General features: G+C 39.2%; 2 protein-coding genes and 1 long non-coding RNA gene across 9 annotated transcripts; 2 read left to right on the top strand and 1 right to left on the bottom strand.

Annotated features, from left to right (window-relative positions):
- The first annotated feature begins 33,353 nt into the window (after nucleotides 1–33,353).
- Nucleotides 33,354–120,289, top strand: LOC310914000. 6 transcript variants are annotated; one of them, XR_014590936.1, is made up of 9 exons: nucleotides 33,354–33,522; nucleotides 33,608–33,735; nucleotides 35,404–35,480; nucleotides 40,787–40,881; nucleotides 82,707–82,867; nucleotides 107,846–107,989; nucleotides 112,625–112,723; nucleotides 118,536–118,616; nucleotides 119,385–120,287. It is a non-coding gene; the product is annotated as an uncharacterized lncRNA (long non-coding RNA). The 6 variants fall into 6 exon arrangements; XR_014590935.1 differs by lacking the exon at nucleotides 82,707–82,867 and having other exon boundaries at nucleotides 33,357–33,522; nucleotides 119,385–120,289; XR_014590937.1 differs by lacking the exons at nucleotides 107,846–107,989; nucleotides 112,625–112,723; nucleotides 118,536–118,616; nucleotides 119,385–120,287 and having other exon boundaries at nucleotides 33,376–33,522; nucleotides 33,608–33,742; nucleotides 82,707–87,018.
- CYLD (CYLD lysine 63 deubiquitinase) lies at nucleotides 107,864–130,018 on the bottom strand (the record flags this gene model as incomplete). 2 transcript variants are annotated; one of them, XM_083869878.1, is made up of 17 exons in its annotated part: nucleotides 129,932–130,018; nucleotides 125,392–126,052; nucleotides 123,899–124,201; nucleotides 122,915–123,020; nucleotides 121,773–121,868; nucleotides 120,371–120,487; nucleotides 118,501–118,880; nucleotides 116,941–117,106; nucleotides 115,991–116,132; nucleotides 115,361–115,483; nucleotides 113,981–114,072; nucleotides 112,840–112,906; nucleotides 111,287–111,419; nucleotides 110,772–110,880; nucleotides 110,296–110,414; nucleotides 109,467–109,683; nucleotides 107,864–108,048 (listed from the first exon to the last, which is right to left on the bottom strand). In XM_083869878.1, exons 2-17 carry the CDS (start codon nucleotides 125,896–125,898, stop codon nucleotides 107,864–107,866), a joined length of 2,862 nt encoding a protein of 953 aa, XP_083726004.1. In that variant the 5' UTR covers nucleotides 125,899–126,052; nucleotides 129,932–130,018. The 2 variants fall into 2 exon arrangements, with proteins under 2 accessions (XP_083726004.1, XP_083726005.1); XM_083869879.1 differs by having other exon boundaries at nucleotides 124,034–124,201.
- A 5,502-nt stretch (nucleotides 130,019–135,520) lies between these two features.
- On the top strand, nucleotides 135,521–143,246 carry SNX20 (sorting nexin 20). Its single transcript, XM_083870014.1, has 4 exons — nucleotides 135,521–135,647; nucleotides 137,764–137,941; nucleotides 139,616–139,767; nucleotides 142,299–143,246. Exons 2-4 carry the CDS (start codon nucleotides 137,776–137,778, stop codon nucleotides 142,965–142,967), a joined length of 987 nt encoding a protein of 328 aa, XP_083726140.1. The 5' UTR covers nucleotides 135,521–135,647; nucleotides 137,764–137,775; the 3' UTR covers nucleotides 142,968–143,246.
- The last annotated feature ends 933 nt before the right edge of the window (nucleotides 143,247–144,179 follow it).

Here is a 144,179-nt window from a genome sequence, read left to right as displayed (position 1 = left end):
CTTTTTACATTCATCATATCATAAAATCATAGAATGGTTTAGATTGGAAGGGACCTTGAAGATCATCTGGTTCCAAGTCCTGCCATGGGCAGGAACATCTTCCACCAGAGCAGGTTTTTCCAAGCCCCAAACAGTTCCAGGGATGGGGCAGCCTCAGCTTCTCTGGGCAACCTGTGCCAGGGCTGAAGCACCCTCAGTAAAGAATTTTTTTCCAATATCTAACCAAAATTTCTTTGCTTTCAATTTGAACGTACTCCATATAGTCTACAAATGCAAACTCAATAGTTACCCCTCCTACGTTTTATTTCTGCCCTCTCTGAATTATAACATGCTGTCCTGTCACCATGAAATGTTTCACTGCGCATCTTCAGTGTATCACAGAGCAGAGTTTTAAACTTTTGCTGAAAACTGTTTACAGCAACCAAACTTCTTTTCAGCATATCTGCCATTGACTGCAGTGTCCAACATGCTCGTGCTGTCCCTTGCTGTCACCCTCCAGAAGCCCAGTATTTGATGTCTACATCATGTCTTGGTCCTGTTGATTATTTTACAAAACCATTTCTGAAAGAGAGTCCGTCCATCCCATCTACAACTTAAACTTTTTCAGGTTCTCATCATCGTAATTTAATTTATTGCTTGAAATAGAATATTTCTTCGCTTGCGCATGAGCAGAAACCTTTTGTAAAGTCTGTTTACCCAGAAAATTTCTTTCCCTCCTCCCTTGTTTTTCTTCCATTAGCTCCATCACACTTGTAGTAAAATACTTGTTTTCATGTTCACTCTTTCCTTTCCTGTTATCTATCATCCTGCTCTCAATATCAAGATATCATATGCCTCACTAATCTTGATGAGTAATGAGTGCCCAGTTTCCACCTCCCACTTGTTACTTTTTCCCGTGAGCATTTCTCTGCTGTCAGCCTTCCTTATGCTTACAAGGAGCTTGCCATGAACATTTGCAGAAGTATTTCATTGTTGTCTCACAAAGCCATGTTAAAATTTCTCATTGGCATTAAGTCCAAAAATTGATTATCAAGTCCCCAGCCTGAAATCTTCCCAAAGCCAAGTTTATTATATATGAGTATTTTGTTTCTTGTCTTTCTCATCAAAATTGTTTTCTGTTTTTTCTTTGAATACTCTCCAATCTGTCTGTATCTCTTTTTATACTGAGGTGATAAGTTGTTTTGGGTGAAGACTGTCTTTTTCAGTGTTTGCACAGTAGCACACACAAGAGCATTGTAGCAATACAAGTACTTCAGACAATAATAATAATATTATTAAAGGTAAGCTGTGAGACAATCTGTGTAATTAGTGCCAAGGTGTGCCCTGGCAGCCAGAAGGACCAAGAATGTCCTGGAGGGCATCAGATGACACATGCTATGACTCTTGGGAATGGTCCTGTGCAGGGCCAGTAGCTGGACTTGAAGTTCCTTATGGGTCCCTTCCAACCCAGCAGATTCTGTGAAAATCGAGACATTTTTAAAAAAAAAAAAAAAAAAGTAATTTATTTATTTTCAAATATGAATTATTTAGGAGATCTAACTTCCACAGTAGAGTCTGAGACTTAATACTGGTTTCAGATGTGACAACACAAAACACAGCTTCCGGACTGGGCCAGCAGTGTGCTTTTTAAGACTGATAAATTATAGAGTTGCATCCATTTTCCAGCTAATGTAGATGAAGTGTAAATACTTGATGATAACTGAAATGCATCCCTTTACAGTATTGTAAATGAGGAGGTGGAAAGACCCTCGATATTTTAAGGGCCAAAGAGAATCACGGGAGCAGCTTTAAAGATTAATTCCTTGTGTCTAGTGTAAAACAAGATTAAATTAGCTTGTGTGAGCTGCTGTTAGCAGATGCACTATTACATTATGCATGATTCCTGACTGCTCGTAGCATGAACAAACTGCACAGTGTTCCATTAGTGATTTTCAATGCTGTGCTAAGCTTTAAGTCACATAGACAGGCCAATGTATTGGGTTTACTTTGTGGATGTGTTTTCCAGGCAATTTCACAACCTACCTGATCACTGTTATTGATTGACCGCATTTGAAATGGATAAAAGAATTAACCTGTGTAAGGGTAGCAGAATGGGGTATATACAGTATCCTATATACTTAGGAAAATCAATAGTACTCTAATGTAGAAAATTTAACCAGACAAGACAAAACCGTCTTCCCACCTGCATCAATCCTCCTGCTCCCTCCCAGAGTAAAACATTATAGTTATACCATATATTTTTAATGCCTTTTATCCTTTGATGCTTCTCCTTTTACTCTCCCCTGTAACCTTGTGGATGTACTCATGTGCATACTGTAAAACAAACTGAGGAGCTCCTGGACATTTTTCTCCTCTCATGCCCACTTTGCCTTGAAGTGAAAAACAGGCAGCTACACACATCTAGACACTTGCTTCATCTTTCAAGGTGTAAGAATATTCCTGCTTTCTGCCACTTTCCTTCTTGATTTACGTCTTGTCTCTCTGCTCTCACATTCACTGTGCCTCAGCAAGTTCCTTCTACTTATGACATTTTCCTACCCTCTTGTGCTTTAAATGAGGATGAGAAGCACACAAACACATTCTTAGTGCCCATGCCTCATCACACCTACTTTTCAGGCTCTCCAGCTAAACAGTGCTGCTTTTTGTATTCGAGTTAATCTTTCCAGTACTGGCTAATGAAATGCTTGTCACTGAAAAGTGAACAAGTCCAAGCTTGTAAACCAAATATTTTTGTGGAAAACCCTCTAATGTTATGGCTACTTGAAATCTTTACCACAAGCATGACTGAAGCTGTCATCAGAGCTATTTATCCTTATAGTGAGTTTTTGTATTTTATTTTTGTCATGTAGCTGGGTTCAGAAATAAGCTGTAGTACAACTTCAGTTGTATTATGCTTGTTCCTCCAACACTGAGAGAACATTAAACATACCAAACCTCTGGGCGTCTGGGAATTCCTGCCTTCTTGGCCAACTCCCTTTCCTTCTTGGCTAACTCTGCCTATTCACAACCTCCTCTAAAGGAACAGCCACCCAGAATGGCATTGCTGCCTCTGCTTTCAAGAAACCCAGGATACTCCAGGAAGAAAAGAGTGAGAAGCAGTGGTGCTGCTCAGGCTGTGTTTATTCCACAAGATGGGAAAGAAAAGGATAAAGAAGGGGACTTGCTATGCAGCTTTAGAATGTGCTTCCAGTCTATTGCAACTGTCTTTTTTTTTTTTTTTCTTGTAAAACCTAAAAATCTCAAAACTGTGTTCTGTTTTGCAACAAAAGTTTCTCTGAACCCTTTTCTGGAATATTCAATAAATCGATCAGTAAACTATATTAGAAGGTTGGTTGTAAGGAATAATAAATAGCTGGTGCAGATGCTCTATGCTCTTTTGCATAGAGCTGAGCCTGAACTCCGTGCCTGTCTTTGTATTCTGTTGTATAGCTTTGCAATATTTTGTTTTCTGTAGCCTTCTGAGTGACTTGGTGGTCAGAATATTTTTACTAATTTCAGCCCTGATGGTCCCTCCTGCTTTGCCCTTGTTCTCTGTAGACTTGCCTTGTAAAATGGTGTTAGAGTGGCTGCTCACCGAGCTAATGTTGTGTTAGCTAATGACTTTAATATGAACTAGCAAAATGACACAAAACTAGTAACATTTCTTGGAGGTAAAATTGACTGCAGAAGTTACTGCATGACTTCAAAAATGCTGTTATTATTGTCTAAAGGAACCAATAATTCAAGACCCGTTTTTGCCACGCGAGCCAAAGGGACGTAGAAATTAGAAAAGACAAATCAATCACAAGGCTTTATATATGAACTCTCTCTGCTCCAATGTCTGCCCAGACAGGATCAACTTGGGTGGTAGGGTCAGCAGGGTGACAGAGCTGGGCAGCAGTGTCACTGCTGTCCCACTGCACGCTGGCCAAGCACTGTGGGGCTGTTGCCAAATCCCAGCGTGATGACAACAGCACTTACAGGGGAGTCAGCAACATGCCCAGGAGTACTGCAAACAGAAAAATAGCCTTCCCCCAAAATGTTAATATTCCTAAAAGAGAAAACTATATCCTGGTTCACGGACATTTAAGAGAGATCCGTGCAATTTTTAAGCAGCCAGTGTAAACAAATATCCTCTCAGAAAGCAAATACTTTGTAAAAAACCCTCACTATAGACATTAAGCAGTTTCAGAGCAATGCAGTAGATACTGAATAAAAGACCACTACAGTTCTTTATTGCTGGGGGGAGAAAAGGTCCAAATATTGCTTGGCAAATTACTGTTTGCTAGAGGCACTATTACCAGTTGACACAATCATTGGTCAGCAAATTGGTCACATTATCGGTTAGTAAATTTGAGAGTGCAGAATTATTTATTGGTAAATTAGAGATGGCAGAATTATTGGTTGGTAAGAAAAGAATTGCAGTGATTGGTTAGCAAATTAGAGATGCTTGGTTTTGTCTGTGGATAAATCAAGGTTGGCCAGATATTGGAGGCCAAATTAAAGATGGCCATGTTATTTATGGTTGCTCTGGTGAATGTTGAAATCCTGCTTTTTTGTTACAATCAAATAAACATTGGGAGGGTTTGTTTCTTTTGTTTTTTCTGTTTTATTCTTTTGCAAGAATTTCTGTGAGTCTTAATATGGAAGTAAACATACACTTTTGCTCCCTTACTTTTTAATGGAACTATGTGTTAGCTGAAATTGCACAGAGTGCCAGGGGACTTCTGAAATTGTTTTTATGAAGTGAATATTAAAGAAAGGTGTTAGATTTCCAGAGCTAAAAACTGCAGCCTTTGTAATTCCAGCCCTAAGCTGGTGCAGTGAAGGCAGGACAAGCTATTCCTCGTGGGCTGATAGCTGGCACAGGAGGAGCTGGTGATGTGAATCCCTTCCAGAGAGGCTTTCCTAAGAGCTACAGTCCTGCTTTATTTGTCTGAGAACTGAAAGCAGCAAAGGTATGGAAGAACAGTGCCTTCAAGGCAGTAATTTCTGTGAGATATGGGGATTTCTGTGGGCAGTGGCCTCCAACTGCTTACCTTCCTTCACAAAATCTGAAATGCCATGACAGGGTCAATATCCAGGTGCTGTGATGGGTTTCTGCTGAAGAACTGCAGCTGAAATCACCACAGACTCACTAGGCAGCCCTGAAAGCAGCTTTTTCTTAAATGTCATTGATCTCACAAATGATACAACCTTTCTGTTGAAGTACAGTGCTGCATTGGAAACTGTTTTCTGGCATTTTCATATTCTCAGTTATTTTGAGTTTTTTCTTCTGTCTTTTCCTTTATGTGCAGAACTTCTACCTAAAAGCAATTCTGCTTTTGTATACAGGGTTAGAGCAACTCTGAAGAAAAAGTGAAGAAAAGTTTCAGTATCATTCTAGAACACTGTGAGAAAAATTATGTTCACTTGATGAATTTTGCAAACAATGCACAGAACATGATGGTTCAACAATTAAATAATTTTAGATTATAACAAAGCTAAAACCAATAATAGAATATGTGTTAAGAAAAATCTATGGCTGTTGATGTAGCTGTTGAATTCTACATGGAAAATGATACTAATTAATCAGATTTACTTTTCCAAAGGGACACTATATAATGCCTTTGACAATAGTAGAGATGGAATCAGGGAGGATGTATTTTAAAACTTTAGGAAAGTCTTAAATTTTAAAACATTAAAATTTGCTTTTTATATGAACTCCTATAACAACAATGCCCCTACATTTCTTGTCTACTAATTCTGCCAAAAATGATGTGTTTATTTGGAAACAGTAAAGTATGTCTGACATTTTTAAGACACAGCAAGGGGGGATTTTTGCAAAAGTGAAGGGGTGAAAAGGAATTTTTATCCTGCTAAAGAAGCAACACAATCACAAGATATCTGAGTTTTATAAATCTCCTGGATTGAGATAACATGTGCTGCTCATTTTTTGGTATTTTCATTGAATCAAGAAGTTCGGACTTGGAATACATCAGAGCATTTCTATAACACAATGATTGCTCAGTGTTGGGTACAGCTTGAACTGTTCATCTGGAAAGTTTTAGCTGAAACCATCACAATTAATTAGAAATGGTTTAACTAGTTCAGAAAAAAAATATTTGTAGGGCTCCCCCTTACCCTGGGTAGAGGCCTGCATGATCTCCTCTCCAAAAATGAAATAATCCTGATGGTGCCAACCTCATTCTGCTCCCAACCCTCAAGCTCAAGTGGGCTCACCCTGTAAGGTATCCCAGTCTGGATTGTTGCATACCCTGGAGTCTTTACCGTGGGGATTTGTTTCACCATATTCAGATCCATAATCAGACTTTCCCAAAATCTGGGGGTATTCAACTGGGACAAATTGTCCTCAGTTGTTATTCAAAGGCAGCATGGGACAGGGAATACAAATGAGCAAAGGAACAGCCATGGTGAAAGGAAAGGAGTGAAGATGGCATGGAAATAAAATAGGACTTGTGGATGGCTTTTTTTTTTTTCCTTCCAACAAAACCTAATAACTTGTAACAGAAAACAGCTCAGTGCAGGAAGGGAGAGGCAGGCCATTAACCTTTTGTTAGAAAACACCAGACTTTTGGTCTACTGCTATTTCAAACACAGATGAGCACAGGATTTAACAAGAAACCGCTGGCTGTAGTTTCAGCTGGTAAAATCAAATTTAGAGGTAGGTTGATTCCTGAAGCCATTTATCTGTGTTCTTTCCAAGCTCAGTGCAGAAGCTGGAATAAATCATTTTACTGAGGCTCAATGGGCCTACCTCTCTTTTCAACTTTTTATGAGACACAAAATCATGTTTCTTAATTTGAAAAAAATATTGTTATTGCCAGGTTAAAATAGCATGTCTACCATTATTTATTAATTAGTAAATTAGTTAAAATTTAAGTAAAATTAGGTAAATTAGTTAAAATTTAGCTTAATAGTGGGAGTCTTCACCAAATGTAAAGCTTAAAATGAAAAGCTTGACAATTTGTATGCAGGAAATGTTTGTACTGACTGTAACATTCTGAATTTCCACTTTGCTGGTATTCACTAAGCACTGCGTAAACTGAGAACTCTGGCTTTAAATGCAGGTATTGCTAATCAAATCTGCACCCCTGTGGTTAGGTGAGATATGTCCTGTGATATTGCTTGTGTCCCTTGATTAAAAAAATTGTATAATTGCACCTCTTTGAAAATTCTCTGTGCTAAATGTCAATTTTACATTTTACAGTTCTCAATTTTTACATTGTTGACTGATTTATGTAGTGTTTCTGGTAAAACTCTGGACATAGAACATTTCACTTACATTACCAACAAACATTGTATAATTCTTTTTTTTTGCAAGCATTTGCCTTTTGCAGTGACAAATCATTGGCAAATCAAGGATTACAAACCCTGCATTTCTAGAAATTATTTGAGAATTTTCAAAATTATTTCAAAATGAAATGAAAAAAAATGAAATTACCTTTAGATAAAATTTGCTTTTTTTTCTTGCCAGAAATTTCCTCTTTGTAAGTGTATGCAAATAATCATTAAAAATGTGAGGCAATGCTACTTTATTGTTTTGATAATGGCCAAACAGATGAAGTTCAAAATCTAAGTGCCTGAGATGATTTAAAATTTTTAAATGCCTCATTTGAATGGGATCACATGAAATGTCTTTGTCTGGCACACATGCAGAGCAGAAGATAACTTCTAAAGATACAAATAAATGTAAAATTGTATCCTTTTTGCCAGTTGTGGACATTTGAAAAGCTACAGGCTATTGAAATTGTGCTGTGAATAGACCATTCTCCAGTGTAAGCAGAACAAGTTCTTCCCAGGATTCAAATAAAATATTTTTCATCTTCACTGTGAAGTGCTTTTTCCTCTGCTTTTCTTTATAGGAATAAAAGGCCTTTCTGTTCTTTCAGTTAAGCGACCTCTGCCTTTTAGGGGGAAATGAAGTTTCTGCTCCACTCACCCATCACCACCACCCAGAAATTCTGCAGCTTCTGTGCCTGAGCCAGGTGAACAATTGGTACAACTGGGGATGGAAAGGAAGGAAGGAAAGAGAAATATGTGAGCACACATTTGTACTTTTTCCAGCAAAGAAGGCAGGAAGATTGGTGACAACAAGAAAAAGATCTTAAAATACCTCTCAGGTAGAAATGGATACATTTTGTAGTATAGCAATGTGATTGGGATTTAATTTGAAAGCTTACTGTTAAATGGCTCAGGCAGCTTTGCAGTTGCCAAAAGAATACCCTTTATGCATTCAGATACGTAATACCCAGTCTGCAGCATCAGTCACAGCCCATCATTCCACAGTTTGTTGGAATTTCACTAAACTGTCTCAACAACTTGTAGAACAGAAGTTTGGGGGGGGGGTGTTAAATTTTTTATATTTTCAAATAACATTATTTAGGTATTCTTCAAGTTATTCTGGGCATACCTTGGGCTTGAATCTTGACTTTGGAGATTTGGAGATATAGGGTGTTCTTAAGCCGAAAGTCATCCTGGGCAAATTCTAGCCCAGCTTGTTGTGATTTGCTGGCAGTTGGAGATTTAAGGGCTGAGACCATTTTCATGGTACACTTGTATTTTCTCTGGCATTAGCTGGGGATAAACAGATTTTAAAGGGGCATAGTTTTGACAATACTTATATCAACAATTATTCTTTCATATCTAACAAAATTTTTAATGTTAATTTGTAGATGCATCATGTCTGTCATGTAGTCTTTGGATTTCAGTTATTATAATTATGGATCTGGCATCTTTCATAAGTATTGCATGTTGTGTGCTTTGGTTCAAATACACCTGTCTACACTAAGTTATTAGAAAGTTTTAAGATGCATCTGCACCTTTTAAAATATGCAGATATATTACTCCTATCCTTTTAAAAGTTGACTAATGATTGACTTTAGGCAATCGTGCACCTATGTTCCTGTAATCTCTGTGTTTTATTTAAATTGAATGAAATTATTTTCATTTTTTAAAGTAATAAGTAAATGAAAGGGAAAGTCTTTGTAGGCTGCTGTTTTTATTATGTCCTAACCTTAAGTAGGAAGAAAGCTGGGCCAGCTAGTTGTTCTTGCTTTTATTAAAGTTCCTGTTGGCAGTGCACTGATGGGACACATTAATCTTAGTATTAATGCTGAGGAAAAGGGGCTTAGAAGCCTAGGATGAATAAATCATTCCAGAGCCCATTTGGATCTGTTGGCACCTTCCCTGCTATGTTGTTGCTGGATAAAAAGGCTTCTCTAAGTGTTAAAGTGTTGGACAACACAATTGGCTGATTGCAGAATGGCCCTCAGTAATTTGTGAGTGTGCTGAGTGGGGGTAGCAAGCTCTGGGGGTGGTTTGAGCATGTGGGCTGGCACTGAGAAAAGTAGAGATACATTTTCTTCTGTCCCCAAAAACCTGTGCAGTCCTTGTCACCAGGGCCAGTGGTGCTGGTGGTGCTTCCAGTCTCACTTTGAGGTACTTGTTGACACTAGAGAGGAAGAAGAGCAGTTGAAATGCTTCCTATTTGTGTTATATCCATCTCCATTCACTTCATTAAGATTTTTGGAGCCTCAGGGATGAGCCATTTATTTTGCAATTCAAAAGCCACATTATCCATTTATCTTTCCCTTGAGGACTGTCACTGAATATGCAGAAAGGTAAAGTCATCAAACTCCAAGAGTAACTTTTTTGCTTCGGGTCCTTCGTATCTTGCTCTTTTCTGGGCAGCTTTTGGGGTTTTTTCATTCCCTTTGTTTCTGCAACATGCTCATCTGTTTGTGGTTGGCTCAGCAGCCCCTCACTGCTCTGTTCCACAGAACTGCCCTGCTCTCAGGACTCTCCTTCACAGCACAGCCTCAGAAATGGGTTTTGGCTACAGTCTCCTTGGCCTCTTCCAGATTCAATTCAGATGCAGTTCTTTACATCTTCAGTGTAGGATGCAACTAAAATTTGTCTCCATGAGGTTTCTGGTGTGGCCAGGGTGAAGGAGCCCAAGGAAAGAGGGAACGAGCAGTGAAACTGGAAGGTTCACAGCCTTTTCACCACCCAGCTCCTGACGCCAATAAATCAGTGGCTGCTGTGATGTGTTTTCACTGGCCCCAGGTGAGCTTTTCTATCCTCTGGAGCATTCTATGCACTTAAAAATTAATGGGGTGGGATTGGTCTCTGGGTGAGTTTTTCCCAGTTTCCCAGGGCTTTCATTGCTGTTCCATGAAGCAGTGGCTGCAGACAGCAGAGGAAAGCTGAAATGTGGCAGTAGCTACACATTTTCAGTAGCAGTCTGTGAATAACTGTGTGCTACGATTTACAGTCTCTTCTCTGGTCTGTTCTTCAACTGATGAAGCACCTGTTATTAGCCAAGCAATAATCAAATATTTGAAATAGGCATATAAAAGAGGATTTGGAGAATAATGCGTGCTACCATCTATTACGCATTTCACACCCTCAAGAGATGCACTGAAGTGTAGAAATTCAAGCTATATCACTGTATTTTTACCTGACACATTTGCTGTTGAGACAGCTCTATTTTCCTCAGTGTATTTTGTTCATAAAACAATCTTGGTTTATAAACACAGATAATCTTTAATGTAATGGCTGTAATGTACAACAATTATTTTGGATAATTTCTAGATGTTAGCACAAATAACCATTAAAATAATATTAAAACAGAAAAAAGATGGAAAACAACAAGAAATGTCTCAATACTTTTTATTTTCAATGAAATAATAGAATATCACATTACCAGTTCTAACATAAATGGAATCATTTGAGAACTATCAACCTGTATATGTGCTGCAATAGATAGAAACGTTCCTTTTTGAGTCAGCTGGTTGTCAGTGGACTTGGGAAGGAAGCATTCCTTTTCATATCCATGTGGTCTTTGTAAAGCTGCTGGTTAACAACAGTTTGCAATGTAAAAACTCAAGCAATGACCAGTATGTGGTAACAGAAGGCCAGAAACAGAATGGGGAGGAGAAGAATCAATTGTGTTTTTTCAGAATGTGATTTTCCCAAGAAAGTTATAATAATTTAATTAATTTCTTAAGCAAGGTGACAAATCCCTGTGTATCTATCTTGATACGGCATCTTATTCCTTTTCTGTTTCCTGTCCTCTCCTACTGTCTCTGGCCCAGAGCTGTGCCAGGACAACAGTTTGTGCAGTGACTTAATGCTGCTCTCACTTTCTACAGCACAGTTTGTGGATAAACTCTATATCTAGTTTTGTTCAAAAGCCTCCAAACTGAGTATATGTAAAAATTACTGGTTTTAGAACAACAATGACTCAAACTGTTGATGTTAAAAGAGAATCTGTAATTCTAAATTGATTTTCAAGCAAATGTTACTATAATAAAAAATTCCTTTCCAAATTCCTCACTTTTCGTCTGCATTTTCATGATGGGTGTCCCTCCCAGGCAGGGAATATTCATGCCTACAGTGGTCTCATCACACTGTATCATGTCAGAGAAGGTAGGGGAGCCTGGGTGTCCATGGCAGGGCCAAGTCTTAATGCAGGCACCTTTTATCTTAGGAGAATGTGATATCTAGTGCTTGGTCACTTGCTAACAATTGGAAAAGCAGAATCTGACTTAACTTGTAATAATAGTTATTATTAAATTGCATGGTGGGCCTGAGTCTAATTTTACTCTTATTTTATGGAGCCATTGACTTTAATGGACTTGCTCCAAAATTTTCACTGGCATAACCGTGAGCAGAATTAGGCCCAATAACTGTCATGTAAAACAAAGTCATTCCATCTTGTAAACCATAAAGCAGGTTACATGGCAGTTAAGTGTGGGCCAAAAGCATTAATCTTTCAGATGATGTGTTTAATGGCAGCCTTGGATGCTTGCAGTTAATTAAAATTTCCTGGCGCATTTTCATAGGACAAGGAACGTTTGTTACTAATCATGTCCAAAAGAAATTCTAGCTGGTGTAATTGTATTTTACTTAGCTAAAATTGCCTTTGTGCTTATAGTTAGGTTGTTATTCTTCACTCTGTCTCTTAGAAAACCCACACAATTGTGCAGTTATTTTGGTGCAGATGATAGTTGTGCTATCACCCAGAAGCAGCATAAAGCAGAGTTTCTCTTACTCTGTGCTGTTGAACTGCAAAGTGTCTGTATCTCTAAAGGCTAAAATCGTGAGGGGGAAAGGAAGTGTCAAGACTGCTGTTTTAATATTTAGGGACAGAATCTCAGCTAATATAAATTACCATAGATGGGTTGAAACATCATCTTAATTGATCTGCCTTTTATCTCTTAAAATAATGTACATTTTAATTGGCCATGGCCCTTTGGTTTTATTACTCCTACCTATAAAATACAATATTTTATGACACTTTGGTCTAAAAAAGATAAGAAAGCAACATACAGGCTGTAACACTTTTTCATGTTTCTCCTTGTGTAAATCCTGAATTTGATCTGACTCTGAAACACTTCAGATCAGCTACAATAATAGAAACCCACTGAAAATACCTCTATTTCTGTTTCTTTGGACAATCAAATCTGCACTTTGTTTAACACTCATCAAAGATAATGTGAATTTTCCCAGCCATTGGGAAGGTGGGGCAGTGTTACCATGCTAAGGAATTTATGCCAGATTAAAAAAACCTCTCCTAAGAAATTGCCCCATATGGGCTTCCAATGGATACATGGAGAGCAGAGTGTTCCTTGCATGCCCTGTGGGAATGCCTGTCAAAACTCTGGATATGAGAGATCAGGAAAGAGCTTAAGGGAAAGAACAGTCAACTCCCAGAGCTACAGAGTGGCTCAAGAAAGTGTGGTGCTCTTCCTCTCAAAAATGCTATTTTTATATAATTTTTACTTCACTCTCTCTCTCAAAACGGTGTGTGTAGGGAGGGAGCAGCTGATCAGTTTTATGAGAATATGCTGGAAATATGAGTCAAAATGTTCCAGCAACCTCCCAATGCATCCACAGACAGAAATCTTCATTGCAGTCTATTAAACAAAAAAAGACCCCAGAAACTGATATTGCTGGTACTAAAGCCTGGTGGTGCTCTAAAATGTTGTGCACATGCTTGTGGGCATTGGAAAAAGCCAAAGAAAGTACATGTGAGGCAATACCTGCATATTTCAGTTAAATCTATCAGGAAACAAGAGTGTTTGTGACCAAGCCAGAAAACTGAATGCAAAGAGTGGTTTGGGCTTACCAGCTACAGGTCTCCTAACCTGAAATATTTTATTTTTGGATTTCAGTTTCACAATGCTATAGACTTGGCTTCTCCAGTTCAAGTCCAAAACAAATTATTTGCGTGCTGTGCTGGGATTAAAAATAATAATAATAAAATTAAGAAACAGCTCTCTTGGCTCTTCAGTTTCATTTCAATTTATTCTCAAACTCAGCCAACAAACACAGTCCTCCTACACTTGTAGTGCTTCTGGTTTTTCTTGGCCCATACAGCCCTTTGTCCTCTGGCAAAATTTCGCTGGAAACTTCATGCAAATACTGTTTGATCTTTACCAACTCATCTCAAGGAGCAGGACTCACGTTTTAGCTTCTTTTCCTTCTCTGCAGTGAGGAAAAAAGGAAGGTAGAAATTTTATGTGAGGAAACAACTGTGTACAGGTCTAGTCTCAAGCACCTCAAGAATTCCTGGACAGCTGTGACTGGGTTTTCCATGTGTTCTTCAGTGAGGTGTTAACCAGGATACCAATGGCTGTGATAAGTAATGGGGTCTTACTCTATTTTCTCTCTGTATTTTCCATGCAGTTTATTCAAACTCTTACCTTCTCCAGAGTGAGAGGACTATGAAAAACCTCCCCTTTATTGATTTCAATTCATTGTCTTATATGAATGGGAATCAGTGCACATCTGTGTTGGAAAAAACCCTGGGGAACCATGGCACTTAGTTTTTGATCACTACCACCCTTGCTGGTCAAATTATGCTTATGTGAAATCAAATATTCTTTTGCTCTTTGAAAATTTAAAACCAGTTCTCCAGATTCTGACTCCAGAATGGTTCTGAGATTAAGGAATAGAGGAAATGAATGAAAACACAGAAATTTAAAAGGCAGAAGAGATGGGAAGGACTGATGCAGAAACACAAGTGTCTCTGACATCAAGATCAGCAATGAGACTTGTCCTGCTGCTTCTCAGATATCCACACTCCACAACCAGTCCAGTTTCTTCCTGGAGTCATAACTGTGTGAAGTAGAATGCAGCACTTTGGGTGATGGTTTTCCTCGTTCCCTTCTTTCTTTTCCTCCTGCACCCTTTGACGACAAATTTTAATTGGCTGCAAGACTTCAGGTTACATTCTTCTGCCTGTATTCAATGATCCATAAGTATCTGCTTCCATTTGCCTCCACAGCACCCTTGTGCTCTCCCTATGCTGACTTCTGCTGCTTGCTCATGATGAAGTTTTGAATACGACAGATTAATTATCATATCCCTTAATCAGAGGAATCTGCATGTCTAGTCAACTTTTTTTTTTTTTCCTGAGATCAAGGTGGCAGAGCTATTAAACAGCAGGGTCCAAGAAAAGAAGAGGAATAGTTTGGAATAGCCGTGGAATTTAATAATAGGAGTGTGAGACAGTGAAGAGTTTGTGCTGAAAGGGGTTGTGGCAACTTAACAGTTTACCTACACAGAAGCAACATAAAAAATGGTTTAAATATCTTTAGTAGTAAAATCAGGACACTGTCATGGATTGTATTTTCTAACATATGAGATAATTGTACAATATAGGAACATTCAAAAACCTACTATTAATTTTTAATTCAAATGAATAAATACACAGTGAGTTCTAATTGCCAGCTCTATTCTGAATTCATCTTTGTTTAAGGCTTAGGGGTCTGACTCAGACACAAACTCCTCCTGTTAGTAATTCAAGCTATTTTTAATAGTGGAAACTGAGTTCCTTTAAAAGATTGTTTTAAAGTTGTCCTTGATTTCAGATATCTTCAAATATCACACTAGATATGTATCCCAGATATCTGAGCTGTGTGGGAAATGGGTGTGCTCTAACTTACACAATGTTTTGGAAAGGCAACCTGAAACAGGAGATTTTTAGATATTACAGTAGCAACCAAAGGAGTGTGGGGAGCCAGCTAGGCAGAATACTCTTTAGTTCAGTGGCTGGGCTTAAAATAAATGTCAATTTTCCGTTTTAGAGTGGAAAAAAGTAATTTGTTTTTTGTTCAGCTACCATGGGGAAATTGTTAAAAAGATACAAACAAAACCCAGAAAACTAAAAAAAAAAAAAAGAAAAAACAAACAAACAAACAAAAACCACACACCAAAAAAGAAGCCTTTAGACTTCTTGGCAAAACAAGAAATGTACCTATAAAGTACTTTGGTCACTGAGGTTGTCTTTTTCTTAAAATATTTTTGCAAGAAAACAAATTTGGCAGTTTGGATTGATTTAGGTTGGTGCATCTTTTTATATTTTTCAGTTTTGAGAAATAATCACAACCTTACTTCTGAAGTGTGGGAGAGAATCATGAGATTCTGGACTTGGGCAATCCAATCCACAGAAGGGCATCAAGCATGGTTTGTTCCTTTCACAAACAAGTTATTTGCTCCTCTTGTATCATTGCTGATTCATTTGGACTATTAACAGGCTTTTAAAAACTATTAAAGCCTCACCACTCGCCTTCCAAACTGCCTCAAAACTGCATCTTTGATTGATGTGGTCAGCATTTGCTCCCTGAGGTCTGATCGACCTTGGCAGTGTTAGAAGTCATATTTTCACATGCATGAATTGCCCCTGACTAATTTCTCGGGTACAGTTTGAACATAAATAACCTTCCTCTGGCAGTTGCATTTTTAACTTTTCATTTGTTTATTTTTAAGAAACATGGTGTGAGTGTGTGTATGGAATATACTGAAAAGTGATTCTCTATTAAAGTTTGGTTAAGAATTTGCATTATTGTTCTCCTAAAATGTGTTAATGCTAGATGGAAGGATTTTAATTTTTTTTAGTCCTTTATTTTCAAATTTCCCTTTCAGAATCATACAATTCACAGCAACTTTTGATGTTATTCTCCCCCATAATAGTTAAACTCTTCTAAGAACAGAGTGAAATTAATTTTCTCATTGTGACATGGGACACATACTCTATAATAGCCCTCCCTGTTTGATTAACAAACATAAAGAAAGGTAAAGGTTCAGAAATATTTGGAATTTGTGAAATTTCACTTCCAGTAAAAAGTCTGCCAGGGCTGCAAGTGACCACATGAGACAGAGCCCAGGAGAGAAATCCAAGAACAGAACTTCACTATCAGTACCTGAACATCAGGAAAATATCTTATTCTGTGTAAGCAAGCACTTTACAGACCGACAGTGTGGAGTTTGAACACTACGCACATTTCCCACATTTGTTTTAGATGTAGGATGTGGCCCAGCAAGCCAAGCCACTTGACATCCATGGGGAAGGTGAAAAAAAAGGTTGGAAAGTAAAATTCCTCAGTCCAAATTCAAGCTCTACAGCTGAGCCATTATGCCCCGGCGTGTAAAGGAAAGCACTGTGTTGGAGAATGAGTTAACTGCCATAGCATTATAAAACTCCTGTGATTTGGGTGCTTTCTGAAACATTTAACAGTGCTAGCAGAAAGCAGGTAACCCTTTAATTTACTTGTTCAAGGTAAACCTTATGTAATTGTAAATAAAAAGAGGATGGTAAGGGGAATGTAACTGCAGATAGTGACCATTGAGTCATTCAGCTTTTTGAACCTGTACCTTTTACAGGCCTGTTAGAAGTGTGATGAATGATTTGCTGGGTTTCTGATACAGTGTTTGAAGCCATCTGTAGGTACAGTGAATATTTCCTTAGTGATGCAGCTACAAAAACATGGGTGAATGCCCTACAAGATTGTCACAGTTCACAGGGCATTAGCTGAGGTACAACTCTGTGATGTGCTTTCTACACATAATTGTGGAGTAAGAATAGAATTTTTCCTTCTCACTTGCAGACATATATTTTCAATTCCCTTTACAATGTTCTCACCAGAAGTTTTCCTAACCTTTGGCCAAAATTCTTTTGACAGCAGTATGAGTTCCATTGTCTAATTCTTGAATTGTGTTTGAGATGGAAACAATACCTTCATTTTTCTGACAGCATTTTCAGAAAATGTGGCATCAGTCCCAGCACTACCTCGTGCTCTCTGACAGGGGCTGGCCAAGGAAGGCCCTTCCAGTGCAATCCCCAGTGGCTCTGGGAGGGCTGCCCTGCACCCTGGGGAGCAGCACTGCAGAGCTCCTGGGCCCTGCTGACTTTGCTGTCTGAAAGACAAAGTCATCCGAGTAATCTCATCATTCCCAGTGTGGTGAACTGGCACCTGGAGAACACTGAAATTCTTCAAAGAGCCGCAGAAGCCATACTTAGTATCAATGACCTGAGTATTGCAAACAGAAAAAAAATCCATTGACTGCGAGCCCTGTTCAGCTTTGATATGAAGAATCCTCTTTTTCCATTCAAGATTTTTTTACAAAATGTTGATGTCCTTTCCCCCAAATGTTATCCTGTGGACTTTCTTTGTATTCTCTTTTGTACTCCTAACTATCATTTTTGCTGATAATCTTTCAGATCTTTTACTTTGTAAAAAAAAACCCCACCTTTTCTGTGACAATCTAATATAAAGAGTAATCTAACAATGGGAGCCTGGAGGCAAAAGTTTCCTTGTGTTAATATGCTTGTTACAGAAATACAACTTTCTATGAAGATTGAGGCCCCAGTTTATTGGATTGGAACCTTCAGCTTAAGATAAAAGTGTTCAGCCTAAGAAACAACTGTTTTACTGTGATTTTCACTGCTAGGGCTGTACACTAAGTACATTGGTTATGTGTTCCTTAAAGGCCTTATCTTTACCTACCATATTATAAACTATCTCCTGATTGTTATTTATGTTGAAGATTGCTGGAAACTCTTGAGAGCTGCTTGTATTGCCTGCGAAGTGCTGTCTGTGTGGCACAGCTTTTGTTCTTTTTAGAAAGGCCATAGGATAACAGCAAGTTGGAAGTGGATAATTTTCTGATTATGTGGCTTGCTCCCCATTTCAGAGGCTCACTGGCAGTTTCAGAGTAACAAGAGGATAAATGATGCTGATCTTTCTCTACACAAAGACACCTTTAAGGGCCTGAGAGAAAGTTACAGTCAAAACCACATACATTTAGGTAAGGATCTTATGTAACTTTTATTTATCAAAATCTGATAGAATGCATATTATACAGAATGCTTGTGTTAGGGTGAGTTCTGTAGCTCTGCACTTGGAGTGATGATGTTCTTTTCTGTTTTGCTGTTTATTTGTGTGCTCTGCCTGAGAATTCTTAAAATACAGTTCTCCTAGCCCAGATCACCACCCAGGATTGTCACACTTTTTTACAGGTGGGAAGTTAAGTCACTGCCTTGAGCTACTTTAGGCAGTCTTTAGGTTCAGGAGACTTCCCTCTCCCATCCCATGCTCTAAATTACAGAACCATCTCTCCTCCCTCATTTTTTGTAGCTGTCCAAAGCCATCCACAAAAGCAATGTACTTGATTTCTCAGTGAAATAGATTTCATAGATATACTGTAAAGGACATTTATCAGTTGTAGTTACACCTAATTACTCAGGCTCTTGAATATGCATTGCAGGAGTGCTCAGCTTTAATTGTTTTACTTTTTGTTGTTTGATTAATCTGTATTGTCATAGCATTGATGTTTTCATTGTTCTACTTAAAATAATTGAACAGCGAAACCTTAAAATTCTTTGTATGTCGTGCTTGTAAATGTGCACCTAAAAATCCTTGAATATAATGTTCCCAAACCACCTAAAGAGGAGCAACCCACACATGCCAGTGCAAACATCATTCTATTGTAGTGTTTATCACAATAAAATAGAGGATTTTTTCACTGAGCTATGTGTTCTGAGCAAGACACAGGAGAGCCTGGGGCTGTGTGTGATCAAAAGCTTCACACAATCTGACTGGGTCAATGAGTTTTTCCAGGCAATTTAGACAATTTTCTGTGTGTAGACAAAATCCCTGGATTTCTCCTTAGTGTTTATCAAGGTAAGCTTCACAAACTATTTCAGAAATCCCTCCCTTCCTTCCTTCCTTCCTTCCTTCCTTCCTTCCTTCCTTCCTTCCTTCCTTCCTTCCTTCCTTCCTTCCTTCCTTCCTTCCTTCCTTCCTTCCTTCCTTCCTTCCTTCACTGATGAATATTTCTATACATCTCTCTTAAGGTCAGCATGGTCACAACCACTTATTTCAGGTTTAAACAGGATAGCATTAGCTGAATTACACGTAATCTTTGCTACACATGACTCCTCCCAGAGTGGGAATGCAGGATATGCAGGGTGGTTTCCAACTCTGCAAACAGCACAGCAAAAGTTTTCCCAGTTGATGAGGATTAATCCTCATGGCAGGACAGACACTGCTGAAATGAATTTCATTTCTTAAACTCTTTCTTCTAGAAGTTCACGATCACAGCTCCTCATTAATTCCCCTTTATGCTCCTGAAGTGTAGTTTGAATTTAGAACTTTCTAATGTTACACTTTTCCAGGTTCCTGTGTTTCAGTAGGCTTTTTAAGTTTTTTTCAAGTATGTAAACCTGGCCAGAATTTTTTTGAAGTACTTGGCATTTTGGTACAGAACTGTTAAATGTAATGAGGTTTGAAGTACAGTTTGGAAGGCAAACCATGTTTGCAAGCCTGATTTGTACAGTGCATCAATTATTTATGCATCTGAAGTGAAGCAGTACTATGTGTAGAGGTTTTATGGGACATGAGGCTATGTCATACCATATTTTCCCATCCTACTTGAGTAGTGTTTTTAGTTTTGATGTTTAGGTTGCAGTTTCTGAGCCTGAGTTCAAGTCAGACTGTGCTGTGATGCTACTGGGTTTAGTAACATCAGTGCAAATGAAAAGAAACACATAGGGCTTCATTTGTTGGTAGTGGAGAAATCTGCTTAATCTTAGAGTCAGTGCCTGTATGGTTCATATGAAACACTTAAATTCTTAATGGTATTCATGAAAACTGAAAGTGGCTTGCTAGAGGCTAAATTGCTATTCTTAATTTTGTCACTGTTATATTGTAGATAAAATTAGAGGAATAACTGAAGGTGTACTAATGATCACTGAAATTACTAAATGGAACATTTTTTGATTTTTATTTGTGGTTTCAAATAGAATCAGAGAACAAGTGTTTAGGGGCTAACGTTCATTCATTCAGTACTTCCTTATGCTGATAGATGATGATGCATTTAATGAAAGATAGTAACATTCTGACAGTTGGAATGTTTGTGAGGAAAAGGATAGGTTAAGGTTTGCTCTTGTGACTTTAATGCTGTCATTCTTGCATCTTGAACTATTTAATTTGGAAGCACTGTGTTCTTCGAATGAGATAAGAATTTAGTATGCTGTGCATCTCCTCTTAATGCATCTGCTGTCTATACAAAGCAAGGTGGAAAAAAGCAACAAATAAACCCAAAGAAATTGTATCAGTAGCACTTAGTTTTACATCCCATTTAGTGCAAAGACAAAGCAAATCAACCCATAACAGAAATAACCAAAAAGAAAGTGAATGGATCTAGAGAAATGGCCTATCTAAAGCACCAAGTGGGGTATAAATAAGAATTTCACTAGTTTCATAGGAGGACCCTAGAAACAGTACCTTCCCAAGGTAAAACTAAGTTATTAGGTATTTTCCTATTAATATGTGGTATCCATAACTGAGAACCCAGGTATTGGAAAGCTGGATAATGGTGACATTGTAGATCACTTTCCTGCATTGTAAATCATACATAATAAGATCATTATTTCTTCATTTTTTTCACCCTTCTCTGTGGTCAAACTCTTCCTTGAAGACCCTTTGGAAAGGAAAAAAAATAGTACTTTCTTTTATCTTCAGTAATTTGTCTGCAGTAAGTTTTGGCAAAAAGCAAAATAAAAATTATAATGTTTTCTCAGCAGAATGAGAAGACTGTAAGAGGGAACTCACTGCATGCCATACAGAACCTCAAGCAGGTTTCCAGCTATCCACCCAACACTTGGAGCAAATCCAGCTCCATGGATCTTGCAGTGTCCAAGGCATAATCCAGGCATTTCACCCGCAGCTTCTGGAAGGAGCTACTCCTTGTGAGATGAACTCACTGGCAGAAGTGTGCTGGAAGTGCCACCAGTAATTTGTGGAAGGTTTTGAAGATGACCTTTACAACAGGCAAATTTCTCCCTCCTCATGTGGTGTGTTTTCAGCTAACTCGGGTTTGGTGTTCTCTCTTGCAGGTTTGCCTTCTTGACTTTCAGAGCCATTCAGTTCTGTAAAAGCCTCCTGGTAAATTATGCCAAGACAAATACCAGCAGAACTGTGTCCATGCTAGGAAATTGCACCAGTGTAACCATAAACTGAGATAGTTAAATCAGCACTGTGTGTAGACATAAGTACTTTGCTGGATTTTAGTCAAAACACTTTAAAAGTAATGTTAAATTTTGGGTTTGTGCCAGCTGTGGGCCAAACTGAGCCACCTGTATTCATATTCTATGTTTAGCCATTAGTACCCTTTGAGAACATTCAAAATTTAGGACAAGACAAAGTCCCACTGAAGTAATTTAAAACTTTAGGATATACATATGCTATACCTCTTTCCTGACTCAGGAGGGGCATAAGCATGTACTTAGACTTACATGCTAACATTTTCTGCTGAATAAGTACCTTTATTTTTTAAAATGGCAATCGAGAAATTCTAATTTTGAATGTAACAGGAAAATTCCTAGATTCATTCAGCCAAAGATAATTGCTGTTTGGAGAGCTTGACATGCTCACAGTAAGAAAAGTACATTTATCCAAGGAAAAAAAAACCTCTTTAAATTAGTACAACCTACAACACAATATTATTTTTACTAACATGTGTGCCATAATGCTAACAGTTGTTATATGTTTGACTTGACCCAATAATCACACAATGTAAATGATACTCAAACAAGAGCTTGAATTAGTTTTTGCAGAGATTAATTAACCAGAAGGTTATTTCGCACCATTCTTCAGGGCAAAACATATCATTTGCTCTGAGGCTACAGCCTCTTTGCCCTGCCAGAGAACTTCAAAATAGTTTTGAAATTTCTTTTTTGAGGAGCAAGGCAATAAATTATTCCTCAGGACATGTTAGGTAGTACAAATTCTGCCAGTAGAGCAAGTTCAAAAGTGGTGAACTACCCAGCTGACTCCTTCTGGGCCACAAGCCCTCTCAGGATTATCTATTTCAGTCAATTCCACTGGAGGACAATTTCAGATTGATATACTCACGTGAGCTTCACTGGCCAAACAGATTATTGGTCCTCTCCCAAATGTGAGACATTTCCATTCAGTGCCACACCCTCAGGAATATTCTTTCCTCATCTCATGTTTTGTGTTTGAATGATTCTGTTTGAGATGATAATTAGGCCTGTAGAATCTGGTTTATGACCTACCATTAAATAGTTTTTATTCTTTCCATCTAATGTGCTGATATCTTTTCTGTGCAAAAAGGGTATCCAACAGTCTTCAGAAGAGAGGGCTTTATGAAATCAGCTTCTTATCAAATCATTAGATTTCATGGTCCCAGCTCTTTGGTAGGCTCTTGGGAGTAATATCTGTGTGGTACCAAAGGAACTCACATTACTGTGTTTTCATCTCCGTGGTCTGGATGCCTCAAAACTCACTTTTTAGGAGTGGTGGAATTTGATTCATGCTGCAGAATGTGCTTACACAGATCTCTGTGAGATTTTTCCCCTTTCTATACAATAGGCAAAACAACTTTTCAATTTTTATTTTTCCTTTCCCACAGCTCTGTCCTTCACTGGAAACATGATAACATATTTAAGCAATGAACAACATGGCAATTTAACATTAATCCTTAATGTTATTGAAATGTTAAAACCTACATATATTTCACTGTCTAATAAACCATTCTAATTTCTTTTACTCTGTTAAATTCAGATGTAATTTAGGATGGAAAAATACATTTTAGAATTACACCTGCAGCATGTAGTATTAGTATGACTTTTTCATGGCATGACAGTGATGTTTCTACAATCTATACATATTGATTTAGGCTGATAATAAACAATTTGATTAGGCTCTATCTATAGGCTGTCATTTCAATCACTGTCACTGTTCCAATAGAGTGGAAGGCAGATAGCAGACACATATGGCAAGATTTCTCAAAATAAAAACTCTGGCCTGATTAGAGCCCTAGGTTCAGTGAATTGGACAAGACAGCTCAGCTGCCAGGTTATTAACTCCCTCAGAAAATACTCTGCCTTTTCCCTGGGGCCAGCCTGAATATTCTGATCTGGATCGATAAGCAATCTCCGGTGTGTACAAAATGCCAGCTAGAATCATTTGTCTCAGTGCAGTCTCCTCACAAAGGATAAAACACCTGCAGTATATGGCCTTCTCTCCCTCCTCCCCCACCTTCCCCTTTTTAACTAATGACCCACAAAGAAGGAAGAAGTAACTGAATCTGTTCCATCATCAGGAAGGCTCTCTCAGGTTTGTTTTAATGATCACAATGGCCACCTTTCAATCTTGCAAAAATTATATCAGTCATGGTTTCCCTGTGGCATGTTTATGTAAGTAATGTGAACCACAATGTAATGACAAGTGTACAGATGTCATTGTAAGAGGGCCCTTGGCAAGAAGATATCTCAGAATGTCAGAATTTTAATAAACCGTGGACTGCTGGTAGGGTTCTCTTTGGTGCTTGTCTTTTATATTTGTAATGTGTGCTGTGATCTGTTGCTTGGGCCTGAGATTTTTCAAGAGTGTTTAGCAACAAAGGATATTTTACAATTGATTAGAACAGAGTCATTTTTTTCCAGAGTGGTGGTGTTTTCCCAATCCATTACATATCTGTGGTTTTGTTTGCAGCAGTGTTGGATTGTAGCCATACAACTTGTACTTTCTTTAGATGCCACAAAAGGAGTTTTTATCTGAGTGAATTCAGAACTATTCAAAGCTTTTGGATGTTGACCTATTAATAAGCCCCTCTTGACTCAAATAAGAATCAAATATCTGCAAACTATGAGAAAATCCACAAACCTCCAAGTTTCTCTCATTCATTGGTTATTTGCTACACCTGGAGTCACAGGACAGAACATCTCACTTCCACAAGTCTGTAGCTGTGCATGTCCCGTGTTTTCAAGAAATAAAAGCTGAATATCCTCAGCAATCTACACAGAATTTACCAAGCAAGTTTTGACACTGAATACCTGTTTCTGAGTATGGACAAGAGTCTTTAAAGAATAGTGGCCAGTTTTGACTTATTTTTCAAGGCTGTAGAGCTAGCTCCTCATCCAGCTGTTAATGACAGCATCATTCTGACCTCAGGTTAGGTGACTGTTCATATCTGTATGCCTATAGAAAACTTATCTTGAGTTAATGTAAACTGAAAATCCATACCTAATTAAAAAAAAATATTTTTTTTTTAATTTGATATTTGCTTATGACAAATTATATAAAAGCATTTTATGTTTGTACTGCCATCACTTCAAAAAGGAAGGTTTGCATTTACTCGCTGTCCTTCTTTGCTGCATGGAGTGCCTTGCCCTCATAATATCCATAAATTAGAATACTGCTTTCCAGACAGCTCCTTTCATATTTGCTATCCAAAACTTCAAGAACTGAAGATGCTTTTTAAAAAGAACAATGTAAGGAAGAGCTTTAGTGAATTGATTTCTCAATGTAGAAAACATATTTCCTATCAAGACACTTATTAGAATGTTTATCTCAGAGAAAATGCACACAGTTTATATGAAAAGCTGATGTTATGTTAATTCCCATTATTATATACAGATGATATTGAGGAAGATGGAACAAAGTGCCTTTAAACCAAAGCTGATGACATTTTTTTTCTTGTTTGCTACAGTTTTATTGTAGTGAAATATGTTCATTTTAGCAGTGGAAAACTGCCCTAAATAGACAGCATAAGAGCAATAAGATGTCACATTGCAGAGCACAATTTAAAAATGATGTGCTCTAGAAGTAAGGCTTTTAGACATTTTGGTTTATGTATTAAAACTTCCCACAAATTTGATTGAGAATGAGCCTTTGATGGATATTTGCTGCAGTTATGCTGCATTAGACTCGATTTATCCACCACCTCTCATTGTTGCTATTGATTGATTTTTAAATTAGATGAAGGCAATCAGTAAATACCACCCAATCAAGTCCTAAAAACATACAGGAGATTAGACAATTTAGGGTAATCAATGAAAATATTCTGTGATTTGCTACCACTCAATTTTGACCATAAATTACGACCATAACTTGCAAGTTAGTAAGCCATAAAACAAGTGGATGTGACAAGAAAAACTACAAGAAATGAATTAAGGAGATGAAGAGGAACCACTAGTGTTATCATTTAATGAGACAAAATTACTCTTTATACATATCTGGCATTGCTAGTTGAGTCTTGCCAACAGTATTGGAGTACAGGAGCACTAACACGTCTCTTGTTTTTCTGGGGTTTGGGGGGGGTTTTGTGATATAAAATCTGTTCTTTTCTGTAACAAATCAGTTTGAAAAAGAACTAATCTACCTAATTTTGTTGCAGCAAATAAATTAATGCAATTTGAGGTTTAAAGCCTGCTGCTTACTGAAACGCCTCACCTTTATCTCAGGCTTGCAAAGACTAATTTTAAAGTCACACTTCTACGTGGTGTTATTTTCTACAAATGTTATAATGTAGCAAAAAATTAATGACAGTTTAGACCAACACTTGGAAGAAGCTGTGCTAATACACTTTCTCTGTGATACATGTCACCCATTTTCTATATTCTCACAAGTCTCACTAGAAACTAATTCACATATCTTAAAAAATCTGGTTTAAAGCTTATTTTCTAGTTGGAAATAGGTGTCCCTGTTTTTTTCTATTTATGGACTTCAGTATCTATTTGTAATTTTTAGGCAGTGTCTATGTGGTTCTCGGCTGGAAAGCTGCTTACAAATATATAAGCAACTATTAACAGCTATCAATTATATTGGTATGAATTGGTGAAATAAAGCAAAAATTTATGGTAAATCTGCTCCCTTAAAAATGTAGTACAGATGTGATACTGCTGAGCAGCATGGAAAAATCTTCCTGGGTAGTGCCTTTATGAGCCTCTTTAGAATAAGGAACATTTGGACAAGGAGACCAGAATAATTTTGGGGAGTGTTGATCATAGAAAAGGATGAAAGATACTTTTGACAGGAGGAAAATTTATGTGCCTTTTTCTACATTAAACAGAAATCTGAGAGACCTGAAAACTGCCCAGGACATTTTGAATGGTAATCAGATTGTAACAGAGGACAAAAGCAAAGGAATACAAAAACTCCCACTGCATTCACAGCAAGTAACTTTGTAGAGCTGGATGGTAAAGTGACTCCTTTGAGAGCAGATAAATGCAGAGGTGGAATAAATATTGAAAATATTTGGATTTATATCTACCATTATTTAATTAATTCCCAGTAAAGACAGATTTCATGTTGCAGCAGAGAAAGCAAAACCCCCAGAGTCAGAAGAAAGCATCAGTGGTGTTCCAAACAAAAGATTAGTCAGCAAATACTGACTCTGTATCAGCAGGTGGACTCTGTGAGATAATCCAGAATTAGAACTTTGCAAGGATTTCATGCAGAAATTCCAAATCCTTGCTGTAGTAGACAAATGTCTGGCACTAGCAACTTTCAAAAAAAAAAAAAAAAAAAAAAAAAGAAAAATAAAGGAAAGTAGGAAAGTAGTTGTTCTTAGTTGATTCTTTTTTAATAAAAAACACATTTCCTTTAGCATAGGGTTTTAGAATCAGGATTTACTTTTCTGTGCAAGTCCGTGGAACAATATAACAGAATAAGTCCATGTAAGTGCTAGGCCCCTTACAAAAACATGTTTCTCTGTCTTAAAAACATTCCCCACTTGAATTCTGAATTTAACAACAGAAAATGTCCAAGTCTGGTCTATCACATTTTCTGCCTTGTTAAGTACATCTGTCTAAGGCAAACCAGTTTGAAGGATTATGTGAATCCCTAATAGAATATAAAACCTATCCCAGCTTACAAAATATTCTTTAAAAAAATATAATTGAAATGGACTTTCCTTTACCTCCTGCATTTTATCAGTTTCTACATGTTCACAAGATTTTAAGAAAGAAGTAAATTCAGTGCTAATAATACCTTTTCTTCCTTCCATATAACTTTGGTACTAGAGGAAGCTTCTGTATCTTTCATCAGCGATATAATTTCTAACAAGTACAATAAGACTGGAAGACACTTAGTTCTCAAAAAAAAAATTTCTCCCTCTGCACGTAACATTATTTCTGAAATCTGAGTTTCTAGTATAATTTGAAATCTCTTTTGAAAATACATTCCCAGCTTATTTCTAAAAGATTCTGTATGTGATTGAACCTGTGGTAGAAATTTGCAAGATACACAGTTAAATTGTGAAGGCAGGAAATGAAACAGCTCAGAATCTGAACAAACTCTGGTGCATTTGCATTCCCATATTTAAATATTTGCCTGAATTACTCGTGAGCTATAACTTTTCACTCACTGGAATTTTTTGCATTCTCTGTAAGTAATAGTGTTAAGACAAATCAATGTTTATATTATTGCAATATATAATAGTATCATATTTAATCTCATGTTTGTGTGAATTAAAAAACATTCAAAACCTCAATAATCTCTAGTAAATGAGGACAGGAGAGGGAGAGAAAAAAGAGAACCCCTGACTTAAAACAAAGACAGGGACCTACTTGCAGCTCCTGATGGACTGATGCAATACAATGAGCTGGTGTATTCAATATAACTTTTAGAATAATTGCCTGGGAGGTAACCAGAAGAAGTACATTTTACTTTATCATGGTACATAAATAAAAGGGCAGACTAATTAATCATATAGCTTACTAAAAGTGCTTTTTATTTTGCCATTTAGTATGCCAGAAAGATCATTTTCTTTAATGTATATACCCAGTATTAACATGATTTAATCCATCATGTTCTGTATTATGAAATTACTTTGTTTTACTCCCTGATCCAGCTGAAGATCATTAACCCACACTATTTTCTAAGTCATACATCATTTGAGTGTATTACCTCATATAGCAAGAAAGCTACTTCCCTTGGTTATACACTCCAACTAAGAAATCATTTTTTCTGGATGTTGCTGACAAGAGGAGCTGTTTTCATTAGAAAGCAGATGGTTCACTATTTCGATTCTGTTTTACCTTCACATTTGCTCCAGCTCAGAGTTCTTTGCTGCCAGTTACCTCATTCCTCTCACAGCATCCCTGTCCTACCTCCCTGACCATCCATAAAATGTGCTAAACAAGCAAGGGCTTTGCCTTCCCCCAACACCCTTTTTTTAACTCTACATCCTCACTGGTTGTAAGTCAGGCTTCACGAAGCAGTGAAAGTGAATCCAGTCATCCGAACAGTGAGTTAAACTCCCACAGTTCTGCAGGTGTTTCTTAGCTGAAAGTGCCAAAGGTGTCATTTACACATTCAGATCTTGAGCATGGACTGAAGTCACACTGCTGATGAATTTGCTCACAGAGCTTTAAGGCAGAATCTGGTCTCCTATCATTTAAAGTAGTTTGCAGTTTTGATGTTTATGATAGTGATATTTTCATTGCTGTATTCTCTGAGTCTGTAGGATGCACATTCTCCCTGGGCTGCCCTGGGTGCCTGGTAAGTGTCAATAAATAGTGGTCTGCAATGTAAATGAAAGGTCTGCAAAACAGAGTAATGGATCTTTTTGATTCAGGATGAAGACTGAATAGTTCCTGGAGATGTGTCTTGGTATTTTTAGAATGAAAAAGTACAAATGATGTTTTAAAATAGAACACTTCAAGTAACAGAAGTAACACTTGATAAGTTTCAGACTGGTTTTAGTTATCTACAAACATTTGCCTTAAGAAGTAGAATTTCATTCCAGTTAGGCAAGGAGACCAAATACGTCATTGCTTAAGCAAGAAAGCCACTTATGGGAGATGAAATCCTTAGTGGTAAAGCCATCAGTACATACCTTCAGTTCCCCTACACTGTGTTTTGGTTTGGATCATTCCATTTTGAGGATAATACTCAAACAATGCAGTAATAAATTCTACCTGCTTTGTGTAGTTTTTTCTGGTTTCTATAATATCTATCACAAATTCTGTTTTTATTATAGCTTTATGAAGTTTTCAGGGAGAGGCTTTAATTTTTTATTTTTTTTTGCACATACTTCATGACATGTCAAATTTACCTTTTATTATTGCCTCTTGCACTTGCCATGTGTAAAGATCCCACCTTTTATATGCACACTGAAAACTAATACAGAGTTTGACAGGAATAAGAGGGTATTGGGAGGAGTATTTGATTTTGTTAATTTGAAGGACAACCTGTTCAGTAATCTTAAAGTGCATCATAGGTAGAATTGATTTAAAACAATGATCTTTGTAGGGTTTTCATTGAAATTGAAGGAAGATGCCTGTAGTGAATGTTTTGACAAAATTCAAAGAAAAAAAATCATAGATTTGGAATTGTTCCAAACATATATGAACACCAAGGACAGTGTTTAGTTATACTTTAATAAACAACTCTACAAAGTGTTCTGAATGAGCTGGGGGCAGACATAACTCTTCAATATTAAGCAAAGCCAGAGCTGAAGGTCAGTCTGCAGTTAATAACCATGCTCAGTTATACAGTTTTTATGATGACACAATATTTAAGCTACTGAACCTGGCACCACAAATAGCCATGCATGTTGTGCAGAATGAAGAATATGCAATTGGTTGAGCTTGATTTCAACCTGACTGTTTATAACACCCATGGATTCTGGATTCTACTCTGTGCTGAAAGAAACCTCAGCGTGAGGCTGGTTTATCCACCCTGGATAAACCTCACAGCCATAATTCAGCTGCAAATAAAACAGAGCAAAAGTAGGAGGTGCAGGTGTTGCTGCTTGCATATCATGAGCCATAAACTGAAAAAGGTAAGGCATAGAGACAGATTATCTTTTGCAGGAGGAGCTGGGTGTAGCTGCCACCAGGGCTCTGAAGGCAATGCCTTTGCACAGTGGAGCCTTTGTTGCAGAACTTTGAGCTCCTCTCATTGGTGTGGACAAGACTGCCAAAGTGATGAGAAAAGAACACAGCCTGCACAGGCTTCTGCAGGGACTGGATTATCCCACACTGCAGTATGTGCAGTGTCAGAATTTACTCCAGTAAACAGAGAAAAGATGGACTTTTGGTTTATGTCTCTGAGTGCTCCCCAGAATGGTATTTAGCATTGATGTCACCAAGGCATTTTTTTTCTGCTCAAGAAAGCATTTGAAACTACCAAATTCTGTTGATGAAAGTAATTATCAAGACTGAAAAAGGATATAACAACAAAAAAGTATGAACTGTTGGTATGAAACTTTGTTTTCAGTATAAATAAGTTCGTGTATATTAAGTAAGTTCACAACTGTTATTTATTAATAGCAGTTGTGAACTTACTTAGTATACACAAAAGTTTTTTTTTCAAGCCTTTATTTTGTCCCTACCAGAATGCTGACAGGATAATCACAAAACAGTATAAAGCATCATACCCTGTTAAAATAATTCCAAACAAAACAAATGAGAATCCAGGGGGGAATTATAGCACAGGATCTTGACAAGGCGAAATAGAAAACCGTAAAGTACACCAGGTGTCATTGTAGGATTTGTGTGTGAGTGACTGTATAGAGTGCACTGACACTCCTGATGCTCAAATAAATCACATGGAGAAACTCCACCTGGTATTCTATGGGAATAAGTTAAGTACACTCTTCAGAATTATATCAAAAGCAGTTAAAAATATAAACCATTGAAATGTGATAGGACAGCAATTTATTTATGAAAATGCCACTTGCATTTTTGAACACTGTTCAACTTCCATGCTTGTTTTGCTGTTTTCAGATAACAAATTGACCATTTCAAATTCATAATGAGGTATGAAATGAATGAGAGGGTACTGAGGGTGAGTCATTCATTAATCATAAGCAAAACAGGGATGAAATCAAGGACACAGGAGCACAAACTGTAAAAGTAATAGGTTGCATAAATAGGTTGCATAATCTTTGTATTTAATATTAACTACATTATGTTTTTCACATGAGTTCTGAGAAATTGGGGTTTTATGTTTACATGAAACTAATCCAAGGTAAATTTTACTTCTCAATATTATTTTATCCTAGAGGTTGCCCTCTTTTTAATAAAGTAAAAGACAATGAATTCTAGCTTATCACACTGTTAGGAAGATTTTATAGAAGGGTTAGCAGGAACACTGAAGCCTACTGCAACTTTTAATTTAAGATATTCCACTTTTGACTAGAATGTACCAAAATCTTCATGTTTGTCATGGCAGATCTCCCATAAAGGACATAAATTCACCTGGAATTAGTTGTTTTGGCCAAAATAAGTTATTCTTCATATTCATCTGTCAGAGAAGGACAGAACAAGAACTATTATTCAAACCATTCTGTGTCTTTATCCTTCAAGAGTTCAATCCACAGTGATTACACAATGTGCAACAAAGTTGTTTACAGTTTGCAGGTGATGTGAGTATTTAAATAGTAGGTGTAGCTCAAATAGACATAATAAAAATCATTTGTTACCCCATGTCAGATTTCAACAAAAAGCCCCAACAATAAACCAGGTTGTAATAAGGCAAGGTGAAGTGGTGGCACAGCAAGGAGTCAGCTCGCTCCAGAATCACTAAACAGATGCATATCTCTGCTGCAAATCCATTCATCTGGATGGAGCTTGGATTGATGTTACTCTCTGTCATTATTTTGGAGTTCAGTGGACATAGAAGGAGAAAGAGGAGAGAAATCAGTGAGAGCTCTGCAGATAAATTGCTGTTAAAACCGTGGGGTTTTGTGGCCCCCAGTGTGGTACCCACGGCCATCCCCATCAGCTCTGTGTGTCTGGAACTCTCCTGTGGAGCAGGAGTGATGGGGGTGACCAGCATTCCTGGAGCCACGTGCTGGGATCCCAGTGATGGGAGTGACCAGCATTCCTGGAGCCATGTGCTGGGACTCCAGTGATGGGGGTGACCAGCATTCCTGGAGCCATGTGCTGGGATCCCAGTGATGGAGGTGACCAGCATTCCTGGAGCCATGTGCTGGGACCCCAGTGATGGGGGTGACCAGCATTCCTGGAGCCATGTGCTGGGATCCCAGTGATGGGGGTGACCAGCATTCCTGGAGCCATGTGCTGGGATCCCCACACAGCTCCCAGCACACACACCATGGTCTCACACCAGGGGCTTGGTGGTCCATGCCAGTTTATCCTTCTGCACACACAAAGTGGAGATACTGAGCAGATCATGGCTCACTTCAGTCCTGTTGGGATCACAGGGCTCCCTCTCCAGGCAGATGAACTGGTTGGAGTCACTGGAGACAGGCTGCAGGGGCACTGATGTGCCCTGGGACCTGCCCTCAATGAACTCAGGTTTAGCCTGTGTTTGCACCAGGGTCTGAGCCCCTTCCTGGCTCCTCCAGTCCTGATGGAGGAGCTGCACTTGAGCTGCTCATTATGGCCTATGGTTGTCCCCACTGTCCCACCCTGTGGCTAGCAGTCTTTAGTGAGGGACAGGCAGTGCTGCAGCCCTGGGTGGAAGGGCTGGAACCCCAGGGGAGAGAGGAGCTGTTCTGTGACCTGGGCTCTGACTGGCAGCAGTCCCTGCTCACACTCTTGCTCAGCTGTAATTAATGCATGTTCTTTCAGGGCATAGCAATGTCTGACTAAGCAGTTGCCTACAGTTACAGGAATTAATACAGCAGTGGTTAATATTTAGATAAAAATCATGATTCCTCAATATTTCCAATTGCAGTTTTTGCAGCTTGAAGCAAAGTTGTGTCTGCAATTCTGTATTCAGGAGGAAAAAAATTCTATTGTTAAAAGTACGTATTCTACCAGCTCTGTTTGTTTTCCATAACCCTGGATGAAGAAAGTATCTTAATTTTAAAAACTCCTATTAAACTAATTTCCTGTCTTCTCTGCTGCAACATATCTACATTTGATAAATTGTATTGGTGCTACTTTCACACTGTGCTCGAGGTGTTTCTTCCTTATATGAGAAGCTATATATAAGATGCAAGGTGTTAAAGCCAGTAATTGTTAGTGGTGCTTTTCTTTCTAAAAAATATAAAGGACACGCTCAATGAATAGATTCATGTACACCAAAACTGAGGACTTTTGCCCAAATATCTGAAAAACCATACATTCCACTAAGGCCTGTGTAAGTGGGGAGATCTTTCTAATATATTTACCTTCACCGTAGGTGCAGGTGGTTTAAATGTGGTGTTCTGGTTTAGATTCCAGAGCAAATAGGTTACCTATGATATTATCATTCTCGGGAATATATTGCCAAGCAGTGCCTTTCTCAAGCAGTATGGGTAAAGGGTTCACTCTGTCCCCCGTGGTCCTCTGCTTGAATGCTTTTCCCAAGCTCCAGATCAATCTTTAACTCCTCACTTTTAAATTAAGATGAAACACCGTGAAGAAGAAAGGGAGCATAAATACTTCCAAAATCCTGAGAGATAGGTTTTCTCACTCTTCCCTCTCCTAAGCAGGACACTTAAAATGATGAAGCCCATGAAGTCTTCTCTTTCTGGGACCAGGTATTTCCAAATTTTTGGAAGCAATCTTGATTTTTTTTTTCAGCAGAATAAACTTTTTTTTTCAAGAAATCCTTTAATGTTACAGTCTTCAACTCAGTACCAGAAACATTTTGCTATGGGCCTGAGAACAATCCAGCTCTGCAGAGCTTCTGTTATTCTGCTGTCAGAGGCTGTTCCTGCAGCAAAGTTGGAGGGTAACTTCATATCCAAAAGGTAAAAGGTAAAAAGAGTTTGGCTTTTGGGGAGACTTGAACTTATTTACATCTTCAGCATATTTGAAATTGCTGTTGAAATATCTACCAGTGTGTTCCTGAAACGTCAAAGTGGAAGGAATGTGTTTTAAGCAAATGCCCTTTCCCAGGTTAATGATTAACACTGTGAGAATTCAGCTTGGTATTTACTGTATCATGACACAAGTAAATTGGACTCCAAGCAAGTCATTATCTGTTTGGGGTTTTTTTTAAGCGTGCAATGCCAAATTATTAACTTTTGTGTAGAAGGGTAATAAAAACACGGGTCAGGCAGTACCCACAGTGTCTTGTGAAACTCATTTTTTCACACCCACTGTAGTATATAAAAAAAAAAGTTCTTACAGAAGGATTCCTGTTTCCAATGCAATATCTAAATCATTATATAGATTAAAGAATTACATCTCTCTCTTCATTATTGAATTAAAAAATAATCTTGCATTCTCTATTTCTCACTCCACATCATTGCAAAGTGCACCTTCTGTTCCCTGCATGTTTCAATGGACCAATCAATTAATCTATTTTCCTGCTTGATTTTGGTATGATCACAAACATGTCAGCTCTATTCCTATTACAAAATCAAAATTTTTAACCTTCTTAATTCTACAGGAAGGGGGTTTTGCTTCACTAGAAAAGTACTTATTTTTCTTGAAATGTAAATATTACCTTTCAGGGAAAATATTGCCTGGAATATTCTGCCTGAAATGTGAATGCTTCAGAAAATTACGAACATCTATATTGTTGAGAATTTAGGTTAGAAGAAAAATACCTGGACATTATCCACTATCCCATTGTTAAGCCTTCATCTAGACCTCCCAGTCAGCAAAGACTTTAAGGTTCTAATTGCGTTTTGCAATTCCCAATTTTTTTCATGGTAAGCTGGCACTGTTGAAAGGCTCAAAGGTGCTTCACCTAATTTTCCTTGTATCTCCAGACAGTATATGGCCAAGTTATTTAGATACAAATAAGCCTTGAGAATATCACCAAATCCATTCTAATTTTATTCATGCCTTGGAGATAATAATTTAAAGAGCTAGTCACTGCTTGCAATTAAGCATGGAGAAAATAGATCCGTCCCATAATTTATGTCTGCAAAGGTTGGGCTGGATTTGTAATTAATGTTTGCTCCTTTTAATGAAATACTCCAAAGGTCTGCACTTCTGTCATTCATGGAGGTAATTTTTCAATTGATTAGTAAAATAATACTTGAAAAGTAAATGCACCTGCTTTAGCACAGAAATGTCTTAGTCAAGTAGAGACAATGATTGGAGTGCTAAAAAAATATCATTTCAATACAGTAGAGACTGGAGTTTTACTCCTCCAGAATTCAGAACTCCCACTAAAGAGGGAAAAAAAGAAAAGGTAATTAAACCTCCAACAACTTCCTCAGCATGCTTTCATGCAGTTTAATTCCTGGGTGGTTTTCAGCATAGCTAAATACTTTTAGGAGCACACGCCTGAACTGCAAGTGAAATATGTCTGGAAAGCATAAGTTACAGCAAGAAATAATTTTTATATTTAGTATTCTTGGAGGGCAGGATCAAATAATTTCATTTTGGAAATTTGATTTCATTCTGGATAAACACTTAAAATTTGACAGCCTGGTTGTATTCTATTCTTATTTCCTTTTTAGGATCAAACATCTTCAAACCTGCAAAGCAGCAAGACTTACAGAGTTGGTTCCCTGCAACTGCTGGTTTAAAATGGCTGGTAATGTCCTTTCTACAAAACACCCACTATTGAAGCAAATGGAATGAAATGAAATGAAATACAATATAATAAAATAAAATTTAAAAAAAAATAAAATAAAATAAAATAAAATAAAATAAAATAAAATAAAATAACAACCCACTTCTGCCTGTTTTCAGGAAGTTGATAAGGGTTTTTTTTTAATTAATCACTCCAAAAAACATATTTGATGACTTCTGCTGCTTTGCTAATTTAGTCATTTTGACCCAAAGATTTACTAATCCTCTCCTCCAGACATCTCCTCTTTTGTAGGAGTGAGTGTTATGGGAACTGACTGTAAGTTGACCAGACAGGATGTAGAGCAGGAGACAGAGTCCGTGCCAGGTTTCTTGAGTGCCACAAACATGGTGATCCCAGAGGTTTTGGACCTTGTGTCACCTGGGACAAGGATTTTCCTTTCAGATAAAGAAGCAGGAGAAGGGAACACGTGTGCTGGAAGAAGCCCTCATCCAGTGCTCAGCCTAAGGGAGCAGAGTAATCCAGACAGGGGAGCAAGGGGATGAGAGGCATCAGAACATTTAACTTTAAAGATAAGTTTATAGTTTTAATGCTGCAGTTTTAAGTGTTTGAGTCACCTGAAGGATCCAGCTCTTATTAAAGCATGAGCAAAGCAGCACCTAAGGACTCTTAAAAACCTGCACCTTGAACTCGGTATAACTCCCATTAAAGTCGATGGATGCTGAGTCAGACCTTAATTCTTTTTGCATCTTAGAGATTCAAAAGGTGAAAATCCTGGCACCACTGATGTTTTGCCATTGACCTCACAGGGTCAGGATTTCATGCTAAAAGCCATAAAATGCCACTGACATTTCGTCACTGCTGTCTTGGATCAGATTCATAACAGTGACCCAGGAGACAAAAATCTCCATAATCCATTACTAGTGTGCATCTACCCAACACTGTCTCACCACATTCTACCTTTTTTAAAGAGAGGGAATAATCTATAATTTGAGCTGCCTTTATTGTAATTCAAGTAAAGAGGAATGTAAAAATAATAGTATTCATTTTTCAATCACACTATTTTAACCTTCTAAGTAAATTCTTGATTATTTTATAGTAATTTAATTAGGAAATTCTCTTTTGGAAATAAGGACATTTTGTTGGTTGGTTTTTTGGGGTTTTTTTCAATATCTGTTCTAAAATGTTGTTGTAGTAAAACTGGAAGGCAAATTTCAGATTTATAGTACAGTTGAATGAAATGGTTATGATTACCAATGAGAATTATGGGGAGTTTATATAATTTATTAATGATCCTTAACCAAGTATTTAATTAAAGACCAGCTAGAAAGATAATCTAGGTTAATAAAAGGAAATCAGGAAATGAACTGATTTCCATAATGTAAGAGTACTTGCAATATATGATAGATACTACATATCATTAGCAGTTAGATACAATAAACTGATAAAATACAAAATTATTCTGGGTACTCCTCCCCATTAAATTTTCCAGATTGCAAAATATTGACTGTGCATTACAGATGATAAAAGTAATAGATTCCAAGTTTACAGATAGAAATGTACTGAAAAATACAATTTAAAATTTGTGTAAGAAATAATATTATATACAGCATGACTGCTTTGGCGTAGGTCATTGCATTGCTTTGTGGCAGACCCTTTGTCCAATGCTTTCAATTGTAATTCTGGTTCTTCCCTTTGGCAAAACTTGGTGTCTTATTAGCTTTGGTTTTATAACTCCCATCATAGTGCTAGTCTTGCTACTCTACTGGAATCGATGGGTTTGATGTCTTTAGATACAGGCATAGCTTGAACTGGGGGTGATCTGCTTATTAAAGCAATAGATGTTTACATTTGGAAATGAAAAAAGCTTGCTTGTGAGTTTTGCGCAAAATTTCCTTCATTCAAACTTCTCTTTGTTAAATAACTGCAGATCTTAGAGATGTTAGGGATACTTATACTACTTAACTTGGTTTCTCTGACCTCTTTCTGGAGAAGTCTGTGGAGACTAATGTAAAACTCTCCCCTGTATTTCTAGAGGAAAGTGGTGTGAACGTTCCTGTTTGTGTCAAACTGCACTCCCAGTGCACGTTCTGAATTTACTGGAGTAGCCTGGGCTTTCCACCCTCAATGAGGCCTTGGTGTCCTCGGAATTTTATGCAATTGAAGGTCCAAGTCAAGAGTGGTATATTATTTCAAAGGAATGTGTATTTAAACACAGGTTAATAATATTTTAACTGTTTACTTTCCTGTTAACATTAATGAAAGCATATATTTCTATGCTGTGCCTTTGAAAATTAATTTCCTGGACTTCTCCAGGGATATAAGGGTTGTGTGCAATGCATAGTTTTTCCTTGTACTATTTATTAAGGGAGGGTTATAATCTAGTAGCAACTCCCTTTGTACACTAATTTTTAAGCCCTTTAAGTCACTTTTAGTTGTGCTGAATTTTGAGGTGAAGATGAAGCTCTCCTTGTCTTTATTGGGAGTTCTTCTTAGAATGTGAAACATGTTTACTTCCAGAACACCATGTAAATATTTCTTAAAGAGGTACTTTGCAAATAAGCTATTATGGTACTAAAGAAAACATTGATTAGTTTTAAATGGCAGTAACAATTCAAGTGTATCTAAAGACAAGTGCATTTTGTTTTGAGATTAAGCCTCTGAATTTAATAATTGAAGGAAAAAATACAATAAGGTGCAATAGCAGAAGCTTCTGAGTGAAGTGCATTATGCAATTATGACTGCCATAACTACAATTGCCTTTCCAGATCATAGAATGTTTTTTCCTCAGAGAAAACAAAGCAATTTTTATTAATTTTTTATTTGGAAAAATGTACTGTTTGGAAAAGGTTGTATGCTCTGTGATGATTCTGATGATTCCATTGATTCAGAAGACCAGTGGGCTGGTTCAGGAGATCTGATACCATTTAAGTGAATGCAGTATGAAGCTGAAGCAATGTATTTATTTTTAGCTTTGTCAAAGTTGTTTTCAAATGTGAAAATTGTTTTTAGGGGATATCTTTGTCAATTGAGGGATATCTTTTCCTCAAATCATGTTACATTTTGCTTAACGTATAGAAGACCAGAATTATTAGAAGATAGATTTTGGCTGTGTATTGTGCAGTTTAACTTGGTGAATTGCCTTAGTCATTTACTGTCTAGATCAGAGCCTGACTGTACTACTCACAGAACCTGTGTGCTGGAAAGATCCCGTGTGATGGATGTACCTACATGGTCAATTTCTTGGAAAAGGGAATACTATAACCTCCTCTTCATCACATAAAATAGACCCAGAAGTAGGACTAAAATTATAGTAGCAAAAATTCAGACTATACTTTAAAAAAGTAGGGATATTAACTAAGAGGTTTTACTGTATTAGGCTCAGAATGATAATGAGGAAAAGTGGTGGGAAGATGTTTGGCTTATGGAACAATTTGTTAGTGGAAACCACAGTCTGATCCATAGTTCAGAGAGTTTGGTGTAGTTCCAGTCAGAGGCATATTTTAATTGTGATGGAGTAAAGATTCCCTCATATGAAAGAAATGTCATGGCTAAAGTATAAACATGAAGTGTAGGTGTTGAAAATTGTAGGAGAAGGGAACACCAGTGACCTCATCCCTGATGAGTCACCCCTATATCCAACAAAGATAAGTGTGATAAAAGGGTGTGGACCAGCTGGTGGGGGATCATGAGGAAGTGAGATCCTGGGGACAGAAAATCACTGCTGTAGGGTCAGTCTGGGTCTGCAGTCAGAGCCTGTTGTTGGAACCTACAGTCTAACTAGGAAAAAGCCTGCAGTCAGAGCCTACACACTAATCCCTGCAGTCATGGTTTAGCAGGCAATAACCAGCAGTCAGAGGCTGCAGGGGAAACCTCCAGCAGGAGCTTCTGCAGCCAGAGTCAGTGAATGGGTGGAGTCAGGATGGCTGAGCTGTAAAGAGGAATAAACCAGGACCCTTTTCATGCTGTGATAAACCAGAAGTCTGTGTCTTGGCTCATTTCTGCCCTCTAACAAGAGGGCTAATGCAACAAATAACTTTCCACAAAGAAAGATTTCTAAGAGTCCCTTGTTGTTCCTTGTGGGGTGTAGGTTATGAATGAATGCTACAGTTGGATCCAACCATATAATTAATGTGCATCTTGTTTGCTCAAATCATGGCTATAACTCCTCTGTGTGTTGCAGCTCTTTGTGTTCCATATCAAATTTTCTGAAGTCACTCATTCTGTTTTCCATGGATGCTTGTGTGTTCATACAGACATGTGCACTTTCATTTGCAGTGATTTCTCATCTAGCATAGTTTTGTAAAGACTTCCAGCTCAGTAGTGTTAAAGATGATAAATGAATATATAAATCTAAGAGGAAAGTATTAAGTTAATAGTGAAGAGGGTTTTTTTGCATAAAATAAACATGGTTTCTAACATTTCACAAAGTCCATTCTCAGCTTAATATGTGCTGATAAAGATCCTTTCTATACAACAATTTCCTCTCATCTTGTGACCCCATATCTGCCGTTTTTCCTTATGTCTATTCCTTTTAAAATCCAATTTTCTAGTTATACTAGTATTTATTAAAAGCTTGACTGCAAGGTCTTTGTTTACCCAAAGATCTATTTTCATCATAACTGTTTATAATGATTAAACCTCAACAACTTAAACACTTTACACAAAATAATGTATTTTCAATAAATTGAAATATTAACCAATCATATGTAATGGTTCAGTTCTAGCAAATGGATTGCTAGAAATCCTTAGGGTTTCATATAAATTGAAAACTGTATTGACTGACCAGGCTGCACTCGAATTGCATTGCATTTGGATCAAAAAGCATAGAAAAAGTTCTCATTATAGTTCCCTGACATTAATTTGAGCATTTTTATATGTGTGTCCTATTAAGTACTTTAAGTGCTTTTTGATAATTGTGCTTTGTAGTTTTTACAGCACTTCAGCCTATTCCCAGTTCAATTTCCTCTTTTATCCGATGTTTGAAATATTGATTTCTGACAGATAAAAGCAAACCTTATAATCTCAGCAGCATGCAATAAGTGAGTAAGAGGGGGCTACAGAATGCATCAGGGAATGGTCATATTTGAAACCGTCTTTGTTTTATTACATTTCGTCAACAGAATTTACTTACCGCTCGCTGATATTTATGTAAAAGCAGAACTCCTGATAGTCCGGTGATATTAGCAGTTCCTGGTATACTTTTGCATTTAGTAAGATAAAAGAAGAAACTCCCTTGGTGGTTGATGATTGCAGCTGCTTAATCTGCTGTCAACTGGCTTGAAGTAACTGTGATTTATCTTCCTCAGATTGTGCAGCGTTGTGTCCGTGAACTTCCAGAGTTTGCATTAAAAAGTGACAGAACATCAGAGTGCCAGAAGCTTTTCATATCGTGGCCTTGAAGGTAAAAGCAAAAGAAACTATCTTGGTCTGTGTTTGGGAACACTGTCCAAAACCTCTCCAAAGCTCTTGTGACATTAAAGAAATGGGTTGGGATTTTGACCACTGACTAAATACAATTAAGAGATGCAAAGGAGTAGCTCTGGTGCTTTGCATGTTTTTGGGATGTTTCTTCTGCAATTTCTAACAGCTAGAAGGAGGTATCCAGTCTAATGCCATGAATAGTTAATGGTATGCTAAGAATTCAGTTTGCATTTATTTCCTTTTCGTCATCCAATATCTCAGAAGTAATATTCCCTTAAACATCTCTACTCAGCTCCATCAGCACCCACAGTACACGAGCAGAATATACAGGGAATCTGCTGCTTCATTCCTGGCAGTATTTTGTCTGAAGTTGTGAAAATTCAGAATGCTATTTTAGAAGGTGAGGAAAGTTCCTCAGTAGCTTTGGCAGTCAATACTAAATCCTATCAAAGTGACAATGGAGGAGTCTCCATCCTGAGCACCAGGTTAGGAGGAAGCTGAGTATCTTTCTCTTGAGGCATCTAAGGGAGATCAATTTACCTGACAACAAAAGCAGGTGAAATAAAGGAAGGAGAAATATGCTTTTTAATAACTTAGACATTTTTAAGATGAATATCGATTTTATTCAACCCCAAATTAGCAATTGTTAATTCAGAAACTTTTTTTTTTGCTCAATCCTAGAAACACTTAAAATTATTATCTTGCATCTTGATCTTCACACACTTGGGTATAGAAAGGTTTTCAAACAAAAGACATTTAAAAATGCTATTTTAGTTAATTTTGATTATTATGGACTGGTGCTGGAATTCTGCCAGTCACTTAGCAGAAGTTTACTCTCTGATCAATTCAAGTTTTCATTACCAAGCAATTAGTGTTTAAAGTTTTAAGTGATAAGCACTTAACTGTGTTCTGAAAATAGTGGGTTGGTGATGGCAAAGCCTGACAGTGTTCTGAAGAATGGCAAAGCCTGGAAAAGTGATTTGGTTAAGGCTGTCTGGGAAAAAAGATCTTCTGAGCTCTCCAGGCATTGATCATATGGTGGAGCAGAGCTTGCTTGGTGGCAGAACGTGCTGGAGATGCTGCATGTAGGAGAGAGAGAACAGAGGAGTAATTAGAAAAGCTTGTTAGCCCAGGGCTTGGGTTTAATATGGTCAGAGCCAGAGCTCCAAACACAAGGATTACACAAGTGAGTCAGTCCTCACTCCATCCTGATGCTGACATCAAGGTATGTCATGACTTTCCCATGACAGTGTGTAAGCACAGGCAGGAAATGCTGACAGAAAATGAGGGCTGACTGGAGTTAAGCTTTGCAGGAGGGTTTCTTAAGTGATGATCTGACAGCTGGGAAGCTTGGGCTAGCTGAACCACAGAACTGAAATAATTAAAGAGAAAAGACAAAAAATGATTGAATTTTATTTAACAGCAATGTTATGCCATTGAATATTCAAGTACAAATCTGTAAGACACAAATACAGCAACAAAATTTCTCCTGTTTTCGAATATGCTAGCTGCACCCCACCCAAATTTCTGTCTCAGCAGACCCACATAGAAATGTGTATATGTGCAGGTTACAATGCTGTATATTCCCATGTATACAGGTAAAGTATTATTACAAGGATTTTGCAGTGGGTGATGTAACTGTAGACAATGTCCATTAGAATTCCAAAGGAGCTACTTAGAATTTTTCATCCTGGATAAGTTATTTACAGTTCACTATTTAAAGGAAAAAGCATTGGAAAAGCTTTATCTTCTAATAAATCAAGACCATTACGGCATCAAGTCACAAAGCCTAAAGGTATAAAGGCAGTTGCAGAAGCTGTGTCTTGCAAAATATTATGTATACTGTATTATATTGGGTAGCTGAATTAGAAAGGCTTCTATGAAGAATTATAAGCAATTAGAAATGGAAAAGTAGGATGTAGAAGAAATAGCACTGGTAATTTTTGGTTGAGGCTCTCGTGAGACTCAGGTTGGGAAACAAGCCATGGAATACATCAATTGATATTTTCTAGTGGCCTCTGAATCTGACACTGTAAATAATGCTGCAGGCATGCACATTCCAGTATTATAGCTGATAGAACTATCTTAATGCTTTTATCTTTGAAATTTCATTTTAAAATTCAAACCTCAGTGTTGCAACAGATGGCACTGGACACATCAAACTAATGCTGATAAAACTGAGATGTTGAACAGCTTCAGAAGAATAAACTGTAATATCTCTAACCTTGTACATGGGAAGGATTGTGTTGGCCTCAAACATCTATTTAGTTGCTCTGTTTGATGGGAACTTCTTGTAAAAAAAAAGTTAATCAGAGATAATTCATCAGACAACCTCAGAGCAAGTTCAGGTGTGCAAGCACCTGTGATTAAATAGACATGCAGCTGTGGTCTGTCACCATACTAGTCACCCCTTACCATCAGCTTTCTTGGCTGTGGACCCACAAAAGCCTGTTTGTGGAACCCAAGTCAGTCAGAGCTGCATTCCCTGAACCCCAAAGAAGATTATTGTCAAAATCAAAAGGCTTCACAAAATCAGTTATTTTCCCTAGAGCACTTTCTTCCTATGGAAGAAAAAACTGCTTTTCTTCAATATATGCAGAATAAAATATTTTCATTTTTCCTTCCTAGATGGCTTTTTCTGAGGAGGACTTTTTCCCATGATATTGTGGTGTAAGACAAGCTTTCCCTGCCTTTTCAGGAGGGTCCATTATCTGTGCTTTAGGCCTCTGTTCCATCAATATTTGGCTTTTTGCATAGACATAACATGAAAAATACCTGTGTGGTAAAGGATTGTACAGTCCTGGCTTGTGCCTTGTGGTGATACTGAGATATGAGTAAGAATCACTGGTGTAACTTGCTTACATAAAAATATCAGTCTTGCACCTTGAAAGACAGGTATTCCTGACAACAACAACAAAAATGTGTCTGGCTATTAATGTTCCTAATACAAAGAAGAAAAAAACAAAAGAGTTAGAGATACGGAAATAAAAATCTAAAATAATGTTGACCCTGTAGTAAAAGCAGACATTCAGCTGTTACGAATTGGCAACGATCCACTGGTTTCCACAGAGCTCTGCTGATCATGCCAGCTGAAGAACTGACCCTGAATATTATCAAAGTTTTCTTGGAGGTGGCAGGAAAATAAATCCTTTACAATTTCCTCTTTAAGAACTCAGGATTTCCGTTTTTATAACTGCAAACTTTCAGAATGAAATGTGGAGCACAGAGACAGGCAACACCACTGACTGTGTTTGATTAGGGTAATCCTCTTTTTCCTTCTATGTGGTTACTACAGCCAAGCAATTATTTATCATACTTTCAATTGCTTGAAGCACTGTAGACTACAGGTTAAATATTCTCATGTCAATGTGAGCTTCTGCTCCAAGTTCTCATTGAAATCTAATGACTTTCATCTTCAAAAGAAATTTTAATGAGCTCAAAGTATCTACCCTTCTGTTTTAATTGTTATACTTCACATTCTGCAGATCAAAACCTCCTATTTTTCTTTTTTTTTTTTTTTTTTTCACCTGAAAATACTGTTGACAAGTTCTTTCCGGAGCTCTCTTCTTCTGTCCACTTTTTATTGGTCATATTCATGTAAGATATAAATCCAGAAATATGCAACACATGCACATTTAAACCTGTAACAGATCTAGTACTCACCCCTGAAGTATGGAACATGTGCCAGGCACTGTTGCTTTGATTGCCCTGAGATCAGGGATGTCTCAGATGTGGCTGCCTGTAACAGTCAAATAAAGCCATTAAATCAGCTGTAATAAATGTATTTACTACAAGTACCAAGACTTTTCCTGGATTACTTGTGGAACAAAGCACAGAAGGAAGTTTTTCTGTGCTCGTGTGTGTAGGCAGCTACACAGATACTGCTGTCCTCTTCTTTTGTCACTTCATGGGCCTGCTCCATGTATGTCTGAGGTGCCATTTGTTAATTCTTGTGTTTTCATAATTTGCTATGAGCATCCTTCTTTCATTCATTCTCATAAATATTAATTACTGTGATCTGGTTGAGTTGAATACAGGTAGACAGCTTTTCAAGTGGAAAGTTACTGGCTTGTTTCTATAAAACTGCAGTCTTGAATTCCAAGTTCTGATCAATATTTGGTGTGTAGATGAAATGGGTGTGACCTGGCTGCCAATGATGACTGGATTGGAGTGCTCCTATTGCAGTATCTGGCCTCAATAGTTGAGTTTCCAGTATTCTCCACAGGAAGTATTTGATTTGTTCTGTTCTTCCAATCCTTTAGAGAGAATTTCCCTTTTGTTTTTTTTTATAAAATTCTATAATCTACAGCATTTTAGTACCTTGCATTGAAGTGTGAAACATTGCTGTGCCAGAGAGGGTGGCCCTGGGAAGTCACTGGCATTGCATGTACTAAATGGAGAGAGACTGGGTGATTCTTTGCTCAGGTCTACAGATCTAGAATCTATTTTCTGTTGTGCTCCTCTGGTTGTGCAATTGATAAGTTTGTGAAGAGCTGTGCCCTGCTGTTCCAATAACAATGGTTAGCAGGCTGTTAAAGTGTTGGTCTCTGCTAATTACTAAAGGTGGGCCACCATTAAATTTAGATATAAACTGTTAATATATATCATCAAAAGTTTCATCATTAATGTTCTCACTCAGTTTTTGTTACTCCATGAAACCTTCTTGGGAGAATGCAGGGGAAGGATTTTTTGCTTGAGCATGAGAAATGAGGAATGCAGCACAAAAATGTTCTACCTGCATTTTAAGGAGGTATAAAGTGCAAGATTCAGTTGGATGCATATTGCACTCAAGAATGATTCAGGCCCTTGAAGCTCTACAAAATCTGTGTGGTGTTTAGAATAAGTGTTAAATCTGTTTTCAAGAATCCTGAAGTAAAGCAGTGAGACACAGGTCTAGATCAGATCTGGGTATTCTTAAAACTATTTTTTAGCAAAGAAATTACAAGCTGATACTTGTGCTCATCTCCCTATATGATGTTTTAGGTTTAGATCTCAGTTATTAGTTATTAGGGAATTTTCAAAATTGTTATTTTTTAGCTACTTAATTTACTATCAGTCATCCAAAGACAGATTGGTAGGATATAAATGAAATGCTATAATTATACAAGGGAGTGGGTCACTGACCTTTGGATTGCAATATCTTGTCTCTTTTGTCCTTTCCTTATACCACCCAGTCTACAGGATGAAATTGCATCTTTTTCTTTGGTTGTCTCAAGAATGAGGTGGTATTGGAAACTAGTGAGGCATGGCACAATGTAGGTGTTCATAGCTTGCAATAATTTACCCATTTTCATTTTGTTTGATTTTATTAACACCTGTGTCTCCAGGGAACAGAAGGAGCAGGGAAGGAAAGGAGAGAATACTTCAACAATAATCTAATGATCAGCACTTACACTCCCCCCCAGCCCTGCTGTTATGTCAAATGTCAAGATACATCACAGCCAAGCAATTTATAATACAAAATGCGTGGATATATAAAGGAAGAGGTGCAGATGGTGGGAAGCTGTGTGTCATGACATACACACAGACATGGAGGACAGCGAGGGAGTCATTAAAAATATGGATTTTTTTTTGTAATGCAGTGGCTGTTTGTCAGCTGGTGTAATTGGCATACATCAATGGAACCACTCAGAAATATACCTTCTGAGGAATTAGGCACTTAATGGAACTTAATCAAAATTCCTTACAGAAGAGTAAAAAAAATTCTTGAACATAATTTGGAGACAAAGGAAAAAGCACATAAGGAAATATGGGGTTGCTGAAGTTTCATCTGGGTATTAGTTTCTGGAGTATTTCTGTAGATATTGGTATTCTAGGCAGTAGAATGTCAAGATTTGCTATCAAGTATTCTGAGATTAGAGAAATTACAGTAGTAATTCAGTCAATACAGTATGTTATTTCAACATAAACAAATAAATCCATCAGCAAACTTTTAAGTCAGAATCAAAAGAAGAACTGTAGTAGTGTCATATCCTTTTCTTGTCCTTTTTAGTTGTTAGATAACTTTTTTCAGTAGGGTGTGAATTTAGCATTGTAATGGCTTACCTGTCAATATTGCATTTTTAATGTAATAAAATGAAATAGATCTGCACAGAGTAATATGGGGTCAACTCTATTTTTCTCATCTGTGATTATTTGATCTTGGTTATTAACAAAGCTACTTCTTTCTTTGCTAAAAAATAAATCATATGTGATTTCTACATATTCATGCAGATGTTATACTTTTAATAAAGCTTTTCCTAAAAGTCCTATTTGCTTTCCATTTCTGAATATGCTTCCCTGTATATTGTATTACTAAGGCTGGCATAGATAAAAATCTAAATGTCTGCCAGATTATGAAAAAAAAAATTAAAAAGGCATAAAGTAGCTCAGTTTTATAGTCTCTTCCATAAGGACTTAACATCATCAATATCTGACTGCAGTAACAGAATTTTTGTGGTTATATGCTCTGATCTTTCAGAAATAAATTCTCTGTTCACAGTCTCAATGGGCGAGTTTGTTCTTTTCTTTGTTTTCTTGTGATTCATAAATATGGGAATCTGGTGAGAAGAAGGGATTGAGAGGAAAAGAAAGGGTAAAGTGCAAAAAAACCACACAGGCATCTCTTCCTTATCATCTGTCTTGTCCTAGGAAAAATTGAAAGTAACACAATTTTTAAGATATGTATTACATGAGTTTAAGGTGTAGAGAGAACAATTCAGGTGTGCTGCCTGCTTCTCCTTTTTGACTCTTCATAAACATCCTCATTATTTATTTTTTTTCCATTTTGGGTACAAGACTAGAACAGGTAACGATGTCAAGTTTGATACTTAGCAAAACAAAAGGTTGTTGTAGTGTCTTATTGTGCGGGTACCATTTCTTGATAAAAGGCCTCAAGATGTGAATTATGACATCAATAAAAGCATATTAAAATAGAAAGTACAGCGTGGGTTGTACACTAAGAGAGAGCTGAATTTAAAAAAAAAAAAAAAGTAAATTGAAAATCCCGTATTCTTTTTTTTTAATGACTTGGGGTTTGAAATATCGGGATTTTGTGTCTTCAGCAGAGCACAGAAGGGTGTGTTGCACTGCAAAGGATAATGATCTCTGGGCTGATGTGGGATAACCCAGCTCTGCAGTCAGGAGCAGGGCAGCAAGGTGATGCTGCACTTTTATTGCACTCACTTGGAGGAGCTTTGTGCCTGGGCTGGTGTTTCTGATCACTCACCTGAGCTGGTGTTTCTGGTCGCACACCTGCACCATGGAGGTGGCAGGCAGCTCATTTAGAGCTACCACAAACATTTATACACATGGCAATACATCAGGGTAATCAACCTTATCAGAGCTGTGATTTAACATGCCTGTAAATCATTGGTTTCACTTAGCTGAATTTTTTAATTTTTTAATCATCAGGTTTTTTAGTTATAATTGAACATGACTAAGGTTTCAAACAAAACTTTATTTAAAATTTAAAAGATCAAATGGCTTTCCCCCCCGAAAATATTGCCTGGTCAACTAAAAAAACAGTTGCAGTTATTTGTGCTATTAAATTCAATCATGTGAATTTTCTCAGCTGAGTGAGGGAGAACATGAATAGAAAGACAAAAGGTTGTGCAGCAGCAAAAAGAAAGCCACAGAAGGGCAGGAAGTGAGAATTGAAGGCACCTCAGGTGGCTGCAGGGCCTGCCATGACTGTCAGTACTCCTAAGCACAGGTTTGTTTGTTGGTTACTGGGTTTGCAGCAGGCAGTGGGGGCTGAAGGCTGGGACAGTCCTGTATTGCTTCAGTGCTGTAGGGCCAGGCCTGAGGAAGGATGCAAGGTGGCCAGCAGCTGTAGGAACGAGCAAACTCTGATGTTATCTTCCTCCTCTGTCTTGATCTCAGCCGATCATCTGTCACATGCTGCTGCTCTGTGGGTGTGGAGAGTGAGATGAAGTCAGAGCAGAGAGGCACAGCCCCTGCTCCCCAGAGCCACATGGTGTGCAGGTGGGCAGCAGAGCTGGCCTGGCAGTGTGAGAGGAGAGAAGTATGTTAACACATTCAAGAATTTACAGCCTCGTGTGTATGTGCCCATACTATTGCTTTCTGCATGTTGAGAACTCTCTGGTTTTTCTAATTCCATCACCTCTGCAGAGGTGAAGCTGTTGTCCCTTTCTGCAGGTGAAATGAATAACCCCACAGGTTGTGGGGGATACTCATTTGAAAAGTGTTTTGTACAGTGTTTCAGCCACCTGAGTGCTAAGATTTGGCTGGAGGGCAGTTTAAACTCTCATGGTAATTCCAATAGAACAGTTAATTTCTTGCAGGATTTTAGGCCTGGTTCTCACTCTTATGTTACAAGGCACATCACTAAAATTTTGTAGATAAACTGTACATTTTCAGCTCATGAAAGAATAGGTGTCTTGTTAACCTGTTTCTCAGAAACTGATTGGGAACATATTCCAAGGAGTTTAATTGGATGCTGTTTATAAACCAACTGTACTGAATCTGGACTGATTCCAAGACTGCAATTATTATGCTGAACTGAACGATGAGAACTCAGTTTCAGTGGCTATTATGATGCTAATGTATGTGATGCGTAGATAGTTCTTATGTCTAAATTTCTTATCTGATGCACCCCATGAGAGGCACAGCAGTGAGGGTAACCTAAGTCAGCACTTATTCTACTGGAGTAGAAATGTTAATTTCTAGTAGAAATGTTCTAGCTGATTCTAATAACTCTACAATACACTCCCAGTGAGAACCCCTTCTTCACTCACTCTAGTGCTGCTTAATTTGCCCTCTCACTGTCCTGTAAGTGCTGTGAGCTTTGAAAGGATGGAAAAAAAACCCCAACCTAACATAGTTATGAACTGAATAATGCTTAAAGAACAATATCTTCCAACTGCTGCTAATAGCAGCCTTTAAACAGATGAAATTAGTTGTCTCCTTTTTTTCTCTTTCAAGGAGAAGTTTCACAAAAAGATTTATAACAATATCATCTCTAGATGATATTAACAACAACAACAACAAAAATATATAGTCTAAATTGCCATTCATCTATCTGCTGAGCTACTTAGATTGCCTGGTATCAGATTTTTTTCTGACAGCAATGTTGGGTTTTTATTGTGCTAGAACGTTTCAGAGCAGGAAAACAAAGGAACCAGTAAAAAAGACAACATTGTAGTCAACTTTGAAAGTCTATTTGCAGAAAAGTTGTTTCTGGCAGATTAAACATTGTACATTTCAATGCTTCATGTAGTGATAAACCTTCCTTCTCCTGGAAACATCTCTTTCTAGGCACAATGACAGTGTGTACTTTTAGCATGTTATAATGAAGTGGTGATGTTCAGCCAGGGCCTCACAGTACAGAGCTGAGGCACAGAGTGAGGAGGCTCACCTGCCTGAGGAGCACCTGCACAGGTGTGCCAGGTACACAGAAAACTGGCAAATGTATAGAAAGTTTTGTGATAAAAGCTCCCAAGTGTAGCTTCCCAATACTGCACACCAGACTTCCTCCTTGAGGGGCAGCCTCTTGGGACGTGCAATAAAAACAAACAAGCTCCAGTTACCTGAATAAATTGTGAGTCTCATCCACTGGGGCCAGATTTTGAAATGGACTAGCAAAGTTCACTTCAAGAGGTCTTTTCGTGTGAGATGCTGCAAGCCAGTCTTTGAGGAGCTCAGTGGCCAGAGCCATGAGATGCACCCCAATGGGCACCACCCTGCTGCTGTGGCACAGAGCTTTCTACCAGCCTTGTGCACACCAGTGAGCTCTGGCTTTGCCAGCTGCACTGCCTGTGGGCCTGTCCCAGCCCTGCTTTAGCCTGCTGAGCTCCTGATGGAGCCATTCTTTCTGGCAGCAGAGCAGTTTCTATTCCTCACTCCCCGCTGGTGCTGCGTCCTGCACAGCCCAGTGCAGCCACGAGTGACAAACCAGCTGAGCTCAGAGCTCCAGGGGAAAGACATGTGTACCTCTCACAGGGTCTGACCACAGGGGGAAACACCAGCACTCAGCCTGTTTTAAATAAACAATCTTTCTTGCTTTAAAGAATTTGATGCACCTAGCTGTGGTCTGTTCTGAAAGGCCCTGCTCTGACATGCTGAGTTGTTTCTTTCAGTGTGAGCAGCCACCTCCTTCCCAGCAGCCAGAGGAATCAATAAGCTGGATTCAGGTTGCTGAGAGTGCTGATTTGAGAGAGAGAGGAGTGGGTTTAGTCCCATAGAATTCATGGTTTGTGTGTGTATTTTGTGTTTATAAACACAGATAACCTTTGCAATTTTTAGTGATACTTTTGTTCTGTCTGAATATTCAACTTGCTGCCTGTCTAATCAAATCCATGATGTGGGCTATATTCTGGCTTGTCCTGCAGGTCAGTCACAAGCACATTAACACCCATTCAGCTTCCCTGGTTAACCTTCATAATACCACTGAAATCACATGGGTGTAAAAAGAAGTGGGGTTTGGCATCTTTCACAGGATGTTTTATTCACTGAGTGAAGAGTCACTTTGACCTCTCCTGTATTCTTATTGCCAGAGACTAACAGGTAGACCAAGTCTGTTGGCTGTGCATATCAAAAACTCCTATTAAAGCCAATAATTAAGTTTGTTTTTGTTTTAAATGAGGAAAATGTCATTCTCTGAATCAAAACTATTACTGGGCTCAGTTAAAAAAAAAAGGTTTAAATAGTTCAAATGCAATTTGTTAGAGTTCTCTTAACATGTACACAAAATCCTGCTGTTTGTTGCTTTAATGCTGTTGGGCTGTATTTTTTAAGGCATGAAGTTTTCCTAAGAAAAATGGGTTGAGAGAACTTGAAGTAAATTTTGGACAGATAAAAACACAAGTACAGGACTTAACTTCACACATAGCATTACCAACAAGTAGTCTGTAGAGACTGAGCCTGAAATGCATATGGAAGTTCTTCACATCAGCTGGGTATTGAAGGTTGTGTTTTATGAATACAGTACATTAATTGATAGATATGAGGTAGCAATCAAAATGTAAATAGAACTTGGTTTACATTAGTGCCCAAGTTTGCTTGTATAGATATGTAATATATGCTTTTAGGATGCTGAACTCAATTTCAAAGCATATCTTTAATTCATGAATTGTGAAAATGAATTCCATTTGTGGCTTACAAAATACTGTGATTAAAAATTATGTTTTTTTCTGAGCAGAACCAACTTCATAATTTCACATTATTCTTGTATTGAAAGCTCTTGTTTGTTCCAAAAGCATTGCTACCTTTTTTTAATATTGTGAAATGATGTTCAGTTGACAAATTGCTTTTACTGTGACAGCTGCACTTTTGGTAGATTCTGAAAAACCCAACTTAGGTTAAAGGCAGTATTTCATTATTATTATTGATAGATGCTTTAGATGTTTAAAGGACCATATTCAGAGGCACATGTTGTTCTGTTCCTGGTTATGCATTTATGGTTTGTGTAGGAAGTCACAGAGGGGGATAAAACTCAGCTGCTCTGCTTTCCTCTAACTGAATAAGGAAAGGGCATTGACAGGGATGGTTTTTACCTTGACCCTGCTGTTCAATTGTCCTAGAGATCTTGTTCTTCTGGAATGTATACATTAGGTCATCTGCAGAACCTTACATGAATTTCCTCCTCCCCAGGTGCCCTGATAACGAGTGCCAAGCAGTTGCTCTTTGAGTTGTTGAAGAAACCTCTTGGGGAGGAAGCATTGCAAGAGTCCTGCAGATAGAAGCAAAGGAGGTGTTCAGGAAAGTCTGAAGTCAGAGAGAGGGTTGTCTAAGTTGGTAATTGGACAAACTGAGTTAATTTGCATTGGAAATAGAAATTTCCTTTAGTAGCATGTTACCAAACCCTGGCTGCACTGTAGGATGTGTCTAGAACAGTAGTGAATTTGGGCTTGGGAAGATAAAACTGTACTGAAAGAGGGGAGACTTGGACTAGATAAAGAAGCAATTCTTCACTTCAGGAGTGGTGAGGCACTGGCACAGGTTGCCCAGGGAAGGTGTGGATGCCCCATCCCTGGAAGTGTTCCAGGATGGATTGGATGGAGCAGCCTGGTCTAGTGGAAGGTGCCCCTGCCCATGGCAGGGGATTGATGACCTGTAAGGTCCCTTCCATCCCAAACCAGCCCATGATCCTACAGTGCCAGTGCGGGGGTATGTGACACAGAAGTGTAAAATGTGCTCCTTCTCCTGGCAGGGAGAGTTTAACATGAGCAGTCTCAGCACAGAGGTGGGTGGGTGGGTGAGTGAATGGCCAGCTCTCATCTCTGAAGGTTCTCTTGGGGGCAGCTTTTATGTGACAACCTACACATCTCCAGTTCAGGAGGCAATTAGGTGACTGTCTGGATTATGTCTTTTTATTCCAGGGGAGAAATAACCCATCTAATAACATGTCAGAGATGCACACTCTTTCCTCTCATTTGCAGCAGCTAATATGGATGTTATTCAAAAAACAAATATTTACAGTCAGATCAATGCATGAGCCTTAAATACATTATTGGAATATTTACCCCAGGCTGAGAGGTTTTTGTTTGTTTTCTGGAAGCTAACTGACCACTACCAAAATAATTTACAATTGCTAAATTTATCTCAAAAGTCATGTGGGAAAACTTTAACTAACAAATGCTTATTTTGTAGCCAGGCATACTGTTACTAATGGCTACATTTAGTGATGGAGACTATAAACTGTAAATCATACCAGTGTTTCCCATGGCAGAGCAAGCTGCAATCCTGATCTGACAGTGCCCTTTGACCTCTCTGAGGAAGGCATAGTGGGAAGTATGTGAGGACATTATGCTTGATTAGTCTCTCCCTAGTTTGCCTGGGTGGGAAGATAATTGAAAGCACAATGGACTTTGGAAATTGAAGGTTCTGAAATGCACTTTGCAAACACATGCAATTTTAAATCTTTAATGTGTCATCTATATCAGCAGTGGACATTGTCTTCATTACTTAAATACAATTCTTCTGCTAATACAGTGCAAATAGGGGTTAGGCAGCATCTGCAGCTATTGTAATTCACACTTCAAATAGCAGTATCCATTTTATATTCTTAAATTCTGAGAATTTGAAAAGAGCTTAGAACAGAAAAATTGAATGGCTGATTGATTTCACATTTGCTGATTTATTGCATTAAAGTTGAATTTTTTCCACTAATGATCTTATTAAAAACCAGAAAAACAAACAAAACCCCCCAGTATAACTTATACTTGAGAGACAGGATTTGGGAACAGAAGGAATTTGGTTTGGCTATTTTAATACACTGCATCTATAAGCCAGTACCAAGACCATTATTCTGGATGTTTTCTGGTCTGTTGAGTCCTAATGTAGCTAATCTCCAACAGATAGTGCTGCCCAGGGTTCCTGTAAAACAATCATCTGCAAACATATTTATTAACCTTTGTTATTTAGTTTTCTGCAAAGTGCAGGCCACCCTGCTGAACAGTCTACAGCATTTATTTACAATGCTGACTCCTATTAGATATCATTAGGTACCTAATAATTATAATAATTATGTGCATTGCTTAGGCTACCCTGCTAAATAACAACCACTTTTATTCAGAAGTCATAATTGCAGCAGCTAGACTTAAAATGAAATCTAATTAGATTTCAGTTCACCCCCTTTCACACACAATCTATATCCACTGTATAGTGACAAAATCTGTCCTGCAAACACTAATTCATTTAGCCTGAAAAACTACTGTCTCTATGGCCTGCCAGGTAAAAGTTTCTAGTGTATGCTTTGTAAAAACTAAGAGAATGTTGCAGTAGAAATTCAGAGATGTTGTAGGACCTGTGGAAGAAGGCATAATGCTTTTTCACAGAGCTTTTTTCCATGGTAGACATGTTGGGGTTATGCAGCCATGGCTGCTTTAATGAACACAGTAATTCTGCAACTCGATAGTGGGATATAACCTTGAATTTTACTGCTTCCTGAGTTTTGCAAATTTGAGCTGATCTTAAGTGAAGCTATAGTCTTCCTTGTGTGAAATTAAGAAATTCTGCATTCTTTTGAGCAAGGAAAGGTGGAAACACAAACTTACAAGATGAAGAAAGTATGGAAGGGAAGTGATCTCTAAAACTACACAGTGAATAATTTTCTAAACCTGTTTTCTTTCGAAGGATGTAGCCAAGAATTAGCTGAATACCTTCTCACTATCAGCCATTTTCCCTGGTACTTGGCTCCATCTGCACATACATAGAATCTTTTTGCAGGGCAATAGCTGGCACTGGCCTTATTCAACCTATGACCATTGAGCACTTACTATATAAGAAGTCTCCTTAAATGATTGCAGAAAAAGCTTCAAAACCTTGGATGCAGCTAGGAAGGGAGGAAAAGTGAGTAGAGTGGTCAAAGATTAACAGAGAAGACACTCAGTTCTGAACATGTAACAGGTTAAGATTTCACAGGTTAGGATTGCCTACAAATTATTCTTTTCACTGAATGTTTTGGAAAAGGGAGCAGGTTCTTGAAGGAAGGCTGTACGTGAACCAGTTGTTCAGCAGCAGATTTTTGTAACTGGAAATGGTCATTAGTCCAGTAAAACCTGTGCTTGCACACTTGAGAACTGCAGATTCTGCTGCTTAGTCGAAGTTATGCCAATTGTGGGCATTAAATAGACAGTCTTGTAACAGGGGTAGGTGTATTTATACCAGTTCTGAGGGTGTTTCCAGTCTGAAATCTATTTAGGGTGTTCTAGGGCAGGAGGCTGGTCTATGGCAAACTCAGCCTCTCTTGGAGTTCCTCAATCCCCTCTCCAAAGCAGTCTGATAATTCCCAAAGACTGACCTGATTTCACACACCCACGTCCCATCAGAGCCCCAGGCTCCCTGCAGTTCTGCCCACCTTTCTGCCAGGGATTTCCACCCACTTTCTGTAAGTATAACTTCAAGATTTAGAATTTGAAATCCTCTCTGGAGACTGCCTGAATTTAGCAACTTCCAGCCTCTGCAGGTGTTGTAGTGACATCTTGCAGGTGCCAGCATTTTGGCTGGCCACCTTTGATTGTTGGTCTGTGCTTGAGTATCATCTTCACGTAGCTTCTGCTCAGTAGAGGGAAGTTGTAATTTTCCACTGCAAAACTGTTGAGGCTCATGGTTTCCCTAGCTGCCCAACACAGTGCTGATATCTGTCATAGCAGTTAGAGTGGTAGTACTTCAATTCTAGCTTGTGACTTGCTAATTCTAGGCTGTGATGTTGGTACAATCCTTATCTGGGGATAATAACTTATCTTTCCTTCCCTCTTCAAAGACAGATGCTGAAAAGGTTGCAGCTGGTCAGTCTGTGGGCAGAGTTGAGTGCACACCTCCTGGGAAAACATTGCAGTCTATCTTTTCACTCTGTGCTCTACAGTAATGACACCAGTTCTAAGTTGAAACTGCATCATTTGCTTCCTGATAGGAATCCTTCTGCAGGGATAGTGAGGTTGCTGTGGCTGATCTGAAAGAAAACTCCTTTATTTCTCTAGATACAAGGAAGACAAAGGGCTGTATGAACACATACAAACATGTATATGTATAACATATATATGTGTGTGTGTGTTCTGAGAGATTGGTGTCTAAAGGCAGAATTCTTCAGCTAGAATTTCACCAGCTTTCCCCCTGAAATATCACTGAAACAATGACATCAGCCCTTCATTTCCATTTCTGTACTTTACTTTGGTTGGCCAATCCTCTCTTCCCTTAGTGATTCTGAGCATGTATAGCTATTTAATGCATGTGAATATCCACAGGCATTTCATTTGTCTTGGTTGTACTGATGGAGAAGTATTCATCCAGAAAAAGGTGGGTGACATGTATTGACAGGCACAAAACATTAGGAAGGGTGCAAAAGTAAATCTCCTTCAGGAGTTTTGGAATAGTAATCACCAGACTTTGAGCACCTTGAATGTTCACCTTATTATTGTTCTGCAGAGCAGAATGTTGTAGGCTGACATGGATCAAATTCTTGTGATACCTGTACCCATGATATACCCACCCACTTCTAAATTAGGTGAAAATTCAGCTTTCTAGACCACCTGCAGATCTCTGATCTTTACAGATCACTGAAATATGTTCTGAATCCTGAGGTGTTTTTTATCACGAAGAATGCCTCTCCAGGTTGCCCAAACATCTGTGCAGGTTTCCAGGGGTCAGCTGCAGGAAGATGTGGCTGTTCAGTGCTGACAGCAGCCCTTGCCTGAGTGGGAGCTTGGAGTAACTGACCTCCCGTGCTTCTTTCCAGCTAACACACCTATGGATCCATTATTGTCTGGAAAATAATGCTAATTATTTTGTGTGAAGAATAATTCCTACAACTTGACTAAAAACTTCAAATCTGCGTACAGTTGTTTTAGTGTTTGTCATGGGTTTTATGAGATAAATTAGTCAGAAATAGAATACCCAGAGACATCTGAATTTTGGCCCTGAAATACCAAACTCAGAGTTTCTGAATGATAAGAACTTTGGCAAATCTGCACTAATTACTTAACCTTAGTTGGCTTTAAATTTTAGCACTGGCCTGTCCTGGTCAGACTTGTTTGGTTGTTTGGTTTGGGAACTCCCATCAAGAAAGGATCAGGACTATGTTGATTTTAATAGCACAGAGGGGTATCCTGGACACAAGGGAATTGATTTAGGTAGAAATACACTTGAAATGAAGAACATGGTGTTCTATGGTCATTCTTAATTTACATTCAAATGAATAAACTCGTCAGCAGGAAAACTGTGAGCAAGTATCATACACAAATTATTATGCAATATTGAATACAGAGATAAGGAACAATTCTGAATTTATAGAAAACAATTAAGAATTAAAGATGCTCGTCAATAATGAATTTGACCAAATTTGCTATCAGACCCCAGTGGGAAGAGTTGCATGACTAGGAAATTAGAATAGCAGATAATAACTTATTTAGGAAAGTCTGAATGGATGGAAAGTAAAAGGATTGAAGTCTAATTTAGTGGCTTTAATTGTTTCACTCTCACTCATTATTTGAAACTGTATGGTTTCACATAGGAAAGGATCTCTGATATGGGAGACAAATCTTACGGGAGGTGACTTGTATAAAAAGGAGAGCTGGTTAGAATATCTAGTCAAAATAAACATATTTTCAAGATTAAAAACTGGAATGGTGAATAATAATAATAATAGTAATAATAATAGAAATGTAAATTAGGTTTAAGGTTTTCTGATTTTAAGGAAAACATTCATAGTTTTAGGCTGCTTGAATTCTTTTGCTAAATTTTAAGAAATCAAGGGCAATAGGATCTTGGGTATTGTTTGCTGATGTTGTTTGGACAGAGATTGAAAATAATTACTAGATATATAAAGATATGTAACAAAGGCATTGTATGGAAATAAATCTGAGGAAAGGATAGATTTCTGTTGATGACTATAAATTAGGGAATGTAGGAACAATTTTGATTTTTAAAATGCCATGAGCAAAAGATCTTCAGTGTGTTGTTTGGCTGTTCTATCTGTATTAAATAAAATCAGATGTAATTATAAATAGCAGTATAAATTTCCAGTAATTTTATGGCATCGGGAAAAGCTGTTCTATGCTTTTGTCTCATACAATACCTGTGATAAATTATTGTTATTATAGCTTACATAGCAGAAATCTAGTGTATTATTTTATATGTCTGCATTAATTAAGGAATCTTCAGTCTAAAAATAAATAAGAATCAAAGTCAGTAATCTGGGGTATGAGATTAGACAAGCTCAGGTGACACAGAAGGGCAAAGACTTGTGCTGTGAGGATTTATTCCTGCAGCAAAAGTTTCCAGGTGCCTCAGTCCCACCTTCCCTGGGGTGGTTGTGTCATGACCTCACTAAAGGGAAGGAGCAGTTTTGTGATTTCTCCTCTGCAGACTCAGGGAGGCACCTGGACACACCAAGGAACAGCACCTGCCCTGGCAGATGCCACCATTTCTCAGTCATCAGCTGTACAAAGGGAGTTTAGACCTCTTTCCATGGTCAAATCCATACACAGCCACAATCCTGAGGTGGTTTTACTCTTTGCTTGCTGTCAGGGAAGTTTTGGGTGGAGATACCCTCCTCCTTCAACTCTCCCCAATTTTCCAGGTCCCTTGACATTTTGATGGCTAATCTTTTGGGGTGCCAGGGCTTCTTTGGCTGGTCTGAGACTCCCAGGTGGTGTCACAGGACAGGGTGAACCTGGTGTGGCTGACATTGGTAAATTCAGGGGAGAGGATGCTGATTCAGCAGGAGACAGTTGCAAAAGCACGTCTGAGTGAAACCAGCGTTAGGCAATGCTGTCAAAAACTAAAAAAGGAAGGATGGAAACAATCTCTTTAAGTGCCTGACACTAGTCTTGTTTGAAACTGAGTCAGGCTGCTGAAATGAGCAGTGATGATGGTGTAAACATGGGAAGAAGCACCAGAATATGGCACTTTCTGGAAAGAGTGCTGGACAAAGAGTCCCTGTGTAGTTCCACTGAAAAATGTTGGAAAGGGAAGAAATTGCAAGACTGAATGTGTTTGGGTACTTGTTGATATGCTGTTTCTGTAATATGAAGCTCTCACCATGATTGATATTTATCTCAAAGCAGATCAATTTTAATAATGGTAAGTTGGGGCAAACTATCTCAGTAATGCAAAATGTCATGAACAGGATGTGGATAAATGCATGATAAGCCTGGGAGCTCAGAGGAGCACCCCTTGCTCTTTCTTCTTGTTTCTATGCCATTATTAATACAAAAGCATCAAGACTTCTCCCAGTGAGAATGTTTTTAGAAATCTATTAAACTTTTTTTTAAATCAGCCTGGGGTTTTGTAGTTCACTTGCCTATAGAGGTAACGTAAATACAGGAGCAGGCCCTGTCACAAAGGCCTTTATCTTGATTTTAGGAGCATTAGAATCAGCTTGGAGTGAGCAGCTTGCAGTTCTATATGTTGTACTGCCCCAGGACTGCATCAATCCAGGAACTTATTTTGAACTATGTCTGAAAGTTATTGAGTACATTTTCAAATGCCCCTCTAATGAATTCTATGTTTTTCCTATGAAAAGTTATAATATACATCCCGATATTTTTATATTAATTGAATGTAAAACTTGATGACTTACAGAAAATTTTTCCACAAATATTTTTAAAGTAGTTCTGCTAATATTAGAAAGGCAGAGGTAAAGCATGAATCAAACTGGGTTAAAAAGTAGATTTAATATCATTAGCATAACATATTCCTATATAGAAATTAGTGAAACATGTTCAGAAAGGAGAACTCATCTTGATTTTTAGAAATTAGTCAGTGACATCTGGCACCCATGTATGAGTGAAGCACATATCTTGTTCATCATATTCATAAGCTCTCTGACGAAATATTTTTCCTTCAAAAACTGTGGAAGAATATTTTGGTCACTGGATAGATATTGGGGTTGTGATTTGTCAGACTAAAATGCTACCAAAAACAATAAAATCTTTTTAAATTTCTGTTCACCTCTGTACACGTTAAGACAAAAATAAAAGCAACTTGCATTGAAATTTAGTGCTTTGTCAGATAGGTATAAGGTACAGTGCACCTAATAAGAAACACTGACAAAAAATTATCTTAATGTTTACGCTTGCTCTGTGACAATTTTGGTCCTCCTCATATTATTGATTAAAGCAGCCTGAAATTTCTAGTTCTTTTCTTTAGTGTGGTGTAGCAATCACTGAGGAGTGACGCCTGCAGCAACACAGGCATCCTGCAAATCCATTTATTTTTGCAAGTGTAGGTACAGAAGACCTTATCTGTTTAAATTTACAAACATTTCCTGAAGTTGATATAAATCATTCCACTTCAGACATTCTAAGATGTATCTCTCACTTAAAACCCTTAGTGATCCACGATCCACACGGGTTTTAAAACCAAACAATTACAGCAGTAGGGAAATCAGATGCTTTTTCCCTTTTAAAGGTATGTAGTTGATCAGTATCATTGTTTCCCACAAAAGTGACTCAAGGAGATGAAATATATCCCCCTTCTTCCCTCCTTTATACACAGAGTGCATCAGGCCTTGAGATATAACAATATTTACAAGCTCATGCTCCTGTTAAGTGGACCATGCTGCCACATAGTGGAAGTCTGCAGCACCCTGTCTTCACCCATTTTATTAAGTTGCATGAATATAAAGATGAAATAATGGGGCTTGTTCATTTATGTAATAATTAACGGCACATTTACACTCCCAGCATATCACTGTTGATGTTTACTATTTGATCAAGTATGATGGATGCCTTGTGGTTGCAGATTCAGATTAGCATAATTTCATCACCAAGGGACCCATGAAAAGGTTCAATTATAGAGCAATCTCATTAATACCAGGGCTTGTTAAACTAATAGAAATAGACATCCCAACAGCTCTGATATGTATACATGTGCATGGAATATAATTAATGGAAAAGCAACCCATACCTGAAACAAGCTTGAATGATACAATTACATGATATACTGGGCTGACTGAGACAAATGCTGTTTTGTTAGCTCTGCTCAGAGAAAAAAATGTCAGCAAAAATATAGGCAGCTTTTCTTCCAAAATGTTAATAAAAAAATTCTGCTCTGTCTTTCAGTGATATGCACACGTTTTTTTTCTCTTCCTTTTTATGAAAAACTATTTAACTCATGCTGTCCTCTGATAGGGCAGTGTGACAAACAGTAGTTCCCCAGCTATCCTTTATCTTTATCCTCTTTATTTTTAAGCAGCCATTTTTCTAGAACTTGGGAGAATTTACCTCCAAACAAGAACTGTGGTAAGGAAGTTTGTAGAAGTTCTGCTTTTTGTAGCTGTGAATGTGAGTGGGCAGCCAGCTCTTTCTTTGGAGGAGCACATTTCAAATTTCTCAGAAAGGAGAATAGAGAACTACTGCAAGTGGCACCTGTCATTCATGCATGACAGGAAGCAGTTTGAAGTCCAAGCAACAATTTAGTCTTGCAGATTTTCTAGTGACAGACCAACCCTTTCCCCCAGTTTTTTCATCAGTTAAATACTGAAGTTGTGTGCAGAAACTATTTTCTCAAAGCTATTTTTTTGTGTATGAAGATGATTTGAGTTCTTAAATGTTTTATCATTAAAAAAATCAGTTTGCATGATGATTGTCATGTTACCTTTTACTTACAAATGCACCTCATTTGCATTCCCTGCTGTTCCCACCATATCAGACCAAGGATGATGGGCATACATTCTACTTTGAATGTTTCAGTGCATCATTCCCATGGCCAGCTGAGAACTTATCCATAGCCTGCTTCCTCTCAAGTCAACAGAGGACCTACTCTAAATATTTTACATGAAATATTTCTTTGGCCAACCATACTATGCTGATCAAATATTTCTTGGGGTGCCCTGCTAGTACTAATAATACCCATTAATAACATCTAATATTCTATTAATGATACCTAATACTCTCCTGTTTTAGGAGAGTCATGAACAAGCAGCTGAAAGGCCTGAGCTCTGGCTCTCCACTCATTAGTCTGTGTGCAGCAGATTATGAACTCTGTGGAAAGAGAGGTCCTTCTCTTGCACAGCACTCAGCAGCAGACTAGGAGTTATTCATTAGGAAAGGCTGTTAAAATTATTTGGGACAGGCTGAATGTGTCTTTTTCAGAGCATCACTCTGGAAGATGCAGATCCTTCACCCCATTATTGCTCAGAGACTTGGAAACAGAGAAGGACATTTGGAAGCAGCTTCATAGTTACCTCTTGCTCCCTTTGCAGGAGGCAATATGGGGTGTCCATCCATTTGATGTCCCATTGACATCAAATGTTTGAGAAATGGTGAATTTCTCACTGGCTGACATCTTGTGTATTCTGGGAAGGTTTGTTCAGAATTCACTAAAGTGTAAATTTGTTAGTTCCATCCAAAGAAGCCCCATGAGCCCATTCTTATTTGACTTAGTTTATACTGCTTGGTAAGAACTTTCAAAAAAAAAACCATGAAAAGCCACTCTCAAGCAAGAATAAGAGTGTCAACACAGTCATGCATCCAAGAACACTTTTTCTTTCAGGCAGTCTTGTGACACAAGAAGTCTGGCTCTCAATGAGGAAAAACTTCCAGATTTTGACACAATCCTTCCTATTATTTCTCCAAATGGCTTTAATTCAGCCTTGCTAGAAAGCCAAAACTGATTTCTGCACAGGAGAACCATGACTAAATGTCATTTAGTTTGAACCTGTGTGGAAAGCAGTGCTGGATGGTCACCACAAACACAAGGTTGTGAGCTCAGGGCTCTGCCACTGCTCTTCATGTGTTTTGTGTAAATCTTGGTTTATTTTTCCTGTCTCCCAGTGATGTTGGTGACTCAGGTCCTTACAATGAAGTCACTCCTTATGGTATACAGTGTGTTTAGGCACTATTTAAAATGAGCAAACCAAAAAACCATCCTCACAGAAAAAATTCACCCCATACCAGAAAAAAATAGCAAAATCCCTGTGTAAATCTAGGAATTCTCTTTCACACTAGGAGTGGTGTGAATAGTCTGTGTCCTAGACTGTAGTAGGACTGACAGTTTTCAATTGGATTTATTTCTTCACTGACCTCACCAGTGGAGACTGGCTTTGGTCGTGTCCCTTGAATAGTGCCCAATGTCCCTATGATCAAACTCTTTAATCATTTAGTGCTCACAAAAACTTTGCATGTCTGCAGAATGGTGTAGAAATGGTAAACTGCAGCAGAATGTGGAAATAAGTATTGTAAGCACGGACAGCATCTGAGGCAAGAACTTTTTGGCAACCGTGAACAGCTCCAGTAAAATGGGTCCTGTTCAGAATACAATAACTCTCTAACAATTCATTGTTGAATCCCTCGTTCCCTTTGTAGACCTAATTTTTGCTTAAATTAATTTTTATGCTGATGTGTATATGCTCTGATTCCACCACGTGATCTTATTAAATCTACAGTGGTGCATTTTCTATCACTTCTGCTAGTCGATTTTTCTGCAATTTTAAGCAAAATAACACTATTCCAAAAATACTTGAAAGCTCATGAATGACTCATACTGTAATTCATTGAATACCATAAAATATTCAGTGAGTCAGAGTCCTAGCACAAACCAAAGGTCCAAAAAAGACTCTATTGTTCCCAATACAGAGGTACAAAATCTGAAGACTTATAAAGCAGGCATTAGCAGCTATTCCTGCTTTTGGGGTTGACACTTGTCAAAATTCTAACTAATCCCTGTGTGGATTTTTAAAACAGTGTAATGGAACCTAATAATTTTTTAATGAGAAACAGTGTGTTTGCTAGATTAATTTCAATTTGTAATGTTGATTAGTTTCATGTGAGAGTGTAATGATCTGGACGAATATATGACACTGGAACACTGGAAACATTTTTCAAAGCAAAGCAGCTGTGTTACATGGTTCCTCTGCTCAGAATTACAATAGCAGTGTAGCTCAGTTTCTGAATGATTCAGCTTTCATGTTTTGAACACCAAAAGCTTTTATTCTCTAGGGCAAACTGATCCCTACATAGTCCAATGATCATGTCTCTGGCTGAGTGGATTAAGTAGGAAATGACTTAGAATACCCTGATCCAGAACTGAGACTATTCGAGGAATGAGGTTCACTCAAGCTTGTTTCCCAAGCTTGGGAAAAAACCAACACTTCTCTGTGGATTTTGCCCTCTGTCCGTTACATATATAGGTATCTATATTCAATTTCATCATTCCTGATCTTTTAATCTAATATCACTTTGCACTAGCATATATCTACTGAGATAACTAGAGCAACATCCTTACAAGGATGCCATAAAGGAAAGGAGAACTGGTCTGTCATAAATGCTATATTTACTTTTGAACACAACGGCATTTTGAGGTATGGCCATTCATACACACACAGTTTAAAGGGTAATATACTTTCTGAAATAACATTAACACTCTAGTTGGTAAGCCCAGAGACAATTCAGCTAGTGTTTAGGTGATGATAACATCTGGTTTGTGCTGAGGTTTTGATAATGAGACAAAAATGGCATTGAGAATCATGTGGCTTCCTTGGAAGTACTTTTGGAGAAGGACAGGTGCATCAAAGCAGCTTTTTAACAGGACTGAGCATAACTGGGATTTGAGGATTTCATTGGAAGACTCAGGTTGTGTTTAAATGTACTCTCAGGGGCAGATAGAAAATGGTAGATACGAGACTAAGTGGGTATCACAGGAAATAGTAGAACTGTAATACTGTGTTACTGCACCCTGTAGAGTTAGAAATGTCAGTCTGATAGAACAGTCGTATTTCTTATGCGGAGATTTTTAAAATAAAAAATCGGCAGCCTTGAGCAGATGACTTTTAAATGAATCCATACGCATTGATACATTCCCTTGCCAAGGTGCAATATCATTGATCACGACTGGGACTCATTGTTATTAAGGTTTCAACAACATTTGTATTAACAAGTCACCTTTGTATCGTAAAAAGGGAGAGGGTTGATGGGCATTAAGAAAACAGCTGCATCATAGCAAGCAGCCAAGAGCACAATGGGTGTCAATAGGAGGTAAAACTACTCCCGCTGAGACAAGTGAAGAAGAAAAATGAAACAGGAGGATTTGTTCCAGCAGCCCTGTCTAATTGTTTATTCCTTTCTCATTCCATCCTAGTCACTTAAGGGCTGTGGCTTCTGTCATGTAAAAGGAAAAATCAAACCTTGGGCTGCTTGGGGTTTCTCTCACTGTAAATGAGTGGGGTTTGGGTGCTGGGAAGCTGTGGGCAGGGTGATGGCATGTTACCTTTTCCTGATTAGCTACAAGGCATTTACTTCAGATAAGTGCTCTGTGAGCGTATGACCTCATAAGTGGCCCCAACCAAACACTAATAGTCTACTTTAGAGAGGAGATTAGGTTCCACTAATGGTGTCACAGCATGAAATAAGATGCAACATATTAACTGGGGGAGAAGGGGCACAAGAGGAGGGAGGGAAGCTTGGAATAGAAAAGGACAGCTTAAAGGTAGAACTCAGGGATAACGCAGGATATCTGTAGCTCCTGAATGAAAGATTTTGCAGGTGTGGAAAAAGATAACTTAAAACAATAGAGGTACTGACTGCACTGTACCAGAGCCAAAGGTTTGGCTCTCCTGAGTGTGTTGGCCAGTGCAAGGAGCCCAAAGCACAGCTCTGCCGTAGCTGGGCTCCCAGAGTGGGGCAGAATTTGCCCCCAGCACCAGGTCTTGGACAACTGCCTGGTGTCCTGTGTCCCTTGGGGTGAATGATGAATCCACATCATATTGGTTCTGAGAGCATCTAACGGCAGGAAGCCAAAGCATTGTTACTGGGAGTTTCATCCACTGCAAGCTGACTTGGTCCTGCTCCCCTCAGAGGCCTCTGTCTCTCTTTTATATGGTTATACCACAAGCTGTAAAAATGAAAATGTTTTCGTCACTGGTATCATTGGACCTGCTGTGCTTCCCAGGAGGAATAAGTCAGATATTTCCCACAATCTGCAGAGAGATCTCTTATAACTGTGAGATGAATTTCATAAATTAGGCAAACAAAACAGTTGAATTCGAAAGCTTGCTGTCAGTTGAAGGATACCTGGCAAATTGTATTATCACTTGCTATTTTATCCACCTGAGCTGAAGGAGATGGAGCAACTTTTTAGAATAATCCAAACATTTTTTTTGTACAAAGGGTCTTTCTTAGTTCAAAACCAGTAAAATTTGGCAGAAGAATTTCTGCTCTAATTTATAGGATTTCTAAACTTTTGAAGCTTATGACATTTGTGCTGACCAAATTCCCTAATAGGCTGAAATTAAATGGTTGGCTCATGCATGTGAAAAATGTTTTGGCTCATGTAATTTCTTAGATTTTGCTATTTTTATGAAATGGGTGTACCAAATAAATGCAGTAAAAGAGCACTACTCCACCTATCTGAGCAGGGATACCTATGGTATCCATGGTCACTTTCAAGTCCATGATGGTCCCATTAGAATCTCCTTTTACATGCTAGGAATCAGGCAATAAATTCTGTATTGCATTTTCTGTGTGCCAGCTGTCTTAACCTTACATGCAAATCCAGTGGGAAATAAACACTTGAATTAAAACCTGATTTATTATAAAGAAATCTGAAAACATTGTAAGGAATTTTTCAACTTATGCAATGTATATATGCAGTCCAAGTACAATTTAAAGTTCAGGCATAGTCTAAGAGGCTAGAATGAGAGAATCTTTCTCTGAAGGCTGTCTACTGATTTTACTGTCATTTACAAGCTGGGAGCATGTGATTAACAACACTCTGGCTTTGCATAACAGGGCACTGGATTTCTCACTAGGAGACATGTTCATCTATTGAAGCACTGAGGTGTAGCGGTGCACTGTTGCTGCTGATGTGGAGAAAGATCCAAGAGTGATCTGCTCTTGCAGGAAACAAGTTGTATTTTCAGGGAGCCAAAAAGCACAGGTGCTGAACTAAAGCACAGGTGTTAATTTCTGTTCTCTTCTCACACACACATATATGTATGTATATAGACATATTTGTAAGTATACACACATGTTTGCAGACACATGTACAAAACTGTAAGGTGACAGTCACATACCAGGTTGTTTTTGAAAGAGCACTTTAAAAGCGCAGACTAATTTCAGGGTTGGGTTTGAGGCAGAGCAGATGATCTAAGTGCATCCCATGCCAACATGCATCTGATGAAAACATTCATCTCTGGAAAGATGAATGGTTGAATTGTGGTTCTTTGCATGGTGACAAGATTAATTTGGAATAACCCTCTCTGGAGATGATATCAGCCACCCAGACTTGTAATCCCAGAGAATTCACTGTCAATTGAAGCTACCAAACTATTTTCATTAGATAAATGCCTCCTTCTGCAGGATTACACACTCATTCATTCCCATCTCAGTTAAAGAATCTTTGCTCCATTGTAGCTAATACTACTGAGAAGTTGGATATTTTTAAAGCTGTGCATAATTGCTGCTTGTGGGACACTGGGCAGTTTCATGTGCCTATCTCTGCCAGCTTGGCAAAGCTGTGTGTTCAGTGTATCTCACACCTACACTTGGTAGGGTTTGTGGACCAGGCATCTATAGGCTCAAATTCCCTAAGGAGCATGTGTTGGTAGCTGTACTCAGAGGGCAGAAATAAATGCAGGGCTTCGGTTTCTTTTGTCCTGTCACACAATTCCTAATGTGTGAGCAAGAAGGAGAATGATCCCATCTTTGTGACACAATCCTGTTGGGAGACAGGCAGCTCTGGATTTGCATGGTCTGGTCCTGCTGCCTGGGGGCTCAATACACTGCATCTCATTGGGAAGAGAAAGGAGAAGAAAAGGACCCATGTAGTTCCTGCTGTCTGGTAGCCAGTCTTCCTCCAAGGAAGGACCCTCAGGCCAAGGTGGGGAACAGATTTTGCCACTCCAAGTGCTCCAGTTACTGGATACAGCATACACAGAGTCAGGAGCACCAGCTCCTCTTGCACCTGTCATTGCAGAAGTTGTATTCTACTCTGCTCACAAGGTTGAGTTTGTGAGAGAGAGAGAGAGAGAGAGGGGCTTTCAGACATGTCCTCCTCCTGTCCCTGAGGGGCTTGGTGGCCTGTGGCTCAGGCACTCAAGTGTGCTCTGAGCACTCAAATGTGGCAAAGCAGCTGGGCTCTTGAGGCAGTTTTAGAAGGTATCTGCTACTCAGCACTGTTTTCTCCTCAGAGATTTTTAATGGTGGTTCTGGATGTTTCTACAGTAAAGGATGTTTGTCACAATTTCTCTGCTACCCTGCATTGCAGTCTAGGCCACAAGCACAGCTGTCTCCTCTGGTGCAGTACCAGTGGTCCTCTACCAGCCTTTTCAACATGGTAGCAGAAACTGGGGCTGGGGGTGAAAAACCAACTCATATTTTATTGTATGAGTTACAGCATAGACAGTGCATTTTCCACATACTTTTTGGTCTCAGAGAGATAATGCAAGAGCCATGTGTAGAAACCCACAGCCCACTGCTATAGTGTTTCTGACTTTGCCTTTCTTTGAGGAACCTGAAAACCTCTGTCTTGCTATTGTAAAAATACTGATTTGTCTTCTAATGTTCTTCTCAGCAATCTTGCTAAACAAATAAACCAGAAGCATGAGATCTGCTGTTCTAACTTCTTTGCCAGATGAACACAGAAGGCTCTCTCCATGCAATTTGCAAGGTTTGTGTATTTCTATGATTACACCAAATTTTCAAAAAGCAACAGGTTTAGAGCATCCTTTCTGCAGGACACACCACCATTCCTGACTGGAACTCCACTCAGTGTATCTGCTGCAGGTTAAGAACTGATCACTGCTCCCGAGGCTGTTTGAAACACTCTGGCCACTGACCCCAGTTGTGACCACCCTCATTTCCCAATATGCCACAGATTTGTACTTACACCCTCTCTGGGAGCTGTTGGAGCTGCAGGGGGCTGGATGTGACATTGGCTCTGATCCCAGTGCCCTCACACATGACCCCAATCAGCTTCGCTACAATTCTCATGATACCCACAGGCTTTCCAGATGGAAAGAGAAAAATAAATGTTATCAGCACAATCCAAATGGAAAAGGGTTACTTTTTTTTCCCTTTTTTTCCATAGACAATCTCTGATTCTGGTACACAGGAGTTATTAATTCATCTTTTTGTATAAGAATGGTTTCATTTGTTAGAACAAGGGAAATATAACAGGCTTACTTTGATTGTCAGCTTCCTTTTTTTCCTTTTAAAATGGGAAATAATGCTAAAAGGAACTATCCTTTATTTTAATGCATTTTCTATTCCTCAATAAATCTCACAGTCTGTGATATGGAAGGAATTGGTCATTAAATCTATAGTTGACTTGCAACTAATAATGAATATTAGTTGCAGCTGCACTAAAATGAGAGTTGCATTTAGAATTGACTCCAAGTCACAAGTCAAGTAATAACCAGCAATACTTTCTCTCTGAAAACAGCTAGATGAGGCTATAGGGGCACCCTTCAACAACACAGGAAAAGACATTTCACAGTGGTTTAACTATTTTGCAATTTATTTTTGTGTACTTTAGAAATTAAACTCTGCAGAAATCAATTGGACATATTCTACATTTGCATTGGTGTTCATGAGTTCTCATCCTGCCTTCAGGGTGTAAATGTGCCTGGATTTATCCTGTAATCTCCCATGACTAGAAGAAAGTTTTGGATAAGTCTAATTAAAAAAAAAAAATAAAGACTGTTTTCTCATTAAGCGGAACAGTAATTTTTAAAGCTTTTTTCTTTTTTTTTATTTCTACTTTTTTCCATCAGAACAAAAGGAAAACAAAATGAAATTTATTTCTCATTATTCAATTTTTCTATCTCTTTTCACAAGGAAATACTTATCACTGTAGTTTTTGATACTATTTTAAAATAGGCATTTGAAGAAATAATACCATGTGATGTGTCACAGATATGACTTACCTGCAATTAATAGCTTTTTCCAATATCTTCATTTCATGGAAATGTAGAATAAAGTAATTTATGTGCATCAAAAAAAATTATTTTACCCTATCTCTTTTCCCCTGTGAACGACCTAAATATTGGAATATCAGATTAAAAGATGAACACTGTTTTATGCCAATCAGTGAGGAAAATAAAACCAATATCGCCTCACATTGTTTTTAGGAATAAGTGAACAGAGTTGAAGTTCACACCTTCACTCTGAAAAATGTTTGTGTCATGATAGGCTGAAATATTTGGCTAGTGATGTGTTGAACTGGTAGTCTCAACATTTGCATACACCAGGCTGGTGCTTAGCAGGGCAGATTTCTCATCTGCACAGGTCCCATCCCTGATGTGCTGGGGCTCATTTGAGGGCTTGATAAGGATGTCTTTCCTCAACACCAATTCAATATGTGCTGGGATTACCAAGAATGTCTTGAATTAGTAAAATCTATGATAAAGTCTTCATTTAATTAACTACAAATTTTAGTCAGCTGAGCTGTCATCAAACATGTTTTACAAATATACTAACACCTTCAGAAAAATTTTGCTTTATAGGTTGTAATTAAAATAAATATTTAATCTGTCATTGGACAAAAAGCAGTTGGCTGAGCATAATATAATTATATTAATCATCTCCAAACCATGATGTAAGTAACTAATCAGCTCAAAACCAAAAGCTGCTTTGGCTTCCCTAGAAATGATGTGGTAGTAATTTCACTAACGCCTTTCCAGACACTCTTTGCCCTTCTTACTGTCTGAGTGAATGTTGTGGATGCAATGAGAGATGCACCCTTCAGCATCCTGAGGAGAGTAGGAACTGCCAAAGGTTTTTTGGGTTTTTTTTAATTCACTGCTTTCAAAGTTCCATTAGAGCTGCTGAGTGTTGGAGCTGGGAAAGGAGCAGTGCTTCTGGGCAGTCTCTCAGTGTGTTGTGTTCAGTCTTGGTGGGGTAAACAAATAAGGTGGGCAGTAACTGGAGGGAAAAGCTGCTGTATCTCTTCCTTGGCACAACCCCACATCTTTATTTGCAATTCACTTCTTATTATACAAGTCCCTTTGTGCCAGATCTTGGTGCTTTGGTTGTTTCTTCAAATTAAAATAACACCTGCTAAGGAATGTTTCTTGATTGTAGGAATTTTCAGTGCAGTTCAGAGGTGCAACTATGCTACAGTGAGTCAAAGCTGTTTGCCAACTAGGCAGTTTAGTGAGTAAATATCTAGTGCCAGAGTTCACACATAGCTGTGCACATGTGTAATTCATACATACAAGTTCTTTTGTTAAGTAAGACTAAGGTTTGAAAGTTTTTAGAATCATGGCCTGAAATGAATGTTTCTGCCCTGCTCCTCCTCCTCCAGCCCCAAACCAGTGATCCTAATAACAAGCAACATGCTGAACTGTGGAAAACTCCCATCATCACCTCACTATTTATTTAATAGCAACCAGATATTATTACTGCCACATCCATGCTGAGGTTTTGATGACATGCATATGACATACAGTGGCCAGTAAGGTTAAGCTCAGATCTATATTTTTTAAAGATCCCCATGAGGATGGATCCTGCTCCTGCTGTCAGTGCAGAGATGGCTTTCCCCACTGCAGCTCACCTCACGGCATGTTCTCGAAAACCTCTCACTTTGAACGTATCTGCTTAATAAAAATGCTTTCACAGTGAAAAATGGAACCTGTCAATGTGTTACCAGCCCACATTTCCATTGCTACCATCCAAACTTCAGAGCAGCTGCCCTCAGTGAGAGGCAATGATGCTATTGCAGCTTGGCAAGGGCATATTGAGAGACTCGGGCATAGATTGCACAAATGCTCTTATAATTTTATCTTTTAGAATAGGCCTTGCAGTAGAGATAATTAAAAAGTGCTGGCTTACAGGGCATAAGAGGGATCAGTCTGGGAGCTCAGAGAGCAAACAGAAATTATGAGTGACCCAAAGGTAAATGTGTGTGTATGTTCCCATTAAGGATAAAAGAAGCAACAAGTAAATCCACTACCAAAACCAAACAGATTACAGTTCAGGCTGTGTTTCTAAAAGATGAAGAAAGGTAAATCTATCTTACCCTCAGATGGAGCAACTTCTAATGGCTCTGCCAGGGATGTCAGTAGTGCTTTTACCTGGCTGTGTTGTAGTTATTCTTTTCAAACACTGCAAGCTGTGAACTGTCCTAGCAAAAACCTCAACTGCAATTAAGCAATTTAAAAGTCCTAAGTCATAAAGAATGGACAGATAGTTTTATTTGCAGTGCCTTGATTAACTGGGAGCTGTCTGGTCACTCCTACAGAAACATTGTTCTTACAAGCACACATTTGGACACTTTCACAAGGAAGCACTCCAGGCTCCTTCATGCTTGTTCATTAGAGATGAACTTGAATGTATGAAGGTGCCACTAATGACACTTGCATAGAATGCTAGATGAAAACACTGGATATTGTCCCTGGGCATCAGCAGGAGGCCTAGTAAGACAAAGGCATCTTCATGTACTACTCCCTCAGAAGGGATATTATTTTCTTCTAGTCTAATTTCAAACATTCAGTTTTGGGAAATGGTTTGGAGGAAAGATGCTTTTGTTTTATTGAAGAATGGGGCAGGAGTAGGGAAGTCAGAACAGTGTTAAGGACCTGCCACTGATAGTGAACCTCTGAACAGCCAGTGGTTAGATTTTGTGCTTGGCACAGAGAACCAAAATCAAAATTGAGCAATACAGGGAACTACAACTAGATCTCCAAATCCATGATTTTTTTTTTTTTTTAAGTCACCAGTCTTGGCTGTGGCAGTATAGCCTGACTCTCGTTGTGCCCCAGGAATCAGAATTTCCATCCTTGGCCAGCAGCAGCCTAGAGCCCTGGCCTCACTGCACAGACCTGGGGATTGGTGTGCATGGTCCCAGCCACACACCTCAGGATTCAAATGCTCCATGGCTTGAAGCACCTGGCCCCAGCACAAAATAACCTCTGCTCTCATTGCAAAGTCCAAATTATTATCCAACCCACTAAGTTATAATATAGCAGAGGTATATTGAGAACTGGCCTGGCCTTTTGAAATGCAAATTAACAGTCGAGTAATAACTGGGTGCTTTTGACCCTGAGAAAAGCCAAATGTTGGGCCTGGTTTTGCAAAGCTGAAGATGTGCTGTGTACATTACAGCCCAGTTTAACAGCACACACACACACAGAGCCATGCAGCCCAGCCAGGCACCAGCTCCCAGTCCCCAGTGCCACCGGGCTGTGCTTCCTTTCTCATGACTCTGTTGCTTTGAAGTCGAGCTGCAGCATGCTCAGCTGTGCTCGGCAGGAGGGCTGAAGGTTTGAATATTCAGATTTCATCTCTGTTTATAGAGTGGGCTTTTGAGATGTAGGAATTCTGTTACATTGCCCGGTGTGTGGGGGAAGGGCTGCTGAGGTGGTTAATGGGTCCCGAGGAGCTCCATCCCTTACACAAACCACTGCAGGCCCCTTCTGCTCCTGCCAGATGTTAATGGCCACATGAACCTAGAGCATAACATCAGGTACCTTTAACAGAGCTTTTTAATTGCATCTCTGATTTTATTTCTGCTTGTTTCATACTGGCTGCATGCTGCAGCAGGCAATATTTAGTCTATTCCACTTCACTAGTGCTGCTTTAAAGTTGATGTTGATGCATTATTGCTTTCTGCAGCAGCTGACTTGCACACATATGAAGTTTCTTTGGCTTCCATAAGGAAAAAAAAGTATGAAATCTGATAATATAAGGGGGAAGCTATTGATTTTCTGAAGCCCCATGTGCTGCTTCAGTGTACGCAGTACTCTCATGTAGACAAGCATGTAACAGCCCAATTAATGAGTGAGTGCCCAGGAAGAGAAAGCAGAAGAGTATTTACCTGCTCTGTCTTTTCATTCCAAATGCAGAGAAGCAGAGAAGCGTTATAATATTCCCACCAAACAACTTGGGAAGAACATGTTTAAGTGTCACAAAGCAGAACTCTGGAAACTCCCCTGTTTTCCAGACAGCTCCTGCACCACACCACGAGAGGTGCAGCACTGTGTATGATAGGATGGAGGCTGCTGCTTCTGATGGAAATGTGACATAGCTGCACTACAACAAAGTATGCTGGGATAAAGGAATGAATCCCTGTCCTGTTTATTTCATGCGGGACCCTTTCTCCCATTACAGAAAAATTGGCAGCTCCAGTTGTGCAGAGCTGTGTGCACAGCCAGGGAAGGGGCAAGCTTGCCAAGGGGTTTGTTGCCTGTCAACAGAGAATGGCACTTTGTGGAGTGTGGCTGGGGTGGACCTGTGACTCTTCTCTGCTGCCAGTCCTTATTACAGGCCATCATCCTCTCCAAAGTTATTCCTGCCCTTTGTCTTTCTCTTGTGGGCAGATGTTCCCTATTCTCTCATTGATAAATGAGTGAGTAGGAACAGAAATGTTCAACTGGATGAACTGTTTTAGCACTGGCTAATTCTATGGTCCATGCAGCATAATTAAAGGTCAATGTGCTTCTTCCTACTTAAGGTCACTTTGTGTATTTGAAGTTCCACCTTAGACTTAAGACTTGCCCTGCACTGGAGGAAGTGTTATAAATGAATAAACTGACCTATTCTACCTCTTCCTACACTCTGGAAAGACATTTTTTTCTGTAAATTGTGGGCACTACCCATTGGGAGGTGTTGCAAAGGGCTGCATACACTTACAGTGCTCTATATGGAGCACTTTCATAGGGTATATGCTGGTCTTTGTGACCCTTTTTACCTCTTCTGATTTATCCTGTACAAAATAATTAAGCAGCCTAATGGAGAAGGCACAAGAGAGGTGCCATTTGCTGAACATTGCACTGATGTTGCTCCAGTGTCTGGCAGAGGGCTCATATTGAGCCAAGTGTGAATCAAGTACCTGTTATTAAAAGTAACACACTAAACCAGAATTTCATCAATTTGCTGTTTGCATTTTTTAATATTCATAAAAATATTTTTCTTGAGGCAGCGGGGATAGCAATGGAAGGAAGGACAACTAACATCCGCATCTTCTCCATGTGATTAGAGTATTTGCATCAAATACTTTATTATGAAGGCTGGAGAACAAGAAAAGCACATTCAGCATCATATGTTATGGCACAATCCCTCTCTGGTAGAGCAAACAATGGGACCATTATACAAGCTGACATATTTTTTGTTTCTAATATATTCTGCTTCTTTGTGTCTGTGTGTGCTTAAATAGCAGGCACAGATGTACTGTTTCCAAAGGTCTTTGACTTGTCATGAGAATACTGTCTTTACCAGTAAAATAAATTGATTACTAGTGACAATGTTAACTATTATACAAAGAACACAGCTCTGGTGGGCTTTGTTAGATTTTAAAGAAAAGGTGATTATTTCTTCTTTATGACAGTTTGAAAGGTTTGCCATGTGGATATGGAAAGATTTTGCTCATGAATATGCAGAGCAATGGCAACAGGCCGGGGAGCCAGATCTTCACATTGACCGTTGGCTGTGGGTGAGATAGAAGAAGAAATAAAACACAAGACAAACACAAAATGTACAAAACCATCACAGAAGGTGGTTGCTAAAATATCCAATTGTGAGGTTATTCTGCAATATTGTATTTGGGATATAATATCATTGATGACATAGTTACAGGGAAAGCAGTGCCAGTGGGATGATGCACAGAGCATCAGGTTGACCATAAGGCCACCAAACTCTTGAATGTGACTAGGGATTACTATTTGATGCTATGATCAAGTATCCTCTGAGTAGTGACTTCAGGAAACTGGCCTATGACACAAGGCAATATACCTTTTTTATCAAGATGTGTTGCAATTTTTCTGGGAACCATTCAGGTTTGCTGAAGAAAAAACAAACAATTCATGCAGGTACTGCATGTACTATAGAGCAGAGAAATTAGTGAAGGAACAGAGTAAAAAACACAGCCACAAAATATCTGCTTTTTTATTTCAATGGCTTTTCAGAGGTTTTTCCAGTTTTAAGGAGAAAAATTATAAAAGGCATACTGAGAGTAAGTCTTTTACTAGAACCTTTACATTTCTGCAGGCTTTTGCTCTAAAACACATTCAAGAAGTTCTCCTACAGATCTCATGTTAAAATAATTTGGGATCTTTTCCAATCTAATTTAAGTTGCTACAAATATTTTGTGTAATGAGATTGGAAATTATCCATTTGCTCCCCCTAGAAAAGGTTATGAGTTCTCCCTTGATTGCAGTTCAGATTGTGCTGCTAAACACCAATTTAGAACACAAATCAGGCTCCTTGTTGATTGCAGTTCAATTCATGCTGTTAAACACCAGTTCTCTGATCAGCAAGATGCTGCTCTGTGGGCTGTGACCTGGGCCTCCCAAAGCAATGGATGCCCAGTTTTACATAGGTTGCATTACTAAAATTAGGTCTGTCCTATCAAATCATAATTAGGGCTGCAGTTCTTACCTGTTCCTACATTATATTCAAATGTTTTTTAATGACTCATCTAGAATTAGTGACAACTATGCATTCTTTTGGCACATGTAATCTGCCTTTCCTTTAAATCATTGACTCTTGTTCAAATATCTATGACATCCTCAATGCATTTAATCTTCCTCCTGTTTAGAAGACTTTTTCTTACATTAATTCTTTCTCAGGTTGCTGAACATTTTTTGATTTTCCTTACTGATCAAAATGTTCATGGTTTTCGTAATTGGTCTTCAGGTCAGGGTGAAATGAAGAGCAAGACTTGCCTAAAATGTAGATCCTATGTCAACATCTTGCTGATGAAGGATTTTTTTTTTTTTTTTCTGTTCTTGACTGTTAAATCCTCCCTGGTATTGCACAGCCATTGTTACTCCATTTTACATCATTTGGTTCCAGTGACTGCCCCAGTGCTGCTTTTCCCTGCCTCGTGTCCTATTCACCACCTCCAGCTCCAGCATCTCTGCAAACTGGAAGCAGCCTTGTGTATGAGTGCTCTGTAGCCTCTCTTATGGCAGACTGGCTTCTGAAAACAAGCTCATCAGTGAAATCAGCTCCTTTTCCACCACAGGAATCTCTAGGACAGAGCAGGAAGTGTTCTCTATTCATTCTTTGATCCATGGTGAAATGTGATGAATGACAGAAGCTGCTACTTGTGCTGGGTTTCCTCTTGTCAGGTGCATCTTCATCCTTCCCAGCCCCCATTTGCACATTGCTTTTAAAATGTTAAATGAATCCTTATTGCATTTTTGATATACCTTGATATGTTTAGGAAGACTTGGCTTTGTACTTCTTCCAGTTCTCTGCTGCATCATCCTGTTCTGATTGTACCTGTCCAGCCTTCCTGAGGTGTTCCTCAGCCTGGTTCTTTCTGATGTTCACACTTAAAGCAGCTCGACTCCATCCCGTGCTCCTACCTTATTCTTAATCTGACTTCATGTCCATTCTGCCTTTGTTTACTGATGTTCTTAAAAATACAGAATATGTAATAAAAACCAGCATTTTAAAAGGAACAGGCATCCAGGCAAAGCAAGGAAGTATAAAAAATATCTGATCCTTTTTGGAACCTTTCTGCACTACTTTTCTGATTAATAAACCTACTTTACTCTGTATGTTTTCAAATTGCAAAGAATTTATTATACAGCATGTTAAAAAAATTGTACTGAAATGCTACAGAGTCTTGGATAGGACAGACCCTAAACTGAATGAAAGATGGAATATGATAATAAAGGTGGCTGAAACTGAAGTTTGCTTTGTTACAGCAATTTCTAATCAATCCTTATGTATCATGTGCTCATATTTGTAATGAAAATATTCTCATGAAATAAGAAAACGTATAAAGTGTTCATTCAAAAGCCCCTACCAGCTGAATATACTGTACTAATAGAAAGGCTGCTATACCTAATCAGGGGTTCACATTTCAAACCAGGAGGCCTAACAGCTTCTGAGATATAAGTAAATGAAAATTCATGATTCTGTATTGTGCCCAAGAGCCAACTTTACTGCTATTGCCATATAATTATTTATAGCTGCAAACTATCAAATGGAATTGCTTACCACCACCTTACTACATGTGGTAATTGATGTGAAGTGAGGCATTGCGTCCCCAGCTGACCCCAGCATCCTGAAAGTCAGATGGATTTTATCTAACTCAATTATGATTGATATTATCAAAATCCGTGGAGCGCGACACGGTGTAAGGGGCTTTCTAAGTGTATCTATTGATTGTTCCTCTGTGTCTCTGTGTGTGTGTGCATGTGTTTCTCAAGGCTGTGGCAATGGAGCTGTCTCTGGGGAAGAGAAGAGCAGTATTACTAACAATTTCCACGTGTAAATATATATTTCTGATGGCTGAACTTGCCCTCATTGACTCATAGGGATTGCTGGAACTTGTACTACAAAACCCCAGGTTTACTGGCAAGGAATTTTTCTACAGGAAGAAAATTTTCCAGTATGGTTGGTGGAGTTGAAAAGCAAAATGTTCTGTGATCTGCTTTGCTGAGACTAGAGCAGGACAAGAATTCCTGTGTGCCAGTTCTGGGTTGTTCCTTCGCTCCACTGCTACACAGCAGTGTCTGTGCTCTGTGCAAGCAGCTAACCCTACAGACTGGCTGCTGCAGATGTTTGCAAAAACAGGCATGTGGCTGCAACAGTGAAATGGAGCTTTCTCCAAGGCAGCCTTACTATTTCCAGCAACCTGGAGTTCAGGGACTGCTGTTTAGGTCTGCATCACTGTGTTTAATAATCTCTGATGGACATTTCTTGTCTGAATTTTCTCCAGTCAACTTTTCAACAATTTTAACATCCAAATATAGGACAGAAATCTGTTTTGATAAAATAGGAAACATGTAAAGTAATATATATTTCTATATACCTGCTGTTTTGTATTTTCCCAGACTGCTCCCTATTTGATGTAGTATTATGAGAAATGGTGACCATTTATTCCCTACCCACCTTTTCCATGTTAAGGAGTATTTTTATAGACTCACAAAACCTTCCTCAAGATTTCCTGTCCTAATCAAAGAAATCTTATCTAATTAATTTTTCAGTAACCTTTCGAAAATGTTACTGCCATTATTTTTTTTCTCTACATTATTCTGTAATACCACCTTTGAGATCAAATACTGAAAAGTATTCACAAGTCAGGGGTGCTGTGTATAAATAATGGTTTTCCATTCCTCACCTAAGCATTGAGTTAATGTTTACTGTCCATAATTACTCTCCTACTTTGCTAAGTGATAATAAATTATTTAGGGTGCCATGCTGTGTTTCTGGTTCGGGGTATTGTTTTTTCTTCCCTTCCCCCTCCCTGTGCAATGTTTGCTTTTTGTCAGCATCTTGTCTCTTTGGCCATTTTATCACCAAGTTTCTCAGAGATTCTTCACCAAGCCTTGGTCAGTTTATGTTTTTACTGTTCTGGTAATGTTGTAGTAGATATTAAATTGCCACCAGGAGATGCACTCCTTCATTTTTCTTAAATCAGTTGTGAATATGTTATAGCACAGGTCCCACTACAGAACTCTGTAGGAAGGTACACACCCTTCACAGTGAAAAATCAATTATTTAGTCATCATTTAGTAACCAACATGTAGGATGGATTAATTTATATGCTGGAGAAGATGTTTCACTGCTCTACCTGCCCTTTTTTTAAAAATTAGTTTATAAGCTTTGTGGTGGCCTGAATGCAGCATAACTCAGTCAAATTTGGAAATAACAAATTTGGAAAACAAACAAGGTGTCTTCCTGACCTGTTCTGTGGACTCGTTTTGCAAGGACCATCCAGAGAGTTGCACCATTATAAAGTTGCAACAAATTAATATAATGTCCAATCACTGTGCAGCTGGAACAGGCTGGAACAGATTGGAATAGGCTGGAACAGGCTGGAACAAACTGGAACAGGTTGGAATAGGCTGGAACAGGATGAAACAGGCTGGAACAGGCTGGAATAGGCTGGAACAGACTAGAACAGTCTGGAACAGGTTGGAATAGGCTGGAACAGGCTGGAATAGGCTGGAACAGGTTGGAACAGGATGGAACAGACTGGAAGAGGCTGAAACAGGTTGTCGTCCAGGGATTTATCAGCTGATAGGAATATTTATTAAATAGTTTTTTGTGAGGCTATAATGGGAAGACTGGATGGTTTCTTAGGAAATAAGTCATAAGGCCAGGTATATTTTAGAGCTTTTCATTCAGTTAAGTAAAACTTCTTATTAGAAAAGCACAGATTTACTTTCTTTAGAGCTTCTATAGTGTTCCTTCTCTTTTTCAGCCTCCTGGGACTTTCCCAGTACTGCACAAGGCAGCCATAGGGCTGACCTAACTGCCCTGTTCTTTTCCCAAAGACAACATTGGGACTGCAGGAAGTTATTTGAGGAATGTTATCCTCTTCCCTGTAGCAATACAGTTAGGAGGAGATTGCAAATGCATCCATACCCCAGATATTGCCAGCTGTTAGACAGCCCCTTTGAGTCCTGGGTTCCCTGCAGCTGTTACAGTATCAAAGGAAAGGTACATTTCCTCTTCCTACATCCCACCAGACCAGTCACACACCAGATCTCTTGAACAGAAGGGTCACACCAGCCTTTAACTAACCCTTATGTGGGAAAATGAAACGTAGTTGCCACTGTAAGCAACACTTCTTCTTTTATATATATATAGCCATCAACTTTTGGTGAGCCAAAGAAATAACAATTGTTATTAGAAGAGTCAAAATCCATTTTACAACAAGAAATTCACAGAGCTGTGAAGTTTCTTGGTAACTGTTCGTTCTTAGAGAGATGCATATTTTCCCAATACATCTGGAAATGTAAAAGAATACCCACAAGAATACCTATAATGCACTACACCATAGATGTTGACAGCATGCTTACTTTATATTTCTCTCCTCAGAAGGGCGATACACTGCTAATTCTGTTGCAACTGATACTTAAATGCAAGTAGAAAGTATTTATTATGGCTGCATCCTCAATATCATCCAAGTTTGATTATCTACTCAATCAAAATTTATGGATTTTCCTTTTGCAAAACTTATATCTCAATGAAAGATCTCTTGCTCATTTTTTGTTGGGGTTTTCCAGGGGGTTTTTTTTTAATGTTAAAGAATACTGCCTAATATAGGAAATTGATGAAGTTGGATTTGTTGATTTTGGTCATCCAGAGGAAACCAGACTGTCTTTGAGCGGGCCTTCAAAGGCAAGATGTTTAAATCACACCATAATTTTGGCTCTGAGTGTCAGCCAACAAGTAGATACCTGGCCATGGGATTCTCCAGCACTTTAGTCCAGGTAACTTTCATGCTTCTACAGCATCTGACATGGAGTTCACCTGCTAGTGACTGACCCAGTGTTTAACAGCGATTCACCACTGGAAATAGTCTTTGAAATTCATAAATTCAAGGCAAGCCTGGTTTATGGGGACTGATAATGGTGTATTAGTTGCTGGAAGTTAATGAGGTCCTGTGTTTGAGTACAACCAGATTAAAATGAAAAACGAACCACATTACATTCTGTTTCGACAATTATTATCAGTTGGTTGTAATATAAATATGCAAATTTCTCAGCTTGAACTTTAACATCCTCTGTAGAGACCATTCATCTCTTTAAAGTATTAATTTAAGTTGTAAAAGGATCCATACATCATTGCATGTCATTTTGAAAACAAATATTAATCAATTTTACACTCTGAATTGCCACTGTGCAAGTGTAATGTCCATTATTTTGGAGCAAGTCAGAGGCAAGAAATTTACATATTCATTCTTGGCTTAAGAAATCATATGATAATACAAGTACAACACAAGAAATTCAAAAGACTTAAGACCTTATCATCATCTATTCAATGGCAAAAAGCCTGCCTTTGCATTCTCAATGCATTGGTATGCAGATTAGGAATATGTTTCTCATTCCTATCAGTATAACCTTGAAAGCTGGTGACAGCTGAAGTGTAGTCATAAGTTTTCTCTTCCAACAGAAAAAACAGAAAGAAAAAGAGGCAATGAGTGTAAAGGATACAGCAATTTCAAGTTTTATGATAAGCTCTTTGATAGTGTATCTGACTACTTAGACTGTACTATGTGGGTATGTAGCTTGAAAGTGTGCTATGTCTAGATTTAGCTGGAATTGTAATGGCAAGTACATCTCTGCTGCTAAACTAAATCTGATATTTCTGATATGAGAGTTAAACCTGTCTTTTTATTAGCTAACTCTATAGGAAATAGTTGCAGGTGTTTGCATGTTAAATATTGTCAAGGACACCAATTTTGATACCAGCTGTCTCCCAGAGAAAGGAGGCAGTTCCCAGTTGGAAAGAAAGCAGTGCCAGGCAAACACTGTTCTCACTGTGCCTTGTCCTACTGAAACAGACAGGAGGCAAAGTCTGCAGTCTGGGTAGTTTGCCTGTTACTTCTGTGGGAATCATAGCTACTGAATTCTTGTTTTGCAGTCAGAGTGGAAGGAGGCAAGGACAGAGGATAGGTTAGGTAAAGCTTTGCAATGCTTTACGTGTAAGTCCTCACTCAGCAGGGGCTGTTTTTTCTCAGGTTTGAGTCTGTCAGTGATGAAGGTGAATCGCTGCTGATGCCAACGAGAATGCTGATTCCACTTGAGAAAAGCAAACTGCTCTTCTGGATAGAACTGGAGATTCCAAAAGGGCCATTCCTGAGCTCCAGGATGGCATATCAAGAAAAGAACAGCAGTGCAGGTATCCCCCTCATAACTACCTGATCTTTGTTAATTATGCAAAACCACGTTCTGAGATAATTGGCCTGGAAGAGGTTATACATAAGCTCCCTCTAGTGGATTATTAAGCAGGAATTTCTAAAAGCACATCTTTTCTCTGACCATTTTCTATCACCCCATGTGCACATGAGGCTGCCATAAGCACCATGGAGTGAGCTGCTGTTGTCTGGCCCTGCTTGCTGCCTCAGGAAAGTCTGTGAAAAAATGCTGCCTGTACACCTGCAGTTCTAACACCAGACAACTGCAGCACTTTTTGGCTGGGCTTGCTGTTCTTCACTCCTTGGCAGGGTCAGTTTGATTGCTGCTTCAGAATACTAATGTTTCTTAATCATCTGCCTTTGTTTTCTGGTTAAGTGAATGGGTGGATACCACACATCCTCTGTCAATCCAACACGCCGGGAGAGGAGAGTTGAAGCAGTGCACACACTTCTTTCATAAATTTGCCATTATAGCATAATCAGGTCATTAGCACTTACCCTGCTCTTGCACAGGCTAATTCTATATTCCTGAAAAAAAGTACACTTGGTTCCAGTGCTCTGTCTCTCTGTCCCCCTGGGTGTTTCCTCAGACCAAAACTGCAAAGGCAATATGCAAGACACTCGTGTTCCTTGTTTGCATAGTTCATGCAGGTCAGAGGAAAATCATAAAGAGGACACGTGCAAGTGGCCAGATTAAAATGCAACAGTGCATCAGATATGTCAACTGGATTTAGGATCATAACAGACATGTAAGCAATTAGGATATTTGCTAGTTCAAAATGCTCACATGAATGAACCCACATTATCTTCTGAAAAGCATAATAATATGTAATTGCAGTAACAATTCCTCTTCCATTATGTCCTAGACATCAACATTCTGTAATATCCTGCACAACTGATTGCAGGCAAAGCCTTAGTAAGAGAAATACTCCCAGATGTGGTAATGTCCCAACACTGTGGCTGCTACCTAATATTAAAGAATTACAGTAGAAATGTTTCAATAAGAAAGTAGAAGCATTTCAGTTTTTATGTGGCATAGATTGCCACAGACACTGCCAAGCAGCTTTATAGAGTTCTAAATCTTCATTCAATGCCCCTTTACATCATTTGAATGAAGATTTAAGCCTCAATAAAACTTTCTGAGTGCTTGTGGCCATCTTTGCTGTATAGTAATCAAAGTGGGGTACAAGCAGACGAATGCACTGTAGTGCTTCTAATGATCAACACTATATCTAGTGACATTTTCCTTTGTAAGACGAGTTTTCTTAAAGGCTGTTTTCATGGATGGTGCAGCAGTACACATGGAAACAGGCATTTATATCCAGTTTTTATGCAATCCTTTAAAAGATTGCTTTGGGGGTTGTGGGGATTTTTGTTGTTTTTTTTCCCCTCGTGTAATGTTTATTTGCTCTATAGCTATTTTGAATTAATTTATAATATGGAATATATTTGGGAGAAAAATAATAAAAAATAAATGAAAGCTAATAATTAAAGGGTAACTTTCCACAACACTACAGCTGCATTTCCTTGTTTACTTATCAATCTCCAACTGTAATTAAGATATTGCAGTGCAGTGAGTTGTGGCATTGAATTAGAAGCTCAAATGAAATCAGCTTCTAGTTAAGATATTAGCTGGGAAATTCAACACATGCTGGTGCATAAGCTCACATACAAAGTATGACTGAGTGGACTTTGAAAGAAGCTTTACTGTGAGAAGATGCCGTTGATGGAGTACATGTTTTGTTTTAAAAATATGGACACATTCAGGAAAAACTTTGAAAAATAAATATCCAGTCAGTGAATTGTGGAGAGGATTTGGTGTTTGAATCCTCTTGCAGAGGAAGGTGTGGGATCTGAGTGCCCACAAACTTCCACAAATGGAAAGGAAAATACAACTTCCCTCTTTAAGTTTAGACTCCCACCACAAGGTGTTTATTTTTCATTATGTTTTATTTTGCATCAAGGTTTTCCGTTAATGATTAAAGTCTCTAAAACTGCTCTCCTTAAGTAGTTACCTTCAAAGAGGGATCTGTGTGGACCCATATAGTTCTGTATTAGAAATTTGGTGTAGAGCTGTCTCTGTTATGTGCTTTTTCTGGATACTTTGGCATCATCATTCTTCTGACTGAAAAATAGTGAAATGCAAATCTTTATTAGTAGGGATATTAAGAACACAGTGTGGCAACTACTTTCTGTGAAGCATACAATCATTTCTGTGTAATCCTTAAGAGATACAAAATAAAAAATATAAATATATCTTATTTCGAGTAACTGAAGCTGCCAGCACTTTGTAAAGGCAGTAGTACCAGTGTGAAAATGAAGCTCTGATTTTTTCCACTCATTCTTAATAAGAATTTTAAAGAAGACCAAATGTGGAAATTTCTCAGCCCATCTCCTCTGGGGAGCCAAGCTGTTTCTGGTTGTGAACAAGGCAGCAGCTGACCTGCAAGGGGAATGCTCTGGTTACCAAAACACTCAGAAATGGGTTTCTCCCATGCTCATCATGGAGCTCTTCCAGGCTTTGTAAAAAGATTTCAGGTTTTACTAAATCAAATGGAGGCAAGCTGATTCTTTGGCCTTGTTTTGGAGGGAATTGTCTCATTTCCAGTTCCTTTGTCAAGAGATGCAAAACTGGAGGAGCTCCATGGAAGAGAAACCCTCATCAGAGCACCAGGGTGGGTGACCCCCTGGGACAAGAAGGGGCAGCAGTTGCCCATCCTTGCCCTTGCTGGTTTTTTGCTGAAAAGGTTAACACACTGACCTTAAGTCAAACTTACTGTTTCAAGTTAAATTGAACTATAATTTTCAGCACATAAAATATGCAGGGTCTGAACTGTAAGGGCAAATGAAGGCCTTGTTCTCCAAAACACCGTACATAGCCTTATCAAAATTTGCAGAGTTATCTCAACTTTAACCAGCAGAAAACCAGGCCCGAGGGCTCAGTCTAAAGATTTGCAGGTGAAGGATCAGAGTAAAACTCAAAAAAAATTGGTGTATTTCCCTTTTGGGTTCAAAATGAGAACTGAGTTTAACATAATTTCCAAATGATTGATGCCAAGCAGCAGGTTAGGAGGGGGATGTTTTGAGCGATATTGCCCCTTACTTTCCCTTGTATTTCTTTGTAAATAACATATTACCTATATTAAGGTAAACTGAATCTATTAGACAATTACCTAAGGGGATTGTGAAACTGGGGTCTGCATTATAAAGCAAGTGAAGTTATGACAGCTGTGACCCCAGAGGAATCAAGGCTGAATAAAGACTGTCTCCATTGCAGACAAATGATGATAAAGTGATCCTTTTAGCCAGCAGTCAATGGAACCTGACAAGGCCAAACCTCCAACTAATGAACAGCCCAACCTTTGCTACCAGGGAGATGTACTGAAAGTTTAATCTCAATAAGCATCAAAATACATTTGGCCAAACATTTTTAACAAAAGAGTGGCACATATCATTAAATGGCCCTGAAGTTAGATGAGTGAGGAGGAAAATAGGAGCATGGGGGTGTGTGTTCTTACTGTATCACAGGTGCACAAAATTGCCTTGATAGAACAATATCTTATTTTTCTTCTAAAATTGAATTTCAGATGGTACCTACGTCACACAGACCTAATAATACAGAAAGCAATTGTCTCAATGATTCCTATTAAATCTGTGCATTTCCAGATCCTTATAGAGTAATGTCAGTTACAGAACAATGTCAGGCTGACGGACGCAGCACAGCGTTAAAGAAAAAAAATCATGCACACAATAGGCCAGCTGCACATTAATAAATATGTAATGTTTGATTAAAAATATGGATCGTATTTTTCCCCCCAATTGCTGACTACCCCTAAGGCAGAAGATGTGATCTGGCTCCCACTGATGGGTTTATTTCTTGCTTGCTTTGAAAATACAAACTAAAATGTTTTCCTGTCCCAGCTGTTTCCCATTGTTCATGTTTATCAGCTCAAAGGGTGAACGGAGGAATAAAAAATACGCTCGCATTTCAAATGTGCCAGTCAGTCAATCTATTGTTAAAAGAAGAAAGCCTAATTGTCTGTGCTGGCAAACTTCTTTTTGGTGAATGTCCAGTTTTTAAGAAAAGCTATTCAGCTGTGCCATTTGTTTAATACATGCATAAAAAAGCACATAAAATCACAAGTTTTCTGTGGGATGGGGGTGGGGGAAATCACATTTCTAAGTTATATCCTTGAAACACTCAAGTGGTGGCCTAAGTAGTAGTCCATGGATTACTTTTCTGGTTATTTGTTTATCTGAATTAGTGGCTTAAAGGAATTTTCATGGAATAAGAGTTAATGCCCTAAAACTGAAATTGGCCTCCTTCTCCAAATCTTACACTTTACTTCTTTAAGAGGCAGCACTTCTTCCAGATTGCATCACCAAGGCAGGGGTGAAAGTCTCTTCCCCGGTTATATGTACAAAAGTTTAATGTTTTAATTTAAGCTACTACTCTTCTTCATTTCTTCAGACCCTCATGCTAACACAAAATGGGAATCAGGATGGGGAGAGAGCAGGAACTACTTTCCTACATAAGAGAATCTTCTGTTTGTCTCCAACTCTTGTGATAATTACACAGATCTATCCTGTCTTTGACTTGCTCTCCAGCTTGTGCTGGCAGTGCTACTCTTCCAGCTTTCGAACCAAGCCCAGTTAATCAGAACTGACACTCATTTTATGCCATGCAAATGAGCAAATATTTAACTGACAGACACTATATTGACCAGTACTGTGTTAGTCCATCTTTCTCTGGCTAGTTTTCCTTTGAAAGGTTTTTGAGGAAAGGGTCATGTTTAGTTCCTCCATTGTACAGTACCAAGTGCAAAACAGTCTTACAATCTAAAAAAATTTTAAAAAATCATTAATATAAAAAATTACATTTTCTAGGTTTTTCTCTTTTTTTGGTGAGGGAAGAAACAAGTAAGTGGCATTAGCATCCAGCTATCACCCCCTTGTGACATTGAGATGTCACTCACAGCAAATTGTACAGATCTTTCTTACATGAGAAGTTCAATAACTCCTCGTGACATCTAAATTACCATTCCTGGGTGTCTGGGTTAACACCTCACAGGAATGAATAAGGCAATAAGGTAATTGTTCCAAGTGCTCTGCACATCCAACTATCTGCTTTGGTCATCCTGGGCTCACATTTGCCTGGAAGTCTAAAAGCCACATACTTCCTAAAATTGGAAATTGGGCATCTGGGGATGAGTTACCTCACTCACTAAGGTGAGGACTTGTGATTTTTCTAATTCTGCCTTTATTAAATGTTACTGGCACATATGAATGTAGTTCATACTGGAAAGCACAGTGAGCCCCCCACCCACCTGCCCCCCTTGACCAGCCATTTCAGAAACTTCACTGACTATTAATTCATTGATTTGGCAGAATAAAAATTATACAGAGTTATTCCAGAGAGGGTAAAACCAAAAGGGAGAATTATTAAAAAACACAATTGGCATGCAGGTGGAAGGGAAGCAGTCAGGGGGAAATGACACATGGCTGAATTTCAGAAATTTATTTGGAAGACTTCTGTCATTGTCTTAAGGTCTAAAGTGAAGCACCAGGCACACAGCTCTGGAAGGACAGTGGCAGCAGACATGAGGTGAAGGAGCCCAGGGGACAGTTGGGTGACCAGAGAAGGAAACAGATGGGAAGGGGTGCAAGAGGAGCCTGCAAACTCTCCTGGGGGAGCACCAGCCCTCTGCAGTTCTCCAGGAGCTCCTCTGCTGGAGATGCTGTAAACGGATTCAGCCTCTTTGTGTTTGTAAAAATTATGGACAACAGTGTTCTCTTCTGTAAAGCATTCATACTGCCACAGCTGGACAACAAGCAACAGGGAATTCTGGAGATATACAGGGCAATTTCTTTAAACCCACTATTAATATCCTGTAGCTCCACTATTAAATTGTAGCAGTTTCTTCATTAAGGATGAAGAAACATTTTGGTTTAAATTTGATAATCAATGATCTGCTTAGGAGGCTTCAGTTAGCAGATTATGAACTGTTCATCCCATGAAATTTACTGGATCTGGGCAGATTCTGCTTTTTTTTTTTTCCCAGAAAACAAACCAAATTTAAAAAAATAGCAGTGTAAAGTCCTATGACTCTGAATTGACACTTAGGGCTTGATCCAATATTTGCTTCCTAGGATTTCTCTGTAGTTGATATGATGACATAACGTTAGGCAATTCCTTAAGATCTGGTAAAGCACCAAGCAGTGGCTCTCCTGAAAACACATGATCATAATTACACTGATTTATACAAACTGAATCTCTGGGTGTTGCTGCTGGGGATGTTCCAGCAACAGAGATCCAGGACAGATGCCCATTGTCCTGTGATTTGTGTAATCACTTGCCCTAGTCAGTGCAGATATAGACAAGAACAAGTGGAACAGGACTCTTCATGTGTGCTGGGGCCCAGGTCAGAGACCAGCAAATTGTGACTCACCTGTCAGTCAACACCACAAATGTGAAATGTGAACTGTGCCCTCCCAAGCCCAGCAGAGACCTCCTGCTCTGTCACATGAACTGGGCAAGCCCATGAGATCAGCAAGTGTTGGAAATTGCCACTCCTGCAGCACCATTCTGGCACAGGGTCTGCAGGCACAGACACCAAATGGTGACATCATGGGTCACCCAGGAATTCACTGACCTGCCAAAGCAGAGAGGAATTTGGTAACAGTTACTAATTATTAAGTAATTATTAGGTGTTTTTAAGACTTGACTATTCCAAAGCTGATCCACAGGTGAAAGTCCAGCTCCTTCTAGGAGCACTACAAGGTAAATCCCTGACTGAATAACCTTATTTTAGCCAGACACCAACTGTTTTCCAGTAGGGAAAAAGAATTCTTTTTCAGATGATCCTTCCTTGGTTTAAAAAATATTTCTTCACAATACTTCTTCCCTTTTTTTTTTTTTTTTTTTTTAATAAAGAGGTAATTTTCTCAGTATGAAGCTTTTCTGTATTTTTTGTCCTTTGGGAGACAAAAGAATTGGAAAGACTTGGCAGAATTAGTAATATTCTTGAACTTGTAATTGTTTAATGTCTTAGTGTTCTAGGTGGAAAATCAATACATTATGATATGCTCCAAGCCAAATTAATACAATGTTAAAATGGTGGCTTGAAGATGTTTGAAATGCCTGTTTGAAATCCTGCATACCTACATCTAGTGATTGAGAAGCTCACAACAGAGGGTGGTTGGGTGCTCTAACTTCCTGGCTCTTTACTGTTTTAATTCTGTTAGGCAGGAAAAAATTCTGCTGTAACTGATTTTCCTTCAGTGACCCAGAGCTTTTTAAAGAATTCTGAAGGAGACAAGAAAACACCATGCATTGATTAACAGACCATATTTAACACACCTTTTAAAAATTATATTTAGCACTTTCTTCTGTAATATAAACTTCTTTCAAAAATAGCACTCAGTACAGGATGGGGCTTTGGGCCAGACAGTTCAGGCACTATTTTATTACCATAACAATTCTTTGCATCTGACATACTCTCCATGACAGCATCCATGTTATCTGCTCTTACAACAATTTTACACAACAGAATTTACACCCTAGACTAAAACTTTGAATTGGATTGTAATGTACTATAAATAAAACACTGTCACATTTTTTAAAATTTAAAATATGCAATGCAGCATAGCAGGGTACTTTTAAATGTAATTAGCTCTAATGCAGGTCTCTTTGAAATCAAGAAATTTGTTTTCCTACAGTTCTGTTTCATCCCTGGTTGGGAAGACAAATTCTTAGGCTTTTACAGAATGCAGCAAATGAAGCCCATGTCATGCTTTATATCATTTTCCTACTGCCATCAGGAAGTACAGTTTTCTTATAGGCTTATGGACCATCTGTTGGATATGAAATGCACTGAGTGCTAAAAAATCACTGTTTTTCTTGGCTTCTGTGCTGCTTTCCTTGTAGATTCCAGGCACTGTTTTGTTTCATGCAATGTGCTGTAGTATCTTGCAGTGAGCAGAACAATTAATTTCCTCAGAAATCATGGCCACGCACCCAAAGTGAAGACTTTTGACATTCCATAATGGGTGTTATGTATAGTGGGTGTCAAGAGTTGCTTAGATATGCTGATAATGAGCCATACTTTTGAGGAGTCATAATCAATCATTCTTCATTTGGAAAGTCAGATCCATCCGCCTGTCATCAAAATGTCATAACCCATTGATCTCACATTGCAATCAAGGAATCTTGACTCTTATTAATGGCATTCAGTTACACCAGTAACATCAGCAATCATTTTATCTTTTATGATAATTTTATCATTTTAATGGCATCATTTAAAACACTGAAGTTAGTGACTAAATCCATTCATTCTTTTCTTAATCCCCACTAATAGTTACTTACCAATTCTAACATTGCTATTTTAAAACTTCAGATGATTTTAGATCCAATATGATTTGCTTATGGAAATAAATATGAAGAAAAAAACACCTGTGAGTCAGAAAGACCTGAGCAGATTGGATTCCCTTCTGGGGGTCATTCTACCTCTGCTCCCATAGTTGGTGATGTCAACACAATCTTTTAAAGAAGTTACTTCCTGTTATCTCAGTGCTGCCCATCTGTTATTCCTGTATCTCCCGATGACATGTCACCAGTGGTAGTGACAATTTCTTATCCACTGCTGTCAGAAAAAGAATAGCTTAGGAGCTTGGAAACAAATTTCAAACTAAAAGTTGCTTTGAAGTTTGATCTGCTATTCAGTGAAGCACAGTGTAGAAGAAATAGTAAACATGTCAAGATAAAGGAAGGAAAAAAGGGAATGAGAACAGTGGAGCAGGATAGAGATGAGCTGCATTTGCATACATTTCCAATGTGCCTTTCAGGCACAGATACTTAAGAGATGCATAGCCCTGTTGCCATGTGGGATTTTAATCTGTGGTTTAGGAGCAGGGAACATACATTGTCTGGTTGAAGTAATTGTTGAAGACAGAGACTAATCTTTTTATTAGTGGGATGCTTTCTGTGATACAGGATTTTACAGCAAAATTCTTCCAATACGTGGGAAGAGTCAGGACTCCTCTCTTAATGCTGAAAGGATTTGTTCCCGTTTTCACTTTAAATTTTACAAATCTAAAATTGCTATATGATTCTGAGGGAAAAAATGGTAACAGCAGAACACTATGCAGTGTTTATTATTTATAATGTGATTGTTTTCAAACACATTTTTTTCAAATAAAATCAAACAACCCCGTGGAAAGTTTCATGCTTGATAAACAATTATTTCCTAGTAGGAAAGCATCCAAAGGGAAATTTTTACCTGGTCTAATGATTTCAAATTAACTGGGATTGGGTCTGCCAAGTCCTAGGAGCCCACTCTTGGCAGCCAGCTCCCTGCAAGACTCTCCCTCACAGCAACAAGTTTGTGGAATCAAGCCCTTTGTTTGGATCAGTGCTCATCCCTTCAGGCAGAGCTGATTGGCTAATTCAATCACACTGGCTATTTAATTAATAAGGAAGCCCAAAATTCCACATGAGATGAAAGGATGAAGAGCCCAGGAATGACCCTTGATAATAATAAAAGATAATTACAACCCCGAGTTGCATTATTCAGACTTTGTTATTGACATGATAAGCACTGCCATATGCCACGCAAGCTGTGATGTGCACCCTACTGCTCAGAGGTGCAGCAAAGCTCTGAGGTGTAACTGCTCACTGGATTTCCATGAAAATGTGGCTTCAGGTGAACACCTGAACACTGTGAAACCAGAAAAAAATAAAAACAAAAAACCCAAACTTCCCAGCTAATGAGGGGAGAGCAGGCTGCGCACTTGGTTACCTGTGTTCAGGTAGAGCAGTAGCACTTGTAAGATGGATTTTTCTGTTTAGAAAAATACAGGGATCTGAAATACCAGATACATCTTGAGGGCATCAGGGTGCTGCATGGGGAAAAAAATCCAAAGTGCTATATTATTGTGTTTATTAGGAAAAACTAGGTTCCTTATGGAAAAATGACAGGTGTTTTTTACAGGATCTACTGGGAAAGGGATGGAGAACTACACTGAAGAGTAGATTCCTAAAATATACAACAGAAGTTTCTGACAAAATGAAAAAGTTCCACAGAAATTAGGTCCTATTTTATTTGCACAATGCAAAGTGTCTGTTGATCCCAGAGAGGCAAAATGTAGGGCATACCTGAAAGACACTGGGCAGGAAGGAAAATAACAAGACTACATCACCTGCAGCACCTCTTTCCTCCCAAATCATTATTTTGTGTGCTAGTTCCTAAAGACAACCATGTTCTTGGGAACTAGAATTAGAAAATGGAGATAAGACATGGTCTTATTTTCTGGCTCCACCTCCACTGCTACATTCTGTGTCCCAACCCTTGTGGACCTGGGGCACACAGAATGCTGCAGTGGGTCCAGTTCTGTCTCCTGTGATTCATCTCTTCAGCCTGTGCATTCCTAACGTAGAGACCACATCCTCATCTGGGTATAACATAAAAAGTCCCCAGTCTGATTAGAGTTTCTCAGTTAAAATTAAAAGTTTTATAAAACCTTCCCCAATCCTTAAATAGTTCCAGAGTTTTATTGCTTGTTAAAAGTCTGAATCTGAGAAGCAAAACGTATTTGATTTGTAATGAATGTAACCCTTCAGTAAGATCACAGCTGTAATGTTACAGACTCAGTCATGTAAAGAGCAGTCACTGGAAGAAAACCTGCCTTCTTTCTTTTCCTTTTTTTTTTTTCTTTTTTTTTTTTTTTTCTCTTTAACCTCAATAGAGCAGTTCTTTTGTTAATTACAGTTACTGCACACTGTGATATTGAAGTGCTCTGTTCTCAAACATATTCTTATTTATTTTAGTCCTTTTTTTCCCAGGTAATGAAATGTCAGAACCCTACTTTTTCTGGTTTTGTAGTATGTTGATCAAAGTGACCTTTGCTTTGCGGCAGACACAAATCAATATAGCGCTCTGCGGTATTTGACAGATAAAGGTGCAACATATAATAAATGGCAATCACTGACGAGGAGAGCAAGAAAATACCTGCCAACTTCAGTTCATACTGGCAATTTTCAGACAATGCCACATGTTATGTTCAAAGTAAAATTCATTCGTCCATCTAATAACAGAGGTGGGGGATATTAAAGGACTCAGTTTTGTTAAAGAAATGCTTCAACTCACAGTAATAATTCAGAGTCCACTCCAGGTCTGCAGTGGTTGGTTGCAAGTAAAGTTATTACGTTTTGAAGACAGGTTAGAAGAGCAATTTTCCTTGCCATAAAGGAAAAGACACACACACACACACACACACACACACACACACACACACACAGAGCTTTTGCCCAAGAAATGAAAAAGTAATTATATACACCCATACAAACACAGTCTCTTATTCTTTCTCACACAAAGACACACACACACATTGTCTTAATATCCTAAAGCAGCTCTCCAGTTCAGTGTTTCACAGCTGAGTGTTTGATTTTCTTGTATTCTTTGTAACCTGCTGATAATTTATACACAAATAGAACCAATTTCTATTTAAATGCTTAATTGCAAGTAGTGTCAGCAAAGTATCTGCCAGAGATTTGAAGTCAAGAAAGCATCTTGAAGTATTTTCTTCTCCCCACAAGAAACTATATTTTATCTTGTGACTGAAAAGCCCTTTTATTTATCCGTTGTTCATAATATATGTAAGTTTACAATTTGCATTTCATGTTTATTTTCACAAGTGATTTGCATGGAGCTGTTGATACCCTTAAGGCAGAAAAAGGCCAATTCACAACATACTTGTGGCTGTTCAGAGCCATTTGATGTGGTTCAGTGAAGATACAGGCAATTTGTGAAGCCCAAGTGCTGACCATGTGCATGCAGGTGCAGTGTGTGCCTGCCAGGGCCTCACACCTCACCTGGGCAAAATCCACTGCTGAGACTCTGTGTTAACTTCTGATTAATGTTGTCAGGATGTGACCATTTATTAGTACTAATGGGCAAATTCAGTCTTGGAGCTTACAGCTGAGCCTGAAAGGCAAAGCCAGCCGATGTTCCAAAAGCAGAACAGCCTGCAGGATGGGGATTGCAAACACAGGATCAGTTCAGGGGGTGACCAGAGCAGCATCTTGTACCAACCTGCAACATGGAAAGGCCAGCTCCAGGGAATAAGTAACGCAGCCCAAAACATTGTAGGAATCTTTTTTATCTGTTTCAGATTCTTTTTAATTTAGTGAACCTTTCATCACTTATCCTGGTCTTTTTAAATAGAATTATTATATTAATTACTTATATTCTTCTGTGATAAAAATGAGAATTTCCCTCCTTTTGGTTACGACTGTGCCATTTTGTATTATTTTCTCACCTTTTCTTTATTAAAATTGAGTTTATCTTTCCTCTATTTTTTTTGCCAAGATATTGAACAGAGAACAGAATTTTTTTGTCATTTGTCTGCAATAATGCCAGACCTTTTCCTAAGCTGCTGAATGCATGATTAAACTGATCTTGCTTCTGTGTATCTTTTTTCCTATATCCTGTTTTATTAAACTGTACCCATCATTACCTGCATCTTGTCCCCCAATTCATGTTAATCCACTCTCAAACTTGTGCAAAGCAGGTATTTCTATTATCATTATACAATTTGCCTCATGATATATTTACTGAAATCAGTCACTTAGTGCGGGTCCGTAAGGAACTATTAATAGCTGACCTCTCCAGCCTGGAAAATGTAGTTATATAGTGCAGCAAAACTTTTTCCTCAGAGAACATCCTTGTTATTTCAAATGATGATTCCATACTAAGCCATCACAGTCTGGCATGTTGTCAGGTAATTGACAGCTATGAAAAGACTACATTCATTCCCTCCAAAGTTGCATGCAACTGTTGTAAAGTGTGGGTTTAGCAAGGAGAGAGTCTCTAAACATCATAACCTTGCTGAGGGGGTTGTTACCCCAACTGGCAAATGCTCAACTGTGAGCAACAGATTTATTACCTGACATAATTAATGGCCTAGATAGTGACATTTCCCATATTATAGACAATCATGAATTATGAGCCCAGCTGCTAGCCTTCTCATTCACTGAAATCGGTTGATAAATATGTTTATTCGAGGTCAGCTTGGCCTCATCCATTAGAAATATTGTTTTTCTAAACATTACATTGATTTAATTTAACTCTAATCAATTTAAAATGGTTCTGACAATTAACAAAAGCTTCAAATATGACCTTAAAGTAATAGGATTCATTAGCTATGTTTAGGATTAAACTTATCCTAATAGGGCTATTTTTCTTCTGAGGGCATGTAGTAGGCCGACTGGTGGTCAGTCAAAATGAAATCAATTATTATAAATTATACAGTTTGGGTTGATTATGTCGTGCCTGCTAATTTGTATAAATAAGGACCTCAAACAATGGAAGCCATTTATTAATAACTATCTGTGTCCCAACCTGTATCACACTTTATGCTACAGCTGCAGGATCATCTGTTACCCATGAAGTATTATATTCTCTACTGCTAGGCATATATGCTAATTAAACCTATAATTAATTGTAACAGTTATAGTTAAAGTCAAAATGCTGACAGCCTTTTTGGCCTGTTATTCATGGTAATCAACTGATTCAAAAGGCAAGGCAATCAACGATTCCTGCACTAGCCAGGGGATCATCACACAATGGCAGCACCAGTGACAGCTGGCACCCACGGGTCTTTGGGCACAATAGGAAATATAAACCTCTAGAGCTGAAATGCCTCGGTGTGAGCAGTGCCCATTGTTTTTCTGAGGGGAAAGAGGAGTGCAAGTTGTATTTAAGAATTTCCTCCCCAGGGCAGTTGTTAGCAGAGGGCCCAGAGCCCCAGAGAGCCCACCCAGCCTTCCTGGGGCACCCACAGTGCTCAGGGCTTGGACCATCCCACAGGGTCCTCTGCTTGTACCCATCACAAACCCTTCCCTTGCAGCAGGGATGGCTTAGGGTAGGCATAGGAGTTCTGGACAGTGCTTTGGAATATCAAGAAGAGATTCTACTGGCTCTGTTATCACTGAACTTGTGCCTGCTGGACAGTGGGCAGTGCCCAAAGGTGTGTGCTGTCTGTGGTGTGCTACCTGCAGAATGTTCTCTCAGCCTGAGCAGGGAGTATCTCCTTTCCCTCTTACATCTATCAGCCTTGGAACCTGTGGGAAATGCCTTTTATTTTATTCCCTGGCACAGTGGTGGATTCCAGCAGCCCTGAGAGGACAGAGTGTAGTGAGGAAGGACAAGGGGACAGTCTGACTGTTGTCAGCAGAGATCCACAAACACTCTTCTAAAACTTGCTCTGGAGCAAGTGTTCTGTGTGGGCACAGCTTGGGGTGCCTCCAGAGTGACCTGAGCTCCTCAGGAGGCCACCAAGGACAGAGGAGGGAGTAAAGGCCACTTTTAGCAGTGACACTTTGCAGCCCAGACAAGGTGCAGTGCCAGATGGGCCACATGAACCTGTTGCACCCACAAGGTACCTGTCTCTGTGTAGATCTGGCCTCACTTTCCTCCTCAATTTAAAGCCAGTCTGGTTATCTAGCCCTACACAGGGCCTCAGATCACAGTCTCTTCCAGAGCTGCTTCCTCCATGTTCGTGGCCCATAGCACTGCCAGGCCAGCAAGTTTATACATACACATCTTGAGATGTGCTGCTGCTTAAACAAGGTTAGCCAGAGCCTCATTACTGAGATTTACACTGTCAGTTACAGAGCTGCCCATCCAATCCTATAACACATAAATTTATGGGCATCACAGCGAATTTTTTATTGTTAGAGCTCATATACAATGTGTGCCCTTAGTGACACATTTTTAAATAAAATATATTGTACTAGAGATTTCTAATGCTTAAAATAAAATAAAATAATAATCAACTTTTAGCTACAGTTTCCCCCTGGTTATTGAGCTGAACTTAATGACTGGCTGAAAAGTATTTGTCAACACAACAGCTGGAGAGCAACACTTTCTTGTGGCTTTATGTCACAGCATATGCCAGCCACTCAGAACATGTGATAATTCAACTGGAGCTGGTACTACAATAGCAGATGGGTTGAAGCATTGTTATTCTCACTCTAGCTCCCAGCCCTTGAGGGATCACTAAATAAAATCAAAGCAGATGGACCATTACAAGCTCATTTGTGTTCACTACAAGCACCTCAACCTCCAGTTGTGATATACTGCACCTTTGTATAAAATGACATGTATGGTAACATGGCCTAATGAAAATAGCATCAGACTTGGCAAGTGAGGAATGAGACTGGGAAATATGCACAGATCTATTTATCACTGAGTTCTTACCTTGCAGAAAGGGTTCATTCCCGTCCCTCTCTCCCTGCCCTGCCCCCCACCTCCCCCCCCCAATGTTTATCATAGTATTCTTCTCCATGTTTATAATTTAATTTCCTCACCCTTGTCACAAGAATGAAGAGCTGGCTGTAGGTTCTGGCTGCAGGAGCCAAGCAGGGCTCCCAGCCTGTGTAAAGACAGGAGAAGTGCTACTAATCAGGAGTGTCAAACTCTTTCCTGTACACCCTTGATGAACAGGCTAATCCAGGTGGCACACAGGGGTCAGGGCTTTAGGACCTACTGGCACCAATACCTGCAGGGCCCAGGACACCGTGTCCATCTCTCAGTCTGCTCTTGCCATGAGGTGTTCCACGACTCTGCACTTTTGAGCTCATGAGGACTTGGTGCACAGAATCAACTGCTCCACTAAATTCCAGCACTTCTGTCTGTGAGGTCCCAGTCAGCATCTCTGAACAAACTCCCAGGGCATGGAAGGCACTTGCTTCCCAAGGATGAAAGATACCAAAACTGTCAGTTTCCAGAGGAGGATCCTTTGGGTTCTGCTGATAAAGTCAGAGTTTGAACTGAAAAGTTCTTCTTGCCACCCTCAGCAGCCCAACATAAAATCAAAGGCACATCCAGTGCCTGCTTTAAAAAGTATCTTCTGAGCACCTTGTACAGCAATGCACCAACAATGTCACCTGAAGGCTTTGTCCTAGAGTTCTCACCTTGACCATCCTGCTCCAGGGAGCTCCAGCAAGATGAAATACGGCAGGAAAGGTCTTGCTTCCTTTTATGACAACTGTGCTTCTCAACCACACAGACACAAACACTCACACAGCATATGTGTGTGCAGTTAGTGACAATTCCCAAACTGAACTCCTCTCAAATGTGAGCTTTTTATATCTGCATGTATCTTTTTTTTTCTGCCCAGTTTTAAACAGCTTCTGTGCCCTACTGCAGACACAGCTGCACTCAGTGCTAAGTAGAATATACTGTGAACTTATACAAGGCTTTGAGAGTTCTGTTTTTTCCTGTATAAACAGGAAAAGTGGGAGTAGACAGTGTTTTGGGAGAGTTAAATGCATTCTGTCTGCATGAAAGACTCATGTAAGACTATGAACCTTTAGCAAAATGTCCATATCACCTGAGTGCCTTAGGTCCCTCATCCAGCTGCTGCTGGGCTTTAAAGAGCCAGAGAGGTGCAGCAGTGGAAAGCCAAAGAAATCATTTAATTGGGGTTGATAAATACTGTTGAACGTCAGTGACTGCAGTACACAGTTGAAAGACTTGTCTAACTTTTTCTGTGAAACAGCCTCTTCCTGAATGCCTCAATTGTATAAAATGATGAATGGATCAGACAATATTTCTCACCTGACCCAGAAACTGCAGGGCAGCTGGGCAGTGTCAAGGACAGTGCTTCCAGGGAGCTGCAGCTTGTGCCACATCCTGCTTTGTTTGTTCTTCCTGAGCACTTTCTGCTCAGTGCAGTGACTCATCCTGAGCTTCAAATTGGTGAAACTCTGTCAGAGGCATGTGCCGGTCAGGTCAGGCATCAGCACTGCCCCTTATCTGCTGGCCAGCTTTCCTATCAGCCAAACTAATTGGCTAAGATAATTCTGTTTCCTGCCATCTATTACAATAAATCAACCACTGGAGCTTCATTGAATTCTCTGCCAACTGCTGCCCTTGAAATTCTCAAACTGTATGGGGGGCTGGGAGGGAAACCTGTACTCTTCTAAATATAAGAACGTTTTTGGTGAACAACTTGATATCCTGGGCAATGCTGTATCTCCTCAGCCCCACATTAATAGGGTGCCAGAGCCAGCTCAGACTGAGGCAAACCCCAAAGCATCAATCATTCCTTTGAAAACAAGTTTTTGGACTAATGTGATCTCGAGTGGTGAAGCCTGTGTGGGCAAACACAAACACAGCAAGGGACACAGAGAGATAGAGAACATGAGCGCACACTCAGGAAAGAGCCAGAGCAAAATGACAAGGGATTCACTGTGGTGGCTGTTGAAGAAAGAAATAAAGGTGTTCCAATGCAATGTTATTTCTCTGATAAGTAATTTCAAAGAGGAAAAATATATTGAGGATGGGTGTGAATTGAAGAAATATGAAGGATCCCCAAGCATGCCTATTGCAGGAACAAGATAGCAGGGGGGAAACTGTATTCTGATTTTCCTTGTAGCAGTATCAAATACTGAGAGTAGCAGTGGTATTACAATTCACAGCCATATTTAACATTAGAAGATACACTAGTTTATACTCTACTTGTACAGTTTTGTTTAGATTAGATATTTAATAATGCAAATTTTTTGGATTTGGGTTTTTTTTTTAAGGGACCTCTATCCCTCATGAAATTTCAGCCTTTTCCTTTGAATTATCCAGAATATCAACATTGGTTTTGTAATGGCTCTGCTGGGATAAAACTCAGCCTGCACCACTTATGTTGCTGAAAGGAGCCAACTCCTTCCTCAGCAACATGGCTGGGTTCATTCAGTCAATCATTTGGCAGAAGGATGTTTAAGCATAATTGCATATCCCCTCCCTGTCTTTAAATATTCAGAGGAAAAGTCACAGAAGAGCCGATAATGTAACAATAATAATGGGGCTGAAGAACAGTATTGTAGTGTGAACTCATCTATCCCTTGGTTTCATTTACATGTTTAACAGCTGCTTGTTTCTCCATTATAGAAAGATCATTACCTGACTTGTAAGAAGAGAGGGGGAGTCTGTTCACCTTTGGGCAACTAGCTCTGCATTTATTAATAGTTGTTGCCCATCTCATTATACATTTAATTGCTGCATTATAATTTATTTATTCATTGATTTATTGTAATAGATGAGTAGAAACAAAATTACCTTTGCAAATTACTTTGATAGGTGGGAAGTTTGCATGGTTAAAAATACCCCAACATGCAGTGTGGAATGTGAGATGTTACCCAGTGAATTGCATCTTCACACATAAGCACTAGCAGAGTCAAACTGCTCTCATTACAAAGTGAAGGTAAATGCAGCCAACTTATATGGTGTTAAATATATATATAAAATTGTAACTTCTATACAATTGTCCTTACATTCTCAGCTGTCTCTGCTTCATGGAACAGGGAATCAGCTGAAAAATTAAGGACAAAGAGGATGGAAAGCAAAGACTCATTAAAAATTAGACGGCTAAAGGTGTAGGAAGTTTGCAGAGCGTGTGGTGAAGCCAGGCCTGCCTTGCTGTCAGTGTGGGTGGGCAGCTCCTGCTGGGGCAGCTCAGCTCACAGCCCCAGCGCAGCACCAGCAACCAGCTGGGGCCATGGAGGGTCAGGGAGAGCCAGAGATAGAAAATACACACATGGAATTATTTCCATTTCCAGTTATTAATACATAGAGGAAAGAGTTAGACCCAGAAAAACTCCAATTTTTTTTTTTTTGTCAATTAATTAAAATAAATTATTTGATAACACAAAACGCAGGTTGGTTTTTGGTGGGGTGGTGGTTTTATTTTTGTCCTTAACCCCTGGAGCCTGCAGCAGCTCCCAGGGGCGGTGGGGCCGGTCCAGGGCGAGGTGTCTGAACCAGCCAGGGGCAGGGCGAGGCTGCAGAGCCCGGGGGGAGCCGGGGCCGAGGGAGGCTGAGCTGCGGGCACAGCACCGGGCACAGCACCAGGCTCAGCCCCCGGCCGGACCTCTCCCCATGGAGCGCCTGGGCTCTGCTCTGGGACACCTCATTCTGCACGGGAGGTTTGGTGTGAAAAATTATTACTACTTTTGTGTGTTGACATAGTTTTTCATCAGCTTTCATCAGAGTGCTGCAATTACCCTGAGAGTTCCGTGGCGTTTTGCATCTCCCAACAGTGTCTGCTTTCCTCGCTCAGACACGGGCACCATTCGGATCCAGTTTTCCATGATGGGCACAAGCGGTGCAGTGAGAGGGGCCAGGGCGGCTGGCCTGGGGCTGTGGCTCACACTGTGCACCCGGGCTATGGGTCACACTGCCCGCCTGGGCCATGGGTCACACTGCCCGCCCGGGCTATGGGTCACACTGCCCGCCCGGGCTATGGGTCATACTGCCTACCCGGGTCATGGGTCACACTGCCCGTCTGGGCCATGGGTCACACTGCCCTCCGGGGCCATGGGTCACACTGCCCTCCCGGGCCATGGGTCACACTGCCCGTCTGGGCTATGGGTCACACTGCCCACCCGGGCTATGGGTCATACTGCCTACCCGGGTCATGGGTCACACTGCCCGTCTGGGCCATGGGTCACACTGCCCTCCCGGGCTATGGGTCACACTGCCCACCCGGGCCATGGGGTCACACTGCCCTCCTGGGCTATGGGTCACACTGCCTGTCCGGGCCATGGGGTCACACTGCCCCTCGGGCTATGGGTCACACTGCCCACCCGGGCTATGGGTCACACTGCCCGCCCGGGTTATGGGTCACACTGTGCACCCGGGCTGTGGGTCACACTGCCCGCCTGGGTTATGGGTCACAGTGTCCACCCGGGCTATGGGTCACACTGTCCGCCCGGGCTATGGGTCACACTGTCCGCCCGGGCTATGGGGTCACACTGCCCTCCCGGGCTATGGGGTCACCCTGCCCAGGGTTATGGGTCACACTGCCCGCCCGGCTATGGGTCACACTGCCCGCCCGGGCTGTGCCCCCCACAGTGCCCGTCCAGCCCCGGGCGGCTCCAGGCACTGCCCTGGCTCCAGCAGCAGGGAATTACAGCCTGCCTTATGCTTGGGATGGGCTTGAAATGCATAAACTTGTGACAGCTTTGTACGCATCTCATTCGGGTGAGGCCAGAAATCGTTTTGGGAGCAGCAGGACAAAGTTGTGGGGACACAGCGGGGAGACAGCAGGAACGGAGCGGAGACACAGTGGGGATAGAGCAGGGACACAGTGGGGAGAGACCGGGGACAGAGAGAGGACCCTGCGGGGACACAGCGGGAACAGAGCGAAGACACAGTGGGGACACAGTGGGGATAGAGCAGGGACACGGCGGGGACCCAGCGGGGACATAGCAGGGACAGAGAGAGGACCCTGCGGGGACACAGTGGGGATAGAGCGGGGACAGAAGGGGACACAGCGGGGACCCGGCGGGGCCTCGGGAGCGTCACCCCCGCTCACGCCGGGCCGGGCCAGGCGGGGCCGGCACTGCCCCCGTGTGGCCGCAGAGGCACCACGAGTCACACACGGCTCCGTCCTGCTGCTCAGCTTAAACCTCAAACCCAACCTTCACAGCAGCTATTTCCTAAAAATAGCTTTTACATCTATTTTTACATGTGCTTACTGAAAAAATCCTTATGATAAAGATTATAAAGTTACTTAAATTGGCAGCATTCCTTTTGCACGCCGAGGTAGGACTTTATTCACTGTTTTTATTTATTTGTTTGTTATTACTAAAATGCTCAGGAAAATAAATACATAAAAGGTAAGCCTAGAAATGCTTAGTGTTTTTCTAGACAGAAAACGCATAGAGAGTGGGAGCTGTGGATTCAGCAGTGAAGTTACAGCATTATTCCAGGAGGAGCTGCTCACTGGGGTTAGTAAGGCAGTGTACTAAGCATTTTAAAATAAAATCCCTCCAGGAAAACTCCAGGTAGCTATGACCACTTTTCAGTGGTTGTCCCTTTCAGCACCAGGTGCTAATTCGTGAGACACAAGACAGGACACATTCTTACTTGATTTTATACAGTACAACAATTCCTAAGTTTCCTAGAAATGGTGAAGGATTAAAAGAAACGTATAAACCCTCCTGTGGGTACACAAAACAAGCGAGTTCATCCTGTATTCATGCTTTTTCATGACACTCCCCCCTTTCCAAGCCCCAAAGAAACGAATAGAGCCATAAGAATAATATTTTTAATTAATATTAATACAGAAAGAACACATAGTACATTCCTTTCCAGCAGCAGCTCATTCAGCCCTACCATTGGAAAAAAAAATAAATTAAGGCTAGTTGAGGGCAACCTGATCCAATGGTTTGTTTGCCTTATGCCTTCTTGGAGACAGCCTTGTAAGCTTAAGAGACTATTTGTGCACAAAACATGGGATGTTTATTTAGCAAAACATCAAGAACAGATAAAAACATGCTTTGTTACAGTGGTAAAAATACACAGAGCTTTCAAGTTGCTTTTTACACCAGCTCAATCGAGAAACCACACCAGTCTGGTGTGCAGCAAGGTGGTGCCTTGGTACTGGATGGAACAGGCAATTGTCAGGGACCATGGTGACCACACTCAGCTACTCAGTGGAGTATAAAGTGCACGAGAAAAGTAAGTGCATTGAAATGAACCATTTATGATCAAGAGCAATTCTTGTTACACACAGTACTTGCTTAAAATGGGAACCTCACAGGCTGCTCAGTACAACACAGTACTACAATTTTCAAGAGCACAGAATCAGTATCACGTATTAGAAAGACTTTTTACTGAACAGATATTTTCGTATTTTTTCCTCCTATTATCTCTCCCACCCAACAACGAGCCTTCTGATGTAACTTACAGTGGGTTTGGTTGGGGTTTTCTTGAAGGATTTTGCTTACTTGAGTAAATCTGTAAGGCATCACCTTTAGCTAACATCTCTTTACCCTTGATGTTCAAAATAAGCAAGCGGCACAGTGATTTGTTCCATTTTGAACCCCTAGTTCTAAAAATGTTTAGCAGAGCAGGCAAGTTGTATGGGGTGAGGTTTTTTCCTCAGTTACAAAAGTTTATGTCCTATGAAACTTTACATTTTTACAGGCTGTCAGGAACCATGTTGTCCATGTACTTTCCTACTCACAGGTTAAGGCCATTGTTAGCAGTACTTATGAGCCAAACCATGAAGAATGATCTACGTGCTATTAATTTGGGGGGACATTCACTATATTAAAAAAAGAGAGAGAGAAAAAAATAATTGATTGGGAGATTTCCAAATGCATTAAACAACAAATGTTGGGTGCTTAGTCATTGGAATCTTTGGGCATTACAGTTAACAGCAGTAGATGCTTAGAATGCAAGCTTCAAAATAGCTTATTCAAATCCCCTACAAATATATGCTGAAGGCTAAAAAAACCCAGAAAACCCCACCTTTTTTACCCTTGCATATAAGTTATTTTACAAGTTTCCTTTCACAGTGAAATCACTTTTCTGTTTGTATACTCATTTCTGAGAAAGGAAATAAAATTGGGGTTATTTCTGTAACATTTCATTTACATTGCCAGATCACCTCCAACGCAGTGCAGCACAGCACACAGCAATACGTTTTAGATTAAAAGAAGACTCTTTGATTGCCAAAACTGTATTTTTTTTGCATGCTATAGAAGACATCTCTGCCCTCTTAAGTGGTAAACAACAAACTAATCATGTAATCATACAGTGCTTGCAAAACTATTTACCATTTTGCAATAATCTATAGTACAAAAGGCAGGCTGTAAAGCACTGCCTGCTTTTCCAAACACAGTATTTGTCACCAAGAAGTGTGCACAGTAAAGAATATTCCCTACGTGTTCCACAGAAGAGTCCACACTTCTTTTCCATTGACAGGCCATAAGCTTGGAGGCAAGAAGACAAGCTCATTTACACCCATCTGTATTAATTCCCTTCTGCTAATCAAATATGTATCCTGAAAAGCTGGATAGTTTCCAGCTGCACAAAAGAGTGGATATTTTGCTACAAGATTATTCACCTAGGAAACTTTCACATGGCTGCCAATTCCAGTTCTCTCCTCTGGCCATAGCAGGTCCAAGGCTGTTCTCCAAGCTCAGGCAGGAAGAGGTAACTGTATGCAATGAGGCTGGGGGGGCTTGGATAGATGACACCAGAGGAAGACATGAAATTAATGCATGGGGAAAGTCAAAAATAAACCTAAGGCTAGGGAAGAGAAAAAAAAAATCGAGACATTCAGACTGGTCTCCTGGGTGCAGGTTTGTGTTTGGGCCTGTGTTTGCTCCCTGTTCAAAGGGGTCACTGCTTGGATCTCCTTTCAGGCTGGGACACAATGGGCCTGGTTATAGAATCCATCACCTAAAACCTCAGTTTTTCCCCAGAGAGAAAGAGGTCAAGAGCTCTGTACTGAAACAAAAGTTTTGCCAAGGAGCACAAAGTGGACAAATAAGGCAAGGGAACATGAAAACCAGGAGACTCTTCCAGGCAAAAGCAAGGGTGACACTTCTAATAACCTTGTTGCTCTTGAGAGTGAAAGTTTAGAGCACACTTCATGCAAAGGCTAATGGAACAAATCAAGCCCCTCAGCACCCCCTGCTTCACACAGATTAGTCCTTCAAGCTGTTTTCAAACATCTCTCTACTACTGCTTTATGGTAGTGTGTCCCAAAGAAAGATTCTAGATTTTCCAAGAAAAAGAAAATAGCCACACTTTCTACAATAAGAGATCAGTCTCCATTGCCTTTAAAACAGTGGCTTTTTCAATGTGGCTTTTCCTCATTACATTTTGTTATCTCTTCCCTTCTATAGATCTGATCCCAAAAAGGAATTTTTCATATAAAACAGCTTAAGACTTGAAAATGTACAGTTCATACAGATGCGATTTGAACAACCAGATGTTACTGTATATATATAGTTGCATGTTTGCTAGTCAGTGTGGACAGAAGTAGCTAGAAGGCAACTAAAACAACAGTATTTCATTGCAAACAGGAACCAACAGACTTCAAAGTATAATACTTTACATTAACACAGGTTTTGCAGCTTCTCAAGTTAGTTTTCATCAGGTACTTGGTATAGAGTAAAATTCTGATCTATCTTTATTTATAGTTTCATCTTTCCAGGCATAGATTTTTAATATTCTCTCTTTTTTTTGTTAATATAACTGATCCTGAAATGAAGAGTCAGATGTATATTCCCAGGCAGTAGCTTAATGTACTGTAGAAAAGTCAGTTTTGTTTACCAAGGACTAGAATTCACTTCAGTAACATTCCCTGAGGCAATCCACGATTTTATTGTTTTGTCCTGGAATCATCTGTGTACAGTTGCTGTTCTGTTCCAGACTGCTTTGTTTCTTTAAAAATAGACACTTAGAAAAACATCTGTTAACTTTCATTGCTAATTTTCTATTTTAGCAATTACGTTTCCCCTTAATACCCTCTTCTTTTCCTCTCTCTTCCAAAAGTTACAACACAGCCAGTCTGTGTGCTTGATTTTTGCAAGACAGGGATTCAGATCCTTAAATGAATGCTAATTTTTGAAACTGAAAAGAATGTAGTAGATAACATAGTATGTAGTAGAACATAATATGCAATGAGCAGTCTAAAATTTATCTTACTCACTGAAGTTATTCTCTCTTTGAGAGAGAATCTATGGTGCTAAAAAGATCAAGGGTGAAGAGACAGAGTGGGAGTAGAGAAAGACATGAGAATCATCATCCCTGTCCACGGAAATGCACTGAGCTAGAACACTGTATCCTTACCTTCCCAATGGACTAACAAGATTTCTCTGGATATAACTTCACCTTTAACATTTCAAAAAAGCCTGTGTATCATCAATGCACTTAAAGCTTTTAAGTTTTAGTAACTTAACTTTGTTTATAAAACAAACACACACAAGCACACTTCCTAGAGTGCAAAATGCTTAAATACTTCAGTGATAGAACTCCGTATGTAGTTTTTGGAACAGTAAATCCTCTTGATGTCAGTCAGCTTCTTCCATTGCCAGCAACGGTTGCATTGAACTACCCAAAACTGCAGCAAAGCCAGGAGTGGGTAACTCTGTATTGTCTCTTCAGTTCTGCAGGGATCCTGGTTCATTTGTATAAACTCATTGTTGGACTTTGATACATGCACATGTAAGCATCACAAAGCAGTCTTCGTGCACAACCTTGGATCTTCCTGGAATCCAGTGAGTGCAATTCTTCTAGAGACATCTTCAGGTATTCACCAACTTCTGGACATGGGGTAACTTGTGGAATGTTAAAGCCATTCTGACCTCCTTTTAAATCACAAAGAAAGAAGGAGAAAGATTAGGAGAGCATCTACATATATTTGCTCTTCATAGTGTACTTTTACTATGACAGCATCACCAGTTCTTGAAAACACTTTCTAAAAAACTTAAATACACCACACTGGACTGCTGCAGAGTTAACACCTACAAAATGTGTATTGTTCAAGAAATCACAATTAGAATCAGAGTATCTTGTAGTGTTTACAACAAACCACACCCACACAAACACCACACAAAACCAGGGAGAACTTTGGGTTTTCATTAACACTAAAAATGTTGTGTGACTTTAAGAGAGTAACCTGACATAAACCACCTCACATGCACTGAATTTGTTAATAACATGACAACTGGTAACAGCTGATGAATTTACAAACCATGTCTGTACCTGACTTGCAAGACTAAGGCAGTTTGCTCCTGGCCACTTTCCACATAAAAATGAGAAAATTCAAACAACACAAGTATGGACATCTTGCTGTTCCCAGCAGAGATTTTTAGCTTATGAAGAAAAGCTGAAGAAAAATATTTTCAGTACTAAAACCCCCCCTAAGATCAGCAGGAGATATTTCCAGCACCTCATGTGATCTAAACTCCTGAAATAAAGTTGTTCTTTAAAAACATCAGTAATACATATTTCAAGCACTCTGAAACAAAACTTGAATGCCTTCTGACTGTTATAAGAAAGTGACTTTACTTCTGCAGCAGTTTCATTTTCAACACGAGGCAAGGTTCTTCTCTCCCTGCCAACTCATATGGTAACAGAGGGGTTCAATAATACTTCATGCAAAAATTGTTCCTATGTGTCTGACACTTCATCTATTACAGAATTGAGAGAGTCCATATTTAAATGTGATCTGTTTAAAAAGCAGTATCTAAGAAAACATTTGTTCTACTGACATTTGTATTATTACAGGGTAACAATTTTCCACTGATAACTCTAAAGGGATTCAAAGGAATAGCAGAGATGTTGTAATGTGTGACTATTTCCTTTATTCTAAAGACAGATACCATAAGTTATTTAAGGGAAAGTAATAAAAATATTTGTGTGCTAACTGATAATCATGTACATCAACTTAAATATAAACTGAAAGTACATTCCTGCAGCTGATTATTTAAAATTAATTGTCTTTGCCAAATGTGCAAAGCATAGAAAAATGCATAAGGAGTCCTGCTAAGAAACTTCTGCAGTTACTTCTGTGCCATGTAATTACTAAGGTATCCAAGGGAGGTGAAATTCAGCATATGCAAATCAGCAGCTGCCGTGAAATCAATGTGCTAAGGTAAGGCTGAGTGAAGATCACTATCCCAGCATCAAGTACATCAAGTTAAAGGACATTAATATCCCCAAAGCTTTACGAAACAGTCCCTGAAATCTAAACTAGAAGGAGCAGAGAGTGAAGGAGAGGTACCATCCCGGTCGGCCATGCTGTCGAAGAAGAGCCAGGCGGAGTCGTCCCGGCCGTACTTGACGAAGGCCACGTAGTGGCTGGTCTCGATGCACAGCACCGCAAACAGCTCCATCTTCTGCGAGGGCACGCAGCCGTGCCGCCAGTCCCAGTCTGGCAGGTCCTTGGGAAGGGATAGCGGGTTGAATTTATGACTCTGTCTCTTGGGATGAAGATGAACCTACAGTTGAAGTGATATTTCAGAAAAGAAAAAAAACACTCCGTAAGATTACATGTTTCAGTGACAGACAAAGCTAAAAAGAACATTGCTGCTGAACAGAAGATTAACGGTGTTAGGGAAGGAACTGCAATAACAGCAGCTGACTAAACGTTTTTTTTTTATTTTTTCCCCACCAGTGTAGTTCAATATTGCCCAGAAAATTCAAATCTAAGGTTAGACGGGAGGTCAGGTCTAATGCAACAGTTTTCTACTATGCTCAGATTTGAAAACAAGTTACGACTGACATCTTCATGCAATTGCCAAAAAGCAAAACACAGCACTTCTGTCACAAATTTATCAACTCTAACAAGGTAGCATGAACAGAAAATCAGGATTTAAAACACATGGTTGCTACTTTTCCACTGTGTCCAGTCCTGGATTTGGCAGTTGCCAGGCTATAAACACATTGCAGGAGTTCCTGATCTGTCACCAAAGGAGACCCTTTACATGGTGGGTGGCAGCTACACCAGTGCTGGTAAAGAAGTCTCACTATGCTCTTCAGCCTTTCTTTCAATTATCACAGCATTAACCATTTGGGTTAAACCCATGTGAATAACAAAGACAAGCACTTACTTGTGTATTGCACGTTTTGCAGAACTGCTTGATTTTGCCAGCAGAAATATCAGTGTCCTCATAGCACTCCCTGCACTCGTACATAGCGAGCCCTCTGCAGATACGGCACTGCCTGGGAGCTGCATTGGAAACAGAGGTATTAGTCTGCAGCCTGGGGAGGCTTTGTTTTTTAAGAAAAGGAATATGAAAATGAAGGAGAACTATTACTTTAAATGGAGAATGACACTACGATTAAAAAAAAGTTAAAACGAGATTGCTAATCAAAGAGAAATGTACCACTCTATTTAACTTCTCTTTGGTGCAATGTGGATTAAGAGAAGAACATTTACACTGGTAAATGGCAAAACAAGATGATAAAAATCAAGTACATGAACAAGCAAAAACAGGCTTTTAAATTATGTTTGTTCTCTCATCATAGTGGTACAGCTAGCTTAGCCCCTACAGCTGTCATATACAATGCAATGTTATATACTTACTGTCTTCAAGTAAGTCAGTTATATTTAATTCCAAGGATGGAAAAATTTTATTGAACATTTTGAAGTCTTTTCCAAACCGGGGCATCTGGATAATCAGGCAAGAGGGCGCCTAGGTAAAATGCCAAAAAATAATGTAATGAACTTGAGATAATGAATTACCTAACTTTGTAGACATTCTTCTAATGCTATAAATATATTCCCTTTTTTTAAACTCATAGCTCACTGACAGAGGTATCTCAAAGCATTAGTCCTTAAAAGAACTCAGTGGCAGCAGCTAAGAAGTTTTCTTTTAGGAATTCTTTACCTAAATCACTTTAATCTGGTCACCCAAAGAATACAAGTCATCAGGTGAACCTTCAAATGCTTTTGTTATGTAGGCGTCCTGGATCACTGATACAATATTCCCATTTCCAACATGTCTGCATCTTTTTACACCAAATCCTACTTTTTCCCCACTGCTGAATGTACAGATATTAAGGTATGATCATTCTAACAAGGCAACAGCTGCCACCAACCTCTGCAAACTTCAAGTTGCTGTTGATGAATGACCACTCTAGTAACTGCTGAATTGTTGGGACTCCAACTTTCTCATTTTTGTCCATAAAAATTTGATAGAAGTAACAGTCTTGTACTTTCTGACCTGGTGATCTAAAAACAGATTTAAAGAAAAAAACCAACAAAATAACAGATTCTGAAGCTCTACTGTAATGATGACTGTATCTTACTAGGAAAAAAAAAATCTATATATCTCTGCATTGAAATAAAAAAACCCAAACAAACAACAAAGCCTGACAAAACACAGCCCCCTGCCCCCAACAACGAAGTGCCAGGCAGTCAATATTAAGTTTGAACTGATTATGCAGAAATTAAAAGAAACAAAATAAGTGTGAGTTTCAGAGCATGTGAAATATGCTATATGCCTATGCATGGCTGAACTACCAATATATACATATGCCTATGCATGGCTGAACTACCAACTGAGAAATACTTCCTAAGCATCTGCATCAAAAACTCCAAGACAATAAAGCAGCTTTCATTGGAGAGACAATTAGGAGTTTCAGTAATAAAATATCAAATGAAACAACAATAATTATCTTCACTATGAGGGGTTTAATGAAACATTTCCTCTAAATCAGGGTGATATTTACACTGCTTCCTGCAGTGGAAGTCTCACACAGATGGCTAATGTTGCTAGACTTGCTCTATAGTTAGCAGACAGCTCTCCAAAAGGATAATCCAAATTCAAGGCTGTCCAGCTCTAATTGTTAAGACTCCTTCCACACCTAGGCCAACTCTGAGGCAGATTACCATAGGAAGTAGTCTGGAGAAACTTCTTCATCCTCACCATAAAAAAGAAAAAACCCTTTCCACTAAACACACACATCCCTACCACAAACCAATTACCCCATTCAAAAAGCAAGAACCACAAAACCACAACACTTCTTGTATGGATAGGCAGAGGGACACAGGATTAAGCTACCAATTTAAGTATGTTTTAAGGTCAAATGTTCAAAACATAGTCAAGTATCAAGCACCAATCTTTTCAGATAGTGTTTCTGTTAAATAAACATAACTCTGATATATTTGGGAGGAGATCTTCAGATGAGCAATTCAACCTTCTCTGGAAGTACAAAAGAAAGGATATAAAAGACAGTGCTCAGGTTGAAGAAATGGTTTGTGCTACAACAGAGAAAAAACGTACAGGACTAACTAGCCTCTAACAGCAAAAGAAAACCATTAGGTAGGAGCTGTTTCATCTCAACATCAGAAGTTCCTGGGAACTTCCATCAAATTTGCTATAACTGTAACTTCCTCCCATCCCAGCCAGCATTTAAGGCAATGTTGGTTTTTAGAGTATTCAGGTGTCGAGAGGATTCTAAAAGCATGATGATCAGTGTTATTACCACTGCTAAGAAGAAAGGAAACTTCTGAATTGCCCTTGAGGAGTTTAGGTACGTGCACAATACACACAAACTGCTGCTAAAAGCTGAATGGTGGAACATAAGTTCTGTTTTGTGTACAGCACAGACACGACAAAACCCTTGAAGACCAAAGAAATAAGTTTCACCTTATTTTCAACAGTGGCTCAACTCTTAAAATATGGTGAAATAAAATATTCAAAAATTCTTCTGGATCTGGAGGGAGGAGAGAAAAAAAAGTTTTGTTAGCGAGCATGCAAAACCAGACACATTGTTCAAGACTCATCAGAAATCAAGGTTTTCAAAATTTTCATAGAAAAAAGTAACAGCTAATTTTTACAGCTTTATTATCACAATAAGATTATGACAAACTATGAATATTTTAATGATAATTCTCTGTTTATTCTTCTAGTGTTAAATAGCCCTAATAAAAGGTACAAGGCTCAACAGGGTAACAAAGCTTTCCAGTAAAGTTAAAAAAGACGCTCTGTATTTCAGAGGAATCATTTGGCACCACACAACTTTTCCAGGAGAAATAAAAGCTTTCAAAAGGAAACAGTGAATCTGCAGAGAGCCAGTGAGGAGCAGTGACAGTAACACAAAACCTACACAATAGTTCCAAGTTCATCTGAACTAGAGACTGAGCTCTTTAACCACAAATGAGGCCAACAGCAGCTTCCAGAGGGCTGTTCTCCCTCACCACAGTTTGCTGGTGTATTTCTCTCTCTGCCACCAACTGCAGTAAATACTGGTTCCAGCATTCAGTATTTACAAAGAAAATGGTATTCTCTTGAATAAAAGCAAAATAGTTATATAATACATTGCTAATTAATCAACATATGTAGAAGATCAAAAAGTTGGGAACTGATTTTTCTAACATGATTTGAACATTTTATTTCTTAAAAAAACTACATAACCATTGTAACAATGAAATGTTGCACTGCAAAAGTTTATTCCTCAGCGATCAAAGTGACAATCTGAAAGAGGACAAACACTTCACAGTCTTCTCCACTAACTGCTAAAAGTGTGTTTCAGGGGCATGGGAAGGCACTAGAAGAAATCCAGGCAGTGGAAGACTGCAGAGATTTTCCAGCTAAGGTTCCTTACATACCTGAGGAAGCAGAAAAGACCTTTCTAGAAACCAGTGGTCACTCAGGTCTCTGCTAGAGACACTACTGCCACAGAAAAATATTGGGGGTTTTGTTCTTGTGTAATTATGTAGCAAGAATCCTCAGTTCCTTCATATTAGATCCTTGTATGTCTCAAAGAAAAGCAAACTTCCCCCATTACCTTTTTCCTCTGAAGTGAATCCTGATGCAGCCTCAACTTTTTCAAGTATTTTCCTCAGTTTCATTATTTTTGTAGCACATACATATCCATATCTAAGATAAATGGTTTAATAAGCTATTAGCAAGTTTGTGATCAAGTCAGAGAAGTTAAAAAAAAAGCCAAAACCAACCACTTAAATACTGAAATACAAGTCCTCCAAGCCTTCTTTAACTGCATATAGCATTTCTTCAAAACTACATACTGATCTCTCATATTTAATCTGACTCCCTGTTTTCTTAATGTACTATAAATTTAAAGCAGTGCTCAATGTTTTTTTACAACTTTTAAGAGCATTTTTAATCATCAGCTTACCAGGACAACTGTTTTTGGATTTGTCAGTCAATTACTTTTGATTCGTTTGCACTCAAATTTGCACCGCTTAACACATCATTTCAGACTGTCACAAAATAATGGCACCATGAGAGTTGTTAACAAAAAAAATTTCAATATTTGAGAAAAAGACACAGAGCTCTATTGCTGACCTAAGAAGCTGAGGCTTTGAACATTGAGTTTTTTGTTTTAAGCATGGTAAAAGGACAGCAAGACATTCAGCCATGTCAGGCACCTGAGATTTCTGCTGCTCAGTGTCTATGTATCCTATTATCCTACCTGTTGCACAGACCCTGGAACACACCAGGCAAAGCACACACCCCCTGACAAGAACAAGGCTTCAGAGGCCAACATTTTATTTATCATAATAAAAACTTTGTCAGAAATTGTTCAGTGACAACCCACAGAATTTTGGAACTACAACTGTATTATTCACATCTTTGAAAAAAATTAAGCTTAAGAACAATAACTTTTCATGGAGATTTTCGTTGCATTTCCTTTACTCATTGTGCCTGAGAAATTACAAAGGCCATATTAAGTTTTTAAGTTCTTTAATAAAAGCATTTTGGCCACTTGCAGTCCACATGTAAAAAGTAATGAAATCTCTAAAGCCCTGCTGAATCTATCAAATTGTGAACCTCCATATAAGATGATTCAAATTATTTTCTTGTCAAGTACAACGGCATTAAAAACATGTAAAGATGAATGCTGTGAACAAAGATAACTTGTATTTATCAATACTTTTGTATTCACAATTGTGTGAATTTTACAATAGCTTTGTGCTGATCCATTTGCAAGAAGCTAGTGAAAGTATTTATCACCAAACAACAAATAACTCTTTCCAGTTATCACTGACTAAATTTCCCATGAAGAAAAAGTAAAAATACTCAAAAAAAAATACACTGAGTAGCAGCAGAGAGCCAAACTTCTCAGATTTGCAGTAGGAATGCAAACACTGCAGGATCTCTCTAATTCATGTTAGACTAGAGGCCAGCTCTTGTCTTCACTTACATTCTCAGAGGATTCACAATCTCTGTCCGCAGCAGCTCCTGAGTCTCACTATAATACTCCACATCATTCATTTCTTTAGGTCTGAGTAGCACAGTGTCCAAAACAGAGCTGAAAGAAAACAGGCTACAAAGAGAAAAGGAAAAGGTTGTTTTGACCATTCAGATGCCTGAGCAACATAAGACAAACCAAGCAAAGCCACAGAAGAAATAAAGAACTAAACAAATTGCCTCAAAAAGAGGCAGTTATGGACAGGGGACACAGCTGCACTAAATAGCAAAGTCCACGCCAACCCAGTATCCTTTCTGCTGCAAAGTACAGAACCAGTTGCCCAGGCAGGATTCTGCAGAGGAGCTGTAAGAGGCTTTTCCCTCCCTCCACGCCCTGGCCTGTGTTCTCCTTATCCTTCAACCATTTACAGGCCAGGGACTCCCTCAGTGTAAAGAAGCAGATCCATAAGGGCCAGTGCAGTTTGGACATGAGCAGCATTCACTGCTCACACTGGGAGAGCACAGGGACTGCAGCACAGGACACCAGGAGCTGCACAGGAATACACACAGACAGTCACTCAAGCAAAGATCACAAGTTCTGCATTTCTAGCATGGGATGCCACTAGACAAATGATGAACTTACCAGAATAAGGTGGAGTCTAAGTAACAGGAGTTGTAATGACCCTGGATACCTTTCTTCTTTCCAATCATTGTCTCTAAACCTTCTTTTTCCATTTTTGGAGGAGTGTTTTCTTCTACCACTTCACTTAAGTAACCTCCAAAGGCTGAAATTTTTTTTTTCAAAAGACACTTTAAAGCCTCAAATTTTACCCCCCTTGAGATTTTCCTATTAATGTTTTATAGCTAAGTTGCTGCCTTAGTGTAACATTCCTTCTCTGGACTAGAATAACATGTTATTATAGCTGAGACTCAGAGTCTTCCAGAAAGTGAACAAGGCCTTACATTCCACACTAGAGTGCTTCAGAAAGCCTGGAGCACTGAATTAATTTTATCCAGTAGGAATGAAGTTATCTTTTCATTACAAATGTCCTGTTCACACTATCTTGTAAGTATCAGGCACTTTTCTTTGCTGCTGTCCCAGACAATACAACATGACCCAAGAAATCTTGAAGTTAGGGAAAAAAAGAAGTTTATTACCACTAACTTCCATCATAAAAATACATGCTTTCTTTGTTAATATTTAGAGAATAAATAATTTGATATTATAGATTATAGAAAAGTGACTGCCTTTATTTCTTTTAATGCAACCATACAATGCTAGAGTTGCAAATACCATTTTCAGCAAGATTGTTTTACAACTTCTAAAGTAAAAAGTGCACAGCATAAAAAATTCCCATAGTTTTATGACATTTCTTTAAATATATGAACATTTTCTTGTTTTAAAGCATAAAATAATAATTCAAGAATCACTGTATTCTGTACAGGCTGATCTGCTATTCATTAACCTCAATTAAGTAATACCTGTACAGATTTCCAAGGGCTCAATACAAAGAACTTATGGCAGGAATGAATGAAACCAAAGCCCCGGCCAGTTCCCAGCTGATCAACAAGAGAAAAGCAGAAGGGCAGTACCTAGAGAGTTGCAGCGCTCGATCTGGTTGGAAACAGGCTGGAGTGAGGCAAACCTGGAATCTGGCCTGCAGCTTTTGAGTTTAACAAAAAGAGCTTTCTTTGGAGCACACGTGAAGTAACGAGTTCCTTTAAATGTCCCGTCCGTGCAGCCGGCACATTCATCTTCCTGAAAATTCAAGTGACAATTCACTGGTTTTCTTATTTCTGCAGTAAGACATTTGACAAAGTATCTACCCACAAGTCACCCTTCTGCTATTCCGAAGCATGATCGTTTCTGCAATTTAGTATCCAAAGCCTCAACTAAGGTGTCCTTTAACTGGATTTACTCAGAAAATTAAGACTTGCACGTTTCTTTCTTCATGCTTAAACTATCCAAAATAAAACAAAAATTCCATCAGAAGCAGCATGAGGGAGGTAGGAGGAGAGACTGTGAATTCAACCTGGTCCAGACTCCTTCTGTAGTTAGAAAGAACACTTTCTACTACTGAATTAAAATCACTGAGCATGGGGTAGTGTGAACAATTTCAGCATGACTTGGCTGCACAAGAAAAATGCCTGCTTCAAAACACACAAAATGTACATCAAGGAGAGACAACACAAACTAGGAGTGAACAACAAGCAGAGAACAGGGTTTAAGGTACATTGCCTTACATTGCCTGCTTACTAGCAATGGCTAGGCTTCAATGAAATGCACAAGTGGCACCCAGGTTAATGCATGATACCCTAAAGAGCAGGGTCAGAGTGCTTGTGTCAAGCTTTGTCTTCAACTTCACCCAAAACTCCCACAAAGATCAGGATTTCTTTTTAACAGCTGGAATTCCAGTCACATTCTCACATGCTTTGCTTGTATTTTACATGATTTTACACTGCTTTATGTAATATTTTATTGAACATTATCCCAAAATAAAGAACCCCATCTCCCTAATTGTACACACATTAATTTAACTGATACCCCACCACAACCTTGGCAGCAGCTGCCACAGAGGGAATGTCAGTACACAGCAGCAATTCATGTTTCAGGCAACTGTGGGGTTTTTTTACAAAGGGCCCACAGAAATACATAAAGCACATGGCTGTCAAATCAACAATATCACTACTGTCAATTATCAAAACCAGTGTTACAGCTCTGACAGTCGTCACTCTGCCTGCCTGTTTGCTGATATGCAAACAAACAACAAAAAATTATACTCAACAACGACTACTACAGCTAGAGAATTTTTTACAAATATCCTCTTAAAGGACCTTTAAATTTCATTTTTCAATTACATTCTATCTCCATAATGTAAGCAAAAGGATACTCCTTTAAAGAAAATAAGTGATCAGTCCTACAAATTCCTTTGCCCATTGTGATACAAACACATCTCAGAGCCTGCTAACAGGGTAAGGTGTAGGGCAGCCACAAAAGTCAGAGCTCAACAAAGAATTTAGCCCTAAGGAGGTCACTTGGCAACCTGTTTGGGCAAATCCCCCAGACTGCCTGCTTTTGCAGCATATACAGGCACCAGCTCTGAGAAACAAAACTAATAATTAACATTAATGTGAACTAGAATTTATATTTACCAGTTCCAGTCCTGCTAATACTTCATTTACTCCAGGGGGCTGGCCAATCCAGCGGATTACTCCATAGAAAGGAGGATTTTCTTTAACTTCAGCCAAGGAACCTGCTTCAAGACCATGTGAGTTTCCAATGGGGCTTGTTGCTGATGGACTCTCCTGGGTAGCTGTGGTATTCACATCACCCATGACGGACTGAACAGATAAAGAGAGAGGACTATGTCCCATAGTACCATTAGTACTTGTTGTTTTTGTCAAGCTAAAGGGGAGGGAGTGAAATCTGTTTTCTGTAGACGTAGAGTTTGTTAAAGGTGGCTGCAGTGGTGGTGAAGAATGCCCAAATCCAGGAGATGAATCAGTAAGTGACTTTGAAGGGTCTTCAGCCGCTGTTAAAATCAAAACCAAGATGTTAGTAAGTGTTGGGTTTTTTTCTCCCTGTATTAAAATGGAAAGACTTGGCTCTCAAAGCAGCAACATCTGATGTAACAGGTGGGAAGGACTAACAGCTGGGGACCTTTAGGAAGACTTTTGTCACTTGCCAGCACTGGAGACCCAGAACAGACTGAGCAGACACTGCTGCAGTCCCACCACTTTTACCACAAGCAACAGAAATGAACAGCACAGAAAAAGGAGATGTTAGAAACTACAGGAAGATTTAGATTGACATCTTTTTTTCATCATCACATGAGGTTTTTCCTTTGAACATGAATTAACAGCCCCAATGATATGACTGTAGGGGGCAAAACTAGAAAGAGCTCATTGGTCATTGTGACTGATGAAATTATTTGTTTCACAGCTTATAAAGATATAAATAATTGCTCAGAGATATGATTTGCAAATGGAAAAATGCTTATTCCACTGACTCTATCACAACTTTGGTTCTAATACAGGGAATCTATCAGTGTCTATAAAGAATAAAGGACTTAAACATGTCCTGAGCAATGCAGCACCTGATAAAAGAGATCGCAACCATGTGGAACAGCACAAGCACTCTCTGCCTTCTCTCATCTCTCTATACAGTCATAGAACACCCTGAGCTGGAAGGGTCTCTAATACACAACTGGTATTCACCAAAAGCCTCTTCATCTTCACCTATTCTCCCCAGACTGTTCCACTAAATGAAGTTAATGTCTTAAAAAAACTAAAAAAAAAAAGACATCTGTTACAGAAACAGGAACAATTTTAACCCATTTTCTTTTGTGGTTCAAGGAATTCAGGGGCTACTGCTGCTACAGGGTTCTGGTGTCCTACAGGGTTCCTTCACTCATTAAGCCTGTTAGCCACACTTTTCTATAGTTTATCAGAAAAAAAAATAGGTCTGGAAGCAAATCAAGACATATTAATCCTTCAAGTATGTGTACTCATACTTTTAAAAATTGAAAGAGAGATTTTACAGAAACAACTCTTTATAAACATAGCAAAGCCCACATATACTTAGATAATTTCCCTGCTCCCACTTCCAGACCAATTAGCTGGCGTGGCAGAGTATTACAGTTCCCTTGGATCTGTAACACAGCTACAAAAACAGGCAAAATACAATTACTGTGTATACTTGGCTACAAGGAATACTTCATGTCTTCCATCCCAGCCTCAGCTTTTATTTTGCCTGTGAGACATGTGCAGTCCCACAGAGCTGCACATGAGTTGCCAAGCACATAATCTCCTGCATGCAGAATAAACCACAGGTCAGACCAAGACAGAGTACATTTTCACAGGGGTTTCAAGATGCTTTTTATGGTGTATTCCACTATGATAATACAGTCCAACCATTTTACATTTAACCTCAACCTTGTTTTATTTGACAAACATAATACAACCTAATTTTGTTTTGTGGGTTTTTAAAATAAATATATAAAAAACTATCCTCTCTCTTTACCTTCATCTATATACCATGGGGATTTTGTTTTTGTTGGAGGCTGAGAGTCAACTGATGAGCCATTTAATGTGTAGAAGACTTCAGATCTGCTTCTATTTCCAGATTCAGAGGTAGATCCTGGAAAACAACATTTTATTGAAGATTTTAGTCTCTATTTACAAAAGGTCACCTACACTCTTATTTCATAGTATAAATTTGTTACCACATTTTCAAGAAGACACGACTGCCTTTCCATAAAGGAGCAAACTCTCCCATCAAGGCTAACACAGTTCTAAGCTAACAACAAGGTAGAAGTCTACCCCAAACCAACATACACTCTGAGCTGAAATCTCAAGTCACCAAGCTGAAAAGAAGGCAGAAAGTACCTCTCAAGAACAAATTTTTCATTACTATAAATTATGGATATTGAAAGGTATTTGCAATACAGTTACAGTAGTTGGGTTTTGGTTTTAAAATATTAAAACTTCATAGTAGGCAAATAAATTACTGATTCAGTTCCAATTCTGTAACTTGTGCCAACATATAACCACAGATCCTACGGTGAAGATCATCTCTGCCAGCATCCAATGCCAGGTAAAATGACAGCTTACAAAATATACTGTCATTAGTATTCTACTACCCAATGTAGCCACTGGTAAAATCAAAAGACACTGAATTCTGATTTCTGCCTTAAAAAAAATAAAAAAAAAAGGGGATAAATTGCTTCTCTGTCAGGGTTTTTTTGTTGGTTTGTTTTTTTTTGTTGTTTGTTTGGGTTTTTTTGGTTTTTTTGGTTTTTTTTTGGTTTTTTTTTTGTGTGTGTGTGTGTGTGTTTGGTTTGGTTTTGGTTTATTTTTTCCCCTCGAAGGGTTTTCAGAGCTGAACAAAAACAGAGTGAAGGAAGTTTTTATTTGGGAATTCAATTCTGGTTTTGAATCACAGAGAAATTAATACAGTCACTATTCAGTAGATCTGCTCCTTGGCTAAAATTCTGAAGCTTCTAGTTCTACAAGAAGACAACAGCAAACTGTATTTATTAAAAACCAAAACAAAGACACACACCACACTTCCAGAGAAACAGAATGCAGCCCTGACCTGGTGACACTAGACATCTAGGTAATTTGGTAATGAATTTCTGCTAAACCTCAAACTTTTCTTCATGAAAATGAAGGCAGTTTGAGCAATCTTAAACTGTCTACCATCTTTATAATGATTAAATAAATTCATACTAATACTCTGCTTCAGAGAAATTTAACTGTAATTGGATTTGATGAGCTTAAAGGTCTCTGCCAACCCTGATGATTCTGTGAATTTGACATATAACTGAAATAATACATCAACTGACAGAAAAGACAATACTTTTTTGCAAGCAACAAAATTTTGTAATCTTACACAAGTGAAGAACATCCCTTCCCATACATACCTATAGCCTTTGGCTTACTATGATTGAATGAGCTTTTGTCACCACTTCTTGAGGTATAGGCAAGCTTGGGAGGCCTCCTGTCCTGTGACACAGTCTCTAAGACATGGGACATGAAGAGAGAATTAGCTTCCCTTTTCTGTTTTCACTGTTACACGAAGTTCACCTTGAAACATAACTGAACAAAGGTCTGCCATCACAGGCTTTAACACTGAGTGAAACAAAGCCTTGTTTGGCACATAAACTATTTTATATGCATATACTCTGCTTTTATCACATCAGCAATTGCTTACTGCAAAGTCTACCATTACTTCTTGAACATATCAAATAGGTTGACTTCACATCCTTTAATGTATGTATGTATTTCCATTATAGGAAACAGATGCAAGAAATTTTAAGGTTTTTTCTACCAACATATCTACAATAAACGCTCTTTTGAAAAAATGGGGAAGTGCCCGTGAATTCTCCAGAAAAGAGCAGAAAATTCATGCAAAAACATGCACGTCAACTAAACCAGCAAGTAGGAGACATAAGAAAAGTCTGTCAAACTGCAGTGTGAGAATGACAATTACAGATTACATACTCATTAGAACCTGCCCAGAGATAGTGCCCAAACAAAAGTCCCACACAAACTTTTCTTTCTTTCTTCAGAAAAGGAATCAGAGAACTGTGGCTGGTACAAGTTAACATTATTCAGTAAATTACTGCAGTGAATTTTTCCAGAGTCTTGACAGGCATTTCCAAGTATTTATTCCCAAAATGCACACATAATCCTGTCAGCATCTTTCAAGCACAGAAACAACAGCTTTCTGATCAGGATATTTGAACTCCTGGAGTAAATTGAACAACATTCCATAGAAAAGATTTCCACTAGACACTCACGTATTTGTGAATATTACACACTGCATAGTATTGTAAATACTATACAACTTAACAGGATTTTTGTTCAGTATTAAAGCTTTTCTACTAATGAGACTGCAACCCAAAGGAGGGCAAAACTGAAGAGAAATGTGACAGAGAAGGTAATTCAAGTGAATTTCACATATTAACTCTGCAGTATTGTTTTAATCATATAACTGTGCCTAGGTGGAGGATGTCCTAGATGTTATCAAAGTCTGCCTCCTGGTTAAGAAAGCAGGGCATACCTGGAATAACATCGTTGATATGCAAAAGAAGTGTACTTTCAACACTTGCAAAACTGCACAGCTGTATTCCATTATATCTTCCATCCCAGTTTCCAATCGGATTATCCTAAAAATAGAAAACAACATTACATGTATCCCAAAAGAAGATTTACATCATACTGAGAACACACACGTCTTTAGGAATACAAAAAGTAGGAAAATTAAATGTTTGACAATACCTACTTTTTCCTGTAACTAATTTTACATTTAGAATAGTCGAACATTACAGTCTTCAAAGACAAAAGCTTAAAACATTATCTCTTGAGAAACAGCTCCTACTTCAGCAAGCATTTTTCTTATAAAAAACATTATTGATAAACAAGCTAGAGCAATTCCAGTGCATTTTTAGGGAACAGGTAATGCAACCAAGAAAATGGAAGCATCTAACCTACAAAACCAGAATGATCTTGAACTACCAAAAATTTTAAAGCTGTTCGTTTTTAAATGTTCATGTTGCTAGAAATAATTTTTAACGACAAGCTTCACATTTTCTTGAAAGATCAACTTTTGTACTTGAAACTCATACTTTTAAGGTAGAACAAAGTCAAACAAAACAGTTACATGAAAAAAAGCTTTTAAAAATGGCTAAGAAAAGAAAAAGACATCCAGCCTACTTTTTTAACAGGCAGAACAAAGCCAGTCTCACAAGACAAACACTCGACTCCATGACTTCAAGACTGACACCTGGCATGGCAAGTAGCTCAGTGGAGGCTCCTCAGAGTAAGCAGAGTATTTCACCTGCACTGTTTAGCATCAAGTACAACACCATTTACCTGATGCCAAGAAACAATTACCACCAAGGGCATCTTTGAACACAGTGTTTGTCTCCCATTTTAGGTCAGCCTCCGCTGAAGTAGCTTGTGGATAATGTTTCTTCTTCTACGTGCATGTCATTCACTAGCTAACACACATGCAGAAGTTATTAAAGTCAGATTATTTTCTTACCATGTCCACTCCAACAACGTATCCTAAACTTTCGTTTCCTGGTAAGACATCACAGAATATAACTGTCCCATACTCTATACTCTCTCCTATCTTCAGAGAAACCCTGGAGTTGATCTCCAGAGGAGGAAGTTCTACCTGCATTGCGTCAACTGGAGCTGCATAGTCACTTTCCAGTTCATTGTCATCATCTTCCACCAGCTCCAGTTTGTCCAAAGCAACAAAAACCCCACAATCCTCATCACATCTGAAAAGCTGCTTGCCTTGGTACTGTCCATCAGTAAAGCCCTGACCGCGACCTTCTTCCTAAGTGGTGGAGGAGGAACAAGGAAAAAAAAAAAACAAACAATCCATAAAAAAACAAATCATGTATTTTGTGAGAAAGAGACTACTAAAAAAGCAGTAATATAATCCAGTGTTTTGGACAAATGGCACTAAGAATTTGTCTGATGCACTATTGTTATTGAGAGAATTCTGTTGTCGGAATCTGTGGCAAATATACAAACTGTCTATTTTGGGGAATAAAGGAATTAGAAAGGAGCTGCAGGCAGAAGCCTTTATACTCAGAGAAGCATGTTTTCTTCAGGTGCACATTTTGCTTCAATCATCAAATTTTTGCCATATCAAGACAAGACTACTTCATACTAGACATAATGCTAAGCATTCAAAAATTCCACTTATATGCCATATGAAGTGAGATGATTTTCAGAAACTTGGGCTTGATATTCCCTGAGGTTCTCAGTGGGAATTACAAAGAGTTCAGGAAAAGTTTAAAGAGTACTTTGAAAAATATACTTCTACAACAAGAGGAGAAATCTCCTGAATCCAATCCTTCAACAGCTTATGGTTAGCATTAATTTTGCAGAAATATCTCACAACAGATTCTCTATTGTAACTAGTTGCCATTGGACTTTTAGGGATCTACCAAAGCAACAGCCCTAAAATCCAACCCTGCATTTACAGACTGTATCCTGACACAGGAAAACAGACTACTCAACAGAAATCTGAGAGTCAGATATTCACCATGATAGGGATGTAAGTATTGTTCCCCAGAGATGTTGTGGATGCCCCATCCATGTCAGTGTTCAAGGCCAGGATGGAAGGAGCTCTGGGAAACCTGAGTGGTTCCTTCCTTCTAGTGGAAGGTGTGCCTGCCCATAGCAAGGGGTTTGTGACTAGATGGTATTTAAGGTCTCTTCCAAGCCAAACCATTCCACAATTCAATGAATTACATTTTTCTGGGCTAGAGAACTCGAGTATGTTCAAGTCTTTCTGCCAGTCCATGCATCACATCAAGCTTCACTTAATGTGAAGATTACAAGGTTGATGTGATATGGCAAATTCACAGGAAAGTATTTAAGAGAAGACTAAAGGTAATGGAATTTAGAGGTAATATGCTTCTAGAAAAAAAATTATTAGGACTTCCTCTTCATACTGAAGATGTATTTAGCTCACCTCAAAGTATATCTGATACTACCCCTTAGCAAGTAACTTACCAGCAACTCTACTCCAAAGTATATCCCTGTTAGGGACCTTTCTTGCATTAAGGGTCCTCTGAAGCGAACAACTCCAGGGTATTTCTCATCCCCTGATCTCAGCTGGACTCTAACAGGTGAGCCAATATCTATCTGGACACCTTTAGCTAACCTGCTTTTGCTTTTAAACAAACTGTATCTTTCCTCACAATTAGTAATAGCCAGAAGCAACTCAGCTAGTTTTTCATTTATTTCTATAACATCCTTCTCGTCCACAAACAAGATTGCATGAGGTTGTTCCAGAATTTTTAATCCAATCTGCAGCTTCTTGCCTTTACATGGAATATTTCTGGAGTGTGCCACAGAAGAACGGTCTTGAAAAAACTGCCCAATGCTACCTTTGGGCACTTTCAAGAGCTTTTGGGTCTGCTTGTCTATGACACTGCATTCTTGGAGAAGCAAGTAAAAGATCCGCTCTTCCCAATAGGATGAACTTGCTTTTTCTTGACTCCATAAGCCCGAATTCATTGTGATCAATACTTTAAAAGATGTACAGAAGTCTTCAAGAAAAATAATCTCTTGATTTATGTGCAGTGATCTTTCCAAATTCTACTGGAGGGTCCGATCTTTGTGAAACAATGCAATATTCATTTTGCAAAGAAACACATTCAGAGCAGGAAGCCTAGAATAAAAAGAAAAAAACAAACAAACAAACAAAATTGAATTAGGTCAGTATAGCTAGTCTTGAGTAAAACATAAAACAACTTAAATCTGTGTTCAGACTCAATTCTCATACAGATCAGAATTCAGCAAAATGCAAGGCAGTGACCACAGTCCCAGAACAGCTACTGCACTGCTGATCATGGACAGACCCATTTACTCATTTCTGCTCTTTACTGTTGCGTATTTCACTTCCTTCTTTAGTTCCCTGGGAAAAAAAGGGTTGTGGAAAACATGCAATGAAAAGCAGAAAACAAAGAAAACATGCTTAAGTGAAAGCAAAAAGAAAACCTAAGTGCAAATGAACATAAATAAACAACCTGCTCTAGTTTACAAACAATATTTTAATGAAACTGTCCATTATAAAGCTCTTCTCCCATGCTTAGTGACTACTTATTTCTGACAAAGTGTACTGCATCTGTCATCCTGCATAACATTTTGATTTAGTGAAGCAGAAAATTGTGTTGACAAAATAGAGCAGCAGAAAATGGGAACTTTAGTAACTTATAACAGCCATTTCTTTAATAGAAATGGACAGTTCCAGTAATATACAATATATGAAAATCAAACTGGGCTGGCATTGCAACATGTAATTCTCAGAAAAAAAATTAGAGGCTCTTATTTTTATCATTCTAGAAAGATAATTCACTTCAACAAAGTAAGAAATAACCTCACTTTCAGTTACTAAAATGCCATGGAGCAAACATCTTAGTTCAACGTCATCTTTAGAACTACAGTTCATAACCAATGAAGTGAAAAAGAATAATTTGAAAACACTTTGAGCACGTGTCTATAGTTTCGATCACACTGGATACACGAAGAAAGATTGGCAGTAACTTAGCAGGATTTGTTCCTCTAAAGATGACAGCAGTGTACAAGTTCAGAATGTCAATTTTCCTGTTCCCAATAGGTGATGCCACAGTTTGCATGCAGTTAAAGGACAATCTCAGTGACTACTTATACCAAAAGGCAAATAATCTTTGTCCTTGTGCCTAGGTACCTTATTTCTCTACAACTTTTCTCTGATGGCATTTAAATACCCCAAAATCTATTGCTACTTTTCCTATTCTGTTTGAATCCAGTTTCAGAAGCTGTTGGAAAGCAACGAAATCCAGTAGTCCTGTAATTATTTTCCTCATCTTTTTACACAGACAGGGTATTTAACAAAACACTTTCCCCAAAGAAAAGCAGTAACTACAGACAACCTGAAATTTGGGCAAAGTCTCATCTTTCAGTCCCTCGGGACTCACACATTCCTGTGCTCCTTGGTGAGGCTCTTGTGCCCTCCATTCAAAGCCCTTCTCACAGGCACAGATGTGACACTTGGGTGTCAGTGTCACCCCCACATTCCCACACTGCTGCAGCAGCAGCTCACAGAGTTCTGTGGTTTCGTGTCCTTCCAGCTGCAAAGTAACAGCTCAGGGGCAGTTTCAGCCCTCACTGAAGCAAAGTCTGGTAGACCATCCATGTGTTTCCAAGCTAAAAAATAATTTTCCTCACTTTCATTTGATATACATAAATGGGCTTTAATGCTTGTTGATGACAAAAAAAGTGGCGTGAGAATGAGACTGGAATAGTTTATGTGGAAACTGAAGAAGAATACATCAAGATTCCCCCCCTCCTGCCCACATGGAAACATGATTAAATGACTACTAGTTTTCCTAAGTCTACTGAGATGGCAAAATAAGAGTTTCATACCAGTTCTGACTAGTTCTCTCCCTTTACTTTTTTCACTCAATGGGAAAACAAACCCTGTCTTGTTCCTCATAGCTCCATCTGATGTTCTCAAGAACATTTATGTTCTTTCAAGAGCTGACACACTTCACTTTCCTTTTTTTTTTGAGCCATTCCAGAGTTTCTCAATCCCCAGTAGACTGCAAACAGGGATCTCTGGCATTACAGGGATCCTGACTTTTCCTACTTCATTTACAGAAATAATTAATTTTCATTTTAGTCAGTATGCATGGAAATAATATAATAAAAGAGAAATTCTGTTCAACAGCTTAAAAAAGATTAACTGAATTTTTAATAAGCCTTATCATATCTATTTTTAATAAGTATATCTTGTTTGCAAGTCCATTGCTGCAACAATACAATCTTCATATGTTTAGCTGTAAAGAATTCAGTGTGAACACTTGAAAACAGCTGCATTTAGATTATGGAGTAACTTTATGTGGTGTGTGTGGTCAGTCTTTCAAAGCCCTAATCACCCACAGAAATGTTACTTAACCCACTGGCTATAGTACCAAAAGGCTTTCCTTTATTAAAGAGTTCATTATCACTACCTAAAAATGCCTTCCTTTAAAAACCTATCTACAACCACTGTCCCATGCAGCTTTAAAAGCCAAATACCCTTCTTTTAGAATAATACGAGTGATAAATTAGTTTTATAAGAGTACAGAATAGCTTGTTAAAAGGACATTAAGTTTTGGCAATGTATCAAAAATACATTTACATACACCAGTGATTGCAGGATTATTTTTTACAGCCATTTTCCATGGAATTCTGTAAGTAAAGCAACATCTTTGCTGAACAAACAGCATAGTCATATCAGACTATGACCAGAATAAACTATTAGACCACTGCATGATTAACTTGGGAACCAAGCAACTTAATCCTTACCAAAAAGTCATCACTGCACTGCCAAATTTAAAAATTGTCAGGGGTAGGCCATAAGCTGCCTAACTTCAAAGCTTCCCTAATTTCCTCTATTCCTCAGTTGTGAGTCACTGTTGTCACTACAGAGGCATCAGAACAACAGTTTGCTCTGAAATTCAAGAACTCTGTTTCTACCCTGCAGGAGCCTTAGATGAACCATATAAAGATGCTTAAACCAGCTATCAGGTTTCAGAATGAACACACGTCCGTGGCTCTGATTCAGAGTATAAAATGAAAAGGCTAAAATAAACTGTACAGTTTATTTTAAAAACTGACACTTTAATACCAAAAATAATTTGACTAATTGAGATGCAAAGTTCTGCTCAACAGCTCAAAATCAATTTTTATGGGAAGGTTAAAACTAGGAGCAAGGAAATTTAGCTGCAGCTCAAGGTACACAGAATTACATGTCGGCAATTCAAGCCATGAGTGGTAGAAAGAGAAGCTGTTTCTCAAAACAGCATCTGTAACAATGTAATACAAAGCTGTTCATAACGGTAACACGATTCCTAAAAGAAAATGCACCTGCAGTTGTGTTCGGCGTTATAAATCTGATACAAATAATCCCTGTGAGAGGAAAAGACAGGAATCATTCCCGAGGGTCAGAGTTCTCTGGCGTTATGAGATTTACCAACACGGCCGCCCTGCAGACACCCTGCGGCCAGTCCTCCCCAAAAAACAAAATACGTGTGCTCACATTCCGAAATGACACCGAATATCGTATTTCACTAGGCTCTCTCACGGACTGTTTCATGGCAAGGCACGTTCGTGCGACCCACAGGGCTCCGTGCAAGGCTCAGCTTTGGAGAACAATTATTATCCCCCTCCTCCTCGCCCCAAACCTGAGCACTTTCTCCCCTCCCGGGCGGCTCTGCGCAGGACGCGGACGGAAAGTCCCAAAACACTTCTTGAGTCGCCAACGCGCCGCTCCGGGATTGAGGCTGAAGCGTGGGAAAGGCCCGGCGGGGCCCGCCAGGAGCGGAGCCACCGCCCCCCCGGCCCGGCCCGGCCCCGCCGCCGGGCCCGGTCCCCCAACACCGCAGGGGCGGCCGGGGCGGCCCGCGGAGACCGCCCACGGAACCGGCCGGAGCGAGGCCTGAGCCGCCGGCCGCGCCAGCCGCGCCCCTGCCTGACGGCACCGAGCGACGTCCCGCTGCCGCGCCCGGCCCCGCCGGCTCCTCACCTCGTCCTGCCCGGCCCGGGCTGGGCCTCCCGCCCCTGTCCGTCCCTCACGCTCCGGCCCGGCCCTCTCCGCGCTGCCCCATCGCCGCCACGGCCGCGCAGCGAGCGCCCGCACACCCGCTCCTGCTGCCCCGGCAGGCCCGCCCCCTCGGCCCTCCGCCGCGCTCGCAGCCAATCACAGCGCGCCGGCGCCACCGTTGCGCAGCACTATTGGTGAGAAGCGCCGCCAGTCACCTGCGGATTCGGGGTTTTCCAGCGCAGCGCGCTTGTATGAGCCGCAGGGGAGGGGGTGGATGGCGGAACACTCCCCCTGGAGGGCGATGATTGGCCGCACAGGGAGAGGGGGCGGGACTTCTGGCACGCTGGAGGCGCTGATTGGATGGCGTGCGCGTGCCCCCAGCGGCGGGGCGGGCACTGCGCGCCAGGGTCAGTGCGGAGGCCACGCCCCGGTCCTGGCCCGGCCCCGCACCGGGGCTGCGCTGCCTGAGGGCTCCGGGGCCTGAGGGCTCCGCTGACCGCGGGGAACACAACCCAACCCAGTCCAGCCCAGTCCAGTCCAGCCCAGCCCGCGTCCAGCCCAGCCCGCAGCCGGAGTCGCTGGTCCTTGTCCCCGGTGCGCACGGCACGGGGGGGCGGGACGGACGCTCCTCGAGAGGCGGCGGAGACATCGCGGTGCCGTCACGGACCTCCCCGGGCTGGGGCGCGGCTGCCGGCGGCCTTAACGACGGGCCCTCTGGGTGCGCTCGGGAGGAGCCGGGAGCGCTGCTGAAATGTTTGTACTCCCAAGAAGTTGAAGTAATGCTACTGAGTATTTTATGTAATAAAAGCCAAGTGTAGTTCCTCTTTAATCGACCTACTTTTGATTGTTCCTGTCATCCGAATGCTGCGCTATTGTATCCTCTTAGCAACTTCCACTGTTCCGCTTCTATCCGCTGCTGTTTATAGACAGTGAACTCTGCTTAAGTTATGACTGAGGGAATGAACTCTGGAATAGAAGGGAGTTTCTCAACAGGACAGATTTAAAGACTCCCTTCACACATTCAGCATTCCAAATTTTAGAGAAGATTTGGTTTTATTCATGCATTCTAAACTAGAGCCTTGAATTTCATTTAAAAGTATTTCTAAAGTTTTGGACTTTTAGAAATGGACTTCCTACAAAGGAGCATCTTTTAAGGATACAGCATTTGATTCTGTATCTCAGGAAGTTACAGTAATATTGGCACATAAATAAACATTTCCCTGCTTTCTTAGCGTCAGCAGCATTCCCTTAATATATGTTTTTATGTAATTTAGTAATGTGCAGGACAACATTACCTAAAGGCTGCTCCAGTTAATCCTGTTCCCTACAGCTCTCCAGAATCCAGAGACAGTCATTAAGCAGATCCAATGCAGCCCCAAATCACTGCCCATTTCCAAGCTCTAAAGACCGTGAGTCACTATCAAGGCTTTTGCTGGGAAGATGGGGCTTTATTTGTGTGAGTATGTGCAAGATGGAAAGGGCACAGACACCAGCAGGAGTTTTTTGGGAACTCGTGAGGTAAAAATGAGATTCTATCTACTACGGAATGAATGCTCATATTAATCATTCCACCTAGTTCCTTAAAAGAAAAAATGCATTTCAAAGTGTCTTTTAATTTTTAAACAATATATAGCATTGAAAATACAGTATACTAAACAATATGCTAAGATTTATGCCTTCCACATTTTGCAGGAAAGCACAGAGTAACCCCAAGTCATGCTCTGCTGATCCTCAAGGTGGCTATCTATGCACAGCTGCTGCAGCCTCTGCTTGTGGAGCTGCTTTTTATGCTACTGCAAAAATTGCATCAACTTGTCTGCTATAAATCCTGTTATCCCAAATTTCATTATGTTTACATTTTTGGTATAAATAAATCACATGTGGAACATGACCATAAGTATTAGCCAAAGTAGACTATAATTATATGTGAGAAGAAAAGGGGACAGACACATTATGAGCATAAAATATCAAACTGCTTGATAGGAATGACTACATGTAGTGTTCCTAATAACTCACAACCACGTATTTAAAAATATTCTGTCTTCCATGTAATTATGCACTTAACCCTCTGTGAATTCAGCAGGAGAAATGACCAGCATGGCCCATTCACAAAGCCTGTCATTCTGCAGACAGAACAGTGCTTGTGACATTTCACCCAAGTTAATATCCTATTGACCCACTGGGCTTGCACACAGCTCCATGTCACTGAGGGACCACAGATGAAAGGCAGGCCAAGGCTGCTGTTTACTCTAAAGCTCCTTCGTACTCCTTTAGAAGTATAAAGGAGTTGTAAAGTGATAACAGGACTTTGGCAGTGTACAATGGGCCTGCTATGTCTCTTTTATGTTGAAAACCCTGTCAGTAACACCAGCAAGAGACATTTGGCATTAAACAGCAAATGATTTCTTTAAACCACACTCTTGTTAAGAGAGACATATCTTGTAATAATGAAGTATGGTAAACAAATTCCACTTCCAAATGACACAACACTGTGCAATTACATATTATAGCATAGCATGGAAGAGAATTTTGTGCTGTGCCAGGATAGGAGTATGGTATTCATTTATCACAGCACTGCCCCAAAAGTGCAGAATATTCATCAAAACAGATGATTTTTTCTGCTAATTCAAACATGGAAATGGTTGATATTTATCCAGCTGCATAAAAGCAGAGAGGAAAGGTTCTTGTAGAAGCATCAAAGACAATATGTCTGCATTTTCTAAAAATTAGTTATGTGATAGAAAGGGACTTGGATAAATATGTCAGGTATTTCTGCCTCCCCTTGTTAGTTTAGGGCTTTTTGTCATTATCTACAGTTCTAATGAATGATTTAGTAAAATAAATCATATTTAGCTAAAGACTTTGGGGCTTGAGATGGAAAAGCAGCACAGATTGAGGTTGCCTGAAGCTATACTTCTTAGGACAGAAGCTGAAGAGTATTTTTAAATAGGGATATTACAGCCACATTTTTAAACAAGAATGAGACCTTGCTCTGCCTGTGATAAAATGCCAATAAAATCTGCCAAAAAACTGCAGTTCATGTATGACATTGGTTTAGCTCCCAAGTTTTCCAGCTGATACCAGCTTTGTAGTCTATGGTTAAATATTGTATCTGACAAGGTTTGTGTAATCTATCTGACTGGGAAAATGGGAACTGCCCAGATAAGGGTATAAACCGAGGCAGAATATTTGACACTGGGGCAGCAGGCCTTTTTGGTTCTTTAACTATCAAAAGTACACTGCCTTTCAATAGTGGCATGGCAGGCATCCTTTACCTGGCATCACAATGCTGGCTCATCTCTTGGCTGGGCACCAAGTTTTGGGCATAAACTTTCCAGTCATTCTTCTTAAAATGAGTCATTTCATCTTAAATGGGTATGGAGGACATAACTCATATGACAACCACCTTCTATGCACTGCACTGTTATGATTTTAACCGTGCCTCACTCCTGCAGTATTGCAGAGCATACTTTTCCCATATCCCTTGGTATGTGCATTTTAACACTCTGCTCTTTATGCCTGAAAAAGTCAGGGTTTTCAGAGAATACAAACTCAGAGTGAGCCACAGCATCACGATCCCTTTTCCATCCCTGACAATGACAGAAAACACTTTTCCATTAAAATTTACCACAGTTTTATGAGTATTAAGGTAAATTGATGGTGTAAGTGCATTTGCCCGTCTCTCAGAATGCTCTTCTGCTATTGTGAAAATTTTCTTTTCTACTGCTTAACTTTTACATAATATTTGACTGTTGGAAGCATAGCTGAGAATATAAAAAGAAATATTAGTTATGCATTCTGCTAGCAAACAACACCGTGTACTGCAGTGTGTTTTGCATGTGCTGATCAAGTAGACACTTAGGAAAATAAAATGCCGCCAGACTAACAGCACTGGGTCCCAGTGAAGGGCGAGGTCCTGTTTGGACTAAACCTGAGCTCCTGGGAGCAGGATGAGGAGTAGGAGCCTGCCAAACCTGCTGTGGGTGTCACAGCTCCTGGGCATGAGGAAAACCCTCAGGAACCAGCTGTTACCATAATAGCTGACTCTACTGAGGCAGGCAGAAGTCTTGTGGAACACCCCTGATTTGTAAATATAATAACACATTTCATTTATTTTATTCATGCAGGTTAATTTTACTAGAACTTACTTATTCTGAAATAATTGAAAGTAGAGGTCACACAATATACTGAAAAATGTACTTTTTTCTTTTCACTTTACCAAGAGCAGGACAATAGCAAAGCATCACAAAATAATACATTGCTTTTTGGCAACACATAAATTAGCCGAATCCAAATTCAAAGTTTGGATACATCTGTAAACTGTCAGCATGAGTGAAATACACTGAAATCCCCCTTGGTTTTTGCTCACAATTGTAACCAAACCCATAAATCTAGCTTTAAAGGAATGAGAGTAGTGCCAGAAACCCATGCCTTGTCTACACTTTAAAGAGTTGGCTGGAGTAGCTACACCTTAGAGCTGAATTGGCAAGCACAGGTTTCTTTTCGGGTGTAACTTAAATCACTTTTCTCATGGAATATGCTAAAGTGGCCGAAGGACTCTGCCAATATAAGAGTATTTACTCCAGGGCTTTTGCCAGTGTGGCTGTAGCTGCATGCAAGGGGTTTTTCATCATTCTGACAGCTATTTTGGCAAAACTCCTACATTTAGACCAAGTCCAAGTTAAAGTTGGCATTGTTTTATGTTGCAAATAAAGCAGAAGAGAAGTATTACCAATTTATGGCCCTGACTTTACATTATTTTAAATTGTTTGTTCTGAAGGAATGTGTGGGGCAGGATCCATGTGGTCCCTTGGATGCTTGCCTCCCACATTTGTGCTGAATTAAAATTGCTTGATTTTTCAGTTACTGAGCTTTGGCAGAGGGGAAACTTACCTTACCAGAAAAAGATAATGTCCATATTATTTACCCCAGAAATAGCTATCCTGATGGTTTAAAGCAAATTTCCGAAATGAAGTGAACTCCAAAAGGAAGCATTTGGGCCAAAGGACATGTGGATTAATACATCATTCTTCTTCATTGTGTCCTCAGTTCAACAATGAATTTAAGCACATATAGGATTAATTCTGGGCACACCCGTAAACCCATCTCAAGTTTACTAATCATGTCAGATATGATAATGCTCCTATTTGAATTTTAATTGAGCAGATATTTGAAATTAATCATGTGTTCTGCACCGTGCAGGATCAGGATTTCTGTCAGCAGCACAAGGTTACACAGAGCAAGGCTGTTTGTTGTGATGCCATCTGCATTTTCTTTCCCCAACTGGATGTTAAGCCTGTATTCTAAAGACATCCCAAGAGGCATTATCTTTCCACATAAGTACATTTTCCGTGCTTAGCCCTTTTTCCTCCCTAATCTCCCTTTTGCTAAGAGGGTTTTTTTGGCTTCAGAAGCCCATGCAGAGAAGTTTGCGGTGACTGCAGGTTTCCCTGCCGAGTCTGCGGGTCCGGAGCGGGGCCGGGGCACGGGAGGGTTCAAAGCGCCATCGGGCCAATGGGACGGGGGAGCGTGATTTCATCGAGCCTTCTTCCTTCCTTTTTGTTACACACACACAATGTGCCCGCCGCAAGAAGGCTCAGACATCTTTTTTCTGCGCTTTGGAGAGGCGAGGCGGGCTGTGCGGGGCCTCGCTCGGAGCTCCCATGTGCCGCAAGTAAAAGAACTCCGGGAGTTCCAGGTGGGTGCTCCGGGAGCTGCGGGATCCAGGGATGCCTGAAACCCAGGGAGGGAGATGGAGCAGCGCTTAAAACGGAACAGGATAAAAGATAAAATCGTGTCATTTGTTACAGGGGGGTTGTGCTGGTTTGGAGGGGGTTTTTATACAGAAAAGTTTGTAGTAGCTTAGTTAAAAGAGCTTCCTGTGAGTTTTAGCTGTGAAAATGAAACTGTTTGCATGAAGTGCAGTTTGTGTTCAAGGTAAATATAATCAAGGCAAAAGACTTCTGTGTAATAACATCCACTTCTGTATTCTTCTGTTTACAAGTGTCTTATGTATCCCAGTAAACCCTGTTTTAATAGTGTGTGTGTATATATATATATATATATGTGTGTGTATGTATATATATATATATGTGTGTGTATAGATATACATACACTCATATATGTATATATATGTATATATACATATATGTACTTTACACTCATATATGTACTTACAAATATAAAACTATGCACACACAAAGATTTTTTTTTTTCCAATGTAAATACAATTTTTCTTATAAAGTTATCCCAACTTATAACCAAGAAAAAAAAAAGTTGTCATTTAAATCTGTTTGGCCGTTTTCAGATTCCTCATTTAATCTGCTATATATGCTCTTGGGATAAACTGTTGTGATTTTCAAAAGGCTGAGCAAAGAACAATAAGTAAGTGGCTGTTCTTCATGTTCAAAAAGCAGATTATAAGAAGGACTGAAGAACAGTGAGAACTGTCACTCCAAGAATAAGGGCTTCCATGATGCTTTCATTAAGGAGGATGACAACATCTGTATACTTGCTTGTGCAAGCCAGCCAAAGGAAACGTTTCTGTTAGAGGAAAGTGGTTTGCACTTCCATTATTTCCAGTGGGGAAAATAATTCTTTTTCTTTTTATAACCTTGCAGCTTGCCAGAAATCAGTAAGTCTGCTGAAGGAGTTTCCTCACCTCTGTATCCAGCATTGTGTAACTGTGTGGTAGACAAGTGGAGGCAAAAGGATATGTAGCAACAACCCTCCTAAACCCTCCCATTACTAAATAAGCTCTTCTTGGGCATTATTTTAGCAGGGTTTCTTGTAAAACGGTAATGTTGTGTTATTCGGTTTTCACTTGTTGGCTGAACTGTGAGCAACATTTTACTCATGCTAAGGGAACACTTGACAAAGTTGTTAGGATGTTCTTAGAACTTTTTCAACTGTTCCTATAACACAGTGGTGTAACAGGTAGGTTTTGTTTGTTTAAAAAAAAAAAAAAAAAAAAAAAAACCAAACAAAAAAAAAAAAAAAAAAAAACCACCAACAAAACAAAAAAAAAAAATGTCCTTAAATATGGAGATATTTAAGCAGCGGGATGGCCAACCTGGTCTATGGAGTAGGAGTATATTGTATTAAGCATCTTGTCAGTACATGGTAAAAGAGCGGTCCTAGAAGAACAGATCTAATATAGCACAGTATGTGTAGGGTAAAAGAACAAGTAAAAGGAGAATATTTCTGTATAATAATTAAAAAATTCAGATCTTCTTCCACCAAGCCATTGTCAAAGTCAATTGTTTTGTTTTCACAGTACAGAGACAAGTCTCTGGAGGGAACCTAAACTGTGAAATATGATAAAAAATTTATACTAATTTAGGAATCACCCTACAGGTTGTTATTATGAACAGATAATAAGTTTTTGAGTCTTGAGAAGAGTAAATTTTAGCAGTATAAGGGAACTAAGTTTCTGGTTATAATAATTATCTCAAAGATTTTTAGTTCATCTGAGTTCATACTTGCAAGATTGAGGGCAAAATACAAGAAGGAAGAAATCTACCCACAGATTTTCATAGTTAAGAACTGAGTTCCCCATCTAATCTTATTCAACAAAACTTCTTATGGTTTTCTTTTTTGATTTTAACCTGCCAGAAAAACATCCAAACACTTTCACTGGTAACAGTAATAGAGATGGTTCTGCACTATGTAGATATTTCTATTTATTACTTTAGTTTTTATGAAGTTGTACTGATTCAAGTTCACAGAGAACAATAAATAATACAAAAAAATACTGAACTGAATCCCCTAAAGGTGTGGTACTAAGAAATGTCGTGGGGTTTGTAATCTTTCAGTGATAGCAAGCAATGGACCAAGATTCACACTGCACAGGAGAAAGGGAACTGTTGGAAGCTGTAAGCAGAATTACTACATCTTCTACCACAAGTACATCTGATGAAGAAGAAAATCAACCCAATGCTGAAATTTCATGTCAAGTGAGAAAAGAAAACCCAGAAAAGGATGACACACAAGGTTGATGCTATCCTTTAATTTTATTTTTCATCTATTTATGCCGTTAATCTCTTGTATTAAAAACTTTGTTTATTTATTGCAGCAGGGGTTCAAAATTGTATTGCCATACTCCACTGAAAATAAGCCTTGATTACACTTGTAGTAATAATGTAGCAATAATGAAACCAATGCCCATCCTGGTGTGTGTATATACACACACAAAGGTTTCCTTTCAAATGCCTCATGCCTAAAATGTATCACAGATTTAATTTACACACCAGGAATGAAAGCAGTGATCATCAGATGGCTGGTCTTGGGAGTGCACTTTCTGTGCCTCACCAAATCTCATCTTCTGGGCTGTATCAGCAAGGACACCAAACTGAAGCTAATCTCAAACAGGCAGCTCTCACATGCCTTGAAAGAGGCAGCACTGAGCACTCACCATGCCTAAGATTGCTCTCATCTGTTATTAAATAACATGTTATGTATAACCCAAAATATATATAATCTCATCAAGATTTTAAGTCTGGAGGGATGTCATAAAAACCACCTCTCCTAGGAAATAGATGCTTTGTAGGGCTTGAGCCAAACCCCCAAGGCCTCGATAATTGAAACTGTATGGTCAAATGAGTAAGAACATGTAAAAGTGGGGCTGCTGAAAGAGTACTGTGGTGCCTTTACAAGTCTGTTTCTGCATCAAGCTGTTCTCTTACCCTTCAGTTGTGCTCCTTCACCTCCACTGGCAGAATGTAAGCTACACTGCAGACTGACTTCAGCTGACTGCCTTGACAAGGACATCCTTCATTAGAAACTGGGACCAATGTGCCCACTGAGATACAAATACTCCATTCCTTTTATCCACTTTGCTAGCCTATATGCCACCTGATGAAATCTATTGTCAGTAGATTTCAAAGACAGAGAAATTGCCTTTTTGAAATGCTACATCAAATTCTCCTGTAAGCAAACTCTCCAACCAGCTGTCCCATATTTTTATATATGCACACATATATATATGTGTGTGTGTATGTGACTGAGGGAAGAGAGAGGGGAAAGCAGGGAGGTATATAAAATATTTGTAGCTGAACTGTGCCATCAGTTCAGCTACCAAGAAAAAAAAAAAAAAAAAAAAAAAAAGAGAGAGAGAGAATGTGAGAATTCCTCCTTCAGCTGAGCTGGTTATCCAACTTTGAGGTTAGAATATTCATGTTTTCTCAGCTTTCTCCTATTACTGCACAAACCCCATATTTGAGTAGGGTCAGTTTTTGAATAAATGTCTGAATTTGCAGCTGCATTGTATTATCTCATCCATTTAGCAACAAAGAAGCCTGCAGAAACATCTGACTCAAAAGACTCAGTCAATGTTTCTTAGGGCTGCTTCTGGGGTGATGAAGTAAATCTCCTGCTTAGACTGTGCCCGAGGTTACAACCTTGACATACAATGTTTTGTGGCAGTATGTTCTCTACAATTTTGTATTCTGCGGGTGATATGTTTTCTTTCAAAATTTCAGACACTAATAGCTTTCTTCAAAGCATCTGCTCCTGTCCATTAGCAATGAAATCACTTATTTTATCAGTCTTTGGGTCTTGCTGTAACAGCAACAGAAAATCTAGTCCGTCCTTTCACAACAAATACATAGGAATTTTCTTTCCAAATGCAAAGAATATAATCTGAAATCCTAAATATATTGGTTTTAGATTCCAGTGCAACCCTAAGCCCCAACTCTTCGATGACCACTAAGGAGCTTCAGGAATATTGGAGGAATGAAAAACGCCAGTGCAAACAAATCAAACTCCTTTTTGAAATCCCATCAACCAGAATTGTAGAGCACAACTTATCTAAATATGTGGTAAGCTAAGAAATGAATATGTAAGAAGATCATTAATTTTTATTCACTCTGCAGGGGTCTGCACAGCACACAGCAGGCCCCACTACATGAAAGTCTCACCGAGGGCCAAGTTTTGCAAGCCATGATCACACTGAGCAGAACCTGTTCTCACTGATTGTATGGGCCTGCCTGGTGGAATCTGCATCTAAAAAAACCCTCTGACAGTCAGTTCACAAAATCTGCTGCAGTGAAAAGTGTTATCAAATAAATTAGTATCTTGAGTATCCTTAAAACACAGAGTTTTGTCAACATTAAGGAAATTCACACAAATGTGTGAAAATATCTGTATATTTACACTTCCACTGAGCTAGCCAGCTGTAGCAGCTGCAGTGAATTTGTATAACTTCCACATCAGAGGTTTCTCTTAGCACAAGTGCAGAATTCTTTGATGTTGACAAAGTCTAAGACATCTTCCAGCTAGATCACTTGGGATTGTTCCCCTTCCCTACTTTTAGCTCCCTTAGGTAGCATATTTCTGTCATACTTTTAAGATGAAACATGAGTATGAGGAGTGGGAACAACCAGGTTGGTTGGATTTTTGTATCTTTTTTCATAGTACTGACACTTAGTTTTTATTTCTGATTCTGCTCCTGGCCTTCAGAAGGACTGATCTAGAGCAAGTGCCTTTTAGTACTCCTGTGAAATTCAGATAGGGATGATTTCCTTGTTTGCTACAGTCTGTGAGATCTGTAGATAAAAAAATGCCAAAAATCAGCATTGCTGACACTGGGTGATCCAGTTTGGTAGAGTTCGAAGCAGGTAAATATTTTGGAGACTGTCCTAAGATCTTGTTGCACACTGGACACACCCACTTTAGTTACTGCTTTTCTTACATACACTCCTGAGTATTCAGCTCCTGAATAGCTAAAAATTGGGTTTGGGTAACTGCACGAGAGCAAGAGTATCATTCAGCATATGTGCAATTAAACTTAGTCATAAGTCACAAGCCTAGGCAAAAAGATTTACATTACAACAAAAGGGAGCCAATTAGAATGACAGTCTAATTAAGTGCTACTTCTTGCCTTTTTCATGCACACTCCACAAATAAAGAAAAGCAAGTACTTGTAAATTATTCACTTAGCTGCCCTTGATAAAATGATAGCTTAAAAAAATTGCTCTTATGATTGTTTTATAATGCATCAGGCATATATACACTTTTCAGCAGGGAGCAGGACAAAGTATAGGAAAATGTCACAGTGCTTACAAATGAAAAGAGATCAGAGAAGTCAGCTCAAATTTAGAAAGCTTTCAAGAAGTGCCTGTAAAGATCATTTATGAAGATTAAAAGAGAGAATTTCTCTTTAAGGAAAAACAAGGAAGAAAACCAGACAGGCATAGTGCAAGTGCTGGTTTGCACCCTTCAACAGCAGCAAAGAAAATATCTGGCATGAGCAAAAACCCTCCAGCTCCTGTGTAAATCAATGGGAACAGGGTGAAGTTGAGTGTGAACACGGTCATCATCCAGGAGGTCAACAGTCTGTGTCCTTACCAGGTGTCTGGTGACACAGTTAAACTGCTCCATGGTTTACACACATTAGGGGTTGGCCTCTCCTCAACACCACTGTGCTTCAGAACCAGAAGAGATTATTTGGACAGCACAGCACAGAATTTTGGTTTGCAGCTATTTGCCTAATTATGGTGTTTTTAGGGCTAGTGAAGAGCTGAGGGCTCTTGTGTACTGTCAGTGTGGGGCAGCACAGCTGTTAGCTGCTAGTGAAGGGCTTTGGATAGCAGATTGTTGTAGAAATGTCACTTTTTTTTTTCTTTTTCTTTTTTTTTTTTTTTTTTTTTTTTATGTGAAATAAGTTTGAATACAGGGCAGTGATTTAGAGGGGAAAAAAGGATTTGGAGTTGCTCCATCTTATTTTTGCACTCATCAGATATATTGCCAAATACTCACTCTTCTTTCACAGCATTACTAACACCCCAAATCCCTAGGAATGTCTTATACAAAGAGCATTTCTGAATATTATGACTGATGTAAAATAGATTACATTCAATATTAAGTCTGGGAAATCCATTCAATTCACTGAAAATGATTGATTGCAGCAGCCATGGCTGTTATAAACAAAGTAAAGCTACAGAAATGCTTTGTAAGTGTTTTTATGTGCTTCAGTCTGCTGCTAGTTTGCTTTCCCAGCACCTTGCAGGATGGGATCTGTTAGTGCCCTGTTTATGTACAACTTATTTATGTGCTAAGCCTGTCTGGTGACAGAAGTACAGAACAGCAGGAGGTGGGAATTTTTAGTTTGATGGCTGCAGATCTTTCAAGTCTACACTGAGCATGCACCATAATCCCAGACAGTAACTTCTTTAGCAGCACTGCCAAGGGAGTACACGAGATTACACACAGAAAATTGGTGCAGAAGTGTTCCAGCTGGAGGACTGAACAAGCACAAAGTCTCTTCATAACAATACCAGACAAAATGTGACTGCACTGGGGCTAGAATGGTCCCTTCTCATGCTTATTTTTTCTCTTTGATTGTGTTTAGATGTATAAAATCATCATTTTGCAAACAGGGAGTTTTGACAGCAACAAGTCTATAATTGAACGGCGTTACTCAGATTTTGAGAAACTGCACAGAAATCTGCTGGAGGAATTTAGCGAAGAAATGGAAGACGTAACCTTTCCCAAAAAAACTCTAACAGGGAACTTCACAGAGGAAATAATCAATGAAAGAAAATTAGCCTTCAAGGACTACCTGAGACTCTTATATTCTATGAAATACATCAGAAGATCAAAAAAATTTATTGACTTTTTAACAAGGCCGGAGCTCCAGGAAGCCTATGGTTGCCTGCGGGGTGGCCAGTACACCAAAGCTTTAGAAATCCTTTTAGAAGTCATTGGGCTGCAGGAAAGGCTGACAAAAGGGAGCCCTGTGGCAATTGTCCCCACTCTCTGTGCCATCGTGGTGTGCCACAAGGACCTGGAAAACCCAGCAAGTGCCTTTGAATACGGAGAAAAAGCTCTGTCACGCCTTCATGTGCACACTAGCCACAGGTATTACATTCCACTGTTAGATACAATGATCGCTCTGGCATATGAACTTGGCAAGGATTTTCTGTCTTTGCAAGAAAAACTGGAAGAATGGAAGACAAAGAAAGATCCCATACGGGTTTTAACCCTGAAAGAACTTGCAGTTCGGGAGTACGTACGGTGAGCACAGGAAAAATTTAATGAAAGAGCAAACTCTTGAAAGAGTGAGAACTGGAAATTGCTTGTTTGGCTTGTGTAAGTATTAATAGGAAAAAAATTAAATTAAATATTTTTTATATTCAAAGGGACATTTACATCTATATTGGAATATGTTACATCTACTGTATGGATATGGATACCTGAGGAGCACCTTAAAGGTTTTTTGAAGGAAATTTGCAAGAAAATAATCATTTGTGATTTGGTTATTTTGAACATACCTTGCTTTGTGTGAAAAGTCAGAATAAGAAAATACAATTAATAAAGTCCTTGAAAATCTCCAGAATCAGAGGCGTTACTTGTTGATGTGGAAACTACTTCCTTTCCAAGAAGAAAAATATCTTTTCAGTAGATGCAATCTAAAGGGTGCAACTTCCGGCACTGAATGTCGGTTTTTACTCCTCAGCTGGGGCCCCATCAAATGGCACTTTGTCATTTCTGAGCGTGCTGGGGTTGGTCCTGTACCCACTGAATTCAGCTGCTGTGGGCAGGAGGGGGAAGGTTTACAATCAACTTTGGTGGGAGCAAAATATACAAATGATGATGATTCCATCACAGATGAGGGAGTACACTTCATTTCCCTTTCGCAATAACACAGTTTTATGACTTTCTGCATTGAAGGCACATTCTTGTTTGCTTGCCTGCCTTGGTAATTCTCCTGAAGTCTAAGGTCTCTCCCATACACTTATTTTAACAATCTGGTAAATTAATTCTCATAAATATGTCATTATCTAGCATGGGTCATTATTGTCTGTTGAACATACTCCACTGAGTACTTTCAGCCCTGTACTCCCGTTACAGATACTACCTGCTCCACAATGGCATTGTCTATCAATTAGGAATAACTGTATTAATTTACCTCCCCAAGACATGAAAGATTCAGCTAATTGGAAGTGCACTGAAGCTTAAAAACTTTGTTGTGCATTGTTACAAGAAGGATGTCTTGAAAAAAAATACAGAATAATAGGACTGTCTAGGGTGGAAAGTTAATATTTTAAGTAGCTATTAACAGCTAGGCATTAAACACAAAATACATGGATTATTTGTTATTTGACAATTATTATTTTTTCTAGTTATACCAGAAGTAATAGAATTAAGAGTAATTAATTAAGAGACTTAAGGGCTAATCTTCCCACAACATAGCATATTGCAGGACAGTTAAAACGGATCAAAGGTAACA

This window comes from Zosterops lateralis (assembly GCF_965231275.1).
Source record: "Zosterops lateralis genome assembly, chromosome: 12".
NCBI classification, from domain to species: Eukaryota; Metazoa; Chordata; class Aves; order Passeriformes; family Zosteropidae; genus Zosterops; species Zosterops lateralis.
The sequence above is the reverse complement of the archived record's forward strand: the minus strand, read 5'-3'. Positions and strand labels throughout refer to the sequence as shown.

Bases quoted from the DNA above. Each gene is read 5' to 3' on its own strand.
- SNX20 (XM_083870014.1), top strand. From the start codon at position 137,776: ATGGACCAAGATTCACACTGCACAGGAGAAAGGGAACTGTTGGAAGCT. The intron at 137,942-139,615 runs GTTGATGCTATC...TATTGGTTTTAG, and splicing joins AGAAAAGGATGACACACAAG to ATTCCAGTGCAACCCTAAGC. The intron at 139,768-142,298 runs GTAAGCTAAGAA...GATTGTGTTTAG, and splicing joins ACAACTTATCTAAATATGTG to ATGTATAAAATCATCATTTT.